Source organism: Agelaius tricolor, unplaced genomic scaffold (genome assembly GCF_023055355.1).
Source record: "Agelaius tricolor isolate 1412-34295 unplaced genomic scaffold, bAgeTri1.0.p SCAF_6, whole genome shotgun sequence".
NCBI classification, from domain to species: Eukaryota; Metazoa; Chordata; class Aves; order Passeriformes; family Icteridae; genus Agelaius; species Agelaius tricolor.
Window position 1 is genome coordinate 12,382,103 of NW_027269266.1, and position 106,851 is coordinate 12,488,953.

Here is a 106,851-nt window from a genome sequence, read left to right on the forward strand (position 1 = left end):
ATTTTTACCCAGCCCTTGCTGGGGGCAATGCGGGGAGGGCAGTTTGAGCCGCTGACTCCTTGGAGTGTTTCCCTGCCAAAGCTGATGGATGGGGCAGAGGGTACCATCAGTCAGCTGCGCTGTCCGGGGTCATGGGCAGAAGAGAAGAAAAGAAGGAAAATACAGTACAAAAGAAAGGCTAAACAGGCTCTATTTGCATTTGAAAAGGAAAGTAAGAGGCTAATGGTTATAAAGGGAAAGCTGAGGCGTTGCATAGCGTTGTGTGGCATATCTGCACCCAGGGATGTCCTGCAGGCTGTGCTCTGCATGGTGTGGGCACGGCGGTGTTGTGGAACAGAGCTAAATCCATGGAGTGTCTCCACCTCCGGTACCGAGGGAAGGGTTGATATGTACCTGCAGCAAGGAGGGCAGCATAACCCACATTCTCCGCGTTCCTGAATCCACAAAACTGGGCGTGGAAATAACTCGGAGGTGCCCCCGCGTGTGTGTTAGAGAGCTATTTCCACAGCTCCTGTTGTGAGGAGCAAATGCCTGAAAACCCCTGTCCTGTAAGTCAGCTAGATAGTTTCCTACGGTTGAAGACAAATACACTTCACAGCTTATAACAGCGTATTGAAGATACCTGTGAGTCCCATTGCTCTTTCAGTGGATTCTTGATTTTGCTTTTGTCAGGAGCAGCATTAAAAAGGAAAGGTAAATTAGCTCAACAAAGTGTAAATGTCGGGCGTTATCCTGTCTGCTTATCGCCCTCATCAACAGGCCCGGTTCCATCGGCCAGGGGCGGGTTGTGCTGCCGGGACAGATGTTTGAAGTGATCACTCATCATCCGATAAACAAGCGAGTATTTGGAGGGTGTTTTGTAACGATCTTCCTGAGAGGGTGTAAATGATTCTTTGAATGCTTTTACTGCAGGAAATACCCTTCAGCAGAAACCAGGACAGAAATAGTCTGCTGCTCAGGAAGGCTCGTTTCAGCCACAGCTCCCTGCAAGCCTTTCTGTGCCTGCAGCAGCCTGGTCCCCGCAGTGCCCGGGGCTGGTTTGCAGAGGGCGGCAGCAGGGTGAGCCTCCTTCCTGCTGCTCCTGTAGGAGAGGATGTCCTCTCACACTTGGTGGTGGCTTGGCTTGCAGAGGCAGAGCAGCTCCTGCTGCTCACACGCGGGAACAGAGCCCTGCTCCTGTCACCACCAGGCTCAGCCCCTGCCGCCCTTCCCCTTCAGACTGCAGAGCTCCCCTTTGCCCACCTCGGGTGTGAGTGACTTGTGCCGGGGGAAGGGACGAGCTGCCTGCTTTTCCTGGAAAGGGCTGGTATTGCTGCTCCTCCGCGTCTGCTTTCCTCTCAGACACGAGGCCGTGTGCTCAGGGTTACACAACAGGAGAGGAAGGAATTCAGGCCAGGCTGTGATGGAGTAATAAAGGTTTTAAGTTCGATCTGTGACACTTTCTAGGTCTGAGGTTCAGCTTGACTTCAAGCCAAATGATGAGTTCCTCCACTGCCAGGGCTGTCCTCCTCCCTGCCCAGCAAAGGACTGTTTTGTTGATGAGCCTGCAAGGTGGTGTTGAAGTGTAACCACCGCTCTTGTTATCTCGTGTCACTGCTCGGGGCACTGAGCCCAGAATTGTCCACCCGGGGCTGAAGTTCCAGCGGTGCCGAGCTAGTGAGGGACAACCGGCCCTAACCTGGCCCCTGCAGGAATCTGCCCGAGACCTCCCGGCCGTGAGCGAGAACGGGGGCGATGGGGCCTCGTGTGCCGGGCACGGCCGGGTGGGCGATCCACGGATCCATTGCTCCGTCCCTCGGCCCGGGCCCCTGCTCTGTCCTCAGTCCGGAGCCCCGGCTCAGCCGGGCCCGGATCCGCCCGGGACGCGGCCCCGGCGCGGTTCCCGCTCAGCGCCAGGGGGCGCTCGGGCTCCCCATGCATTCCCGGGATCGCCCTCGGTTCCCGGCGTCCGGGGCTCCCCGAGCATTCCCGGGATCGCCCTCGGTTCCCGGCGTCCGGGGCTCCCCGAGCATTCCCGGGATCGCCCTCGGTTCCCGGTGTCCGGGGCTCCCCGAGCATTCCCGGGATCGCCCTCGGTTCCCGGCGTCCTCACGGCCCGGGGCTCCCGGCACCGCTGCCCACCGGGTCCCTCTTGTCCTGCCGGGAGCCGTGGCCGTGCTGCTCCTTCCTCCTGAGCTGCCCAGGATTGAATCCTAGCGTTAAAACACTGGGAAAAGACGCACATTATGTTTCTGAATAAGGAAACATATAATATTGCGCTAGGCATTTTCCACTCTTTGCTTAAACCACTTTTTTTTTTTTTTTTTTTTTTTTACAGGAAGATACTTGGAAATGTCGCAAAATTTGGTTTCTTTATTTGAACTGTAAAATGACTGGTATGAATTTATGGCACAAAGTCAGACATGTGCAGTGAGTGAATCATTATCAAATCCACTCATAGGTGAAGCTTGAGACATTTTTGTATTTTTCTCTCTTTTCCAGCTGAGTTGTCTCCATTGATCCACAGATACTTGAGCAGCACAGAAGAGGTGGGAAGAGTCATTCCTGATGAGAAATGGATTTTTTCCTCCTGCGCTCATTATTGTAGAGGACTGTCAGTTTCCCTTGGCAGCCTGTACAATGGGCTTGCTCTCTAATAAATGCAGATGGCATTAAATTAACGTTTCATTCCCAGTGACAAACAGTGGCATCCAATTCCAGCACAGGATAATTCAATGACAATATGCAGCAGACATGTTCCTTGCCTGTCATGGGCTAATCAGTGATGCAGTGTTCAATTTGGACTCAAAGCATCCACATAACTTGGAGTGACTTTATTAACTTTATTAGCTGGTGAAAATGAGCTGGGAAGTGCAAAATGAGAGAATATGAATAGTAATAAAAAAAGAGCCAAAATGCATAAAAATGAGCATAAAAGCATGAGTCAAATCTAATAAAAAAAATTATTTCTACTCTTCATGTAGTTCTAAGTGAAACCTATGCAGGTGTTGTCAGGGGAGGAGAACTGTTTCCATGACTGACTGCAGGAGTGTAAGCACATGTGGACATGAAGAAAAGGATCCTTGGTTCATATGCTGGGCTGATAAAGCTGGTAGAAATTGCACTACCAGCCTGGGAAAGAATGGTGTTTGGCTTTGTCGTGTTCTTGGTCAAAGTTTGGAAACCCGGGACAAAGCAAGGCTGTGGAGAAGGAGACCCAGAGGTATCTGGAAACTGCTGCACCAAAGATCTGCAGTGGAGAAGAGCAGATACCCACAGCAGGGAGACTCCAGGGGCCAGTGAGGGGTGAACCTGCCATGGTGCTGGGAAGGGAGCTGCTGGCCCTCGGGCAAACCTGACTCTGGGGCTCCTCTCTGCTCCTCCCCTGCTGCCTTTGCTCCTTCCCGCTGGTGCTTGCCCTGTGGCCCTTCGTGAGTGCATCTTTCTCTTGGAGTTACAGCACACGTGGGAAAACACTCCAGGGGGAAGTGGATACTGAGCTTTTTGAGACAACTTGCAGAGAAGAAGAGATTTTGCAAGGACAGGAAATTCAGCCTTCACTTCTACAGCATGCCCCGGGGTTTTGTTCTGCACATCAGCAGTTCTGCAGGAGGGAAAGGACCGGTGGCAGCCTTGGAAAACACAGGGTTCCCCTTTCACTTGTGCTCAGCTTTCTGGGCTGTGTGTTTCTGAAAGGCTATTTTAGTGCATGCATTCTCAGTGAGAGCAATGCTTCAGTTAGTGCTTGGCATAAAATCTTAGGGGTGCTAGTTGCTTTTTACTTTTCATCAGATGAGATATTTAAAAGCATCTCATTGGTGTCCCCTAGAATTAGTCTGAAGATTCTCATCACACTTGATTTTTTATTAATGGAAGCTTTTGAAGACACATCTGGCATACTTTATTGATCATAATCTCATGGCTGGAAGCTCATCTTGGTAGCTATAGCAACAGAATATTTTTTTTTCAAACGTCAACATAGCTCCACAAAAAGTGGAGTAAGGGGGAGCAGATAATTTAAATTGCTAGACAGCTAATAACTCCTTCTTCTGTAATAACTCCTTCTTCTGTAACCAGTTCTGAGATTTCTGGTTTGATACAGTAAATAATGGATAGGAACTAAATCTTTCAATGACTACCTCTGCTGTGGAAGCCTGTGAAATGGATGGATGTGGTGTCTCAAGGGTCTTTTTTTACTGATTGTCCATTGCTCCCATCCTCTGCCAGGCTGCAGGGATTGTGAGCAGGCTGTGGGCATGGACCATGGAGGGGGAACAAGAGAACAAAGGATGCAATTGCAGCCCTCCCTCTACTACACACTCGGGGAGGGGTCCCAAACACTGCCCACAGCAGCAGGGCTCGCTCCTGCTCTTGGGGGCAAGAAACACTCCCAAAATGTGCCTGGGAGTTAAGATGCAATGATACAGACTGAAATCATAACTGTGAGTGTGCTCTGATGCCTAGAGACCCCTATGAGGTTGGCACCACTGAGTTTTCTTATCAGAGATTTTCTCAGCTGTGTCTGCTCAGGCACAAGTGGGACCTGCAGGTAACCTGGCCTGCACTGTGGGGTGGCTCCTTCCTCTGCTTCCAGCTGCAGTGCTTGGCTCTGAGAGCACTCCTAGCAGTGTTTCTTCATCCTGCCTTACAGCAGCATCCTGCTAGCACTTGAAATGGTGATGCTGGGACAGCCAAGTACAGCAGTGGGTGGATGCTGTTGCCTCCCTGCTTTCCCTTAGGGCTTTCCAGCAAGGCAAGTGGAGAACCACCCTCAGCCTCCAGCCAAGCAGAAAGTCAGATCCAGCTGTGGCTGCCTGACTTCTTCAGGTCTGCAAGAAGCTGCATATGGGTATAGCCAGCACTTCCAAAAGATTTCTATACATTTCTATACCTTCACATCATCTTCTCAGAACTTGAAAAAAATAGGCCTTTGGAAGTGCTGGAGAGCACAGCCCTGAGAAAATTGCAGAGGATGAAGGGCAGACACCTTCCCTGGGGGCTGCAAATGCTTCCAGGTAGGGGCTGGAATATGGCTGGTGAGCAGGGCAAAACACTTGGGTGTCCTTCACTTGTTCCCCCAGCTGGTGATCGCATTCCCCAAATCCTGCTCCCGGTGGGGGGATTTCCCTGGGCCACACAGCCTCGGGCAGGGCTGAGGCTCTTGGCAGCACCCTGCAAAGGGCCTAGGTGGTGATGATGATGGTGGTGATGATGATGGTGGTGATGATGATGATGATGATGGTGGTGAAGCCAAACTCACAGCTGGCAGGCGAACCATTCAGGGGCTCTGCTGTTCTAAATGTCGCCTATCTGAGCCCCTTCTGTGCAGGGCTGTCCTCAGCCCCAGCAGCAGCACAGCCCAAGGCTGTCCCTGCAGGTGCCCTTTCCAGGAACCGCACAGATCGGGGGCTGGGTTTGAGTTTGTTGGGCTTTATTTGTTTGTTTATTTTAGGGGTTTTTTTTGCTGTTTTTTTCCCCATCATCTCTCCTGGGCTGTGTCAAAGCTCCTGCACCCCGGGCCGCGGGCGGTGCCGCTGCAGCCCCGGCATTTCCCGTGCGGCGCGGGCGCCCAAGCGCGCTGATCCCGGCGCAGGTCACTGGGCGGGAACAAGGCCAGGATTGTTCCCCCGAGCCGGGCTAGAGCAGGAGCGCCAGGCACGGGGCGGGCAGGGAGAGCCGCGGGCGCGGCACAGGGCGAGCCGCGCTTCCCTTGGCAGCCGCGAGTGCCGAGGGCTGGATGCTGCAAGGGATGCCGGAATCCATGCCGAGACCTCGCTGCTGCTGCTGCTGCTGCTGCTGCTGCTGCTGCTGCTGCTGCTGCTGAACGCAAGGGTGACTTGGCACGGGCTGGCGCTGACTTGGTGAAACACGTTTCCCCCGAGCTGCAGCCTGGGAGAGGAGATAACCATCGGGAAAATGTGCAGCGAGCGCTGCCGGGGTTTGACACAGCAGAACGCTTGTGCAGCCGGGGCTTCTTCTGCCTGGAGTGCACCTCCCTGCCGGGACAGGCCCCTCGCTGCTTTCACACCTCGGATTCGGGGAGGGGAGGCCAGGGGGAAGCACCAATCTGCCCCATGGTCAAGGGTGGGCCCGGTGGGGCTTTGCTTCCTGCTCAGTCAAGTGCAGCACTGTGAAGAGTCTGTGCTTTCACATGGTGAGATTGAGCATGGAAGAATAAAGTAGGTCCATAAGAGCAGACAAAACCAATGTGCCTGGAGAGAATTTCAAAGACAAAATAACTCATGTGGTTGGGAAAAGTCGAGGGGACTTCTTCAGAAAATGAGTGTGGTGTTGAACTTGAAAGGAATAAAGGGGTATGGAGTTTGCTCAATTTAATTTCTTCTCCTGCCTTTACATTTCCTGAATGCTGTCCCAGGAAAAGTCTTTCACCTTATGTCAGGACCCAGGACATCCCTCTGGCTGTCCTGGATTGCCAGGACCCCTGCCAGGGGGCTCAGAGACCCTGGCACAGAGCCCAAGACTCCTGTGGTTTCGATTATGACCCATGGAGCAAGTTACAAACCTCAGATGAAGATCTGCAAGCTGCAACAGTTTAAGTAGAATGATAGTGAATTTATCACAAGGTGAAAAAGTAGATTTTGGGGTTTTTAGAATGGGGGTTCAGGGGGCAAGATGGAGGAATCTGGGTGTGTCCAGCCTTTCTCCTTCTTCTTCTTGGCCTCCATCTTCTGCTGTGATGTTGGCACCTTTAGATTGGTTTAGAGTAGAAGCTCGCTGTCTAACACAGGTGATAGATATTGGAAAGTAATTGTAAACATTGCACACGTAGTTTTTGGTATAAAGACATAACAACATCCCGGGGGCAGGCAGAGTGCCTGGAACTGTCCTGCTGGATGGACCTCGGCAGGGCAGGAGAAAGAATTTTATAGATAAGGAACAATAAACAACCTTGAGACTGAGAAATGAAGGGCCCTGACTCCTTGTTCAAGTGCCAGGCTGGGAAAAGAGACTTTCCAACTTTTCTCGGGATCACTCTGACCAGCGAGAGGCCCCCACAACCTTAAGCAGAGCTTTTGCTGCATTAGCACAGCTGAGGGCCTCTGGCAGATCAGTGCTGGAAGAGTTTGCCTGGTGCTGCTGCTGGCAGTGGGCAGCATCACTGACAGGATCATCAGCAGAGAATTCAGCACCCATGGGAAGTTTTGAACTCATATAGACCTCAGATATTTTATAAAAGATTAATGGGGCCACCTTTTGTTTTAATTCCCATTGTGTCTTTACAGCTGTGCAGATTGCATGCCACCCACATCTAAGAGGAGCCTCAGACAAAATCATAACCCAAAATTTAGGTGCATCACAGCAACCTGCCCTGACCCAGGAGGTTCTAGTTCTGTTATCTCCTCCTGTTCCACACTTGCAGACATCAAAGTCCCTACATGTCTGTCACCTCCTGGGACACCACAGCTGGGGAGAGGGGAGGTGCTGACCCCTCACACCCAGATTGGGGCTCAGTGTCCCATAGTGTGCTGCAGGCAACAAATAGTGTAACCTGTTACACTATTTGGTATTCAGCATTTTCAGGAGTGAGGATGGGAAAGGGCTTTTCAACATCTGCTGATGAGTGGTGGCCTCTAGGCCAGGGACTCGCACTGTCTTGACCCAAGACATATTTATGGACTCCATACAGAAGTGGAGAAACTTCCACCAGTGGAGCTGAGAGGGCAACAAGGGCTTGCCACTGCCCTTGGGCAGAGGAAGGGCCAGACCAGGAGTTCCCATGTCTTGGCTGTTTTAACCACAAAAAACTGCTAAACCAGAGGGTGAATGTAGCAGCAATGAAAACCAAACCCAGAAGCTAAATGAACTGAAACAGAAAGTCATGACTCATGTCATGTATAGGTCTGCACAGAATTTCCCATTCCCACTTCCCATATACCTTCAAAGAACTGTGGAAGCCCTCCCCCCTTTCTTTATTTTTTTTTTAAGCTGAGTTTAGAAAGAATATTTGCAAAAAACTATTGCTTAAGCTCTCATGAGGAGCAGGGATGGGCTTTACCTTCCTCAGCAGCTATTGCAGCTCCTGCCTGGGGCATACTGCACTCCCTGCACTGGCTTTTCATCTTGTGGGTACTTACCTACCTCTTCTGCATCCCCTGAGTGGTTGTGATATTATAAATACTAGTCAAAAGTGGAATATCACAGGGTGCTATTGCAGCCTAAATCATCCCATCACTCTGGTCAGTGCTTGTAGCTAGTTGTATGTGATTATTGTAGCAGGATTATTTTCTAGGCTTGGAGCTTGTAAATGCCAGCTAGAGAAGGTGAGCAGGGAAATGAATTTAGCTGAGGAGTTAGGTTTATCCTCTGTACTTGTTACTGATATGATCATTTGTATTTGACTCAGTCAGCAGTCATTTAGTACACAGGCATTAACAAACACTCATTAGACTCAGGTAGAAGCTGGCTGCTGCTTAATACACAAATACCTCAGGCTCCTTGTAGCACTACAAAATGACTGCACTATTTATTAATGTATATATATGTATATATAGATATATATATATATATATACACACACCACGTGTGTATACACAAAGATGTGTGTAGATGCAAGCATGTGCATGTGGTGTTTGGAGACTGTGATGTTCTGCTGATCCTTCAATACAGACTCACCCCTGTGGATGCTCTCCAGCTGGAATTACCTCACTGAGTTTACACCACGAGTGTGGGGAGAGGCAGGGCTGTTCTCACTGTCAGTGCAGCCCCAGCCCACGCAGCCTGAAGTCAGCAGCAGCCCCACCAGTGCCTCAGTGACTGTGGCCAGAGTTCCTCCCACTCCAGGGAGCAGAGCTGCTGTGGATGAGCATCCCTCTGGAAGGTGGGAAAGGAGCAGCTCCTCTGCCCCAGCAGGGCACTGGCTGCATGAACCAGCTTGGTGCAGGCTGAGCCTGGTACCAAGTGTCAGAAGGGCTCACATTTTATTTGCTGTGTCTGTTTCCAAGGCAGAGCCTGAGCTGGCTGTAGCTCTCTCCTGCACTGAGAGCTCTTTGCTGCCCACTCCATGGGGCACAGCGAGCATTCACCAAGGAGCAAAACTGCCCTGAAATTGCACTGTGGCTCCTAAAACTGTGGTCACAGCCCTGCAGCTGCTCCTGCCAGGGCAGACCAAGGGGACACCTCGCTGTCAGGGACCAGGGGTGGCTGCTGCACCTGGGCACCAGGGCAGGGGGTGGGCAGCTGTGCTGTGCCACCTCTCTTCTGCACAAGCACCCCCTGAGCATCAGTAGAGTGGGAGATCTTGTCCTGCACTCTGATTTACTTGGAAAAAGATATGTCACTAAATTTTGACTCATTCTACAATGAGACTAATACTTTCCAAACAGCTGCAGGTCTCTCCTACTCTCTGAAATATTCTTGTGGGGGAGTGACGTGGAATATGTTCCCCTCTGAAATATTATTTTCATTTGATGTGTGTTCTAATGCGTGTGCAATACTGTCAGTGAGATTACTCCAAGCTGTCATGTGTTGAAGACTCTGTGCAATTTGTTTCTATAATAGCACTTCTTACTGCTGAACATTTTAAACTTTTTTTATAAGCAGACAAATAAGTATTGGGAAAGTCTCTCTTGAAACAGGGAAAACAGCTCCTGGGGGAAAACAATTTTTATTGTTCTTGGTTTATGAAACACTTAACAGAGGTCAGACTTCTTTTCTGTGTAAAGATTGCACATGTGGGTACAGAAGGATTTTTTGAGCCTCACAGTGTGTCAGTAGCAGCAGTAGAATGCCATTATTAAGGATTAAATAATTAATGTTAATAACTAAGATGCTGATGGAAGGGGTGAGGTGGCAGGGCTGTGCTCAGACTAAAGCTCCTTGCTCCTGCTCTGCCTCTCAGGCTGCTCCCAGGCAGGGGCACACAGCATCTTTCCCCTGCCCGTGGCTTCACTGCCCTGACTGAGCTCTGCCCGACCTTCCCTGGCAAAGAAGGGCAGCATTTTGCCCACGGGGAAAGGCAGAGTAAATGAAAACAAAGGCAAACCAAACCCACCCCCAGAGCTCAGGAGAGGGCAGTGTGCTTTGAAGGGAAGCAGCCTGCTCCCCGTGCCGGTGACTCACATCCTCGGTGCTGGGAGCAGCACCAGGGCACGGCCCAGGCCAGGATGCTGCTGGGTGCTGGGGCAGCCATGGGCACGTTCAGAGGGAATGGCAGGGTCAGGTAGCAGGCAGTGGCACACAGGGACCTGCCTGTCACAAACAGGCACAGCCAGGCTCAGCACAGGCAGGGGCACTGTGTCACCTGTGCTGAGCCATGCCCTCGGTGGCTGGATGGTCCAGAGGGGCAGGAAGGGCTCAGCAGGGAGGATCTGGGTGCTCCAAGGCACAGGGACTCTGTGGTGGCTCCTGCTGGCTGCCCTGGAGCTGCCCCAGCTGTCATGGTCCTTCCTGGAAGGAGCCTCTGTTGCTGCTCCTTGTTAAAAATTAGGAGATTGGCTCATGTGAAGTATTATTCACAGTCATATTTCACTACATACACCTCCAAGCTGGCTGTGATGCCAGGAAAGATGTGAGGTTAACAAATCAGGGAGTCAAAATCTGCTCTTCCCACTTGGTGAAAGAGTGTATGAATTTCACCCTCACACTGTGACTTGGGGATGTACCTCCAGCTGGCCCTCAGCTTTTGCTGCCGCTACTTGCCTAAGATTCATTGCAATTTTATACTTCTTAAATGACTGGCTTGAGCAGAGCAAATCTCTGATGTATTCCTACCAACCCTGTGTATGTGAACAAGATGAAGTATAGAAACACTCACCAGGACAACAGTAATTAGCTACAACTCATGAATCAAAATGCATAATTAATACTGTGTCATATACTGAGCATCAGTCATGCAATGAGAGGGCTGTGATGGCAATTAGAAATTCCTGAGTTTTAGGCCCATTGCTGGGTCAAAAATCTTGCTCCACTTATACAAATTGTCTAGGCAGTATCAAGCCTTTGTACAGCATCAGGCTGAGGGACTCTTGCACCTCACAGGAGCCCTGTTGCAGCTCCATCTCCAAAGAAATGGCAATTTCCCTGTCCTGGAGCACACCTCGGAGTGATGGAGTAATCCTGAGCCCAGGTGAGAGCCAGCTCTCCCCCTGCAAAGGAGAAAAATTGAAGGTCCTCCTACTCACTTTTCTTCCCTTGAAGTCTCCTCCTACACAAACACCAAGAGCTCCCTCCCTCTCATTTGAGTTTCTCCCATTCCATGGAGGGTGGGGAATGGCCCTGCCATGGCCCAGGCTGAGCCTGATGTGTGAGCAGAGCTGGTGTGTGCCTGCCTCAGTGGCCATGGCACAGCAGAGCTGGGCTCTGACACCAGTGGGTGATGCAGGGTCCTTGGGTACCCTGCCTGCAGTGTCCACATCCAAAATACCCAAGAGCTCAGACACCTTTACAATGACTCAGCTCACACGTGTCCTGTCAATAACATTTGCTGTTCCAAAAGACATCCTGGGCTGGTGCCACCCTGTTTGTCCCCTGGTCCTGTCAAACACTTCCAGCACCACAGAGGCGCTGTCAGACGTGTTTGGTTTGGGGACCCAGCCTAGTATTTCCCAGTATTGGGGTTTTTCAGTCGAGATAAATGTTGGGGCATTTTCATGGTCACGTCTGGATACAGAGAAAGGAAGGACTGCCTGCCAGCACAGGGGACAAAGAAGTGGTGTCCCCACTGAGGCTGAAATTTAAAATCACACTTATCAATCTCATTAAAAGGGGGAGGTTGGTGCTGGTGCAGACAGCACAGTGTCCCGTGCTGCCAGAGGGAGGAGGGGAAGGGTGATCCCCCCAGCTTCCCCCTTAGCACCACTCCCACTCTTTCTCACCGATTCTTAGGAAGCAAATTTCATTCTGCATCAAACACCTCCCACCTCTATACCCCACACTCCTCATGGCCTGTTACTGTCTTGCCAAAAGCACTTTGGACTAAATGCTGCTTTCAAACACGTCCCCAAGCCCTCCTGGTACTGCTGGATCATCTTTTTTAGCCTTCCACCCTTTAATGGCCCTCTTACAATATTAATGGTTCACAGTTCTTATAATATGAGATTAATCTAACTCTGCATTTTTTTACATAGTAATTGTTATTAAATCTCTGTGTCCTGATGAAATATTATGAAGGGGCTTCTACCAGCTGCCTCAGTGGTAAGGCTGCATGCACAGACCACTGATTTCTTTTGTTTTGTGGAAGATGTACAGGACTGAAGAAGGACTACATATTATTTTTACTGCAGACTTTCCACAGGTCACTAAACTGACACCTACAGTAAGCAGACCACCATTATTATTCTGAACAGGGAGGCAGCCCCATCCCAGCATTATGAACTGGTTTGAGAAAATTACTGATTTTTTTTTTTTCAGTTCAGCAGCTGAACCAAAATGTTAATTAAAGAAACTAAGAAGCAATTACCAGAGTGAGCAGTATGTAAAATTTGCAGGTGTTTCTTTTAGGTAAAAAAAGCCTTGTCCACAAAAGCATTCCATCTAACCCACATTAGAACATTTTATTTCCTTGCATTTGTACAAAAAAAAAAAAAAAAAGAAAAAAAAGGAGAGGCTCCATCCCCAGATCTGTTCGTACACATTCATGATGCCAGCCAGCATCAGCTGAGAAATCCTCCCTCAGAGAGCAGCTGTGCCCCCCTGCACTGGGTGAATGACAAGGATCTCACACCGACCCAAAACCTGCTGCTGTGACCAATGGAGCAATAAATAATGTCTTGTTCAGGGATGATCTCCTGAAGAGCCAGGAAATGGCTGTTCCTGGGCTAAATGCTCCCTGATGGGTGGGGATTCATTAGGAGGGATGTGAGTCTCTGATGCTTTATGGGTGAGGGTTTTTTGGTGCAAACTGGAAGTCTCCAAGGGTAAGGGGCCAGGAGCATCCTGCAGTGTCCTCTCTCTTTAGTAGGGTGAATTGTCACCAACAATTTCTCACATTTTTGTTTGCTTGTGTGTTATTTTCCCCCACAAATTTGGGTCAAATTGATGAACAGTTTTGGGATAACTGAATTCCTTTTTAGGGAGAATTTGTAGTTTCCCTCTAAGCAACTGCTGAGATCTGCCTCAGCAGATTATTACTATTAGCAGCTCTGAGAATCCTTTGGACAGCTGGAGACCATGTAGAAGAGACAGAAGTGAGACTAAACATTTTTCAAGCAAAGATATAATTAGGGATTAGAGAGACTGATCCTACTGCATAGTGTAATTAGGAGATTATGGCGTGGCATTGACTGGGATTAGATTTGACTGAAAAATCTGTGCCCTACTATACAAAACCTTCCAGGTTTTGAAATGGAAACCTATTAACAAAAAAATCTTCACTGTCATATATCCATGTTGTGCAGCAGCCTGGCTGCATGCTGAGGAGTGAAGGGAAACTTGTGTGGTCCCCTGGGCAGAAGTACAGAAACCCCTGACAGGAGCTGGCCACAGCTCTGGCTGCTGCTCCCTTTCCCTGCACAGAAACTGGTCCCAGCTGAGCCTCCTCTGGTGTCCCCAGCACCCCCTCAGCTGAGCCTTTCTTTGGGCACCTCCTGGGTGGCAGCACCACCGTGGGGCAGTGACTCAGGGACCCCCTGCTTCTCCTCTGGCTTCTGGGCAGGTTCCTGCTGGGATCTCCCTCGGGTTTGGGAAGAGGCTGGAAGTGCACCTGCCACCTCCCCAGCCCTGGGCATTGCATGGGAGCACAGAACCACTCTTTCACTCAGAAAGTGGAGCCAGTGAAGGCTCCCTATGGGCAGGAGGGCAGGGAGAGAGGGAGAAGCTCACCTGAGCACAGGCCTGGTGTTGCAGTGCTCTGCATCAGCTAAGCCAGCCCCTAAATCCAATGAGCACCAGGAAAATTGTGAGAACCAGCTACATGGATCACATTTCCACCCTAAAGCAGTTCTAAAATCAATAACTCAAAAATCCCCCTAAATTATACCTCTAGATGAACCACCAGCAGCACAGGCTTGGTGTGCTCTCACTAAATTAATTCTTGTTAAAAGTCAATAAAATACTCCAATGAAGCATCCCCCAAAACAAGCAGTAAGAGCAATTCTGCCATTCTGCTGCAGTGTTTTTTGTGTTGCCCAGAGACATAGATTCCCTGTGGAGAAGAGGGAAATTGGGAACTCTAGGGCTCCCCTGCAACTCCCTGAACTTGGCCATGGGTTTCTTTGTCACACACTACAGCTGCAGCACCAAGGCTCTCCAGTTCCCACAACATCTTCCTCTCTTTTTTATGCAGTATTAATTCTTCAGCACAGGAGACACCTTTCTCTGTGTTATATCTATTACTAACTATTCCTGGCAGAGTAGATTGTAAATGTGAACAACTATGAGTACTCCACTTGCCTCATTATATTCCCCAGCACAGGAGCTGGATAATAAAACAACAACTTCATCCTATGATCAATTAAGAGGAATAAATCTGGGCATGAAATATATGTGACAAACCCCCAGTGTGAGAAGGCACTGCAGCCTGTGCAGATACATTTTTTAGTTTATTAAAAATCAATGTATTGCAAAGTTTCAACAGCCTTCACAAGAAGATCCTGATCAAATCAAAGGCTTCTTTTACTTTGGGGAGCATTGATTTTAGCAAGGTCAGTTGCCTTTCTCTTGCTGTGCAATCAAAGAATGAAAAATTGCAGAATTTACAGAAAATGGAGAGTCATCAGCACATCATCTTGTCAGAGCCTGATTTGTCTGGAGACAAGTGACTGTCAAATTTCCTCAGCCTAGGAAGTTAATCTGAGCACTATCTGTCATCTAGTAATTGTGCTAAACTTCCCAGCACTTCCATCAAGCCAAACATTTAGGATACTAAAATGAAGATTAAACATATGATTTTAAATAAAAATTATTCCAGAGCAAGTGCTTGAATTTTCAAATATTTCAAATCACTGTTTTGATTTGTTTTGCAAATTTATCTCTCATATGAACTAAATCTCCTATTCACTGTAGGCTTGTCTGGTAAATATGGTTTTGTCTCCTCTACATTGTATTTTCCTTGGTTTGGATTATTACCCACTGGAGTACCTTACTTAGCCTTTTTGCTATCTGACAGCTAATTAAAAAGTTACTTGAAGTTGCAAATAAAGAAGTAAAAGATTTAGAACTATAAAAAGTAATCTGTATGCTTCTATAAAAGCATGTCTCTGGGGGATAGCAAATGACTGCAACGTACAGTCAGGAATAAATGGTAACACAGCAAATCAGAGCTGCAATTTCATCTCCCATTAAGAGATTAAATAATTTTCCTTTGACAGTGATTGCAGTTGAGCTTCACCATAGCTGAAGTTGAGCTCCACACGTGAAGGACAGGACATCACCCAGAGGGACCTGGACAGGCCCAAGCAGTGGGGCCATGGGGACACCCTGAGGTTCAGTGAGCCCAAGTCCCAGGGCTGGGGCAGCCCCAGGTACCAGCACAGGCTGGGGAGATGGAGAGCAGCCCTGCTGAGAAGAGCTGGGGGGAGTGAGAGGCTGGACACTCCCCAGCCATGGCACTCCCAGCCCAGAGAGCCCAAGGTGTCCTGGGCTGCATCCAGAGCAGGGTGGGAGCAGGGGAGGCACTCTGCCCCTCTGCTGAGACCCACCTGCGGCTCTGGGCTTCCAGCACAGGAAGGACATTCTTGGAGAAAGTCCAGAGGAGGCCACCAAGATGATTAGAGGGATGGAGCACCTCTCCTGTGAACAAAGGCTGGGAGAATTTGATTTGTTCAGTCTTGAAAAGTGAAAAAAAAAAAGATTTGGGGTGACCCAATTTCAGTTTTTCAGTATCTGAAGAGAACCCACAAGAAAGATGGAGAGGGACTTTTTACAAGAGCATGTAGTGACAGAGCAAGGGGGAATGGATTCAAACTGAAAAAGAATAGGTTTAGATTACATATTAGGAAGAAATTCTTTACTGTGAGAGTGGCCAGGCACTGGCACAGGTTGCCCAGAGCAGCTGTGGGTGCCCCATCCCTGGAAGTGTTCCAAGCAAGGCTGGAGGGAGCTCTGAGCAACCTGGTTTACTGGAAACTATCTGCCCATGGCAGGGGGCTGGAACTGGATGATCTTTAAGGTCCGTTATAAGGGGACCTTAGAAGTTTTGTTCTCTCATATAATATGAAAGCATGAGAACTTGTTTTAAAAGTGTGTGTTGACAAAGTACAGTGGATTTTCCTCCCGCATTTGGCCCAGCAGGACCAATAGATCATTTGTCAGAGGCTGCAGAAATGGTCAGGAGCTCCTGAAACAGGAATTTCTTTCCTTTTTTCCAGAGAAGGATTTTTGTCTTTTGTAAGATCTTGAAGATCTTAGTGTTCCTAAAATACCTGCTTGCTTAGGGGAATTTTAAATGTGAGTCTTCTCACTTGTGTTTATTTATTGAACCCTTGGGAGAAAGAAGTCTTCTTGTATATCTAACAAGGTACCCTGAAAAGATCTATATTTAAAGCAAGCCTACTCACCTGCCTGACAGCCCAGTTCTGTGGAATGATCTCATTGCTTGGGGCTCATCCAGAGCCCTGGGGTTCCCTCAACACTCCCAAAGATGCCACTTGCACAGGAGTTACCCCCCCAGTTTAGGGCCCTGACCTCAGTTCCAGGGGCTGGGATGGATTCCCTGGCAATCCCTGCTGGTTTTCCACAATAACCCACAGTGGGTGAGGGGCAGGGTCTGTGCAGCTGGGCCTGGAGTCCCCCAGCAGCCCCCAGAGCCCTGCGGTGTGGGGAGAGGCAAAAGCAGGGAAGAGAGAGCAAGGCAATGAATAATAGATCACTAAAATCTAGCCAGCGAGAAAGTGCATACACAGGAGAGGGATAGAGTGCATAATTCATCTATAATTGCTTGGAGGGGGGTTTAAATAAAGAAGAGAGCTGGGTTTTGTTTCCCTTAGTTTCTCTTTTGAGTTTTCCAGCAGTGTAAACATGTTTTTATTCACCTCTCTTGGCCTTAGGGCTCAAAGGTGACCCAGCTACCATCCTGCCATCTGTCAGGTGATGAGGCTGGTCACACATGAGATGCCAAGGCGTGACTGAAGCATGACCCAAAAATGACTGTAGCCTATAATACTGCAGGCCCAAAGTGGGGAGCGTTGAGGATACACCTTTAAAAAGACCGGGACAAAATGCTGATACCATCTTGTCAATGGCTATCTCACAGCTCCTGAAAATACCCCGAAGGAATTTCTATCGTGTGATTCATGGTTAATCATCCTGCTCACTTTGCAAGCCATAAAATGTAGTGAGGTTGACTTTTGTCACAGCAAATGAAAACCTGTTTAACTTTCGTGTGTTCCCGCTGAATGAACAAGGGAGCACAGGCTGGCTAACTTGGAGTCTGTAAAGGATGTTTCCTTGGGGATTGAGTATGTTTGTGTCTGAAAATGATGATTCTATGTGATAACTCACACCCTGCAGTTGTAAAGATTAAACACCACTAATTCTTTTTTGCATTACAGGAAGTCACAGAAATATAGACCCATGGTCTCAGCTCAGAGTTCTGTTTGTGCCAATATCCTGTCTCTGAAAGTCAAAAAAATTAAGCTCTTCTGGAGGAATAGCAAGTGAGACAACATGCCCTGGTTTCCTAATCACCGGGGGGAGGGATGAAAGGCTGGTCTCTGCTGCAAAACCTGAGCATTTGTGACTGCTGCTGTTCCAGGGCTACCTGGGTAAAGTGCCTTTTGTTTTCTCATCTTGCTACACTCTCGGCCTTGGTGAAAGGCTTTGGCAATAAGTTCCATGTTCTAGTTTGTGTGAAAACCTTTCTCAGTTTCTGCTTTGTTGCATTTCAGTATCACTGGATGTTCCCTTCTTTTTTCTTTTCTTTTTATGAATAAACGCACTTAGAAACTTTTGATCTGAGTTGTCCTTACCATGGTGGCATTTTTTTTTTCAGAGTTTCCTGGTACTGATCTTTTCCAAAGACGAATGTTTTCAATGTCTTAAAAAAAAAAAAAAAAAGGCACAATGAAGTGGGAAGAATGGGTAATGCCCACTCAGAAAACATGCAGAAGACTACAGAGCTACTCACATATGAGAAAGAGAAAAAAGGGCCCCCCATCCTCTTTTGAGAAGCAAATGCAAAGGGCTGAGGAAGGTAATTGTTTTGTGGGGGTATCTGACTGCAGGAGCAATAGCTGAAGACCTATAACTGTTAGAAATTAGTAACTGTTTATTATTTCCTCATTGCTGTATCAGCCGACATGTTTTAACTTCTGCTGTCATGGCAGCTTCTGAGCCTCCACAACAATAACCTGTCTCATGCTTATGGCTGAACTATGCTGTGTACAGCACCTAACAAAACACTCAATTTGAGGCATGCACAGAGTACCTGGTCCAGGCTACCAGCTCTGCCCTTCTGTTGCTATTCTGTTAAGAGGGAGCTGATGCAGTGAGTGCCAGAGATCATTTAGTGCCAGATGGACTGGCACAGGAAACTGCACTTCGAGAGGCTCGCTCAGAAGTGACTGTCCTGCCCTTTATTCTCAGACCAAGAGATGACTGTAGACACTGTGCTTCTTTTGAGGAGAACTTGTGGTTATTAATGCACCAAACAATTTCCATCAAACAGGAGTGGAAATGGGTGATATATTTCCCAGTGAATAGTAAATTAGCAAGAAATTTGGCTTCAGTCATTCAAAAAAATTCAGATTTGATCTGAACTCATTTGAACGATGCTGCCTAGGGAGAGCAAAGGAAAAGCCATGTCGTTGTATTCCTATCACAGGGCTGGGGGAGGGTGAAGCTTCTTTTGAACATTCAGGCTCGGCATGAAAAATGCAGGTTCAGTATCTGCTTGAGGGGATTTAAGCCCCCTCTACCCCCTATTTCTCAGTCCTTCATCACTACCAGCCACACCATTTAGTATTCTGGGGTGCCTGCAATCCTGTTGCTGCGGTTCCACTTAGCATTAATAATTAAATCTTCACTGCAGAGGGGCTGAGCTTGAGATATTTTCCATCCTCGAGGAGTGCTCCAGGCTGAGAAGCATTCACACCCTTTGTTAAATGACTGCTCATATATTTTCCATGCACCAAAACTGTGGCAGTCAGAGGGACCAAAGGCGGCCCATTTAGAGTGACCCTTGTGGTTAGCAGGCTAATCTGGAAGAGATTATAAACATTATTTTAAACCCAGTTTCTGCTTCATTTGAACTAAACTACAAGGTCGTTGTTTTGGTTTAAAAACTCTAACATTTAAATTTGTTTTGACCCTGGTCAGGACCTGGTTTTAATTTTGTTTCCCTCCCCCCGCCCTCCTTGCTCTTTTTGTGTCAGCAGGAAGCCCGAGAACTCTCCCTCCCTTTTCATTAATTACAAACATAATGCTAACAAAACTCTGAGCCAGTGAACACTTCTCACTTGGCTTTGGAGTTTATTCATCCCTAAGGTAGAGCTATTATTTCATAATTGGAAGCACCTTCAAGGGACTCTTTTATCAGCAGTTTAATGGATACTTACAGCTCTGCCACTGCTTCCTTGCGAATCTGCCTTGGTGTTAACAGCTTTTATCTTGGCTCAGCTGTTTGCAACTGCTCCGGGGCTGCCCCCTTCCAGGACATAGTTTCACCCTGACCGAAACCAGCATCCTACACAGCTTCACTCTGTCCTTGCTGCAGACAGGTGCTCACCATATTCCTTCCCGTGCTTCAGGAAGAGATCATGACCTCAGTTATGTAAAACAGTGGATGGAGAGAACATATTATGTACTGGTAAAGTCATGACCTGGTATGCACAAGGCCTCTAGACTTTCTAATTAGGGCCTGAGCTAATTAGAACTGGCTAAAATGCCCATGTAGTGCACACGTTTTTATTTCGTGGGCTTCTGAAGAGATATAAGCCTCTAAAAGGTTTAGCATTTATGAAATTGAAACCTGACTTTTCAAATGAAGTCTGTGATTACATGAATCAACAATTTTTATGAGAGTTGGGGGATTGCTTTAATGGCTTTGATAAGGGTAAGGCATTTTCACAAACATTTTAGGGAGTGCCAGCTCAGGGAATGGCTGAGGCTGGGGGAAAAGGCATGAGACCACAGCTATGGAAAATAGGTGCACTGCAGTGCCACAGCCAACACAGCCTCTGATTTCTCCCTTTTTTTATTGCAGAGCACTTGTAATGGTCAAACCATGACCTACATGAAACATTCCAGGGGATCCTTCACATCAGCTTGGGATGTAAAACTATGCTGGCTGAGCCAAAATACAAAAAATTTCCATTCTTTCTAATGAAACTTCTATTTTACTATTTAAAAACCACATGAAAATAACAAAGACTCAGCCAATCCCCTTTTATCACTTTCTCCCATGGTTTCCTCTCTAGTGGAAAGCTGGAATGACTCATTTCTGGCTAGAGGCAGGTGAAACAGCAGCAGCACTGACTGTGTCACCTATGGCGTTATTGCTAGGCCAGCCTTCGAGCAATGGAATTCTTTATAAAGGTTTCTGTTCACTTTTCAGTGGAAAGAGGAAGAAAAACCAGCAGAGAAACTTGCAAGAAAGCAAACATAAGACAAAATGTGGACTTGGATTCCTTAAGATATCTCTGTTAGAAGGAGTGATGGACTGCAAAGGGTTTGAGCCCTGAACTCCAGTGACTCCTTGGGAATGGCTATGATATACTGAAATTACTAAGAACTCTGAGCCAGCACATAGTTTCCTTCATACCAGCCCACTCAGGGACTTGAAATAACTTTTTTTTTTTTTTTTTGGTCAGAAGCAAAACTCAGAAATGAAAGATAGAAACACAGCTTGTCATGGAAATGTCGTGACCTTCTACCTGACTCCTTCTGCAGTAGCTATGGGCACAGGAGGATTGGTTTTTTTCTTTTATGAAGCAGAATGAAATTCAGAAGAGTTGGTGCAAGGGCTATGATGGAACAAAGGAACTGGAGAAGGAAGAATAAAAGGTGGCATCTGTACTAGTCAATTAAACACAGTCACAGGTGCTGGAACTTGATCATCCATACTGTGAAATTGTGAAAGCAGTCCTCCCCATGGCTTTGATGAGAGGCTAGCTTGCCATCTCCCACACATGTTCTGCCATAGGACCATTCCCAGCCAAGCTTTAGACTGATTTACAAGAATGTTTACTCAGTTGAATATCACAATGTGCAGATTAGGTATTTTTGTGAGTCACTGGGATGCAGAGAGTGAGACCTCTTCCACCAGGATTGCTCTCTAGTCAAGAACAGCCCCATGGTGACCAGACAATGGCTTTAAGAGAAAATATCATGCTTCTATAACAAAATAATTTGGAGAACATCTGAAATAAAACATGCGTGTCTATTTTTCATATGATTGCAGGCAGCTGAAAATTAAAATCTAAGTCACTCATTTTTCTCTCATGAATTTGTCTAATTCTTTATGAACATGAAAACTTTTGGCATTCACCATTTCCAGTGGCAGTAATTTCCACTAAGTACATGAACAGACTCTAGAGTGCAATTGAACTCATCACATATGGGTGCCTACCTTAAGATGAGATGAATTACTCCCCAGACTCCTTTGATTGTGATAAATAGAAGTCCACTGAGTCTGAAGGGAGCTTTGTCATCCATCTTTGATGTAGATACACACTAATAGATACCCAAAAATACCTGGGCAGGATGAACCTCTCCTCTGACTTTTAGCTATGTTTGTGAAACTGAGGGAAAACCTAACCAGGCTGTCAGTTTCTGCTGTTCCTCAGAAAAAACCACCCAGTATTAACCAGACAACCTCACATAACTTCACTTTGCCCATTCACTGGGAGCTTTGCTGGACCTTGAGGAGCTTCTGTGGCTGCATGGGACCAGCAATGTGCAGTATGAGTTGGAGCTTCCAGTTTCAGAGCACCTATCAGTGACTGGATTGTTTACCAAGTCATGCCAGACCCTTGCACTGAAGTAAATCCTGAACTGCTGTGATTTGAGCAACCAGAAACTCCCCTGTGAATCTTCTCTAAGCCTGAATTTGGTGCAGTATAATAAAATTTACTTCAACATGAGTAAAACATTTATCACACTAGATTTTATTTAATTCTTTTTGCAAAGCTATGTATTATTTAGATTCTGCTTACCAGTGGTTGATAGACAGCCCTTCCTTTTCAGTAGAAAACATACAAGGTATGTAGAAATTAAAGACACTTATGTGGGGCTATCCTTAGTTCTCCAAGGTATAAATGGACATTTACATTGTGCTTTTGAATATGAGCCCTTTTAATTATAGGTTTATAAGAATAGATATTACTATTAGAAGGATTAATTGCCTGTTAGCTCAAACCATGATGAGATCAAGACATGACTAGCTGTGCAAAGATGACTAAGATTTAGCTTAGGCAGAGGTCTTAGGTCCAGGTAGCACAACAAAGTGTCCACCTTCATCTACTGTAGGCTTTAGCTATTCAGTCAGAAAATTATTCATTACTTTTCTCCACTTTTAATTCTGTGCTGTGACTCAGAGGTATATTTTAGTGCTCCACACAGAAGTGACACAGCTTGGAATACTGTGCTTGATAAAAGAAAGGTGATAAACAGTTTAATTACACAGGTGAGTAGGGAACCAGATCTTGGCAAGAGCAGAATCAAAAGATCTGTTAGACCAAAACAAATCTCACTTTGTTCTTTAGTAAGGCTGACAATCAGATAGCTGAAAAAAAATGTCCTTCACTTGCAAACTGAGACTGCAAATATAAACAATAGGTATGTTTGAATTTTTGTTACAGCTTCCTCTGGATGCTCCGAGAGAGATGTGAATATTGAAGATCACAATGTTGACGTGGCCAACAAGCAGAGCAGAGTGAAAAAGCATGTGTTGGGCACTGTCCACTCTGCCTAATACAATTTGCAAAAATAATCTGCTGGCAAAATGGAAAAATTTTACAAATTCCTTGCTGATTTTTCACAGTACAACAAATCATCTTCTCTGAACTGTAGATAAAAGTTCCTCCTTAAGGCAGAAAATTCCTTTGTAGTGTCATGGTGAAAGAAGTTCTTTACTGAGCTGGTAAGAAATCTGGCTTCCTTTTTCTATAGTCTTTACTTTGGGTGTTCCCTTGTCAATTGATTTTCCTTCTAATGCACAGTTATATAAATAAAAATGGCTCATCTATTAGTTGAGTCAGGAGATGGGGAGTAAATTGACAAGTTCATGCAAAAAGCCCACAGCATCTGCACTTTGTGAAAAAGTGCTTTTGTAGTACAGAGAAAGAACAGAAAGAAGGAATTGATTGTATGTCTACGTGTAGGTGGTAAGAGTATTTTTAGATAGAGGTGAGAGGCTGGAAGCTGTCAAAAAACTGAGAGTAGGAGCAGAGTACACAGGAGATGCCCCAGGTAATGTGTTTTAGATCAGGCAAGCTGAACCATTGTATAAAATACATTTGTAAGTAGGATTAAAAATAAAATAAAAATATATTCTATTTATATCAAAAATATTGGCTGAAATAAGTGCATTTGTCTAAATTCAGAATGGTTTCTCTAGAAACTCTCTCTCTCTCTTATCACTGCTAAGGTTATAAGACCAAAAAGGGACAAGGTCTCTAAAAAGGAGTGAAAACTTGAGGAAACAGTAAAATGAGCAAGGTGGATATTTGCAGTATCTGCCTGTCAGATGTGACAAAGCTTTTTGTATTTGCCTTCTTAGTCATTTCCAAAAGAAAGAATCAACACAGTTCATAATGAGATTATGTTTGGTAAGGAGGGGTGGCAAACAATGAATAAACAACCCAGATTTAATACCAATCACGTTTTCAGCAGCACATTTCTGCTGGTTACCTAACACCAGTTCTGGCACTATGAGTAACAGGATGGCAGCAGCCACTCTCAGATACGCATTTCTAATTAATTAAAACATGACACACATCTAGAATTACTGTGACTGAGGCATAAAATAATGGACAGCTGAACTTGCAGAGATTTGATATAGACTCAGAAGGAAAAAATAGAAAAGAAAATTATGGCAATTTCACCTTCAAAATGAATAGGCTCAGCTTTTTATACATATAACACTACTACTTGAGAACTTTGAATCTGAGAAGTGAAAGCAACATTTCTATGTCTTATTCAAACACCAGAAATGGATTTTTTCAAGACTGGATTTTCAGAACTGTGAAGCTTGTTTTCTATAGATTTGTGTTTTATCATAGATAGTAACTATCATCTTTTTTTCCACAATTGCAGTGTTTATGATGTCACTTTCTTACCTAGATTCTTCTCCACCTCTGTATGGCTGACTGCTTCCACAGACCTTGTGGGAGCTTAACCACCTTAAAGGGAACTCCCTTTTGGCAAACACAGCTAAATTTGGACAAAGGTTTTGAAGGTTTGGCATAATAGAACATATAGACACTTCAAACACTGATGTTTCATAAGGAACCAGTTTACAAAGAGAGAGATTGATGTTGTTGTGTGCAAGATATGATACAGAACAGCCAGAACACAATAGGTCCATGAATTGAGTCCTGTACTCTCTACCATAGCTCGCATGTGCTACATAAAGCAATTATAGCTGGCAGTTCTTTCAGCCTGGGATTTGTGAGGTCAGCACATCTACTGGATGTTTCCAACTAATATATACATGTAGTTCCATCTGAGGTATGAGTATGGCAGCATTCCTACATCTCTGGGAAAAACAAGTCACGGTGAGTAAAGGTTGTGAACTTTAGCTCTTTCTACTCCAGTGAAAGGGCAGAGAAATCCTTCATAGGCAGAATATGCAACAGATACTAAAATTGGAACTTGGGCTGGACAGTTTATTTGTAATGTGGAATCTTTCATGACTGCACTTGGGCAGGGACTCAAAATTACATATCTTCTGGCACCTTCAGCTCTATTATGCCTGTTGATCTTATGTGGGACCATTGGTTCAACCCTGACTCAGAGGGAAGAGTGCCTCAGACTGAATCACTAATGCCATATCCTGCAGCACTCTAGTGAAGCCTTGGCAGTAAGGAAGGATAATTACAGTGTGGTTACTGTGACTGATTTTTGGGATGCTTTTATATACACCTCAGGCATGTCAGCAGGTAGAATGCAGTCAGCTTGTTCAGAAGTACCCAAGTGTCCCAAGTACATTATTTTTTACCACAAAACTGGGCATACAGATAGAATCCTACTAGACAGAAACATCCAAAATTACTCTGTATCTTTTTCACATATGTGTAATGTACAAAAGAGTGAACATGAATAAAAAAATACTTTCCTTTTACACATTTCTTTTGCCTTTTAAAGGTAAATAATGGATATCTACATACAAGATGTTGTTTCCCTTACAATAGAAATGCTGGTGTCTAGTCTGTTTTTTCCAGACCCTGTGAATAACTGCTGAAAATATGGGTGTGACAGTGTTATCAGTCTTACAGCACCAACAGAATTTTAATAATTATGTTTTGTGAACAGATAGCCCAAAGTCAAATGATCCTTGGTGTCAAGGGAGCATTCTCACAAGCACTCAGGCCTGAGAAGAAGAAACTTTAAGGTGTATACAAGTTTGTTTGCATAACACACATGAGATTTCAAGGAACTATCAATATGGAAAGTTCAAGATGGGCTGCAATTCCATATGAAAATATGTCCACACCTTCAATTAAACCTATTGATGCTGTTTTCATCTTCTCCTAAGTTAAAGTCTGTTTTTCTCTCTCCTACTGGCACTTCTCAGGTCTTTTCCCATTGCTTGTCCCTCCCTCAGCAAACCTGTTCTTTCCACCTTTTGATGGTTTTACTGTCTCCTTCCTCCTTCTGTCTGTTAAAATAGTCAAAGAAGAAGTTAGACCAGCATTATCCTTCATTAGATTAATAGAGTGCAGACAATTTACACATCTCCATGCCATTGTTTCAGGCTGTTTGCAGATTCATTCAGATACTGCTGTATCAGTTACAGTCAGTTCGTGCTTTCAAGGTTATCTTTGCAACCAGGAGAACCAGATACTGCTTTTTCAAAGAGAAAGATAAGATTACTTACAATTTGAAAATGCTAGGAAGGCCACCTAAATATTTTCAAACAATGTTTGAAAACTTTTTTAATATAGTAAGAGATACCAAGCAAGTTAACTCGAAATAAACGTCAAGGACTATTTATTATTATTTCTCTTTGGGCAACTACCTAAAAAATGTGGTTTCTTCATGTATAGTCTATTAAGCAGTCAGACCGACCCTGTTTGCAGGGAGGGAGGTGCGTGGTTTTTGTTTTCCCTCTGTTCGTTTCAGCAGGGACAGAAAGGCCTGGGTGTTTCACACACCGCATCACTCGGGAGCTGTTGGCATCGCTCCAGCCGCCGCACCGGAGCGCTCCAGCAGCGCACGGCGAGGCGGACCGCAGGACGGACAGACGGACCGGTGCGATCGCCGATTTCTCACCGGGGGCCGGGCGGTCCCGGGCACCGCCCCCGCCCCACCCCCGCCCGGGCCCGCCCCGGCACGTGACCCGCGGTGACGCCGCCGTGCCCCGGAGCCGACACTCGCCGGGGCCGCGGCGGGAGCGGAGCGGGAGCCGCCGCAGCCGGAGGGGCCCGGGCGGCAGGTGGGTGGCTGCGCCGCGCCCCTCGGCCCGCCGGGGAGGGAGGGCGGGGACGGGGATGGGGACGAGCGCGGCGCTGCCGCCGCCGGGACGGCCGGGCAGGGCTGGGTGGCCCCGCGGGGGATCGTCCGCGCCCGGGCCGGCGCAGGGGCCGCAGCCCCCCGGGGCCGCCCTGCCGCTCCCGGGGCGCCTCGCGGAGCGCTCCCCGCGCCCGCCGGGGCTCCGGGCGGCGCCGCCCCGCGCTGCCCCCGGCGGCGGCGGCGGCTCCGTTCCGCGGGCGGCGCCGGGAGCGCCGAGTCGGCGGCGCCGGGAGGCAGCTCCGCACCTGGGCGCCGCCGCGGGCCGCGCTGCCGGGCGGAGGGGCCGGGCCGCCCGCGCTGCCGTGTGCGAGCGGCGCCCGCTCACCTGCGGGAGACAAAGGGAGGCAGCGGCGGCCCCGCCGCCCTTCCCGGGCGCCCCCGCCGGGCCGGGGGGATCTGCCGCCCTTGTGTGAACTTGAGCGCGGTAACTTGGGGTGGCTGGGCCGGGCTGGCCGGGGCGGCCGAGCCGCGCTATTTATAGCCAGCCCTCGCAGTCAACAACTTAACAAAAGCCCGCACCGAGGAGCGAGCGGGGCTGGCAGGGAGAGAGAGAGGGAGGGAGCCAGCGGGGGGAGGGGGGCGCGGGCTGCAGCGGCGCTGAAAAGTTGTCCTGACACTTGTTTAAAATGCATCGCTTATTCAGTGCTCTGAGTCACGGGCAATTATTAAATGGTTGCTTATTATGCCTCTAGCGTTTAAAGACGGGTGAGCTCCGGGTAGGTAGTTTACTTGCGAGTAGTGCTCGATTTCGGAGTGTGTTTGAGGAAAGAGCGAAGGGCTGAGCTTGTTTTCATACAGCTTGTGAGTTGTCTGTGTTTTGGTTATATCTGTCGTTTCCATTTGCCTCTATTTGTATGCAACTTTTGCACGCTTTCAGTGCGTGCTTTGCAGAGGGTGGCTCCTGCAGGCGCTGGTCTGCAGGAGAATCCTGGCTGTGGAGTCAGGTGTGCTGGACAAGCAGTGGTGCCCCTTGGGAAGAAAGGTATGAATGGGTTTGAAGTCTGACCAGGGATCATTCTCCCAGGCAGTGGTCATGCAGATACAGCCTGAACCCCTAAGAAAACTGCCCAGGGAGAAGCAGAACCATGGAATCTATTGAGGTGTAGCCAGGGTATCTCATCTGGCCTGAACTGTTAAGAATTTATCTTAATTTAGCCTTCATAATTGAGTTTATTTCTGTATCAGCACTGCGCAAGGGTTCATTTCAGTAGTGGATGAAGTTTGATGCTGAAAATGGAAAAAGATTACACAAGTCAACTGCTGCTGCTTTGTAGGACACTGTGAACAAGGTCACACAAAGAAATTTAAGGCGATCCGTTAGTACTCAGTAGCATTTTTAACAATTTATCATCCGCTTGTATTGGAAAGTAAGTAACAATTCCCTGTCCCCAGAAAGGGCTTTTTTTCTTTTTTTTTTCCTTCCCTAGAGGAAAATAAAAGAAATAGCAAAAAGTATTTTAGGTTATTTCCCAAGACTCAGTTACCTGGTTCTGGAAGATGAGAAGTAAATGCTCTGTGCCTCATAATTTCAAAAGAGAGGGTGGGGGTCAGTCTTGATAATGCTGAAGGTAGGGGATCATATCTCATACAATACATGAGCATACTATATGTGTATCACATATGATCATATTTATGATTCTGTGTCTTAGGACCGTGCTTCTTTCAAGCATTTCCATGGACTTCAGGATCAATCGAGAGAGCACCATTCTGTAGCTAAGACTGAATGCTGTGAGGAGGTGAGGGTGCAGCTGCAGGGTTCAGGTTGCTCCAGGAAAGGCTGAGCTCTGAGCAGACCTACAGCTCTCCGAACCCTGCCTGGCTGAGGGTGATGGGAGCTGTCACATCGGCTCTAGATAAAAATGGTCTCGTTTTGTGGGGACGCACATAAAAACGTAGCTAGAGGCGAGGGTTGGCATGCCGAACCCCTGGTGTTGCGTGTGCACCCGCTTGTGGGGAGAGGTCCCCGGAGCCCCGAGTGCGGAGCGGGCAGGGCCGGCCCCCGGTGCCGGGAGGGTCCGGTGGGGCAGGGCCGGCCCCCGGTGCCGGGAGCAGCGGAGCCGATGGGGCAGGGCCGGCCCCCGGTGCCGGGAGCAGCGGAGCCGATGGGGCAGGGCCGGCCCCCGGTGCCGGGAGCAGCGGAGCCGATGGGGCAGGGCCGGCCCCCGGTGCCGGGAGCAGCGGAGCCGATGGGGCAGGGCCGGCCCCCGGTGCCGGGAGCAGCGGAGCCGATGGGGCAGGGCCGGCCCCCGGTGCCGGGAGCAGCGGAGCCGATGGGGCAGGGCCGGCCCGGGCAGGGGCGCGCCCGCGGGCGGAGGGGGGAAGGGAGGAGCTGACCTCTGCGAACACCCAGGGCTGGCAGCCTTAGTCAGCCTTAGCTGAGTAAGAGATGGGAACGGTTCCATGGCAGCCGGAGTCCGAAGGCATCTCTCTGCCCCGGTGTGGAGTGAGAGCCCTGCTCGCCTGTGCCGCACCCGCTGCCCTGCCTGCCCTCACCAGGCTCCGCTCCCGTGGGACAGCGGGAATGCTCCGTGAAATGGTGGCTTGTGTGTCCAAGTGGGGATGTGACCCACCTTAGCGATTGGGGTTTTCTTCACCAGGAGAAAAGCGAGGTCTGAGTCTCTTTTTTGGTGTTCATGAACATAGGTTTTCTTAGTGAGGCCATTTGTTAGTGATCTCAGATAGATTTGTAAAATCTCAGATACTGAGACTTTATTTAAGGTATGAAGGTTCTCTGTGGAAGTAAATGATTTTTCATACTTACCATCCTCTAATTAGAGTAGTTCAACCTTCTTTACCAACGTGGATGCCATCGAGCATGGCAGGTAAATGGTAAGGAATAAAGATCCTGTGAGGTTACAAGGGCTGAGCAGCTGTACCACTGCAGCTGTTGGCTGGTAGCACAGTGAGGTCAGTACTCCAGGTGTCAATATTGTGCATTCACACCTGCATTGTTGTGAGCCCCTTGCAGCAGAGGTTTGACCAAGGCTCCCGTGGCTCTTTAAACTGTGTTCTGTGAGACAGCTTCATGAAAGGGCATTACCATTACCTGTCCCCTGGGCTGCACAGAGAGTACAGGCAGTCTACATTTTGTGGCACAAGAGCTGCATTAAAAAAATTAAAGCAAAACAAAAATTAATTCATTTGAATCTGTGAACTCAAGGCATGGTAGTTGTTTGCTGATCTTCAGGGTTAATTTCCCACCTATACCATACATACTTCTTGCTTTTTTGGGTTGAGGAGGAGAATTAGAGTCTTGCTTGATCATGATGATGTGATCTGTTTGTAAATCTGTTTTAGTATTCTGGCTGAACACAGCCTGTCTCTCTTTAATCATATGTTCAACATTACCAAATGTTTGCTATTGACTTGATAATTTTGCAGCTTGGATGAAAGACCAAAAATTGTGCTGCTTATTTTTGTTGTTTCTTTTTTGTTGTTATTTTTTGGAAATGGATTAGGCTGCAAAACTGACTTCAAAAGTGGGTAGAGCTATTTTTATAGCAGTTCTGTTTTATTTAACTTGTATTATTCAAAATTTTGTGGTTTTTTTTAAGCATAGCATGCAACCTGTTGAACCTTTCTGTTTTAAAAAAATGTTAACCATGCATTCTTAATAAGTTGTCATATGGAACCCGCAAAAAAGGAATGAAAAATCCAAGCTTTTAAACATTTTTTTAGTTCTGTGGGAAACCAGAGGCTTATGTTCTCTCTTTGGTTTCTGTGTGGGAGAAAGCTTTTGAATGGATCCTTGTCCTATGGTTCAGCTTTTTGAGGTAACAGAGCTTTGAGGTAGACTGCAGTTTGGTAAGACTTGCATTTTTTTGGTGTCTGACCTGGAAGCCGTGAAAGGGGTTGATAGCAGCTTTGAAGAAGTGTTGGAAGGAGTCAGGTTTGCAAAGAAGAAAAAAATAGCATTTGCATGGCAGAGCTTCCAAAACTGGGAAGAGAGTGGGAATAGCTGCAATTTGTTCATGTTTACCTTCTGCTGCTGTTGCTAAACAACTGCAGAGCTGCACTTAAAAACACCTATTTATGTAGAATAGCAGGTAAGCAAGTTGTTTTGTACCGAAGCTGTAAATAGACTTTGAATGTCAATGTACTATTTTATGGTAGAGAGTAAACACCAGAATCCTGGCATTCTTTTCTACTGCTTTGTGTTCCTATTGTCAGCTTTGTTGAATGTGGTACCATCATTCCTTCTGTCAAGTCTGATAAAATTGTAAACCTGACCTTGTGGTTCTGTGTGGAACCTTGAAAACAGTGATGGCTTCCTGATTACCTGTAGGAAATGCTTCTTGGAAGTAAAATAAGATGGTCTGTGGGAGAGGGACACAGATTAAAGATGGGCACTTCTGTCTTGGTGTAATACTTGAGCTTTTTACCTTCTACTTTGTCTCTGAGTTATGATCCAAATGTATTTTTTCAAGGCTCAGGTCAAATAACAGAAATGGCAAAAGAAAATTGAATGGTCCTTAGTGGTTCTTTCTTTAAATCTCCCCAGAAGTTCTTTTCTGTTGTTATTTCTGTCCTTAGTCCCATTTAGCAGCTGAGTTCACTCTGCAATTGTGTGCCTGCATGGAATTGCATTAGTTCCACTCTGTGGCAGGGTAAAGGCTACAAATCTCATCACAAAGTCTTAACTTGCAGAGCTGCAAGTTTCTACATAACTTTTCTCATTTGTGAAATGTGCATTTAAAAATAAAAAGATGTGTTTGTTAATCTTCATAAGGTTAAATATGGCAGCATTTTACTTGAGTTCTCCTACTTTCTGTGTGAATGATGGAGGTCTTACATGCTTTGATTTTCAAGGTTAAAAATCCTACCTTTCATGTTAGCTTACTATATTGTGTTCAGTGCAAGTTGGCAAGACTAATGCTTACCCACCCATGAATGTGGACATTGATGCTACTTGATTAAATAGAATTTGTTTGTGGGTGTGGATGCAGTGGCAGTTGTCTGGATTATAAAGATGCTGAAAAGTGCTTTTCAGAATTTTCATGTATTAGTAATTATTTGATTACCCATTTTGGTTCATAGTCCTGTTTTGTTACTGTGTTACTGTGTTTTGTTTGCATTTTAAGATCTAGCCTGTAAACATTTGGCTAGGTCAGGTTTTCTGTGAGGTAGATAAGTCTTCTTTGGAATATTTTGATTAAAAGTAGTGTATTAACAGTTTATTTAAGAAATTAAGCTTATATGTAAGCAAGAGATTGACTCAGATCAGTCCCCTCACCAAATCCCCAGTGATCAATCAATATTAATCAGTAATAGAAGCAATAACTAATTAATTAATGAAGGTAATGAGCCACTTGATAGCAGGAGGCTTGTGTGAATAGGACAGTTCAATCAGTGACCTAGGTTGTTCTACTGATTTTCTATTTCAACACTCAGAAGGATATCTGAAAATAGTGCATTTTTCCATCAATTAGTCTAAGTAGGCAGGATTTCTTCAAAATTATTTTTATCCAAAGTGCTCTTAAACAGCCACTTGATTACATATACTTTTTTTTTTCTTACAGCTCTGAACATTAACAGGAAAATAACACTGAAACAGAATGTCGCTTACCTTTTGTCTGAAAAGGTGAAATATTTTCAGATAGAAATGGCCGATAAGGGTGGGAAGATGCTTCCAGGACAATTTTACATTCAAGTGGAGTATGACTATGAGTATGAGGCCAAGGACAAGAAAATTGTGATCAAGCAAGGGGAGAAATACATCTTAGTGAAAAAGACTAATGATGATTGGTGGCAAGTCAAAAGAGACGAAAATTCCAAACCCTTTTATGTGCCAGCTCAATATGTGAAGGAAATTCCCCGGAAAGCGCTGATGCCACCTGTGAAGCAGGCAAGCATGCTGCCAAATAACACCTTGAAGTTGACACACGGATTACAGAGATCAACAGAAAATGTGAATAAGTCCCCAGAGCTTTCTAGTTTTGGAAAATCTTCTCCAGTTCAAGTGTCTTGCTTAGTTCGAGATGCCAATCAAAATCTGGGACCGAACAATAGCCCCTGTCAAACTTTTGGTTTGAGTCTGGACCTTACCCAGAACAATGGAAAACTTAACAATGAGTTGCAATCTCCCAAGGTTTCCAATCAGTTTAGAACCATTTCCATGGGTCATTTCCCAGGCCCGGAATTCTTGGAAATAGAGAAGACCAGCTTTTTGCATGAACAATCTTGTGATTCAGCAGGAGAAGGCTCAGAAAAAATTCACCAAGATTCAGAGTCTGGAGATGAACTCAGTAGTAGTTCCACAGAACAAGTGCAGGTAAGCTGAAAAATGGCCACCATGTCTGGTTTGTTTTGTTTTGCTATTGCCATAGTTGTCTGCTACTGTTTTGAGACTTATTCCCAAAAATTTCCAGTTGTTCAAATAAAAATGTCTTCTCTCAGCATGAAATTGTTACTAAAATCGAAACAGTTCATGTGTTTAGTTCTTGCAGAATTTCTGTGCTATGGGAATTGATTCCATTTACATTATTCTGTGATTTAAAGAAAGAACAATAGTGTTTCCATATTAAGATTGTTTTAATATGACATGGAATTTGGGTTGTATTTTCTTTCAGAGGAAGGGAGCCTACTGCTGTAACTCCTCATGACTTGGCCTGAAGTTACTCTCAGTTTTCCCTAAGTGTGTATAGATAATATAAGAACTGTAAATGAATGTCTTGATGGCTTTAATTACACTTAAGTCTTATATGGAGTTGAATTTCTGGCTTGATCATTTTATTTGTAGACTGTTTTAATGAGTCAGCCCTGCCAACTTTACTCTGGATTAAAACTCAAAACATGTGAGTTTGTTAATTAGTATGGAAGAATCTCAGGAATGATGTACTCCTACTTCTGGTTCAAAACTGAGCATTGACGGCCTTTGTCCTTGGTAAAGCAGTTTTGCTCACTTCTTAATTTTTTTTTTAACAGGCAACCCCCACCCCCATCAAAAGATTAGAACTCTGACTTAATCAGGTCACTTCTGGTACGGGTAACCAAGTTAATTAGTCTGTTGTAATCCAGGTTTGCTCTTAAACCAGTGATGTATGTGTGCATACACATAGTTATATATTTATATATGTGTGTATGTAGATAATTCCCCCACCTCACACTTGCCTTCCCCATCTTTCTTTAGGGACATGTTAAATTATTTTAAATTCTGTTCAAAGCTCCCTGCTCTAGAACTTAATCTATAGTGTGAAACTGTTTTTGCTTGGATAAAAACTGATTGTTACAGTAAATCCCACTTGGCAGCATGTGTTCAGAGTACCAGAGTATCTCAAATCAAACTTGATGCTAACTTTAGACATGAAAAGTTTTACCACTGAGAGCTGTGAATCAGTACTTTGCTAATAAGGAACAATGAAGACAAAGCTGCTTAGGAACGAGTCAGCATGGGAAGATCTTAAAGATACAAGATTGATTAGGTGAATTACAGAGTCTTGAACTGTGTGTATGTATATTTATTGTAATATGTAGAATCTGTAGTTTTCAATATCCTACTATGTTCTTGGCCTCATTCTTGATATTCAGAATTTCTATAGGTATGGGACATCACGTCTCTAATATTTGTATATTTTATGTTAGTTTTAACTTCATCACCCCTCCCACAAATATTGTGGAATGAATGGGATTACTGAATTTAATTTATTCAGTAATATCTTTCCTATGCAGTGTGAGAATCCATGAACTTTCTTGCACTTTATAGCACTGCCCTAGCTCAGTGTAGTTGATGTGAACCACTCATAACCTGGCACGATAAAGTGATTACTGGATATTTATTTTAGAAGTGTGTGTTGGCATGTTACGGCCATATTAATCAATTGCCAAACAAATTATGAAAATACCAAGGAATGTTTAGAAAGTATATCCTACTTGAAATAGTTTACTACATTAGAATTTATATTACATGGTAGGACAGTTCCTTCTTTGGTGTTTACTATAATTTGATGCATTTCCTTCTCTAAAGCAGATGGAATTAATATTACATGGGTGTCTTTTGTCAATAATAAATATATGGGCTGCAGCTCAGTTTCCACTGGACTTTGTGCCTCTTGATGCAGTGACACTTAATCTTTTCACCATTCTTCCCTCTCCCCCTTATACTTTATTCAATGCTACAACTGATTTATAAATTTATATTTGAGTGGGGCAGCAATGCATGTATTGTAGACACTGTGTTATGGGAGGTCTGAAGGGGGGGAGTTTTCAGTGTTTAAGAATAACAAATGCTAAAAATACGACATTTTGGCTGTGGAAAATGCTTGGCAGTTTCACTTGCCATTATGAGAATCTTGGGCAACAAGAGTGTGGATGCTTGCTATGCCTTGCAGTTTGCCTTATTTTGTAACTTAATCTTATTTTGTAACTTAAACTTGGTGCACAATTGCAAGCTCTTTAAATACAATGAAAATGTTTGACATTTAGTAGCCGTGGGGATTAAAGCAGTGGTAGAACTGATGTCACCGTTAGCTCAGTCTAGATGTTCAGAATGCCAGCCTTCTCCTCACTGGAACAGCTTGGCAGTTTTTTTAGAATTCTTTCAATAATGAGCATTGTTTAGTAGAAATCAGCTGTGTAGAAAGTAATGGCTCAGAAAGCTGTTTTTATTGCTCTTAGTCTGTAGTGAGAACATCAAGTTCCTGGCTTTCACGCACAAACAGGATTTCACTTCACAAGACTGACTGCTTCTCCCTCCCCTGCCTGCTGTGGAGTTCAGTTTTATGCAGTCTGCATTATAATAAACTCTAAGCTACAGGTGTTTTCTCTTAAATTTGTAAGATTAGAAGCTAGAATTACCTTAATAATGCCTTCATGTCAGTAATTTTTTGGTGGTGTTAAGGTGATAGCATTCAGCTTTAGCCTGACCTTCAATGTGTTTTCACTGTCCTTGAGTACAAATATATGAGATATAGAAGAATGCTTCTCTTGTGAGATCTTTCTAAGAAGTGGTTACATTATTCTCTGAAGATTATCCTCCTCCTTTCCAGTAATGAAGTGCTGGTTCTGCAGCTGTACAGTCTTGAAGTCATAGGCTTGCTGGCTGTGGAAATACTGGAAGATCCAGAGCCTCCAAAGTAATGCAAAAAGGAAGGATTTTTTAGCAGATGGAATATGTGCAGTGAAGGACAGAGAGGTGGCAGTGTGAGCAGAAGTATTTGCTAATGAAGATGTAGCAAGGGGTTTGGTCGAGAGAAACATCAGGACTGGATAATGAACATTTTTGACATTTTATGCAAAGAAATGACAACTGTTGGTTGCCACTCTGGTGGATAAGGCATTGTAAGAACCATAGGTTAGTTTATGGACTTGAACTGTGGGAGGCTGGAGGTAATTAGAGGAAGTAGGGCTTGAGAGGGAACAAGCTTCAGTTTAACCAGATTTAAATCTCTGGTGTTGACAGTAACTGCAGTTGAATTGGAACTGAATGAAATGGTTTGAGTGAATGCACAGCTGGGTGTAAGAATCACCGAGACAATGGTGGCACTCAAAGCTGTGAGAATCAATGAAGTTCAATAAAATTTTAGGAAAATGGTGTCAGGTGTCATGTTCTGATCCCAAGGAAAGGGCAAAAGTATTCCTCAGGGAGGCCAAGGATACGGGGAAGAAGGAAAGTTCTGAGTGATTCTTTAGCAGATATGGACAGTACTTGAAAGAAGCAGATGGGATGTCTGAGCAGTATGCAGTAGAAGCAGAGACCTAGGTAATTGTTCTGAAGTAAAAAAAGAATAAAAAAAAAGGACTTACACGTTCAGGCATGCCTAAACAGGCAGGAAAAGCTGAAGCAAAAGGAGAAGACATTAAAAGTGGTCTTTAAAAAGCACCCTAGGCAATGCTTCCCTTCTTACCAAGTTTTGAGAGAGAAGGTGTGCAGACAGGGAGAGTCGGATAAGTTCAGAGATCATGTTAAGAATGTTTAGGTGATATCTTTGAGGATGATACTTTATGATAAAATTACAGACAGAAATTAAAATCTGCTTTTGGCAATGCTAATGGATAACCTATGGGAAATAACTTTGTTTCTGATGCATGTTACCTCCTCTTTTGTCATGGGAGACATAGAATGTATTTAAGAGTAAATACATGGCACTGTCTATATGTGACTTTTTATGCTTATTAAAAGTTACTTTTAGCAGCAGGTTGGTTTTAATCATTATAAATATAGACAGTGACCTATTTGCAAAGATTGTTCTGTCTTTCATCCTCTTTAGTAATTGACTATTGCATAAACTGTGAAGCACTAAAGGGGATTATCACTAGGATGGCTGTTTTGCTTTGATTAATTCTGAGTAGTAAAGATCTTAAAGAGCTCTTTCTGTCTTGCCTTTGCAATTTCTGTGGGATTGCAGTAACTTTTTAGTCAGGAAAACGAAATATTTTCCATTTCTGTGGATGTCAGCATATCTTCTGGAGATCTTGGTGTTCTTGGCTTTGTCATTTAGTTGAAAGACTGGTGGCAGGTTATTAGTGTTAGACTGCCTTGCTGGTCAAACATTAAACCTCTTAAATAAATGGCTATCACTGTTTTGCTGGCCACAAAATCAGTTTACTTTTATGATAAAAAATTTCATGTTATTTTTTAAAATTTCATTCATTTGTCCAAGAGATGAGTAATTTGACAGTATGAAGGAAGCATAGATTTTTTTTCTTAATAAACCTGAACATGTTTGCAGATTCATGGTGATATGTATAATGTAGTAGCTTGAATTATGTTTTAAGTACCATCCTTTAGTCTCTTACCTTCTTAAAAACAGCATTTGTTATTCTAATGATGTTAAATGCTGAAATATGCACATTATAATGAGGTGAAGAATAACTTTCAATGACAAGGAACTAAAAGCTTTATAATTTAAGGAGTTTTCTAAAACATTATTTTAATATTTTTTTCCGGGATTTCAATAGCTGCTGCTAGAGCTTTGTAAGCAGCTTGAAATGTTTGCTGCATTATGTTAATAACTCAAGGGTTCTGGACAGATAATATTAAGGAATATTTTTCCTGGCTGGTTTTGTGTATGTGGGTTGTTTTTTTTTTCCCTAGGCAGTGTCAATAGGTATGGATAGTTTCACTTTACAGTGCTGCTGTTTGTGATCAGCTCAGCCTCTGTGGTTTTCATATGTAATTCAGGTTGCTGATAGTTCTCCCTCTCGGTCCAGGTGAGTAAATCTGGATTTAGGTGCCCTAAAATGAGCAACCCTTGTGTTCCACAAACACTGCCTACATCCCATATGCTCCTCTGCACATCCCTGCTGCAAATCAGATTGAGCTTCCTTAAAAAAATAAACAGCAAGCACCACTGTTATCTGTGTGAGGCAGTTGTCAGAAAATCACGACCTGTGAGACAGGTTGGTTTTAGTTGAGTGGCTTGTTCTGATACTGGTGTTGGAATGCTCAGCTCAGTAAGCTACAGATCTACTTGGTACATGCAGCTTTGTGTTGTGCTCTCAGACTTGAAACAAACACCTTGTGCACTGTCAAATTCTGCAAGTGCCAACACAGTCTTTTGACTCTTGTACCCCTATTTACCCTAATTTCATGCAGAAAATGATGAAGTGGAACTTTGAAGGCACTGATTTAGATGAATAAACCTGTGGCTTTTATCCTGGTAGAATTACTTCCTAGCTCAAATGAAGCTCAAGCTGCACTGCCTAAGGAATAATAGTCATAATATGGAATTGATTTTTCTGTTTTTACATAGAAAAGTGTAATTTCTAGTGTGCAATGTGTGAATTTTGGTGCATGCTGTCCCCTGCCTTTTCTTTTGAATTCGTGCCAGGTGCCAGCCTCAGCAGGGTGATGACAGAGTCTTTAGGGATGGTGGAGTAAATGCTTTAAAAGGAAAGCAGCCCTAGGAAAAGGAATTTGTCTCACTGCTGCCTAAGCTGAAAGAGCAAGTCCCCAGCATCTCCAGCTGCTTTCTCTTTGGCAGTGCTTCTGTCATTTGAAGTAGGGAACCACCAGACACAGAAAGGACTGTAATAGGTAAAACTCTGCTTGAGACTGTTTTGAGAATATTTGATCATTTCTTGTTCTCTCACATAACTCTGGGTACAAACAATTGCTTTTGCTATGTCTTTACCTGGTTACAATCTAGGCAGTTGTTGAATATTGCAGTGCTTGCCTATAGAACAAAGGTGCTGTTATTCTGTAGAATCCTAAAGAAAGTATCATTTGTTTCACAGCAGTGTGACAAAACATCAGGGAACGTATGACTCTGTAGAATAAAATGCAAAACACTTTTTTCCCTTTTTTTAGGCAGCTCTCTGGAATAGTAGACGTTTGTGTTTAAAAAAAGGCAAGCAAAATCTGTGCATATCTAGTACCCAAGCAGCTGATATGTCTCTGACATGCCTTGCCAGGTATGTTTGCTTTAAAAACGATAGAGACAAATGGGTTTTGCCTTTATAGGGATTTTGTTCTTAAACTGAGGACAATACTTCTGGACAAAACAGTCTTTCAGGATACTAAGAACTGAGGATTTTCAAATGACTTCTGTGATTGTGAGTAACTGGACAACATACTGTTAGAATATTTGTATAAATGTTGATTTCAGCCTACCTTAAAAGGTCTCCTGACCTAGCTCTTGGGAAAAACAGTAGGTTTCTATTAGGTTGTAGTTCTATTCTGGTAGATATGAAAGTGCTAGGTTAGTGCAGAGAGGTATTCAAACAAGCATAGAGAATGTCAGTAGTAGGAAATGGTGCAGAACGAAAATACAGAATGCAAATTTCTTGGTGTTTCTGTATTCGAAATAACATGCAGTTGCTGGCCTCTCTCATCTTGAAAAGGAGGCAATTCTGATATATTTTCCCCCCATCTTTTGATAGTTTGTCCTAAGAGTTCGTAAACTCTTTTGACTGAGATTTGGAGCTTGTGTACAATGATGCTGTGAAGAATGCCATAGATGTTTGGAGTCTGTATTTTAATACATTCTAGTTTTCCATCTGATAAGTTTTGTAAATGAAGGCTAGAAGTTGAGGAGCTGTCTGAATGAATCTAGGTTATTGCTTATGTTGAGTTTTGATGTTAAATTATCTGGCCTCACCTTCTGCTTATAATCAAAATAATGATTAGAAACTTGGACTCCTATTTTAAATCTGAAATTGCGTATTACATTTTGAATTTAAATAATATAGTTTTAATTATTCCCTTTTAAATTAGTTTACCTAAGGCTTCTGGATGATCTTTAGATCATCTAGTTAAATTTAAGTAACTTCCTTGTATTTTGTTTAAATGCAGTGCTGAAGAGCAGAGTTTTATGTCTGTTTTCTGCTGGCGTGTAGTGTACACAGTTGCCATCTTTTGCTTTTGTGGATTGTCGTTCAGCTGTATCACTTTGCTGCTCCCATCACCACCTGGCTCTACAAATATTTATTTCCAGTGCTGCAGGGAGGTGGTGGTGCTGGCCTGGGCAGTGTTGTCACGAGTGTGTCACTGGCCTGTAAGGAGCTCCTTTATGGCAGCCTGGATAGTCACAGTCTGGTGCAAAGTCAGCAGATGTGAAGGACTCGAGGACACACTTGCCTTTTTACTGTCACTGATGTGATGGGACTCAGGCAACAAGCGTGCTTATGCAATACTGTAATAAAATGTTATGTCTGATAAAAACAAAAATACAGTTAGCAAACTTTCTGGACTCTCAGCTGGTTGTTCAACATATCTAGTAATATTGCTTGTTCCTTTATTTTCTAGAGAGCTTGAAAGATCACCAGGATATTGTTTGGAAACGATTCATGGTACCACAGAAATGTTACAGAAAGTGTTGCACATAACTATTGTTTGTCTTTTAGGTATTTAGAAAAAGCTTCATCCTGCACGAGTGTTGCAACAGTAAATGAAGTTCTTGAGTGACTTTGATTTGACTGCTTTTCCTATTGAAATTGAATGCAGGTGTATTTCCCTCCTTCCCCCAGCTCCCACCACTGAAGATTTATCAACATGCTTGGCACTATCCTTGTCAATTCTTGGGTATCTTCATCCAACTGGAAAAGCTAAAATAGATGCTTGTCATGAATAGCTGCATTGTGCTTTAGGCACGGGGAACTCTGTATGTGTGTGGGTGTATATCTATGTACCCATGTTCTCTGTATATATGAGATATAAAAAAACAGGGACAGCTGTTCTGTTTCCTGATAGCCCTTTGATCTTGATTTGCACCTCATATAGTGTGACTACCAACCTCAAGCTTTCTCACAACAGCTTCAGGAGATGTACTCATCAGCACTGTCATTTTCTGCCATCCAGATAAGTCCATTTGTCCTGGCTGTGCCTTTGCTGTGTTAATCCCTCCTGGGTGCTGCACTCTAACTTGTAATGGCATTTTCATGCTTCCCTGAGGCTGTGTGCTTTTCCTGCTGGAGGATGTGTTCCCCCATGCTGCTGGTGCCCACCAGCTATGCCAGGGGCCTGCAGTGCTTCCTCCCAGGAGAGCTTTTCACAGCCAGGCTCTGTGGCTGCCTTGCCTTAGGCAGGGAGCAGGAGCGTGGGGAGAGGCAGCGTGGCCCTGCCAGGGGCCTGCTGGTCACACAGCCCTGTCCCTCTGTCCCTCTGTCCCTCTGTCCCTCTGTCCCTCTGTCCCTCTGTCCCTCTGTCCCTCTGTCCCTCTGTCCCTCTGTCCCTCTGTCCCTCTGTCCCTCTGTCCCCCTGTCCCCCTGTCCCTCTCTCACTGAGCTCCTCACAGTCACCCACTGCAGCCTCCCCAGTAAAAGCTCCAGCCTCCCTCTTCCCTTGCTTTCATTCTTGCCTTTGCCAGCCTGAAGGGTTGTGCTCATGTCGTGCCTGAGGAGACCCAGGGTGAGGGATGCTCAACTTGAGATAGTTTTTCTTTTTGTTCTTCCATGCTTCAGTCTCAAAGAGAGACCTGTCTCGGTGTTTCACAAAGTTGTGGGTTGTGCTTCACCAAGGTGTAAATTTTATTTTCAAGTTTTGCTTGCTTTTCAGTTAATTATATATGTAAAAACTGTATTGCATCCATTTTTGCTTTTTGTTAGTTCAGAAGTTGCTACTGTAACTATCATTTGAGCACAACTTAGAAAAACTTGTGTTTTTTTTCTTTTATGGAAAACCAGAAAAATCCAAATCCTGAGTGTTATGCTAAAAATCTAGCTCTGAACTCTTATTCTTTTCTTGTTTTGCAAATCTTTAAAGCCTCAGCAGATTGTGTCCAAACCTAAGAACTGATGATTCCCTGTACAGCATTGTGAGGGCTGTAAAACAGCTTTTTCCAGCTGCTGCAGGTCTTTGGTGTGCTGTTTGTTAAAACAATTGAAGTGAACATTGTGCTGAGATGGTACTACGTTGACAAATTCTTTCTTTGCAGTCAATTTTCTGAGGAAAGTAGCTTGAAGGGCTGTATTTAAATTCTGTGCCCATAGACGGTCTCAGGAATTGTGTGTGCTTATTCTTCTCTCATATCATTACTGTCTATCCATAAACTGCTGCTTTGCTTCTCAAGGTATTATGTTGAATGTTAAATGGTGACTTGAACCCCGAGCCAGCCTTCTGTGTTGCCCTTGGTATGGATGGATCTGCTTGAGTGCAGCCTCAGAATTATAAAGTAAATAAAATTCCACAAATACTCAGTCTTTTTATATCTTCTTAAAACAAAATCTGAAACAAAAATTGCTGGTTTAATATGCATTGAAGTAAAGTGGAAGTTGCATTTAAAGTGGAAGTTAATTTAACATTTTCATGTTGAAACAAAATTCAGTGAAAAATGTACACTTCTTTTTCTAGATACTGATTTGCAGAAATAGCTGTTATTGGAAATGAAAGACATTCTTGCTAGTCTAAGGAAAATAAAGAGGAAGAAAAACTGCAGAAATGCATGGCTGAGTGTTTCATGCTTTCTGTCCTTACACTGGGTGCCAACAAACTGTCTGCAAGTAGAGAGAAACAGACTAAGAAATACAGTCAAAGAACAAATACTTCTATTTTCAGTAGTTGTAGAGAGGGAAAAAAAAGATGCAACCTGGTTGAGGTTCCCATGAGAATTTTATTGCTTTGTTTAATTCTGCTGTAAGCAGTACATACAGTCTCTTGCTGGGTATTTTGGGAATTTTGAGAAAAGTCTGTACAATTGTGTACTTGGCTTTAGCATTTTAAAAAGCCCTCAAAAGTGATCTTAAAAAATCTCTAACTTTTTAAAGTTAGGGACAGTGGGTTGGATATATTCCTAAAAATGTTCCTCCTGCTATTCAGTCTACTTTTGCAGAACAGAATCCCAGTGTTAAAACTGGAGTGATCACAGCCTGTTCTAGCTCAGTTAAATTTGAAAATTAAAAATATGTTAGAAGCACCATGGCACAGTTATGTACAGGCTTCTTTTTTGTGTGGTCTTAAACAGCTATCAAGGGCAATATTCCTGCTCTGCTCAAAATTTGAAACACCTCATAAATATATAAATATGCTAACTGATAACACTTATTTTGCTCATCCTATTACGTCTTTTAAGGCAAAAATTTAAACCAAAGTCTTGACCTAATGTTCTCTGTATGTCTTCTCTGGCATGAGACTTGGCTTTCTGTTATCCTTCATTACCAGAAAGAAATGTTATACGTGATGTAATAGGAGGCATTCTTTGTCCTAAGTCATTAAAATACATGAGATTGAGGGGGTTCAAGCAGCCCTAACAAAACCTCAGAGTTTTGCTTGTGTGCTGTAGCACGTACATTGTCTTGAGAATAGAGGCGGTGTCTTGGGAATTTAGAAACCCTTGTGACATTTTGTCTTAATTCTTTATATCTCTCTCCCCTCCAGTATAAATGACAGATGCCAATATATGTGGGATTTTTATGGTTTATTTAGAAATTTCAACATGCAAACTAAACAGCCAAATACTTATGTATACTGGAGGTGACAATATATAAAGAGCCTGTTAAGAGCCCAACTTATAATGGGAATTTATTTTTAAAGTACTTCTCTAGTGGAGCTGTGAACTTCATTTCCATAAGTGCCAAAATCAGAGGTACTTTTCCTGGTCAGAGGAGTTTTAAACACAAAACACATGCAAAGTACTGGAAAAACCAAAAATATATTCATTTTAATGTTAAGTATTTTTCCCATCTATTTCTTTTTGCGTTAAGGGGCAGGCTGGTGAATGTCCCATTCCAATATGCTAGGAGACTGGGAGGATCCCAAAGAAATGCAGTGTCCTAAAATACCAAAGACTCCTTTGAAAATGAAATTGTAATCTCCTCTCTTAAGTCCTTATACAGTGACTTTGTCTTGCACCTTGTAAAAAAAGTCTTGCTGTCTGTCATAGAACCCACTAATTATATTCAGTGTTACACAGTAAACATGTGAGAGGATACTGGATCTGAATACAGATTTAATAAAGGAAAATCTAATACAGGGACTAGTGGGTTTTAAAGACAGGAAAGTCTAACATGGTGACCATTCTTTGAAATCTGCCAGGTGAAAATGGATTTAGATTTTTAAAATAATTTTCGATTATCTATTTTAATAATGGGATAAATGAGTAAGTGGGAGAATGATGCTTAATTTTAATTTAAAAGATTACTTGTTAGCTGAAATTGTTTAAATATGTTAAAGAATTTGAATAGTGTGGAAAATGGTTTTTGTGTAATCTCTAAGCTTTGGTCTTTATGAGGGAAGGTTTATGTGGAGAAAGAAGCCTATGAAAAGCCATCAAAACCATATCAAACAGCTTCTTGGTCTGAATCTTCTTCACATTGAAGGATCTTCTCATATTAATGCATTATAGTAAGCATATCAATAAAGGCATGATTTATGACAAGTGACTTTATAAAAAAATTGATACTTGTAACTTCTTGCAGCTACCAGATGCATTTTGTCATGGTGTGCCAGCCAGTATGGCCCAAACCTCTGCACTGCTGTGGCAAAAGGGGGCATAAACCTTCAGGTTCTGCTCAAAATAGATGAATCCAAATGCTAAAATGGAAAGTAGGTGTTCTCAGCAGAGTTTAGCAGTTTAACATCTCCCTGCATTCCTCTGAGGGGATTTATGGCTGCAAGGCTCATCTTGAGGCTTCACTGGAGGTTTTGTTATGATTGCTGCACTGTTGCTGTGCCAGCTAGTTTGCCTGTCCTCTAATCCCCATTTCAGTGGCAATCAGAAATGCACAGCTAACGCTTCCAGTAAGTGTTATTTAGGAGATAGAGCTAATCACCCTCCATACTCAATTACTGCTCTTGTGAAGACAAAAGCATTTGGAGCAATGTTAGCCTAAAGCCTATTCAGGCACTTAAATTTTCCCAATAAGCTTTTTATCTTTAATATAGCTGTTATACTAAATCTGGCTGAACAGCAGAATCTTAACAGTCATCCAGCAGGATAAGCCCTGGCACTGCCAGCAGTGCTGCTGAAGGCTCTCTGGGCAGTGGACTGATCAGCTTTCAGCACTGTTACTCTACAGACCCTCGTGGGACCTGGACTCCAGAGCTCCTACAATGCCTGCACTTGCATAATTCACCTTTTTATATGAGCTCAGTGGAAATCTCGCTGAAAAACAACACAGAAATCAACAGCCAAGTATTAGTGTATCCAGTAATTCAAAATACATTAATTATTAATTAATTTTTCTCTTGAGACTCCCAGAAAGTTCAGCTTCCATTCCACCTGTGTTTTCCGCAGATGAACACCAGCTTTCAAGAGCAGCTTCGTGTGCAGAGCATTGCTATATACTCAAGCAAACATACCTGTCCTTTAAAGCATTTTTCCCCCTGACAGCTTGGCAGACAGTGCTGCCATACTTCATGACACTTGCAGTTTCAATGAGAACATTCTCCAAAGGATGGGGGCTCCAGCTGATCCTCTGAATGCTGAGCTCTGGAGTTGGAATTCAGCAGCACGGGGGAGGGCTGGGCACTGCTCACTGCCTGGTGCTTAATCAGCATGAAACCATTAGCAAATTCTTGCCATCTCAGCTATAATGTACTGCTAATAGGTTTGCTTTATTGCAAAGGACAGTCAAAAAAGCCTGGAATGTTTTAGTAATTTTGAATAAGCATAACATTCCTCTTAATGAAGTTTGACAAGGTTTTCAGAACTCCCTCACGCTGTATAACAAGAGTGCCATTACACATTCCTGTGTACTGTGTGCTGGTAATTTATTTGTGTCTTTTGCAACACAACTTTTCTTACATGAAAGCTTTTATATTAGAATTTAAAATTAAGTTATTTTACAAAATAGATTCCTTGCAACAAAAGCATCTGTGTGTTTTTAGTCCATTTAAACGTGCTCTCTAAATTTAGTCACGGTTTTACACTTGTAAGAAGACTTTGTAAATCCTACTTCAGTGAAAAAAAAAATCACAGAAATTATTTGCTGTTTTAAAAATTAATTTAGATTATGTCTCACTCCCCAGTATTTTGGAACATGCTTTGCAATCTGGAGCACGCAGTGCACGGGGGAATGTATGTGCTAGTGAGGCCCCTTTCAGACAGGGTTAGTGCCAGATATCTGAATCTGACTGTTTTCTTTTTCCTCCCTGTCTTTTGTTTAGGGGTAGGTTTTTTTTTAAGGGCAGTTTAATAAGTCCTTAATTTTACTGATAAATTGGAATGATTCTCTGATACCTAGGGCTTGGATGATTTTCAGTTTTTTCTTGTCAGCAGTGAAAAATGGTGTTGGACAGCAGAAGGAATTAAATTGTCAGTTCATTTTACTAAAAATAAGTTGTGAATTTGTCTTACAATCATGGGAGAAGTGAGAAGGGTCACTGTGTTTCCCCATTCCCCAGTGTGGTAGCAGGCAGTCTGCATGATGGGCAGGGATGTGACAAAGAACTCTGCTTCCTATTTTTATTGCAGGGTCTGGGTCACTTAGGGCTGCTCTCACTCATTTCTCTTACTTCTGAGAGTCTTATCTCATTCCTGGAGCCCAGAATTCAAAAAAGGTTTTTATGGTCTTAATCCAGCAGTGCTGCTCGTGGTCAGAATGGCTCTACTTTGAATGCATTACCATCCCTGGGAAGACCAGATGCAGTATTTACGATCAGTGCATCTTTAGCAGACCCCCTCTGGATTGGTACAACTGGGACAGCAGGCTTTGGGAGATGGAGTCTACTTCAAATATCAAAATACTTGACCCCCTTCCCTCACACACCTCCTCCTCCTTTCTGGCAGACCTTGCCTCTTTGTTCCAGCTCTTCATAAGAGGCCTTTCAACTTCAAACTTTGTTTGGGAAGGACCTGCAAACAAGCAGGGGGATTTCTGTTAAACATTTGATTACAGTAGATGTTCATACTTGTCTGAGTGAATGAAATCCACAGAGAAAACTAAAGTAAGACTTTTTGTGTGTGTGTCCTGTTACTTATACACTTGGCATCTACAGCTGCAAACACAGCATTTTATCTTGCATAGATAGCACCAAGCCTTTTGGTTGCTCAGTGGTCCATGTAGAACATAAGGGACCATTGGAACACGTTCTGACACCTGTTTTGCAACACATACCAATGGACATAATGCAGTAATTTTCTGTGTGAAACAAGGAGTATTGTTGGAAGAGGAGAGATACTCAGATTTAGTTTTGGCTTTGGAGGGTGGATAGCTGTGCTGAGCTTCTGGGGGAATTGTTGATGTGCCCATTCATTACTATTTTTTGAGGATTGTGGCATACACTCTTTCTCTCTCCCTTTTTTAAAAGCAAGTTTCCAGACCATGTGACATGCTGCTTTAGTCCCTTCACCAATTGTTTTATGTGAGATAGAACAGACACGCTATAGGCACCATGCATTGATGCTATTTTGTGGTTCTTTCTTGGTTACTGTAGCATAAAATCAACTGAATTTCTTTTATCCTCATGGCCATGTAGAAGTTATGTTTGTACTGTGAAAATTACAATTAAGTGCTTCTGAAAGGATGAATACTGGATTTTAGATTGCACTGCATTTACTCAGAAGCATAAAGAAGTTAAGCACAAGCCCCAAAGCCCAGTTCATTTAGTTTGCAAGACCTCTATTTTGTATTACAAAATGCAGCTTGTTTCATCACTTGTGTATTTGCAACTTCTCAGGGAAGAAAAATGACTTGAAGTTTCCTGTCAGTGCTGCAGCTGTGAAAGCGAACCAGGGGGAAATGGCCACCGGTCCAGTAAAACTACTCTTCATTAAACATGTGTGGTTTGCCAGCTCATAACATTTTAGGGTTGTTTTTGCAAATTGTACCTGGGAATTGACTTCACAGCTGCAGTTCTGGGGAGCTGGTCAGGGGAGAAGTACAGCTGAAGCACAAGTATTCCCACTTGTTGGCACCTTTCAAGGTATTGCCTTGGGTGACTTAAATTCTGTGCTGGACAGCTTTTTAGTGTAGAGATGATTTTACTGCCTTTTTGATCATCTCTGGACATGGAAGTAGGTTTGTCCATTCTTGAACGTGCTTGTTCTGAAAAAAATGCCTATTAATCCCACAAAATACAGCACTGTGTATATTTTCTTGTCTGGTTTGTTTTGCATCTTACTAATATTTGGAGGTTAACCACCTCAGTGAACTGAAAATGAGGGTATGTCCCTATTTTTTTTTTCTGAAATCTGAAAAGCTTGATTGTCCACAACTCACTCCTCACATTTGTGGGAATGTCTGAAATTGGAAGGATGACTAGATCCAGTGGTAGCCTCTTGTTTTGTCCCTGCTAGTTTTGCTACCGGTTGAAAAGAAAATTGTCCTTAAATTTTTCTTTTTTGGGAAAGTGCGCAGAGGGAGGGGAAAGAAAATGTCCTCTTTCCTTACTGGTATGATTTTATGATACTTCTGGGTTTTAACTTATTTTGAGTATTAAGATACCCTGGTGGTTTGCAGAGGAGAGGAAAATATAGCATCTTCCCTGGCTTAAACTGATTTAAGATATTCCCAACATTCCTGACCCAGGTTTTCTTACTAAAAATTAATATTGGTAATATTTTTTAATTTTTCACGATGCTGTGAGGAAAATGTTGTATTTTATACTTCGGATGTAAAATATTAAACGTGTTAGATTTAATGTTAAAACAGTTTTTCTCAAAATGCTGACAAAAACCATATTCTTCAGAGTCCAGTTTTTTCATTCCAAGTGTGGGACTTCAGCTAGTAAACAAAATATCTTTCTCGTCTTACTCTTAGCTTTCATCCTACTGCTGCATTCTGTACTCTGAGGTGACAGGAAGAGCTGTCTTTAGTCAGCTTAAAATATTTGTTATCCTCTGCCTGAGCTACTTGGGGTACTTCTTTCCTTCTTTGATGGCATGAGGTCACTTCAGCTTTATTTTTTGAAGGCTCTGATCTGGTCCTGTATTGCTCTTTCTTACAGGCTGCTGGTTTTTCTTAAGAAAAAACAAGGACTTAAACCCAGCATTTCATTGTGCATACTTGTACAATAAATTAGCTTCTTACTATATACTTTTAAAAGCTTCTTCATTTGTTTCAGATTTCAGATGTGAATGTGCTGCTTTTCAGGATGAGGGTTAGAGATTTGTAATGTAGCCTTGTTTACAAAGCCTTGTGGGAGTAAGGAAAATAGAGAACAACCCCATTGTGGTTCTTTCTCACTGCATAGGGACAGAAGCAAGAATACCAAAAGTGCTATTGAAGGTTGTGGACTAAACTGCAATTAAGCTTTCAAGGAAAGTTCCTTATTTTGCTGATCAGGCTGTTGCAAAATTTAATTCCTTGTTTGCTTCATATGTAAGTAATTTTTTCCCCCCACTTCAATCTAGCCATTTTTACCTGTCCCTGGGAGAAATAGACAGTTCTTTACTTATTATGGTTTCTATAACTGATTCTGTTTTAGATAGTTGAAGATAATTCCTTCTCTCAGCCACCTTTGGAATTTAATTAGGCAACTAAACCTCCTTAAGAACTAACACAGAGGCTCTGAAGGAGAAGGTCCTGCTCTCCTGTCACCTTAGTCAGACACTTCAGAGGTGTCTCCAGCTGACCTTGCAGCGACCTGCAGACACCTAAGGAGTCTAAATATGGGAGAGCTGTTTGTTTGTTTGTGGGGGTTTTGTTTGTTTTGTTTTAGAAGTCTCCACGGGCTTAGTTTATTGCCATTCTGGTTTTTTCCATCCCTTTGCTGCAGGGTCACATCAGCATCAGGGGTGCAGAGGGCAAGGGAGATGGGGTTGCTCCTTCTGGTAGCCAGTGGCCAGTCAGTACACCAGCATAGCTAGGTCTTAAAAATGTATCATTAATCTTTGATTTTCTGAAACAAATAAATTTGTGGTTTTTCTTGTTTTCTAAACTTTGAGTTGTTGCCTGACTCTGTGGAACCATGTGCTTTATTGATTTGGTTACCTGAACTGAATTAGCAAAAGCATTTGCTGAACTTCTGTACAAGCAGAAGTGTCAGTGTGGTTCTGCCTTTCTGCACGAAGGAAATTCTTTGCTTTTGTGCATGGGTAGTTAGGGTAACTAACTCATGTAAAGTTACTTTGGCAACTTACTTTTCTCTTGGCTTCCCTTTCTTCTAAGATTAGCAAACCAATTTTTTCAAAAGGAAAAAGTAAAAAAAGTTGTTTTGTTTTTTTTTAATAGCATACATTCTGATCTGTTAGAAAGGATAGCTCTTGTGTGTACAGACTTAAGAATATTCTGAGATTCTTATTTCCCTAATTCAAGTTTGTTTTATAATAGAGTATGAATACATTACTTGGTGAATAGATTTAATAATAATTTCTCTAGACTTTGGATGTATAATTTGTGTTTTGCTTTGCAACAATATAGAGCTAGACAGTATGTTAAAATGTGGTTCTTCAAATCATATGTTTTGAAATTATTTAGCCAGTCATGATCCCTAGAACATGCTTTTTCAGGTGTTCCTGTGTATAAATTCAGCACTCATGAAACTTGTTTCCCAAGATTTTAATACAATGTTTGTGGAAGTCAAGGTGAATAGCTACAGCTACCTCAGCTGTTTCTGGGGTTTATTCCTGAGTGGGCAGTGTAATCAAGGAAATTGATGTCTGGAGTTCTGGAGCACATGAGAGGTGTAGTTGCTTGTGAATGGTAATTGCAGGGAATAAACTCAGGGAATGCTTGGAGAGGCAGATGTGGAGGGTACAGGGTAAAAAGTGACTGGAGCCTACCAGTTACCCAATAGAATGTATTACTGTTAATATATTAGTGAGGCAAACCAACAGATGCCCATCTAGTATCTGATTTGATGCTTTGCTTCCTAGGCCAGTTAACTGTGCTCTTCACTGGGGTTTGCCACCTTAATTAATCCCATAAGGTATTTCCAGTATCCCAGTAAGTGTGCTCATACATCAGCTTTGCTCATATGTTTGAATACTGGTGATATTCTGCAGCTGCACATGTTATTAAAAACTTCTAAGTGTTGATGTTCATAAGCTCAAGAAGATACTTTGAAATTATTCTAACACCTAACAAAGAAATACTACCATAACAAATGCTTGCTGGATTTGCTGCCACAAACAACATTTGGTGAAGCAGTTTCACACAAGTGAAATCTGCTTTTGCAGCAGAGTAGAAGGACAGCAGCTGTAAACTGAGTGGGAGTTCTGCATTTTCTTGTCAAGTGTTTGGAATGAAGTACCCTTTCTAACAGAGCACATATTTGATGACTGTTCTGTTTTAGAACTATCTCTTGCAAATTGTTATTTTCCCTATCTTTTTAAGAATCCCCAACTAACTATCTAACTATTGTGAAAGTGAACCATTATAATATACATATAGAGTTTCTTAATTGTTCTGGGCTTTCCCTTCTCTTTCTAATAGGAGAATATTACAGTTTTTGCTCTACTGAATGATGGGCTTTTGGTGACTTGTGTGGTAGTATTCAGACTTCATTCTGTTCATTCAAGTGGTTCTCAAGCTATCTTTTAGGGTTTTGAGCTTGCTCGGTACAACTTCAGTAACTTGGCAATTTTATCAGAGGTGGTGTTTCTTTTCCCATATGCAGTTTCATGGGTTCCTGGCTTTACACTGCTTTGTGTAAGCACTGGACCCTCAAAAGTACACTTAAAGGCTATGGGATTTGTACTTTTGAAAATGTAAAGTGTAGAAAAAATTGCTATTCAGTTTGAAGTGACAGTAATGGAAACTTTTCCATGACCTTGAGGCTATTATGAGTTCAAATCATACCATTCTACACTATTCCCACAATAATACTTCATAGGAGCTAACTTCTTAGATGTGCTGTGTTTCTGTAATGGATACAACATAGAGGTGTTCCATGAAGATCTTAATAATCTGCCTTTAAGAATACTTTCACCTCTCTGAGGCAAACGAGATGTACAGCTGTACATTAAACCAGTTAAAACAATAAATGCTTTGATAAGTGAGGAGTCTCCACTACTTCTGAAACTTCAAGAGATTATTCTGCTGTAACAGTTCTAAAACTACTGAAGTGCTTGTTGTGTTCTTGTGATACTTGCCATCTGAAAAGCAGTACCTATTGGCCTAATACAGGAGAATTTTCCACTGGAGAAAGCAAGCTAGGCTTTTCTTGTGCTTTCTTAGTGTACTATTTTAGTTTTTATAGAATACATCCTTGAGAGAGATCACAAATGATTCCCAACAACTTTATTGTTCACAAATCAGCATTCAGACATGTACTGCAGGCTTCACAGAGCTCAAGAACTGACAGCAATTGAGCTAAAATGCAGAAACAATTTGAAATTAACTTCCCTAAAAGTGGAAGAAAAATAAATGTGTAAATCTCCTTCTGTATGGCATATCCAGGTTGTTCAAGATGTGGGCTAAATTTCTGAATTAGGTTGCAGATACTTTCAACACACATAATAAAGTTATCAGCATTTAATCTGGTGAACAGGGTGAAAAGGAGTGAAGGAAATTTACTGTCTGACTTTTGAACACTGTCAAAGTTGGCTCCTCTTTCCTAACTGGGGTAAGCTTGCTGTGTAAGCATGTATGGCGTAAAGTGTTTCATATGGTATTGAAATTTTCTGCTATAGGAAAAGCAGCTTTGTCTATATCCTTGGACAAAAGCTTTTTTATGGAAGGGAGAAGCTAGATTGTACAAGTGGCAAAGTACAAGTACGGTAAACACTGTCATCTTTGTGCATGTTTGACAAAGGATCCCATTGTAAGATCTTATTTCCGTTTTTTAAAATATTTGACATCACTGTTGCTGTCCTTCAGTATACTTTCTTTTATTGCTGTAAACTTCCTACGTGCATATGTCATAGTTTGCTCATGCAGTGAGCAACTGCAGGAATGTGAATGGGAAGTTTGCAGAGTATGCAGGGAAAAAAATGGTTTTCCGTCAATTTTCTTTGATAAGTCACTTGTGATGGATGATCTGGGAGTGGTCTCTGGTACTCCAAGACCCAGCCAAGTGCTCCCTCCTGTCACAGGCTGTGTCCTGCTGCTGCAGCCAGTTTCCATTCCTGTTCCTGAGTGCATGTCAGTGTGGCAGAAGGAGCCACCTTTCGCTTTCTGTACTGCAGGATTTTGCAATACAATTAAGTCATTATCTTGATGGTATGAAAATAATTTAAGTTACCTCTTTTGGGCTACAAAGGGAAAGAAATAGATTTAGTTGGAGGGGCTTTTTGCTATTCACCTAGATATTGATAGATTATACTAGCACTAGATAAAAATTTATATTTTCATCAACTATAGGAATTTTTTGTTTTATGAGAGAGCTGAAACAGAAGGGAATTTGCATGGCTGAAATAACACAAGCATATTCAGGCAATCCCAATGTCCTAAGACTGTTTCATAATCTGGTTTCATTAAACAAAATATAAACAAAATACAAAATAGAAGTATATATAATAAAATAATTTGTATGCAACTATCTCCAATAATAGAAAGAAATAATATCTCAGCCTGTAGTTCAGTGCAAGTAAAATGCAGACTTTTCTGAAAGATAAAATTAGCAAAGTGAATAATGCTTAATTTAACTGTTTCCAGTCCAATAGGAAGTTATGAGTAGTCATTAAAAAATTATTTTGAATCTATCTGCTTAATTTTTAAATGGACACTTTTAACTGTTGAATGGCCTTTATTAGGCAGATATATTTGAATGATTTGTATGAGATGATTTTATTTCTGTATTGCTTTGCAATGTCATTTTTTTTTTTTTACCAATTTATAATGGCAGATCAACTCAACACAAGAACTTCAATGCACTTAAATAATATTTGCATTACTATAGCTTGTCTGAAATTTATAATCAGCTGTTAACAGGCTTATAATGTTTGCTCTCTTTGTTTTATATGTTCCTTAGACTTAAATTGTGAATTATCCAGCCTATGTTGGAGAAGGCTAGAGTGTAAAAAGTTGTTTCAGTTCCCATTTAAATTTGGCTTGTTAAATTGTTAAATTAGCTTGTTCTGTTCACCTCTGAGGTAGTAGAGGACTCACTGAAAAATCTCCCTTGTGTGTTTTTGGGTATAAATTGTAAATATGCCGTATCTGTTAGAAAGAAAACAGAGTCCAGAACATTTGTAAAAATATAAACCAAAAACAGAAACAGGAAGGAAAAGATGAGCTAATTATTCCAGTTGAAGCTGTCACTTCATGAACATGAAACTGTAGAGTTTTTGAGATTTCTTTTGTATCATTCCTGTTTGAATAAAGCTGGTATTGAAGTCCCAGGCCTTCCTAAAAGGACAGTGGGAATTCCTTGGCAAGAAGCTCAGTTGTTGAGGGAGCTGGGATGCTTCATTCCCAGTCTCAGGATGCTGTGGGGTTTGCCTGTTCTCCTTTCTTCAGCTTGCTGCTGTAGAGACAGTATTCCCTTACTTTCCTTCAATATAATGCTCCTCTTTTGCATGAGTATGGATAATCTGTTGTTTGTAACTTCATAAGGAGTACTGAGATTTGCCTTGCTTTTTTTTTAAGGGTCTTCATTTTTAGCAGCTACTTACAGCAGTCTGAATGCTGCTACTGAAAAATGAAAGCTTTTACATTCAGGTTCATAGCATTAAAAGAAGCTGCTAACAGAGGCACCACAGTGAAAGCTATTTCATGTGTGGTAGGTCATGTTTTGCAGGCTAGCATTGCAGTTATTCTTTAGGCAGTTGTTATGTTCTACAAGTTTTTGTCTTGAATTTAAGTTCTATAAAAGGAAAAAGGTAATTACCTGTTGCAAGTGAACTTTGTTTTCTGGCTTTTTGTTGCTGGCATACTCTACCACTTCACAAGGTACTTTCATTACTGAAATGTGTACATTTGCTTTCCACTGCACTGAGTTCAGGTTTCCAGAGGCCTGATAGCATATCTGTGGCCTTTGTTAAAAATGTTGACTGTTCATTCATGAATGATTAACAGGTTGGGTTTTTTTTAAAGGCCCATATCTACTTCCTACTGTGCCAGTATAAAAACTGTGTTCTGAAAATGCTGTGTGTGCAGTCTCTGTTTGAGGAATGCTGTGTGTTGATCCTGGAAACTTGGTCCTGCTTCCATGAAACTCTCTTCCTTATCAATTACAACAATCTAGTGTGAGCAGACATTTTGGAGAGACCTAGGTTAAATGTGGCAGATTTTTACAGTATTATACAGAGCATTACTGGCCTCTGGGAGAGGCCCTTATGTTCTTGAAGTTGCCAGTGTGCTTAATGGGCTGTACAGTTTTAATTCATGTTGTCGTGTCAGAGAAGTATTTCTGCTTGCTAATTTTCCTACATCACTTTTCCAGCAAGAGTCCTTCACTGTTCTTAGCAGGAGAAAGCAACATGAAAAATCCATATCAAATAGCAAATGAGTGTTGAAATGTTTGGAGTAGAAGGCGTTTTGTGCGTGCATGCATGGGCACGTTGAAGGACGTGTTCTTGCAATTCTGATAGTGAGAAGACAAGGAGTCTCTTTGGGAAGATTTAATTCCATGTTTATGAGCAGTCAGAGTTTGATAGTGCCAAAAATAAAGGCCTCAGGGAGGGAAGTTCTCACTGGAAGTCCTGTTTGGTGTTTAACATATATTTAAATCTCCCTAAACTGTGTATGGTTTTGGGCATACACCCATGGAAGTGATCAGGAACTGTTTTGGTCTAGGTAATGCTTTGTCTAATCATATTAATATATTGTCAGTAAGTAATGATTTTGGTAAATGAAAGTTAAATTAATCTGCTTTTTGGCTTAAAATTATTCAAGTTTTTTGCAGAACTCAGTTGTGAATGATCATTTGGAAGGAAAGGGGGAGGTGGTGCAGTGCCTGGAAGCCCTACAGGGCCATGCACTGTGACCTGCCTGTGTGGGACTCCCCTTCCCAGCCTGAGGGGGGATTGGCCCTGCCAATGCTGGCATAGAAGGTACACTGATGGTAATTTCTGGAAACTTTGAACTTTCTAAAAGCTGCTTTTCTTATCAATAAATAAGATATTGACAAAATTAACCTCGTTAAGGCTGAGTGCTGTTGAACTGAGCAAAATCCTAGACAAAACAGCATACCTCATCATGTGGCTCAGGGTATGAGGAAGTTTCCTTGTGTGCTGCAAGGTTATTAAAAATAGATCCTGATAACAAAGTCATATCCCTCAAAGACGTACTTATGAGCTAAGCTGTGTGTTACAGTCAGATTGGTGGCTTTGCTTTTTCTTAATGCCTCCCTGAAAGCAGTAATTTCCAGATGTCTTTCAAAAATCTTGCAGTTCTCTCTGAAAAATCTGTCAGAAGAGAAAACAGCAGGGAATGAAAGTAGCTGGAGGGCTGGCTGGGCAGGACAGCTAGCTGTCTTGTTTGTTGCTCAGGAGAAAAGTTCTGTCTTCTCCTTGAAAACCAGAAATCGGTATGTTGAGTTTGGAAGCACTAAGCATTCAGAAGAAAATCCCTCATTTACACTTTCATATTGTGTTACTGTTTTAAACATAGCTTGTATGCTGCCTGAGTTAGGTGGCAATACTTTGGCTGGGAGCTCCCAGTACTGGCTGAGCATATTCATGTCCTGCAGTTTCATCTGGAGTTGTGCTGGTTATAATGCTGGAATGGTTGAAAACCTCCATGTGAAACCTCTGAGCCATATTCCTATGTGTTTCTTGAGAAAATATTCCAATGCAAAAATATACCAAGCATTCTGTGTTTCAGGCTATTTGGAAAACGTTTTTATTAATACACCCAGCTGTTCTTTTAGTGATGCCACTTAGCTGTCTTAATTAAAACAAAATAGTAGCTGTTAAATTTGGGCCAGACAGAGGAGCTGCCTTATTGCTTTGTGTGGAAGAGCAATTTCAGGAGGAGGTGAGGGTTGTGCAAGCCACCAGCCCCCCCTGGCAGCAGCCAGGGTGCTTGGTGGTGCCACTTTTGCCACTTCCTTAAAAGAGAGGAAGGAGCTGGAGGTTTGTGCGTTCTGTGGTGTCATTTCAGTGACAAACCCTGTGGTTTAACGTGGGAGTGCAGCTCTGCAGGCTCTTGGACACCAAGGCAGAAATGGTTCTCTTGAATGAGGAGGCACCAAGACTACTGCCCCAGCATCCCAGGGAATTGGTTCATCCCTGAAGACATTAGGGTGGTCTTCATTCACAGTAGGGTTGTTTATGCTTTTAGGGGTCTCAAGATCAACTCTTCCAAAGGCAGCTGTTCTACCTTCCTCACAAAAAAACCCCAAACCAAATAAAACAAAAAAAGTCAACATGTGTGACTTGGATAGTAGAAAAATATCCTTTTACTGTTATCAAGTTTTGTAGCAGATTTTTTCCTTCGAATCAGGTATAGGAGGATACTGATTGATTTTGGCTTTCAGATTTTGCCGGTGCTGCAATTTTTTTGTTTTTAGCACTTGTGGTTTGCCTGAGATGTACTGTACTTGCTATATCTGGCAAGCTGTGTTGTCTCTTTTAAAGGCACGCAAAACAAGCCCATGCCCGTTATAATCTCATTAAGTTCCTCTCTAGCTGTTTCCCCCTTCGGTTGTGGATATTGCCCATATTTGGTTCTACCTATGGTGCAATCAGTTTATATCTGATTGTGTGGTATGATATGCTGTCTTGCCTGAGCAAACCCTGATAATTTATGATTAGATGTGGCCTAGATTAGCATCTTATGATTTTAATGTTTAAAAGTACATTATAAAAGGTCTTTTATGCAATGCAGTAGCAACAGGAGGCACAAGGACTTGCCTACAGCAAAGCTGCCCAATTAAAACCAAGGGGATGGTATAAATTGTAGAGTTTTTCCTTTAGAATGCCTAATATTGTACCCCAAAATACAAAAATGGCAGTGCATTACTAGGAAACTCTTTATTTTGGTTTAATAACTAGCTGCTTTCACAATCTCATAATCACAGTTCTTGTGAAAACACATGCTCTTACACTCTGCATGGCGTATTTGTATTGGGCTTTAAAAATTGAACATCTGAGGCTTTATTTCTCTCCTAAACACTGTAGGGGCTCATTTGGAAGTACTTGTGGTTTCATTAAGTTCTTTGGTCTTGAAACCATAATTTCTGCTGTCTGTCACGTTAGCAAACTATTTATGAATAAGCAATTGTCATTAGTGTTTTGTTTTCTTATGGGTATTTGTTGTTCTACTTTTGTGCATGTATGTGAACAAAATCAGGTGGATAAGAATATCCACTTAATTTCTACAAGAAGTGAGGGGTAATTGAAACACTTGGTGATGTTGCCTAAAATATTTTCAAATAAGCATGTTTGAAAAGGCATACAGGTGAACTGTCCAGGTGTTTTTCAGAATTTCTTAGTCAATTTCTTAGCCACAAGATTGTGCTCATCTTTCTGACTGAGCTGCCTGTTTAGACCTTGCTGAGAATGCAAAAGTTCTGCTTTACATTCACCATCACTGTATCAACAGTGAGGTGGAAAGGTTGGGGAACAATCTTTGCCTAACAAGTGGCATCTCAGAAATGCTATGTATTGTCTTCAACAAGATCTCATTACTTACAGTTTCTGAGCAATACTTGAGCTGTATATCTGAAGTTTTCCAGCAAGGCATGGGAAGCATATAATTTTTTGATGATGATTCCAGTGTATTTCAAATCCACTGTAAGACATAATTATCAGCTGTCATCAGGAGGAATGCTGAAAAATTCGTTCAGTATTAAATAAATATAGCTTGTGATATCTACCTTAGAATTAAGAATCTAACGTTCTTACAGCCCAGCATTTTATGGCTGTCCTTTGTGCTTTTCTATTTAACAACAAAAGAAGGAGTTTGTTGGTTTGTTTTACTACTGCATTCTGATTTGTAAGGGAGCATTCGAAAATTCATTTGCTCGTTAACAGTGCATTTCTTCTCTCAATAGCCAACTACTCCACCAAGCCAAGGGAGGCCTGATTCACCAGTTTATGCTAACTTACAAGAACTGAAAATATCTCAGTCTGCACTTCCACCTCTACCTACAAGTGCTCCAATCCAAATAAATGGGGAATGGGAAACCCATAAAGATACGACAGGACGCTGTTATTACTACAACAGAGGATCACAGGAGCGAACCTGGAAACCTCCGCGGTGGGCCCGAGATGCAAGCATTAATAAAGGGGATTCCCAGAGCCATGCAGATCATGAGGTAGTTCCTTCTGAGATCAAAAGCAATGAGATTGTAATGCATTTGAATGGTCTTTTGCTGTGGGATTTGGTATCTCTTGGTTTTGAGGCGTCAAGGAGTGTCTTCCTTTGTCTTTTTGGTTATGTGTCTTGGTATGAAGTGGTCAACAGTTTCACTCTTGAGTTGCTTTTGTGTACAGGAATGTGTGTGTAACTGTGTGGAAGAGTAGCAACTTGTAAAAAAATGCCTGTAAAAACAGCCCCATAACAGATATTGCTACTTTTGACTAGATTCCATTCAGACCATTAACATATTCTTTAGGTATATCAATGGAGTTTTTTCATAATGTAGAAGTTCTGCTTTTGCAAAGCCTTTTGGTAAAACTTTGCTGCTGACCTTGCTTGTGATAGTTGAAGCTTACTGTGAAATTATTTATGTTAAAAGACGATTTGGACTAATATCTGAGGTGCCAATTTATTCTGTGCAGCCAGTTGCTAGGGAAAGTCTGATCGTGAAGTGCATTTATCTGAACTGCAGTGGTTCAGATAAAGCAAAGGAATAGTTGGGAGATGGATATTACTATTTAGATATGCTTAAAATAGTGTTCTTGTGTCCAAACAGTACTGAGGTTAACTAGTTTCCTGATGGAAAGAGAAAGCAAATATTTATTAAAAAATCTTCTACATATTTCACTTCTATATTCCTTTTTCATATATATATATATGTATACATATATATATATATATATTTGGTGGATTTTCTATTGTGACAACTATAACTAGTGTCTCTCTATATCCTATATATATATATCTAAGCCATAAAATCAGCATTTAGTTTAAAAATGGAATTGTGGACTGCTCAAAATTTTGTGATTGCTGGAAGCCTGTCTACCTCTGGAAAGGTAGTAACAGGAACAGGTGAGTAAGGGAAATGGAAACCTTTCATTTCCTTTGGCACTGGCCTTCACAGCAGCTGTGACATCCACAAGCATTTAAATAGCCAAATTTTCTTGCCTCAGACGAATGGCAGCCAACAGGCAAACAGATGGAATGTTTATGCCTTGTTCCTTTGGTACCTCTGGTGATGGTCTCTTAATTTATCACTGACTGTCCTTTTGCTGGATAAGACTGGTTTTAGTCTGGGTAAGCTGATGGCTTGTTTGAGTAATGATTCTCCTTGTCCTAGTAATGGTTTTCTCGTTGTTGTAGTTCCATCTCCTGGTAATGGTTTTCTCTTTGTTGTAGTTCCATCTCCTAGTAATTGTTTTCTCATTGTTGTAGTTCTTCCTTCTTTTCATGGAAGGATTGCAAGAGTTCTTTTTCCCTCCCCATCTGCAAGCAATCCCTCTGACTCCTGCTCATACATCTGTACCATCACTTCACCACATGGTTGCATCTTTGGAATGCTTGATTTTTAATTTGCTTTTTAAAAATTGCCCATTACTTCTTTCATCTCACTTCTGTTTATTTGTGGTGCTTCAGGTATCACAAGTTGGCCATCAGGCAGTTATGTCTATCAAGTTTTCAGTCTTTGTGAGACCAGTAGAGGATACATGTTTTGATTTTTAACTAGACACTAAGCCTGTATTTCCTGTAGCATAAGCTCCTTAGGTAATTTGTGTCTTGGCTGGGCTATCAAAACATGGGTCTAGGGGGAGGCACACATTGCATGGTCATGGCAATCCACGTACCAGCAGTCATGTTTTGATTTTGAAGCTGCCCTTCCCCCCACCCCTCTTTCCTTTTGTTTCTTTTCTGTTCTGCATTTGGAAACATGCTTCACACTCTACTGTTCATGTTGCTTTTTGGAACCTCTGAGTACTTAATCCAATATAAAGTAAAGATTGAGATCCAAGACTGAGCTACAGGAAAATGTAGGACATCTCAAATTTTGTCTGATTAGGGAAAGTTAGAGCTAATATATCTTAATAATTATAAGTTGACTTTTATGCTAGCCTGAGTTATACTCTTTTAATAATAAAAGAGTACATGCATAAGGATTAAAAGCTAGTTTTTACTAATTTGTCCTCAGAGGAGCTTGTGTTGTATTAGATAGCAAAAGGGAAGGTGATGTAAAAATGAGAACGGAGAGATCAGCTATTATAATATATGAGTAATATATGAAACGTGACATAGTTTAGAGTTGGTCTTTGAACTTTGTGATTAGGAAATCAAATTTTATTGGATAATTAAAAAGAGGCAGAATTGTACCTTATTTGCCTAAGTAGCTGGTCACAGACATGGCACAAAGAAAACAGTAGTAGGTCATGAGAGTTAAATGGATGTTATAGTTACATGGATGGGATATGGGGAAGCAGTGGAGTCCTATGGACAGGACCTGTAAGAAAGTGTATAAGATTTTGAAATTACAGATAAAATGTATTAGAGGCAGTGATTTGTTGATGTATCTGAGGAAGGAGTGCTTAATAGTAACTAGGAGGAATTTGTCAAGTGAAGTGATTTAATTAAGTTGAACTATAAAAGGAATGAGATGTCACAATATCAGAGAAGACAAACCCTTAATACCTGGATAGGAGATCATAATGTGAAGGAGACATCCACAAATTACCCAACAGCTGCAGAAAAGCAATGGGTTTTAATTGAATTTCAAAACCAGATTTAAATCATGTCCAGAATGTGATTTCATTCCATGGGTTTTGTTTTAATATAAACAAATGGTAATAAAGGGATGGTAGCTGCCTTAATTAGTATTTTTCCTGATTATTTTCACTTTCACAAGTAGAAGTAATGTTAAAAGCTAGAAAGATGAAGTGATAGGAGGGACACAGGTAGCTGTTCCTAGTAAATGCTTGGTGATGAACTGGTCTCTGCCCCCAGGAACTTTCTATGTAAACAGAAGAAAGCCAAGAATGACAATAGAAGCAATGCTATGGGGGACCTTTTCTGCAATTCTCCTTAATGTCACAACAAAGTTCTTATAAGGCACCTGTCTGCTTAAGATGGGTTTATTTAAGTGTGGGATAGTGTAAGTGGGGATGAGACTTGATATAAAGCATGGACAATATGAAAAAACATATAGGCAGTTAATGCTGAAAAAGTGTTGAAAGTGAAATTGAAAGCTATGGAATGAGGTTTGGCCAGTGTTCTCTAAACAGTGTTCATGCAGCTTTAGCAGCTGTTCCTGACAGCTGAGGGACAAGGAGTGCCTTGGCTTGGTAAAATTTGTAATAACTCAGGAATTTTGTTGAAGTTTAGGTCTGCAAATGTACAGGATATGAGTTAAACCGTGCAGCATCTAAACTATTATTATATGGATGCCATGCAGATAGACACATTAACATTCCTACTATACAACAGAGGTTCTTCTAGGAGAATTTTCATTTTTAGGTCCTCTGTTTAGTTTTACCTGTGTAGGTGTTTCTTCAGTATCAGGAGTTGCTTGGAATAGGCAAATGCCAATGTATTATATTATTAGGTCATAATCTCTATAGATAGTAATAATAAAAATGTCCAAAGTCTTCTACATTGATTTACCATATGTCAATGCAATTAATATTTAACTATTAAAACCATGCAAACTTAAGTACATGTATACAATATAGTTATCCTGTGAAACAGTAGTTCAAATGGGGCCAATAGCACCCTTGGCAACTCTTCAGTCTTAATTCTGCAAGTGTAAAAATGAGACTGAAGACTCCCCCCACCTTGCTCCCTCTGCTCTCCTCCCCTCCCCACAGTGGTTAGGAATTGGCAGATGAGAATTTCACATTGCCCCATGAGCAAGAGAGGTAGCAGTGGTTAATCCATAGTTTACAAGCTCACACTCTGTAAGCTGTAGAGGACATGTGCATTTTTTTCATGTCCCTTAATTAATGGTCTAAGAATTTCCTGTGGGTTTTCCTGTGCTTGGTAAACTGGGTCATGTCAGTTAAAGGAGTGTGTGTCACACAAGTAGTAAGGTACTCAGAAAAGTAACACCAAAAACCTACACAGAAATCATTTGGATATGTCACTAAACATATAGTCTTTAAACACACTGACTTTTAAAAACTGGGGAGTTTCTGATAATTGAGTATTTTTTGTAAGACTTGGGAGTCTTTTTTTGGGAGAGGTTTTTTCCTATTTAAAATTGAAATTGTCTCTCTCCTGCTTTACAGTTTTTCTCAAAACCCTTATGCCAATGTTATTGAAGCATAGTATTTTATTAGTTTCTGAGTAGCAGGGTGTCTTAAATGTTTTGCCTCCTGCTAGCTGAGGATCCAAGACACTGAAAGGAAATCTACATAGAATTCCTCAGGATACCACAGCATAGAGATGTTGTAGGAGATGAAAGAAGGGAGATTTTTTTGATGCATGGAGTGGATGCTTAGAATAAGACTACAGTGTGTTAGCAAGGGGATGAACAAGGTTTATGGGGGTACAGAAATAGTTTGATGTGTGTGTAAAATCTTTTCTCTACATTGCACATCAAACTTGTTCCTAGGATAATAATTGACTTCTACCTTCAGGAAACAATTTTTCAGCTCAGCCAGCTGTGCCTTGTGCAAAGCCTTGCTTTTGCAATGCTCTTTGTCATGTTCAGTTCGAAGGAGGAGAGTGGAAATTCATAGTATTTTAAGATGCAGTGGACAAATACTGTAAAATGCTGCCATCTAAGAGGGTGAAACTGGAGTTTCAAGTTGTCCTTAATCATTCCTGTGTTTCCAGATGTATTTGAGAAAAGGAGAAGTATTTAGGTATGAAATTAGGGATGGTGGTAGATGGTGGTAGAAAAGTGAGGTAGCAGGGCTCCCAGGGTTTTTTTTAAGGCAATGCAGATTACTAAAGCTAACTCTCTTCGTCAGTAATGTAAATTTGTAGGAACAAAATTTGGATAGACAAAACCCCTGGAGTTTAAATTTGAGTGGTGAAATCTGATATAGTGGAAATTAAAAAAAAAAATTATCAGCAAAAGCTAGTTCTGAAAATACTTTGAATTGTCTGCACTGTAAAAATGCATCTCGTTCTCTCATAAGATATAAAAATGTGAACTCTCTGTTTTCATTGCTATTTTCTTTCTAGTCAAATAATCTTTGATCTTTCAGATTTTAAAGCGCTTTCATTCTCAAAACTGCCTTGTATGTTTCTGACTACTTGTAGCATCTTTCATCAGAAGAAAACGACCACAGTTCTTGTTACAGCCAGTCAGATAGTCAGTATGGTTCTCCTCCAAAGGGTTGGTCAGAAGAGTTGGATGAACATGGTCAAACCTTATATACCAATGACTATACTAATGAAAAGGTACTTTTTCCTTCTTCTCATCATGTGTTCTAAATCTTTTCCACTAATTCACTTCTAGAAATGAAACCTGCATTTCCAAAAGTGAGGAGCGTACGTCAGCAGTAGCTCCTTCTGTTTTTTTAAAATATGCATGAAGCTTTAGCAAGTGAACTTTTTTTCTTATGTATATTTTTGTTATTTAGAAGCAGTTTTAGTTCCAGTTGTGTGTCAGATTGTATTAAATGAACATACCATGTATAATGTTTTTAGTTCCTGCCCTTCCCCTTCCTCTTGGTTATACTTCAGGAACAAACTTCATACCAAAAAGTTTTTCTTGCTGTCTTTTAAGAGCTGCTCTTGTCTACATAGACCTTCTAGTTAAGATGTTTTTAAACTGAATGTAATGCTGCTTTATCGCTTTCATAATTTCCTTTATTAGAGATTTTTCACTACTGCTTTCAGATGTAGACAAACTTCTTAATTAAACTACAGCCGTGTCAGCAGATTTATGCCCTGTTTTTGCTATCTAATTGCTACTGACAACTTACTGTGATTCTGGGCATGCCATAAACATTTCTCCCACTTTGGATAAAATACAGTATTTGTTTATATTTGTAAAGCAGTCCATTTTTCCAATTGTTCACTGAAGTTGCATTTTTAGTTTTTTAAACTTCTAAAGTTCACTGAAACAGTACTTTGTTATATTATAGCACCACCTGTTCTTGAGCTGAATTAGGCAAGTCCTATTTGCAAGTATTTTTGAAATAGCTAGATTTTTTGTCAGTTTTAGAATTTTATTCTCTTTAATCAGTTTCTGACAAACATCTGTAAAGCACAGTCCTATGTTTTAGCAAATATGCAGCCTTCTTTTTTAATTGCACTGGGATTGATAAAAACCAGCCTTTCCTACCACAAACTGTTATAGAAAGGAAATCTTGTGAAACCTGCTTGAGCCAAGAGCCTTGCTGTGAGTGTTTCTGTGTTTTTCTGTAATCATCTTGTTGGATTTTTCTCATTACAATTATTTTCTTTCTGCATGACCAGTCCCAGTTGTTGTGGGTTTACTTTGATTGTTGTGGGAGGTGCTTTTCTGTAGAGGTTACAGAAATTGTAGTGTCTTCTTCATGACTTCTCTAGGGACTGCATCTCAAATTTCCCTTGATGTTTTAAAAAAATTGTTCAATGAGTGCATTAATCTCTCATATTATCAGCAGTTGCTAGTTGAACTGCTTTTTTGTAATTTTATGTGTAAGATCCTGATGCAGATGTGATGGAAAAATTGTGCCTCCCTAAACTGACAACATAATGTTGATAGGAATGAGATATGGCATCTTAAAAAAAATCTATTTATCACAATCTCTTGTGTGATATTGCTGGACTTTTTTCTGAGGAATTACAGAACAAAAACATCAGGATGCTGAAAACTGTTGCTCTTACTGCAATCTAACCTTAGTTAGTTAATGGAGGTTGTGCATTAGACACAGCCAAAGTGGATGGCGCTTAATTAAAAATTAACTTTAAATCTCAGGTCTCGGAGATTTACTGTTGTGACTGTCACTCTGATTACCTTTTCTATCATCACATTTCTTTCTGCAGTGGATAAAACACGCAGATGAACAAGGTAGACCATACTACTACAGTGCTGATGGCTCCAGATCAGAGTGGGAGTTACCTAAGGTGAGTGACCTAAAAAAGAAACTTCAGTAACTTGGGGCTTTCCCATCTTCCTGAATATGTGTTCTATCAGGCCTTTAATGTGAGATATTAACCACCAGAGGACTCAGATATTGCTCTTTCTTAGTTATTGCATTTTTCTGGAAATTCTGTTTATGAAGAGGAAAAAAAAGTACTCAAGGACATGAAAAATGGATGTATATAGCTTATTTAGATGTCAAAGGAGATCAGGTGTCTTTGCTGAATTGAGCAAAGGTTTTATGCAGGGCTGCAGAATAGTATCTGTGATTTTGCTGTGGCAAAGAAGAACTTTATAGGAAAAAGGAGAAATCTTCACTGAGAAACTGTAGTCTATTTTTAGGACCCTCCAAAGTGGTAATGCAAACAAGTGTTGAAAAACAAAAGTTTCAGTAGAGTTTTATGGTGTTTTTGAGGATGGCACAGTTTCACCAGAATTGTGTTCTGGTATTTATTAATTTTGTAGTGAAAATAGAAATTCGTAGGGAAGTGACAGATCTGGGGACACTTGGTAGTCTGAGGATGTATCTAATACTCCTTAATTCTCATATTCATTTCAAAAAACTGAGCATTTGTCATAGGGATCTTGTTATGTATGTCTTCCCTGCTCTTTGTTTGATACTACATAATAAGCTGTGACCATTAAAAAAATTGTTTCACACAAAACTGTGTGCATAAATATATGAAAAAGCATGTTTCTCCATTATTGTTTTATCAGTACAAAAATCAGTGTCTCGAGTCACTTCCACTTAGGAAGGAGCAACCTTAATAGGTAGGGTTTTCATAATACTTGTGAGAAAATATTTACATGAAAATTAGGAATGAAGTTATATACAAAGCTGTTTTGTTATGGCAGTAGAAGAATGTGCATCTGAAGCACTGAGTTAGCTTTGAGAATTCTCCTATGTCAGTCTGATGTGTTAGGTAACTTAAATTTTGTAACATGTCTCAATGTAACAATATCATCTGTACCTATTGGTTTTAAAAGCTGTTTAGCTTTGGTTAGCTATTGGATTTATTAGAAGTCTTAAAATCTGATAGACCAGGTTTTACCAGAAGCAATTATTACTTCTGTATGTATAATTGAAATAATTTTGGGGAATAATGTCATGCATTCATTCACTTCATTCTATGACTCGTGCTGTGCAGAAGGTTTTGACTTGGAAGAAATTGTGTTTCACAAAAATAGATTGAGTTAGGATTTGAATTAAATAGCAAATTGCCTTTAATCCAATTAGAATAAGTCACAAAGGTAATCCAGAACCATTACCTGAGGTACATTAGGAGGCATAAGGGAATGGGTTCTAGTATTTGTTTAATAATGCATGTTATTCTAATGATTCTAAACAAAGTCTGAGTTCTGTTGTATTAGTAGCCACTTCCAAAATGAAACATTGCCTTTGATTTGTAATTTGTGATCTGCAAGTGATCACAAATTGATGTTAGCAATTCTCTTTGAAAATTATTTCTTATCATTCATTTGGGTGGAATGTACTTGTTAATCCCTTCTTGAAACTAGTTAGTCTTGACTGGCAGCAAATATAAGGTAAACAGAAGAAAATGAGCAATTGACTCTTAGATTCAGAATCTTGGCTTTTAGCCTGAAATTCTGTGGAACAGTTTAAATATTTCAACAAAAGATTAAGCTAGTTTATGTAACTATGTATTTGAAGATGTTATGCTTGTGAGTAATTAAGCATGATTGAAGATTAGTCTCTCAAAGATCTTGCTGAAGCTGGTTATAAAGTACTTAAAAAAAATGAGTTAAAGAACACTCAGACCCCAAAACTGCTTTGAAAAAAAATAATCTGTGTTGAAAGTTCTCTGGAGCAGTGAGAGAAAGCCACAGAAAGATCTTAGCATTGTAACACTTGCTTAAATGAAAAGTAAGTTACTAGGAAAAATCCTACTCTTGCTCAGTTTGGGGTTTTTTTTTGTTTTGTTGTTGTTGTTTGTTTGTTTGTTTTGGTTTTTTTTTGTTTGTTTTTTAAATCCTCAGTGTATTTAGCAAAAATATTGCCTTCCAAATCTTGTGAAATAAAGTGATATAATAGCATGGTCATGTAATACTATAAACCAGAAAAAGAATAGAATCTTTTTGTTAGATGGTTGTTAATAATCTGGATTTCATTAGAATTAAGAATGGTTCAGGGATTTTCTGGAAATAGCACACTAGCTGAGCTAATACTGTGACATTAAAAATCTTCAGAGTAATAGAATTCACTATAAATGTGCACATGCTTGGGAATAACACTGTTCTTGTACGTGTGTTAAAAATTGTGAGGGAATATGTTGGGAAGGGAGGACAGTTACAAAACAAATTACTTTAGACAGTCTCACAGAAAGCCCTCCAGTCATGTGGATTTAAATAACATCTAGGAATAGCTGCATGCCTCTGGCTAAAAATGATGTTTCAGATGCAGTAGCTTTGACAACTGCTGAAAAGTCTATTAAGGCTCATGATGAGTGTGACCCAGCTTTCTGCAGTGGAAGAGAAGAACATACTGAATTAATCTTTAAAATGGATAATAATATTTTAATCATAGTTTCTGCTAGATCCTGCAGAAGACTGAGATTTCTCATCTGCAGTATTTGGCTGTATTCAGCTTTTGGTTCTTGCCAATTATTAAAAAAAACACCCAACCCAAACAGTCAAGCAACAAAAAACCCAACAAACAAGCAATTAAAAGTTAGATAATAAAATATGTTTATTTCCTGTTTAATAAAAAAATAATGTCTAAATCCAGTTTAAGAAGGGCTACAGCCCTATTCCAGAAACATAGTTCTCTAATAGGAGTTTTATGACTTAAGCAAATGAGAAATCTTTGGTAAAGGTGAGGGGAATTAAACTCATCTCAGGAGTAAGAACTCCCTAATTTCTGAAGTTTCAAGAAAAGTTAACCTATCAAAGTGACCAAAAAAAAAAAAAAAAGGTGGGAAATCGAATAAATATCAAAATGAATAGCTCAAATGAGAGTTATAGGGGATAACCTAATAAAAAGTAGAGATTAAAAATCTCTTAGATTTTCAAAATGCATTCCTAGGCTAACACCTGACATAAGAGCATGATACTTGGCCTTCCTCTGAGCCAGCTCACTGATCCAAGAGTAGCCTTTGGAAGGAAATGTGTCTACTGTAAGCCTCTGGAGTGAACCCAGTTTTAGTGTTAATATTTACAGACTGTAATATTGAAATTGTCTGTGTTCCTCTCACAAATTCCTGCAGCATAAACTCTCCTTGCTGTACCCACAGAGGAAGGAGTAGCTGGAGGAGTTTCATTTTTGGCAATGTTAATGGAGCAGCAGTCTGTGAATTCACTCTGTGCACTGCCAGCATGGGGGGTGAGCTCAGGGGCCTCACTTCTGGTGCTTGGTGGATGGTTTTGCTGATGGAGACCTGAAAACGGTCAGAGCATGATAGCTGAAAAAATTACACTATAACAGGGGGCAGGTAATGTCAGGAACATAATTAAATGGTGAAGGAAAAGAAATATGAGCACATGTAAAGAAAACTTGACTGTCTTATGGTAAATTTTGTTCTGAGCTGTGCTGCTGGATTTGAGGTTTACCCTGTGTGTTGGCATTTGAGTCTACTGCAAGTGAGTGCACTAGGCAGTTTCATTAGCAGTAGTGACATTCTTGTGCTTAAATTTGGGATTGGCTGGTGAAAGTTGAGACAGCCTCAGTTGGTGTGAGGATCCAGGTGGTTTTTAACAGCACAAGTTGTTAAAAAAACAAACCCGAGTTATGTATGAGAAGGCAGTCAGGGTTTTTTTCCTTTCTCTTTAATATGTGTATTTCTACTCACAAAACCTGGTTTGATCTTCCTCATTTGTCCTGGGGTTTAGTGGCTCCCACCTCCCCCCAGCCTTTGCTTGGGCACACAGCAGGACCTGTGGGAATCAGCAAGGACTTGGGGTGCTCATCAAAGATGAGCAGTCTTGGTGACCCTGAGGATTAAAAGGAGAAGCAATGGATGCCCAAGACAGTAACATGAATAAAGTAGGTTATGCAGAGGTGTCTTTCAGTCACTGGTACATTTGAGCTCGAGCTGCTCGTCCCAATGGTCTCGTTCTGCCTGGGTTCTGTTCCTTCTGTGCGGCTGAGGCTCCAACTGCTATCACCCTGACATCCTCTGGCAGAGAAATCTTCATTCCCTAGAGAAAGGAAGGGAATGAAATCCCTTAAAAGGGCAAAAATAATCCTATTTATTTATGGAGGTTTAAGAAAAATGTGTTACTGATTTAGTTGATAAGAAAAGCAAAAGTTGTAACATAGGTGTTACATCTCTCAGAATAGCATAAAAGTTTATTCAAAGCCAAGGACAGTAGGAGCACTAGAAAGTAGTTTTGTTCTGAGGCAGCTTAAATTTAAGGAAGCTTCTTCTATTTCAGACAGTCTTTTGGAACAACTGCAAATAACATATATGAGGTGCTAAAGGGTACTAGGATAGCCCAATGTTTTTAAAATGCTACTGTTTTGAAATTGATTGCAGTAAGGTTGTCTAAAATGCTTCACTTCAGGTCTTTGCCAGCTTTCAGTATTGGTTGTTTTCCAGTCTTTTTTACCTTAGCCCACCCAGTTCCTTTGTCTGGCTGAAGATGTTGCTAACACAAACCAAGAAGAATCTTTTTTCTCTTTCTTAAAACTGACAGATCTGTGCCATCTCTGTAAGAATGGGGACAACTGCTACAAATAACTTGGAGGTGTTACATTTGTTTCAGCCACAATTAGGCTAGGACAGAGCCTTGAGCCATGCCATGTATCAGCTTAAAATTAAATAGAAATCACTCAGCCAGTTGAGAAGGTTAGAAAATTTTATACTGAGGCAAAGAAAGCCTTTAAGTAGCTGGAGAAGGTGTTGAACAAATTCAGCAATGAAAAGAATACTGTGTGACCTAAATTTACACCACTGGTATCCTTGAACTACAGCAAGAACAGTTTCAAAAAAATCCCTTGGTGTGTGCAGTCAGAGGATGAACGATTTGCTCATGTGCCCCCTGTGTGATAAGAGATGCTCCCAATGAAATGGGGAGCAAGCTGGGGTGATGTGCCAGAGGGGTTAGTGTATTGGGATAAATTTGAGTTTGGGGAGGATTTCCAGTGAGCAGTAGTGTGTAAATGTGGAGTTGTGGTCTATGTTTTAAAAAGCTTTAGCATTAGGAAGCAAACACTGCACCCTAAGAAGATGCTGGTAAGGCACATGGTGCAGCAGGGCTTGTCCCACCAGGCACTGTGCAATCTTGAATGGGTCAGTTTTATTGCAGAGGCCTTGCCTGACCTCTATCTTCAGGATCACACCGAGTCTTAGGCATAGAAAGCCTACTTATGGTTATGTAAAAACAAGATTTGGTTTGAGGGAAGGCAAGCCCTACCTAGTTTCAATGGTGAATACTGCAAATGCAGGAGGAGAGAGAGCAGCTCCTCTGCAGGTGGGAGTCCTGTAGAGCATCAGGGAACTGACTTGAAGCTGTTCTGCAAGGCTTTTTGAACTGAGCTTGGTGGGGCAGAGCAAAGGGCAGCAGGGTGGTGTCACCCAAGCAGGCAAGCCCTCCTGCTCTGGCCACCTCTCCCTGGCCAGGGGACACTGCCTGGTCTAGAGGATGGTGAGTTCTGCTGGGCAATGTGGAGTAGGAAGTGGTGCCTCTGTCTCCCTCTGATTCTCTTTGGACATCACAGACCAATTCATGTATTTTAAAAGTGGAGACTTGTCCTGAGCTCAGAAACACAAAACTTTTTATTTCCACATCACCCTTCCTCCCAGCATGTTTTACTATTTATAATTATAAAACAAACAAAAAACCTCTTAGACATCTGAGAAAAAAAGATTTACTTGAAGTTTCTATTGTGAGAAAATGGGGCAAAAATGTCAAATGTTCCCTTTAAAGACTTGTCAGTTTACTAACACTGTTTGTATCACCAATGCAAATTATTTAATCTGCTAAGATGCATAGAGTTCAGTGTTCCTGAGTTGTTAGCAGTGCTTTGTTGATGAGTTCTATATACTGTTGCTTTGCTTTCTTGTTAGATATGTTTAGTAAAACTTGAATTTCATGTTACGGTTCCGTTCCCCTTCAAGGTGAGATTGTTTGTTAGAGAAGTTAACTCCTCTGGGTTTTGATAGTATCAAAGGCACTGTTTAAATATAGATCACCTATGCCTGTATCCTAACTTTTAAAATGTACTTAAATTCAAGATAAATTACTTTAAAATACATATTTGTTGATTCAATTCCTTCAGTTACTTAAATGGAAAGTGCATGGAAGATTTCCATAAATAATGTATACCAGTGTCAGTAATGTGTAAATCTATTTCTGAAATAAACAGTTCTGTTTCGTAGCAAGAAGTGTGTTGGAATTGCCCACCTAAATGGGTTAGAGCTGCTGCAAGGAATGCAGTTTGTTGCATCCTTTGTGATTTAGACATAGTTTGCTGGAAGTTGTTTAGATTTTAGTTTTGCTGGCAGGCAGTTCTGCTGCATGTTGCTCAGCGTGCTGCTGTGGTTGGGGTTGCAGGAGCTCTGGCAGACTGGATATTTCCTTAACAAGAAAGCAAGCCAGCACTAGGGTCCTTTCAGCATGTAGCACAGCTCAGCTTTTGATAGAACAAGGAGACAAACTGAGAGCTGGTTAAACCTCACCACTGTGGGGAAGCAGTTGTCATGTGAGTGGAAATGTGCTGAAGCCAGTACAAAGGCAGGCTCAGAAGTGACTTTCTGCAGTGACAGCTGATCTGTTTCTGTCTGTACATGAACTACCAAATTTTATTCTCAGTTCTGCAACATCCATTCACTTGGGAGTGTTTTACTTATCTTGTGCATATTAAAATAATCTAACAAAATGCTAAAGTTATTTAGCTTTTAAGCATCTGTTAGCTTATTTGGAGCATTAACTCTGTTCATAGTAAACTACAAAGCTAACTCAAGCATTGTGAGTGCTATAGCAGTAGTAATGCTGGATCTTTATTTGGTCAATAAATATAGCTGTATTATGCAATCTTGGTTAGATTCAGTGTTCATGTTGTGTAGGTTAAACCTTGCCATGCTTTGTTGGTATGTGCAGGTACAGGTTATTTTGTCTTTGAACACCCGAGCTCTGAGCTTATAGCAGGGATCAATATCAAAACTGTAGAAGTCAGTGTCCTTGCAGAGCTTATTGCTTTAGCTAAAAGGAGCACTTCACTTTTCTTTGTTATTTCCTACTTAGTGGATTCTAGTGCTTTATGTCACTCCACAAATGCTGCCTTAAGTTTCTTTGTATGTGCAGATTTCAGTCTTTTGATACTGATTGAAAAGAATGAGATTTTAGTAAATCACTTAAAACCCCCATACATCGATGTTGTCTTTTCTTGTTTGTGTTTTCAGTATAACACTTTGTCTGAAATATTTTTAGAATTTTTTGTAATGTATTGTAATGATGTAAAATGGCAACACTATTAATGAAAAATATGCTGCAATTGTGGGATCTAGTTAAATGCTGTGTCCTTCTCATGACCCTCACATTTTCTCAGTGAGTTTGCATGCTCTTGAGTTACTAGAAAACCTATGATAAATATGGTCTCTCCTTGGTTATTACAACTCTGCTAGGTCTTAAAATTATTTCCTGCTAAATATTTATCTTCCATGTTTATGGAATGTGTACATTTGTATATGGTAAGTACATTCCAAACCAGCAAATTATTTTATAAGCAATTAGATGTGTTTATTCTATGTAAAATTTGATGTGTTTATTCTGTAAAAGCAAGTCCTCACTCTCATGTCTCCTCATTCTAGGCACCCCAGATCTTTGGATCAGAGTCATACAGGCAATCATAACAATCTAACTATTGTTAGGATCACAGGTTTTCATTTTCTTACACAAGAGCTGGTCAGGTGCTGTAGTACTGTCAATGCAACATGAAGAGTGAATGTTTACATTTTGTATTTCCTGTAATTCCTTGGTGGTTCTCAATACCCTGTTGGGTTGCAAAATCAGCAGCATCTGCTGCAAAAGAAATCAAACACCTCTCTGCCAACTGAGAGTATTATCCCAACATGCCAGTCTTAGCTACTGCTTCAGAGAGGACTATAGGAGAAAGGAGAATTCTGAAGACTAAATGCAGAATAAAACCAAGGCTGTTTGCACACCCTTGGGTGGTGACATCAGGAGTCTGAAAGTTTGCACTGTTTAGGCATATGAGTGGTACGTCCAGGTCTTGTTTGCTTGAATTAGATTCTACTTACAACTTTCTTTTTCTTTTTTTATTAGTACAATGCTTCACCACAGCAGCAGAGAGATATAATAAAGAGTAGGAGTCTGGACAGGAGGCTACAGGAGCCAATAGTTTTAACAAAATGGAGGCACAGCACAATTGTGCTGGACACCAATGACAAGGTAGGAGCAAGTTATCAGCATGCTTGAAATGCCACTTGTTTCTGATGTGTGACACGTTTAATGTACCAGAAATTACTATGCCTGAATTTCTGAAATTTCATTTTTCTTTTGGTCTCTTGTATCATTGTGTATAACATGCAGCAAAAACAAGGGCTGTTCAATAACTTCACTACTGTTACTTTGTGAATAGTAGCTCTTTTATTGTCCTTGAAGTATTTTAACTAGTGTTAGTTCAGGGGGAAAGCTGTGCATGGTTACAACTGGGTTGTAATACTGTTATTGAAGGGAGAGGACAGTACTGAAGGTGCTGAAACACTTGGCTCTGATCCTTCCCAAAGCTGAGCTGGTGTTTAGCCTGAAAAATGCTGTGGGTCAGTAACAACAAAAGCTGTTTTCTGCCCATTCTCAGGGGCATGTTCTTTTTGGGCTGTACAGTAAGAGGTGCTGTTTAGGCCAGCAAGGAGACAGGGCCTTTCCCTTGCTCTCCCTCTGCTTTGACCTTTTTCCTTGCCATTTCTGCTTGTGCTGGGCCATTCTGCCCATGGGTCAGGAGAGCTGATGTGAGCTGAGCAGGAGGAAATGGGTGATGTACAGTGGTGGCATGGTGGTTTCTGTGCCTTCACTGCAGTCCATCCCAAGATACCTGGAAAATGAAATAACTTGGTAGTGCTGAAATCTTAGCACAAACTTCTCAGAATGAAATACCAAAAGATGGCAATGTAAGCTCCCTTTTCCTAAAATTCAGAGAAAAAAAATTAAATTACTGCAGATTTGAAAATGTAAAGAAAAGCCTATGAGTTGCCTTGTGTAATCACAGATGTCAAAACCAAACTTGAATGGACAAAACACAGTAGTTGTAATGACAATGGATCTGCTGCCCAGAGCCTTACTTGCTCGACCTGTTATATCCATTTTAATGGACTTGCTTTCCATGAGTTGACTTAGCTCTTCAGAGCAGGATTTATTGGATTTGATCTTGAGCTTTTGAGTTGTCACTTTGGGATATATCATGTGTGGTGCTGAGGAGGCAGTGGGCTGTGCTTGGCTGGAGACTTTGCACCTCTGGGCATTAATTCAGCTCCAGCGGTTCTGAGATCCTGCTGCTGCTCCTTTCTCCTCCTCCTCCTCCTCATGCATCCTTCTGTACTCAGAGTCTTGTGGCACTCCATGAGACACAGTCTAGATGGAGCCCTGATAAATCAAAGCTGAGTGGACACTTCTAGCCTCATGTGCAGTTTATGCTTCACAAGTACGAATGATTTTGTTGGAGATAGTTTGAACTTCTGGCTTCTCTTTTAAAGGAAGACTTGACTTTTTATTTTTTGGCATAAGATATACTGCTGTTTCCATTTTGGAAAGAACTTTATGTAGTGCTGCACTGAATGAAGAAACTTTTGTAAAACATTGAATAAGTGGAGCTGTTTACATTTCTTCAAGGCTCAGTGTTCACATATTGAGAACTTAAACCTAATGAAGCAAACATGAAAATGCACAAATGTTATGGATAATAACCAAAAGAAACTCTATTTGAGCTGCCATTTGTGAAGTCTTAAGTCAGCAGCCTAAAGCTCCTTTAACAGTCTCCAAACATGTGTTTTTTATTGGTGAGAAGAAAATAGTTTATATGGAGCACAACATTTGAGAAAATTTAAAACATGTAGTGGAGCAATAAATTAATGTTTTATGGAAAGACAATTTTTAGGTCATTAATGCAGCTGTTTTATTACCACTAGCAGGCACACTGTTAATATATTCTGCTTTAAATTAGTATGTGGAAAGGGAATGTTTCATTACCACAAATACTGGATTTCTTGTTCCAAAGTTGCTTTTACTGTACAAAAGCTAACTCAAATTCAGAATGAAATAGAAAGGAAAGCAACTGGTGTTTGTCTGGATGGGCACAAGAACCCCAAGCTTTCTTTTTAGCTGTCTCCTAGGGAAGCTGTTTTCTGATTATTTTCCTTATTTTTTTTTCCCCTGGAAAAACAATGGAACTCAACTATATGAAAATAGGGCAGTCAAAATAGTACCTGAAGTGTGTCACAGTGAAAGTATGGGTTGCCAGGGCTCATGAGAATTTGATGATACCAAACATACTGGTTAACAGTTTATTGGCTGTGGCACATATCTGGATATAGCCATCAGCTAAAAAATTTGATAAGCATAGGAAAAAATACCTTCCTGGGGGAGGCAATTGATTTTCTTAATTCGAACTTTTTTTTTTTCTTTGCAGACATCTGAAAGTATGGAACATTTAGGCTGTTCTAATTAGGAATGCTAAAGTTTCTGTTATTATGCTACTGAAAGAACTAGTGGGCCACTTCTAGGTAGATTTGCAAGTGGATTTTAAAGCACAAGTGTGCACAGTGCTATGTAATGCTGCAAAAGCAAACTGGGTTTAGGAGAGCTATCAAGGGATTTAAAAAGAGAGAGGGGGAGAAATGTGTTAACAGTAACTGAGAACAAGTGATGTTTTTCTTCCATTTGAAATTCTTTACCAGATTTTCAAGCAATGTGTTTGTGCAAGGCAATCATTACTTCAGAGGAAATGCACATGCCTTTTTTTTTTTTTTTCCCTCAGATGGGCAATTTTTCTAGTTTTCAGAGATTAAGTATTTTATTTTGGTCTGTTGTTAACAGTTCAAAACAAAACCCCAAATCTCTAGAGATTTTCAGTGTTTGATTATAAGGAGATTAACGATCATGAGCCACAAAAATTAATAAAGTTGGTATGTATTTTTCTATATATATATTTTTTTATGCTAATCTTGTATTTACTGACCACACAGAAACATATTGTATTCTTTAAAATCATATTATTTGTATATGGTATCATGTAATCAGCCATTATTTTAAATATACATCATAATTTGATAGCAATGTCATACAAAAATCTACCCCTTTATAAGGATGAAGGCTTTGCTTGAAGCTGATGCAGCATGTATTAACATATTTTTTTCAAATGGTTATATACTAATTAACCCAGTTTGAGTGTTGTCTGTAAACTTTGTAAGAACACTGTTTAGTAAGTAAGTTTAGAATATAACTGAGAATATTATGAATGCCTAAAAGAAGTACTTTTCTAATCTATGAGTGTGTAAAAAGAAAGAGAGAGAAAGCATCTTTAGGTTAAAAAAAGTAATTGTATGAAAGATGATAACAGTATCTGTTGACATTGACTTTTTGAATTTTATAGGAATCATCAACTGCTTCTAAGGCTGGTTTTCCTGAAAATGAATCGTCTCCTTCTTCACCAAAGCATCAAGCCACAGTCAGTATGCAAAATGTTTAAATAAATAAGTAGATGTTGTAGAAACTGAGCTATTCATGATTAGAGAATTGAGGGCAAGCCTTCTTGTTCTTGGGAAAAACAATGGGATAAAACTATTTGAAGGCTTTGCATTTTAAAGGGAATGCATTACATCCAGCTCTGCTTTTGGGAAAAAATGTGAATGTCCTTGGTTTAAATGCAATTTAGTGATAGTAGATTAGGTCAAAAATTCACTGTGGCCAAATTGTGCCTAATGATGTAGAACTCACTTTGCTTCCTCCAACAGTCACATCTTCTCACATAGCATCTAGAAAATGCTAACAGTAAAAACAGAAAATTTCCCCTCTTCACACAATCCCTCACTGCTAGCAATAGTTGATATCTCTAATTTTGGCTTGTGTTTCAGTCTTCTTAAAGAGACATTGGGGACCTAGCATAAATAAACTGTGTCCTTTTGTTTTAGTAGAATAACTTCTGGGGAAAAAACCTTAGTCTGCTAAACAGCTTTTTAAAAATTTCAGTTTATATTTTAAATGTGATCATTCCTTCTTAAACAGCAGGAAATGAATAAAAAAACTTGGTGGGTTTTTTTTTGTTTTGTTTTGTTTTTTTTTTTTTTTTTTAGGTTTGTTTTTAATTTTGGAACTGTACTACAGTTCCATTGGAATAAGTAACTGGGTCAGTTTTACCAGCCTCTTGATGGGGGCTCAGGGCATTAAAGGCACAACTTCTGTTTCTTTCTTACTCTGTGTGCAGGGGAATAGTTCTCTGGCTTAGTCCTGATAATCCATTCTCACAACACTTCAAACAGTTTTTTCACAATAAAATAAACATTGTTTATTAAGCAAGCATAGCTGATAACCTTACACAAAAGCAATTATTGCTGCATGAGATCTAATTCCTTTAAATTTGGCTCAGATCTTGAATTTTTGAAACTGTATTTTGCAGAAGAGCTCACTCCTGATTTAGATAATAGAAAAAAATCTGTATTTTCTTTAGCTGTTCCCTCGGATTCAAATACTCCAAAGAAAGCTGATAAATTTTTGCGAATTTTGATCCTTAACCTGCTTTCCTCTTCTTTTTCCTGATTCCATTAATTTTCCCGTTAGTACCCCCTAGTGTTGCTGCTAAGTAGGGCAGTATGATCCTTGCTCTGAATTATTCTCTGGAACATCCCCACTGGTTCCACTGTGAGTAATTGACTAAAACCATGATTTATTTTGGGAAGTGAGCACAGGTTGCTCAATCACTGTGAAAGTTGGCAACAGCTTGTTCTGCTTGTTAAAGGGCGCAATGCATGGGACTGCTGGTCCCTGGTCCACATGGATCACAAATAGAGTAATCTAAAGAATGGGATAATTCATTTGTTTGGCCTTTTGGAGAATGGATGAGGGAAGGGGCTCACTTCTGTTGAAAATACCAGTTTTGGAAAATAAAGCATCTGTCACTGGCTTGGAAAAGCATTTCAGCTCAGTGAAGATATTAAACTGAGTAAGAGCAGCAGTTACCACTGGACTGAAGTAACATCTGATCCACCAGCTAAGCACCTTTGTCCTTGATGATGTGGCTTTTCTGTATTTTACATGCTGGGCTTGAAACATGCAGGTAGAATTTTTAAAGTCCATGAAAACAGATCTATGTCTCTGATAAGAGTGTTGTCCATGGTATCCCAGCCAAAAAAAAAAAAAATTTCTTCAAAATTATATTGTGCAGTTATGGTCTATTTAAATTTGAGATTGAGAGGAAAATTCTGAAGAGAATTTATCTTCTATTTTCCTTGGATCTAGAATTTAGGTCATTTTTTTAAATGATAAAAGTAATTTGGATCCATTCCCCAGTTGATTGTTTCAACTAATAGCTTATTACATACATTAGGAACTGTTAGAAGCTGTTACTGAAAAGGAATTAATGATAAAATAATTTAGCATTCTTTTAGCAGCACTGGCTGGTCAGGCAAGGCTGGGGTCTCAGAAGAAAATGGTAGATTTTCATACCTCATTTTAAGGTGATGGTTTAAATGAATCTTTCTATCCTAGAATGCTTTTCAACATTGCTTCATTTTGCTATTTTTACACAGGGACTATAGATATTCACTTCAAATCTTTGAAAGCAAACAGTCTTCTTGTTCAGCAGTGTTCTTCTCCCACCAATCACTGACTGGTGTTCAATTTTTTTTGTAGGCATGCTAATATAGATGGTTTTCATCAACAAGACATAACTAAGTAGTTTAAAATTCTACTATTTTCCATGGGGATAGGAAGAAAAGAGGACATCAAAGAAGTGCTTCACTCTTCTGTTTTTAACATGAATATGTTAATTTTTTATGCACTTCAACCATGTTTTATTTAAAATAAGAAATTATATTAAAATTAATAGGAAGAATTTATATGGGATTCTAGGCTGGTTTTTTGTCAGCCACCTCCTTTTTTAATAAAGGACTACTGTGCTATTATTATATTACTATTATGCAAATCATTATAAATTTTACATTAATAATTTTCACTGTCTACTATCACAAATTATTGAATTTAGCTTGTCCAAAGAACCTTGGTCTTGACGAGGGAAAGCTTTTTACCCTCTGAATAGTAATAAGTGCTTTCCCAGGGGAATTTTGATTTTGCTGATCTCTGAATATTTAAATATGCTTAAAGTCAGTTTCTTGAAGTTATGATACAAGCAAAGATGGCTCACTGCCAGAAATGGATTATTTGGGGGATTGAATTCTGTGATGTGATGTTAATAGAAGCAGACTTTCTTTTCTATTTCTTATGTCTTACTCTTATCTTACAGGGTCAAGAAAAGTATGGGTTATTAAATGTGACAAAAATCACAGAAAATGGGAAGAAAGTTCGGTAAGTCTTGGACTTGAAAAGTGCATGTGCTTAGGGTTTATCAAAGGTCTTTTGTATTAGGACAGCCTACTGGGGTTTGCAACTTCTTACTTTTTGTGTGAATTTGCCATAGAGGTTTTTCTGTGTGACACAGCTTGACCTTAGCCCATGTGTTTGTCCCAGTGAGCCAAAGCTGATGGACTGCAGAGAGCCAGAGGCTCATGGATCAGGGCTTCACACAGGCCAGCCATTTCCTGAAGGGGCATTGATGAGAGGCAGCTCTTTAAAATGGGATTGATTGATTGATTGATTTACTGAAGAACAAATCTGTATAGGTTATAGTGTGTCTAGTTCCTTGGATAAAATCAGTGTAAGAGGAGCTTTCAGACTTTCACTTGCTGTGCTTTAACGTCGAAGGAGTGTACATCCATGTGCTCCCTAATTCTTCCTTCACTGTGCTTGTGAAGGCTTTGGAGCAGTGTATTGCCCAATGTCAGTCACCTGTAGGTGATGAGTGACCTCATTTCTAACTTTCCTCTGTGTCCCAGGCAGCAATTTGCACTATAAATCATAATGTGTAATCAGGTGATGCTGTCTAACTGCATTTCTGGTGTTTTGAATCAGTGGCAAATACTGCAGAGGTGTGGCATCCTCCGAGTTAATTTAGATTTGCTTCTTGCCTTTTCCCCCCTTGTTATTGTTTTTTGGTTAATTTAATCTTTTAGACTAATAGTGTGTTATATCTAGTTCAGTGTTTCCCAGAGTTGTGATACACGAAACATTTCTGTTCTGAGGATTAAATAGCCAACACCCAGCTGTTATTGTAGACCCACCCTGACCTAGTCCAGTCTGGCTGGGCAGCACATCTGACCTCCAGCCTGGTTCCTCAGAGTTCTTCTAAGAGATTGCTAGGGCTGGGTAGACAGCAGTGTGTGAGCTGCTGCTGGTGCAATGTGCTGTCATCGTTTACGCTGCGTCTGCTGGAATCATTGATCTGGATTGTTGCGCTGCTGAACAGAAAGATGCATCGTGGCCATCCTGTCACTTTGAGAGCTGTTAAGTCATAATTCATGTTGGGCAATGGGAATAGATATTCAGGGCTTGTCAAGATTTTTTTTTTAATAACCTCAGGAGAACAGGTCTGCTGGCATAAAATCAAATAGTCAGACAACTGAAACAACTTGTTCTTTCTCTTAATTTTTCAGATGTGTAGGAAATACTTTTTTGCCAATATAAATGAGCTTATTACATAAACATGGGACAGTTGCATCTCAGATCAGTGAATTTCAGAATTATGCAGTAGTTTGGCATGTTCTGTTAAGTACACAGGGAGCTGAGCGTTCCAGATTAGCCCCTTTGAAATTATAATTGCATGGTGTTCTCTTGGTGTACTGCTTCTACTACTAATTAGCTTTGTTTGATTTAGACTTTGATGGTCAGACTGGGATTGTTAACATATGTTTCCTTCTACAAATATGATAGCAATTAAGACTTACTGATGCCACTAATGACTATATATGTGCTTAACTATATTAACTTACAGGTCAGCTGAGCAAAAATGATTGACGGTTTAAATATCTGCTTTCAGAGTCAATTCATTTTGTGTTTGTTTACAATTATTTACAGAAAGAATTGGATGTCATCATGGGCAGTGCTACAAGGGTCATCACTGCTGTTCACTAAAACCCAAGGAAGTGGAACTGGCTGGGTAAGCCCAGGAACATCCCCCACCCTCATTGAAGTGTTAGTCATGTGAAGCACAATAAACCAAAGCCCTCTTACTTGCAGGGCCTACATATCTATATATATACACCTAATACAGAAAAAAATACCTGTGTAGAAGTTGGCAAGAAAATAATTTTATGTAACCATAATGTAATTATTATGTAGAGTAAGAAGAAAACCAGATATATGTATGTATTTTTGACAGGCAAGAAGCTGATAACATTCAGGTGTTTCTTAGGCTTGAAGTTATTTCTCCAGGCCAAATTAGTGTTCTTTACTAATTAGTAAAGAACACTAATTTGTGTTCATTAGTGTTCTTTACTAATGTGTTTGTCTAAACAGTTTGTGTGTTTTACCATTCTTGGGGTTTTTTTTGTAAACTCCAGGTAATTTTGAATGTGATGCATATAATAAAGAAGGTAGTCTGACACATGGCTTCTTGCCTTGGCCTATTTGATCAATGCAGTGTTGTTGTCTTATGATTTAGTCTTTGTCTTGCTGGATTCCATATTTTGTTCTTGGTCTTCATAGTGCATGATAAGTACTTGTACTTATTTTGTTGTCTGATGAAGACCAAACGAGAAACATCACACTGAACATGATGATTATTCAATTTTTTATCACCTCTAGTGTAATAGCACTATCATAAATTTGCTGTATTTATCCAGCTGCATTCCTTCATTAATAGGTATAGAAATGGCTCTTTATCTATGGCTTTCATAGCCTCTTTTGGAGGTCTGACATTAAACTGTGTGGATCTCCTGTAATGAGTAAAGACAGGCCAGAGCCAGTGTTCATTATTTTCATGTGAATTCCAGCAAAATTGCCTCTTACAGAGCTGTGCTATCTTGCTGTGCTTTACTGGTCTTTCTACCTGCCTCACTTTCTCCTGCTGTGCTTCATTATGGATAATGAATTGGAATTGACAATTCCTTTCCATAGTATTGATTTTTTTTCAGACCTGTAAATATATTTTTCCCCCCATCCTGTAGAAGGGGTGGTTGGAAGAAAATAGATGAGGATAGATAAATAAAACTTGGAGTAGAAGAGAATGAAAAAGGGAAAGTTGGGCAAGATGATCATGCAGAGGGAGGATAGAAAAATAATAAAGATGAAAGGCATGAAAGAAGGTCAATTCCACTGTATGGCAGGAAGTGGATTTTGGTCACTTCTGTGATTGACTTCTGCAGCCAAAGATCCAAAAAGTCTTTCTTTTACAGATATTAATAGGCATATTGCAAAGTAAAAGTTCTGACTGTGTAACTAGTCAAGTTCCAAAATCTCATTTACGGCTACTAATACTCTGAATTCAGGTGTGCTGTAAATCAAAAGAACTGTCTTTTCCAGCTGTATGTTCATATCCTTAAAACACACAATGCTAAACTGTTCATGAATATATGATAATGATGATGTCTGCCCAAATTAATTATCCATAAAAGATTAGCTATAAGCAGAGTTGCATGATTTATGGGCACTAGTGTAAGTCATGTTATGCCAGATAGAATCGTATAAAAATAAATAAAAATCTTAACAAATAAATTTAAAAATAAAAATGCGTAAATTCTTTTGATAATATAGGTGGAGCAGAAGTCCCATAGTCAGAATATTTCTGAAAGACACTATCAATTGTGTGTAGTGTAAAGCACTAGAGTAGGGTCAGCAAAATAAATATCAACAGTACAAAGAGAATAAAATGAAGCTGGAAATATTAAAAGAGAATCTCTCTCAAGGACCTAATGTTTTACACCTGCATAATCATAGCTGACTTTGTAGATATGTAATTGAGTGTTCAGCACACACTCTTCTTGGTCTCCCTAGGCAATTTTTGTTTTTTAGGTATTCAAAATTCCACCTCACCTCTCAAACTTTGTTCTGTGTCCATATTTTAATAAGGTGAAGTCAAGTCTAAGAGTGTGACATATGATAAGAATTACATTTCTTCTTCACCTTATGAGAATATTTAGCATTCATCTAGTGATTGATATGACCATATCTTCTTTTTTTGTGCATTGTTTTTTGACTTCATCACTTTTCTTCCTTTTTCTCATCAAGTCATTTTGCCAAGGGGGCTCAATTCCTGAGCTCTTGCTCTCGCTGCTTTCTTCTTGGAAAAATGCTCTCAGTCATCGACCTGCTGTCACCTATGTAAACTCTGCCCAAGTTTCAGCTATCACTGTATGTGTTCTTGTTGCATGCCTCTTGTCACTGTAAGGCTATTTGCTACTAATGCTGAAAGTAAACTTGAATTTTCCAAGATTTAGTTTTGACACTACATATAACAGCTCATGTATCTTGTTGGCTGTTTTTGAAAGTCATCCAAGGTGCAAATTAACACAAGTTTATTGCAATAATCCTGTAATTGTTCCACTGGAACAAAGTAGAAAGCATATCTGGTTCATTGGTGCTAGAATTATAAACCCAAATTTGCCTACTATTTGAACCACTAGTGCCTTGACTAATAAGCAGCATGATATTCTGATTTTTTTAACAGATATTTTGTCTGATTCATTCTAACTCAACTAATTTGGAATCTTTTTATGGTTCCTATGATACCTTTGATACAATGGTGTACATGTTGTTTGATAATTCTAGCTGTAATTGGAATACCCAAAAATGTAAATGTTATGCATGAAGAGGTGAAAGGAAAAGAGCACAAGGATGTTCTGGCTATATTCCACATACAGAAAGCTGGTGTAAATTTATAGGATTTTTATATGTAATTTAAGCATCTGTAGTTATGTTTTGAAAATGCCAAGCACAGAAGAGCTGCCTGTCAAAAAAATCATTAATTAACCTTGTGTTTAAAATGATTCAACTGTCCTTTTCTTGTTTGTGAAATTATTTGCTCTGTATGTGGAAGCCTGGAACAGATAACTTGTGGATAGTTTGGTAGCCTTGTAAAAGGCTACTTATTATAAGGAGATCTGGATGTTTTTTAAAAGTATTTTTCATTCAGTTTTTGGTGTGAATGAGATGTATTATTGTCCAAGTGACAGGGCTTCATAAAGCAAAGAAAATGGCAACTGCTTAGAAGGATTCATCTGTCAGCTGTCTGTAATAGTGACATGCTCTCAGTGACAAGTACAGTGGTGGCAAACCAAGCCTGTAAACTTCCCAAACATCAAGGAAATAGATGCTCTTCAAGATTCATCTGAGCAAACTCTTTTTGATGTTACACAACTGTGATTTTAGCCAAGGATGTTATGTGTACATTGCCATAGTTCATCAGTATTGAACTGCTGATTATGCAGGAGCTCAGATACTTTTGTGAAAACTTTTTAGGATGCAAATGGTCCTATCAGTCTGGTTAAAAACAATCCATCATTTTTCTGTGACAATAAAGGATTTTTTTCCCCTTTTTTTTTAAATTTAATTTTTTTGCTTAACCTGTAGTTTTGAAACTCCCCTGTCATCCAAAAAGGTGCATCTGTCTCCACAGCTTTCTTTCCACAGTCCATCCATGGATGAGGAGGACTTGGAATTAAAGCATCCTACCCAACTCTAATTATAAATAGAATTACAAGAATGTCAGGTGTCATTTGTGCATCCAAAGTCTTCCCATAAATAACTTCCAGTTCTGTTTCCAAAGAATGCTAGAATGTATCATAGTACAGACTGTGTGGTTTGTCCCTGTGCAGGCTTCTAGGACTTGGAGAAAATCCTGAAAATATTGAAAAGGACTTCTATTTATTGATGTCAGTACACCTCTTAAAGTCTGCTGTTAAACTGCACAGCATCTATTCTATCTAAAGCAAAGAAAGCACCCTAGTCTTTCAAAAAAGTTACCTCTCCCATGCAACCAGCATAAGTACATCCCATGGCTATGTTTTTTGTCCAAAAAAAGGTGTCAGATGTGACTGTAGGACAGCTTCATATCTAGGACAGCTGGCAGCACCACATACAGACCTCTCCCTCTTTCTGTCTTCCACTGCTGCCCTTTCCAATATTCCCAGACAGCTCAAAAGAGGAATCCAGAAAGAGTAAAGTGTCTGCTCAGTAAGAGCTGGATTTCTCTTGATTGGTGCTGACTAGGTAGCACTGTTTTGTGAAAGCAGACTCAAGATCTGTGTGGCAGCAGATGCAAAAGGAAAGGCTTTTTTTGAGCTCTGTCAGCAGAACCTGCTGGCTTCAGGAGGGCTCAATTGCCTTCAGCAACCTTTGTGTGCAGGTTGTGTGATCAGCCCTGTGCAGCCTTGCTCCTGAAAGCTTTGAGGAAGGAAATGGCTGCTGGCATCTCATTTTCATAGGTCTGGGAGCAGAAAAGAACCTTGACAGGGAAGCTCAAAGGAGAGTCTGCATGGTAAACTTAAAGTGTCCTTGAATAAAAAGGTTGTGACAAGTATGTAATGTGTTGGTATTTAAGAAGAGCTTTGCAGGGTAGCTGGATTATTTGCCTGGGTTTCCCCATCCTTGGCTCTCACACAGCAGTTTGGCCAACATTTGAGTGAAGGAGTGGTAAAAGTCTTCTTTCTTTTGGTCAAAACAGCACTGACAGGTGACATTTTTTCTTTCTCTTGGTCAAAACAGCACTGACAGGTAACATTTTTTTCTTGTTATCTGCTGATATCACCTGTAGCAAGTCCTGTCCTGTGAATCTCAGCATCATGTGGGCTGTGGTTTTAACTAATCACCCCCCTATCCCAGTACTGTAGAGGACTTTGGCACTAGTTTCCAATTCTCTCCAGTGCCAAACTCTATACATTGATTTAATTTTTTTTCCAACACGCAGCAAGATTGATCTAGACTGCCAGGAAGTGCGTCTGGGACACTTTGGGTGTGTGTGCAGCAGTTATGTGACTTTCTCTTGAACAGGCAGCTGCTGCAAGAGCCAAAATGGCCCAGAGATTGTTCTTTGGACTCTGCTGCTGAGCTGGGCTTCTCTCAAAAGCTCTGCTGTAATCAATGAGAAATGTTCTTGGATGAGGTATCTGAGAATTAAGTTAGAAAGTGGAAGGTGGTGGGGATTTTTTTCCCTAGTGCTAATTGGCATCAGGTAAATTAGGAGTACAGCCCTATTCTGATATTTCATGAGTAAAATAAAGAAGCTAAGATGCTGCTTTCCATTCAACACTTCTTTGCCCTTAGGACTCTAGACTGGAGATTTTCCAGTGGTAAACAGCCTTTCTGAAACACAATTAGCATTAATTAACATCCATGCTGGGAGTTTAATCAGAAGCAGCAGATTAGTCCTGTTTTCTGAACCATCTTTTCTCCCCTTGGGTATGGCTGTTCTTGCACAGGCTGGAAACTTGTGTTTGCAGCAAGGAGCTTGTCCTGGGGCTTAGGTCCCCCAGAGCTGTCACAGGAGCAGCACTCACACATCAAAGGCTTTGGGAAGAAATAAGAATCTTTCTGGGGGAGCAGATGCTACAAGGTTTTCCTGGAACTACAGCATGAAATTTCTGTGCTGTAACTGAGGGACTTGCAGCTTTCCCTGTTCCATATTTTACTCATGTCACTCAAAAATAGAGCTTTTTGTTTGTGTGGGCCATTGAACTGGTTTCCTTGAGGAATTACATTTCAAAGCTATGTGGTGTATGTTGAAATCATAGTAAAAGTACTTTAGTTTAAAAAATTCTGATATCTAATATATATGTGAAGGTAGGAAGTAAGAATAGCTCCCTGAGGTTTTCCTCAAAATTGTTTGAGGGTTACTTGTGGGTTATTTTCTCTTTAGTAAACAGCCAGCGAGTTCTGTTTACTTGGTGAGTTCTGTTTACTTGGTCCAGTATTGCAATAGAAGCACTACAGACAAGTATAGAAGTGTTGGGGGATAAATGTTTTTAAAAAATTATAAATAGAGAAATGTACAAACTGAGAGCACTCTTTCAGTGTGGAGGGATGTGATTACTGCCCAGCAAGCCTACTGTTTCTGGTTTGATTTTTGGTTTTATATACAACCACTGATAAAGTGGCAGAATGTTTGGGGGTGTTTTGCTCAGTTACTTATTAGCTGGTTTTGTTTAAAGCTTGGGACTAGCTTGGCTAAAATCAAGCTACAATCAAATGTTGTATGGACTTCTGCCATTTGTGATAGGAAAAAAAATCCCTGCTGGAATCTGATTGGCATTTAAATTTGTAGAATTTTGAGGGCTTTAAGCTGAGCAGCTTGTAACAGACATGCTTAAAGGTTGTTCTGTGGAAGGTTTCTTGTTTTCCTGGTGTCATGCCTGTTGATTGGTGGCAAAGTACTGTAACTGGTCTAAGTTGTATAGACTGTAAATAATACATGTTATATTTAAAAGATTGCAAGACTGTAAAGAATTTCCTCAGGTTTAATTTTATCATCACTGTTCATAATTTTTTCCAGAAGTTTGGTGTTAATCAATCTAAGCCAGAATTTACAGTGGATCTCAAAGGGGCTTTGATTGACTGGGCCTCGAAGGACAAATCCAGCAAAAAGAATGTTATTGAGGTAAATTATTTTATTTAAATGCAGAATTATATGCACTTCAATTACTGATGTATGAAATTTTCTTTAAGCTTAAAATCAAAAACTCATTAAACTGAGTTTTATCCACTTCTCCCTGCTTAAATGTAGCCTTTATTTTAGTACCTGCAAGAAATGTCCATTTTTAATATGTCTGTATGGGATATGCTTTGCAGTTTTAAGCAGACTGTTAATGGCTGTTCTCCCTGGTAAATGTTCTTGACTGTCTGTGTATTAGCTAACAATTTTGCCAGTGAGAAGTTTAATTTGATTTAAATGATTTTATTTCTGAACTGTAGTGTGTTTATCAGTTCTGATGATATCTGTTTTTATTTCTTTAAAGCTAAAAACTCGCCAAGGTACTGAGCTCTTAATTCAATCAGATAATGACAGCTTTATTAATGAATGGTATAAAGTTCTTAACTACACCATCAATAATCAGGTATGTATTTGTATCATGAAGGTTCTATTTTCACAGTAATATTATTTAGTAAACGAATTGATAGAACAACTTCTAAAGTTTCATGTGTATCTTCATTTACTGATTTTCTTGGGAGCAGGCAGGAGTTTGAGAATATGGCAGTTCCTGGTGGTGGTGAGTGAAATATAATTAATAGTGGCAAAGGGAGAAAGATGAAGAACTGGCTTAAGATGCAGGAGGTGTGGGCTGACATCCATCTCAGAAATGAAGTTACTTCTCTGGCCAAATACTTGTTCTGTCTCAGTGACCTGAAAGGTTCTGATAGAGAGGGAATGAAAGGGGGAGGATGGCCAAGGGACAACTTAATGACGTACATTTATTAGCATTTGATACTGCTCTTCACTTATTATGGCTGCACTGAAGTGCAGATTGAAAGTCCTGGCAAAATACTGTGTTATCTCTTCTTATCTGACAGCATAATGCCAAGTATTTAATTATCAGAGAAGTGCTCAAGTGTTTGCTTTTGATATTGCCAAATAGGATTAACAGTTTTTTAATTCAGAAGTTGGAGGAGATCTTGGAGAAAATATTGCTCTCTATCAAGTTTACTTCATGTGTATTCTTACTTTTTAATAGTTCCAGGCTTGACTGCTGTCCATAAGCTCCAGTTACGTTGCTTTCAATGCCAGTCAGTGGCTTTCATTTCTCTTAGCTCTGTTAGTGCTTTTCACATATGGGTGTTTTCCACCAAACCACAGCAGGCTAATATGAATGGTTGAGTTTCTTTCTGAGCACTCGTGGTATGGTTCCTAACCTGCTCTGTCCCTGGTGTGGGAATGTCATGGCCCTTAATACCCAGGCAAGGCAGAGTCTCCCAGTCACTCAGGGACCCCTTCTGCCTGCCCTGTGTAACACAACTGAGGCCACTCCTTCCCTGCTTAAATAAGAGTGAAGATGGAAAGACTGAGATATGCTGAGATGTGAGGTAATACATGTTTGGTTGAGGAATGGTGGAATAAGGAGAGTTTATCTGCATTCTGGAGGAAATGATGATGGATACTGCTGGGAGCTGGTAGCCAAGAGACCCAAGACTACAAGGCATAAGTCAAGAAAGTGCATTAGAGTACCTGATAATTTGAAGCACTGAAGCTTTGGGTACAAAAATCCATCAGATCTAAAGCCAACTTTTAATTTTGGAAAGTTTATGGTAATAATAGCTGTGATCTCTTTCCCATGACCAAGGTACTATTGCTAGCATGACAAGATCTTCTTCAAAAGAAAAGGCAGATCAGATTCTGTTCTCTTTGTTCCCTCAAGCTCTGTTGTGGCAATGTCCTGTACAAGAGGAACCTGCAAAGGATGTGGCTGCTCTTTTTTAAATACAGAAATTTCCTCGTTTTTACTTTAGACTTGTTGCATAGTACAAACTAGATCCCAGATGACTTTTTTCCAAAGCATTTAATAGTTTTAAAATATGCCAATCCTAAAAAGCTTTGAGGCCTCTTGAAGAGTGGCAGAGGATCCTTAACGGGGACATTATTTGGGCAGTTGAATATATTGATCTGTGATGTGTAAAAAGGCTATCCAAAGCTTTTGAAAAGGAACAGGAATGAAGGTGTTTAAAGGTAACAGGTTAAAGTACAGCTTAGTCCAGGAAGTCATGCTGCTGCTCAGTGCTCTGGAGGGCACAACCTTGCCTCATTTTAGGATTTCCTTCCATGTAAAAGAAAGCACTCTACAGTCAGATTTTGGCAACTGTGTAGCAGTCCAGTTCACTTCAGTTGAAGTGAAGTAAGACATGCACAGGTTGGGAAGGGAATATGTTGTACTGAAGCTGAGGAAGTTTCTTTCCCCATTTCCTGGTATGTCTGCAGTCACACACGTAGCCTGGGCTGCAGGTGAGATCAGCAGACTCTGGAATCTGCCTCCACACTTCAGCATGATCTGTGTTTTCACTTGACAATGTTTAATGAGCATATGCTGAGATAGCAGGAACACTGGGAAAGAATTTTAGACACTGGTACACTTATTTTTCTGAGAGAATTCAGTGTATGTTTTGACAGTAGTGAGATTTTTCCAACTGATAGTTCCATTTTCTATTAAGAAAATTTTACTTATAGAGAAAAAAAAATGGGTAAATGCTCTAGAAATTTTTTTCTAATCCATCAGTCAGGCATTTCTGTGGCAGACCATTAAATAGCTGATGTTTGTCTATTGGATTTGGAAAATAAGCCCAACCAAAAATAATTTCTGTTGTTTATGGGTTGATGTAATGAAGTGTTATCATGAAAGGTTGGTTGTACTTTGTTCAATGTCCAGCAACATTTTCTTTATCGAGTCTTATGAATAAATAGTGTTTCTCAAAGTTACTCACTCTGCCAATGAGAGTTGTCTGAAGATGTTTAACATCTAGAGTTCAGGAAAGAACAAACTGAATGTCAGTATAGGGGGAAAATCTGTGTACTGTAGAACTGTCTGCAGGAAATGTGTGTGTTAATGCTGTATTTTCTGAACTGGCAAACTGAGCACTGCATATCTTCTTAAATCCAACAGGTAATAGAGTCTGATGAAGCATTAGATGATGAGGTACCAGATTCGCCTGGAGTGGAAAAACAAGACAAAGAGAAAGAGAAGGAAAATAAAGACTCTAAGAAACTTCGTTGTGAGTTGAAAATTTTCTGTTGATTTATTCTAGAGATGGCAGTTTTCATTTTCTGCATCTTCAGTATTTTGTGTAAATAGGGAAGAATTCAAAAGGACAGCTAAAAATGAAACTACTGGAATTTGGAAACAATCTTAACATAGTTTATTCTACATCTTGATGTCACTTGGTGAATTTTCTTCCATGTTTTATTAATCATACTATAAAAAAGGAAGAAGAAGAAAAGAAGTGTGAAATGTCTTTAGCTCCTGTTGTATGACACATTTGAAACGGGAAAATAAGCAGTGGTGAAATTAATTCTTTTCAAGGTGTTGTCAAATGCACAGAAATAGTATCTGACTTACCAGGCAAACTGTTTTCTCTCCCTTCCTTCCAGGCTCTATATGAATTTTTAAAAAAAGTATTTAATTCTTTCAAGATAGTTAATCTAACAAGAGGCAAGACTGGTTTTGAAACATAGCTGCACTTGGAAATTTCCACATCAATTCCCTGTGTAAGCTACTGTTTAGTTGGTTTTGCAAGTTTTTAATGACAGCGTTGTCTCTTGGTGGTTTGAGAAATGGATGCTATTTACAAGGAGTTCCAGAAAGTTACGGAAAAAATTAGGGATGAGTTGCAAATTCGAGTAGGTTTTTTGTGTGTTTTGGAGGACAATTGTTTTTTTCTTTTAATGCTGGTTCCTTGGCTGATAAATGCAGTGTTGGTTCTGTGGGTAGTAATGCCAAATGTGTTTCTATTTTCAGCAGTGAAAGCACCCAGCAATATAGACTCCACAGATCAGAAAAAGACCAAAACGAAGCTCAAGAAGTTTCTTACACGGCGCCCTACATTACAAGCTGTCCGTGAAAAAGGCTACATTAAGGGTAAATGAACCTTTTTAACAAAGGACATAGTTTGAAAAGCTGAATTTAGTAGTTCATGTGTAAAATGGGGTTAAAATGGTCTAGTTTCAGAGTAAAATACATGTGTATAGTTGGTTTAACAAAAGTCTTGGATGAATAGTGGAACTGGTGATTGCTGTACTTCTCAGTGCTGTTACTGGCCATTAAACTGCTCGGAGGATCCCTCTCCCTCGGCTCCGTGCTGGCCGAACTGCAGTGAAAACTGGGGGCCCAGGAGCCCCTTTGGACTTGGACTCTCTAGCTAAGAAGCACTGCATTCCACCCTTCTGAGCTGGAAATCCAGATATCTGACCCTGATTTGTGCAAACAGGGGAAGGAACAGCCCTTTGGGTACAAAGCTGAGTGCGTGTGCTCACCCAAGGGTGTTTTAGTCCGAGTGGGACCAGACAATCATGTGCCATATCATAAGAAATTAAATATTTAGGAAAACCAAGATGAGGTTACAGGAGTCTTAACTTAAACATCTTTTTCCCATAACCTTTTTTGAATGTATACATTATTTTAATTGTTTCATGAAGAGTGTTACAGATACTCTTGAATCAAAGTTATGAAAAATTTCTTTTTGTCACAATTTGAGAAAACAGTATTTGCACAGGTTTAAGTTAATGTGTTTGTGTAAATTATTGACTTGGTACTCATTGTAAAACTTCATTTATTTATTTATTTGTATGCTTTAGCAGGACTTGTAGGTGATACTCTACTAGGGTCAAAATAGCATATGGGTAGGCAAATACCAGACCAAATCCTACTGTGATTTGCCTCACCACATACTTTAACAGGTGTGCTTCTGTTGCATGTGGCATTTGATATATTTGTGTATCTGCAAATATAATTTACTTGTAAATGATGGAAATTTTGTTTGGAATAAGGGAGCATTATTCCCAGACTTTGACGTTTTGCTCTGCTTTACAACTTAATATTCATGTCATGGCTCAGTGACGTAACTTCTGACATTGGCAACATGAACACTAAGCCAAGTTTAACTTGTACATGTGCGTGCTAATGACTGGATTTTTAATAAAGGTATTAAGGAATGAGGAGTTTGTTTTTTTATTTAAAAGCTTGGTGTAAGTTTTAAAAGTTGGATGGGCACTGTACATGATTGTATGAATGAAGAATGCAGAAGTCTTCATTTAAAAGCCCAGTGTTACTTTGGTGGCTGCTGCAGAACAAGCTTAGTAAATGGAAAGCTTGGCAAATCCAGTATGAGCAGAAAACTAGTGAAAAGTTCTGGAAGAAAAAATCCACTTGAAACAGCATGCACTAAGTGGAGAAGGAACTGTGTTAAAGTTTTGTTACGTGGAAAATCAAAAGTACAGTTATTACTTTAAAGATGTGAAGAAAAAAATACTACTTCTGTATATGTTGAAATTATTAAAGTCGAAGGCAATTGTAGCAAATTGCTTTGTTACATGCTTCTATTTTCTTCTGCTACCTAATCTGCATTGCTTTACCTGCCACAGCTGCATGCTAGCCTGGCTTTCTGCTGCGTGGGCTTTTTCAATCCTTTGCTACTGATTCTGCTTATAAAGCTCGCTGCGTGAGTAGCTGCCACAGCACCGAGGTGGTGTGGACCACTGGCCTTATCATATCCAGCTAATAATGCCATTAAATGCCCATTTTCATACTGTAAAATTGGTTTGGTGTGCTGTTTGGGTTTCCCAAAGCACTAGTCAAGATGCAAGAGTTGTTAATCTACTGGAATTATTGAACATGAAAAATGGGCTAGGTGCTGTGCATGATGCAAATGCAAGAGCAGTCTCTCTTTTGCAGAAGCTCTGAAGTAAGACACACCAGATTCTGGGAAGATGGCCACTTATGTACCTAATTTAACAGAGTAAACAAACCAACAAACACCCCTTCCCTATAAGAGTGGAATCTTTGCTTCTCTGTCTCAAGACCCCATGTCACCTTCATGCATCTGAACAGAAGAGGCCATCTATTATTTGGGTATCTTTGATGAAAGTCATAGAAATGGATCTATCAAAGGTTTTGGTGATAACAATCTGAGCAAGAAGAATTTAACATGCTGCTAAAATTCACTGAGACATTGCAAGATTCTCCTCTCTGTCCAAGCTAATTTTCCTTTTTGCACCCCTTTATGATGGAAAATTCTCCCCCTGGATTGTGCAGTTTTGAAAATAAGATTCAGATTTACCACTGCCCATAAATATCTGTATTTAGATTCTGACCTTGCAGCCAGGTTGCCTATGCATGGTCAGACTTGCATCCATTCAGAGCTCTGAGGTAAAAGTGTCATTTACAAATTTACGTCAGAACTTAATAATGTCAGAAGACTCTACATTAAAGTAAATTAATATATAATGCTGTGTTAAACAGTGGGTGCAGGGAAAGATGACATTTTGCAGAGTTTTTTTCCCAAGCAACGCCAAAAGCTTTCACACCGGTTAAAGTTCATAATCTCTTTGAATTTTTAACAAAGATTGCAATAAATGCATGTTGATCTTGGGGCAGGAATGGAGTGTAACAGGACACATTTGCATCCATTACATTTCTTATAACATTATTGATGAAATGACTCATAAAGTATCACCTGATGGATTAAAAGGATTTCAGTAGCAAAACTTCCTTTCTTGTGTAGCTGCTGACGCTCTTCTTACTGGGAGCTTTTCTCGCTGGGAGCTGCTGAGAACTCTTTTCAAAACTTTCCTATTTCCTCTCCAATGCTGCAACAATTGTATCCAGTAGACTTTGCCCTTTGTAGAGGTTTGTTTTAACCTGAACTAGTTCTGTCACTCGTGTCCTGTTCCACTGTAAATCAGTCTCTTTACTTGATTCCAGATCAAGTTTTTGGTTCAAATCTCACCAGCTTGTGTCAAAGAGAAAACAGCACGGTGCCAAAGTTCGTGAAGCTGTGCATTGAGCATGTTGAGGAACATGGTATGGCTGAATTTTTTGTTTACAAATCTCTCTAGCTCACCACTCTTAATGTTGAACATTTTAATCTTAAAATGGTGTTGGTTTATTTGGGGAAGCTAATCTGAGACTTGTATCCTGAATTAGCGTTGGGTTTTCAAGAGTGAGGACATAGGTGGGATCCAAAGTGGGGAGAAGGGAGGAAATCTTATATCTGAGAAATGGATCTGCTTCAGTATATTTCAAGCTGAGGAAAAGGCAGGACAGCCTCCTGGCAGCAAGGCTCCAAAGGAAGAGGGAGTGCAAGAAGTAGTAGAAGAGCTCAGCTCATCAAGTTTTTTTTTTTTTTCAGATTAAAAATGAGACTATTGAAATGCAGCTATTCCTTTTTGGAAGGTTTAAGCATGCTAGCAGTCACTTCTGTTAAAACTTCCTTGAAATGAACTTTTAGGAAAAGGTTCTGTTCCTGCTCTGTGTATGCACTGACTGCCAGAAGACCAGCCTGCTTGTTTGATGCCCTTCAGCCAGTTACACAAATTGCTATATTTTATGCAATTCTGGAGATTATCAGTGTCCACATATTGACTCAGTTTTTGTTTGCTTTGATTGAAAAATATGTATTTCCTACCTAACAACTGAGAACACTTTGTTTGAAAGCTACATGAGACATTCTGGGTTTTCTGCTGTAAAGCACATCTTCACATTTTTGTTGACAATTTGTTGGTTGTGACTCCTGGCTTGGCTTGTAGTCTCTGTGGGTTTTCTTGCCTGTTTCTTGCTGTTGTCTTTGCCTTATCTCTTGGAAAAGATGACTGAGAGGGGATTATGGAATCTCCATAATCATCATTCAGATATTTACCAGTCCGTTAATCTGAGAACATTCCCTTGAGTATCAGGGTAAGTGTTACAGGGGAATACATGTGAATTCTAAGGCATCTTCCATGGGATCTTCATTTAGCCTCTAGTCCTCTTTGTCAATGTTTCTATCTTATGGCCTGGGAGGGGAGAAAAACTGCTTCCATTGCATTACTCCAGTCTGGCAAATTGCCACCTTGCTTGTGGCAGCAGGCTTTATTCCATTTGTCATCTGAAGATTGTGAGAAAGGGGTTATTTTGCTTTGTTCCTTTTTTTGTTTTTTGTTGTTTTTTTTTTTTTCTTTTTAAATTTTTTTTTATTTTAAAGGCAGGACTTCAGTGAAGATAGTGAAGTTTTCCTTTTTTAAATACCTGAGGGGAAGCTGACAGAAATGAACAGCTTTTTTTTCCTACCTCTCCAACTCTTCCTTCTACCAATACACTTCAGATCAGTTCTTTCTGTAAAGGAATGACTAGTGGATTATGGGGAAAAGGGATATGTCAGATGGTGCTGGTAACTGTGCTCTGTTGCATCAGACAACTTGAGGAGCTACAGGGACTTGCAGGTATTCTGGCAACACTCACCCTCTCAGTGGCACTGACTCACCTGCTGCATCCAAGTGGCTTTTCAGATAAATTCTTTACCTCCTAATCACTGCTGAGTAACTGCAGTAGCAACCACAGAGACACAGTTTTCTTCTTTTCTGGTCAAGTGTGCAATCCTGTGAGGCAGGGGCTGCCCATTTTAGTTCTATAGGCTGTTGGGTAGCTCTGAGTGTGCATGTGCATCATTCCTTCTTGTAAACCTGGTCACTTGACAACTTTGAGATGCTTTCTCTGCATGACTTGATTGGGTTTTTCTTAACCATACATTAAGAATTGAAGATTGTATCCACAAAATACATGATTACTGCATGTTGGACTCCCATGTATTCCCTGCCCACCCACCAAGAGCATCTTAAACAAGACATCTGATCTCATGGGGGAAACTTGGAGCTGTTGCCTCATTACTACTTGAATAGGAAGTTTTAGAGATTACTTTGAGCTTGATGCTGCCAAACTTGTGCCAGCAAATTAAACCCCCTCTGTTTTATATGCCCTGCCCATCAAAACAAGATAGTTAAACTTTTTATTTCTTTGTTACAAGGTGGGTTTCCTTTGCTTTTAATTTTGCTAAGTAGACCTATACATATGTAAGTTATTAAAATGGATTTATCCCTTTGTTTCAGGATTAGATATTGATGGCTTATACAGAGTTAGTGGCAATCTTGCAGTGATACAGAAGCTGAGATTTGCAGTCAATCATGGTAAGCTTCCTCCAGTTATATTACAATGGCATTTATTTTCAGATTGTTGAAGTCCATAGAAAGCTAAAGATTAAGATTTCTCTGTAACATATCGTGAGAAATGACTGTCATCCTCGAAGTAAAGTTACTTCAGAATTATAGAACTGACTGTGTAATATACATTACTTGAAAAACCTGATATTCTGGAGGTTTAGTCTCACGTGAACCATAGAGGCATTGCTAGAACAGAATTCTAAAAAAAAGATGGTAATAGAATTTGAAGAAGGGGAATTGTTTCAGACAAAATATCTCACTGCCTAATGGGAAAACAGCAAGCATGTTAAGCTTTTACTAACATTAAAATTGTAAGTTTATGGGGTTTTTAGTGAGATTTGCTACTGCCTTTTAGTGGGGAGAGGGCTCAGCTCCTCTTCACTGTACTCTGTGTATAAAACCCTTTCTTCTGGCAGTATCTTAGCATAGCCCATCCAGAATCTGACCTCTCATTTTCTGATTGACAGGATCTAACAGTAAATTTTGTGTTATGTCAGCAGCTCCTATTCCCTTCTGGAAAATGCCCTAGGAGTATGTATGTCTATAGTGCAGTAGGCAGAATTTAGCCATCTCCATCTGCTGCTGCAGCTCTGTATCCCAGAGTGGGATATGGAATGTGCTGAAGTAGAGCAAGTCTTCACTGCTTTGAAAGTGATAAGTACAGAAGAATAGTTGAGTTTATTTTTAAAAAAATAGCCTTTATAGTTGAAGTATTGTCATTAATTATTTATTTTTCTCTCTCAGATGAGAAGCTGGACTTGAATGACAGTAAATGGGAAGATATACATGTCATTACAGGAGCTCTAAAAATGTTCTTCAGGGAATTGCCAGAGCCACTGTTCACTTACAACCACTTCAATGACTTTGTCAATGCAATTAGTAAGTCTGGAGAACTTGCATATGGTGTTTGGATAAGTCCTGTACAATTTTAAAAATGATTTTGGACATGAGTTTTGGTTGTGAACGGGGTGACTTGTCCGGAATTGCTGTCGGTGCTGCCGGGGCCGGCCGGGAGGTGGCAGTGTCCTATCTCGGATTAGCACTGCAAACCGCGGTTTTCCTGCCCAGCCTCTGAAAATTTATGCTCAAGTTTTAAACAAAAATACTGAACTTTTGTTTCTCAACCTCACCCTTTTGCAGAGCAAGAACCAAGGCAGCGTGTCCCTGCTGTTAAAGATTTAATCAAACAGTTGCCAAAACCAAATCAGGACACCATGCAGGTACTCTTTAGACACCTGAAAAGGTAAGTGACAGATAGAAGGAAAGACTTTGTGTTGCTAATCTTTCCTTAAAGATAAAGAATCCAATTTAGAGTACCAAGTGACTGTTCTTACTGCATTTTTTTATATTGGACTTAATAAAAGCATGTATCAATCTGTTTGGATATGAGCTTGCAGAGCACCAGACTTGAGACAGTATGTTGCATAGTTGTGATACTTGCTGCCAAGTCTTTTAGAGGGACTGTGAGAGGACCAAGAATGACATTTCAAAACAAAACTTTTTTCATAGAGAGGGGAATTACAGCAGCTGTATGTCTTAATAGCAGGACTGCTCATTAAATAAATACTCTGAATAGCCATTTGCTTTGGGATGTTTTCTTTTTCTGTCATCCTGTTGCCCTAACACTGATACATCTCTTGTGTATTGTTTTCTCTTTCAGAGTTGTAGAAAATGGAGAAAAGAACCGAATGACCTATCAAAGTATAGCAATAGTTTTTGGTCCTACCTTATTAAAACCAGAGAAAGAGACTGGTAACATAGCAGTCCACACAGTATACCAGAATCAGATTGTAGAGTTAATTCTACTGGAATTGAATTCCATCTTTGGACGCTGACATTTTTCTTGGAGAAGAAACTGGAAGTGATGGGTTGGCAGCAGTACTCCATCAGAAGGAAAACCTCTTGCTGTATATGATGTTTTATGTTTGTGGACCAAGCAGCAACTTGTTTTTTGCACTTTTGGGGAGGGAAGAAACAGGAGAAATGTTTGACCACTTTAATGCGAATTAAAGACAACACTTCAAATTTCTTTGAGAAGTTCAATATAAAAAATTAATTGAAAAGTTTCTAGTTTGCCTTTTTAAAGTATCATTGGAAAAATTAAATATAGGTTCATACACTGGATTTCTTGGAGAGTAAAACTAATAATCTCAGACTGGATAATCTGGAATTTAATCTCAAAATTCTTCCATGAGATGGGGAAAAGTCCTACCATTTTTCCCGATATGGAAAAATTCAGTGAAGTTACATGTTAAGCTTGTTTATTGCAACCTACTTAGATCTGTATGACACTTTTCCAAGGGGGTTCTGCATGCCTGACTGTCCTAGACTTGCGCTACCCGTTTGGTTTAGTTATTCAAATCTAATTCTTCCCTTGATGTCTGCTGCCCTCTGTTCTTCTTTTTCTCCTGTTTTTCTGTTGTTGGGCTTTTTGTTTTGTCTTTTTTTTTGTGGGGCTCTTTTTGTTTGTTTGTTTGTTTGTTTTTTTATTTTATTTTTTTTACTTCTTTCTTTCTTCCTCTTTTTTTCCCCAGCAGCCTCTCTGGAAGTTCTTTGCTGCTTCATAGAGCAGCACACTATTACACTATTTCAAACACTGAACTTGTAAGAATATCCAGCAATGGTTATTTGTCGTGGGGCATAATAGAAGTAATATTTAATAAACATGTTCATTTTTTCAGGGTATGTCCTGAGCTAAGTTTTGTGTTATACTGATCTAAAGCTAAAGTCCTAAGTGAATACCGACTGTAACACTGTATTGGGTTCTGGTATAATGCTGTGGTAGTGGAAGTTCATTCTTGATGTAAATACAGGCTGTCCTTTTGGTTCCTGTATATAAGTCAGTTCCTGTATAATTGAACACTTTAGTCACACATTTCTAATCATGGGTAGATTAGCTACAGTAGCATAATGTTTCCAGTGGATGTCTGGGTTTCAGCAGGGAAACCGGTTAAGGGGAGGGAGGGAGATCTAACTGTGTGCACTTTTAGATGTTAATTACATTTGCGGGCAAATAACTGTAATGCAAATGGTACTGGAGAAATACTGAGTGTGCTTGCTAAATTGTTAATGCACTACAAGAAGAGCCTTTTAGATTATTTAATATGTACAGGATACATTAGAAAAATGTATTATGAATTCTAACATCTGCAGATAGTGAAAGTCATGTTTTGATAGATAGATGTTTGATGGAATCCACTATGCTAAATTTAAGATTTTCTTTTTACATTAATGTAGAATAATTTGTAAAATTGGTTTTGAAAGATTTTGTTACAGGGAGCATGGTCTGCCGAAGATTTTTTTAAATGTATTTTTCTAGACTAACTGCTGTATCTGACATATTTGTTATGTCTAACCTGAATAAAGAAAACCAATAGTTCTTTTAGAGTTTACCATACCCACTTCAGACAACACGAGCCCCCTTTGAACAAGACCAATGTATCTTACCCTTTAGCATGGATGGATACCACTTGTGACAGAGCTGTCACGCTGGACTGAAATATGATTGCCTACTTTATAACCTGACAATTTTAGGAACTTCCCAGTCCCCTTCTTTAACAACTTGAATTCTAACATAAGGTTCAGAGAGGGCAGAAGTAATTTATGGATATAAATTTGCAGTCTTTGAAACACATCCCAGCTTGGAGCCCGCTGTACAGGAAGCAGTTACGTTGAGGAGGGGATTGTGTCAGTAGCCCTGGCTCTGCTGTGTCCCTGTCGCACACAGCCCTGGCTGGCAGCCATGGGGACGTGTGGGGACACACTGAGCTGTAACCAGACTGATGGTACGAGAATTTCACGAGCATAGGGCTTGCATGAAGACTTTTTGGAGATGAGTGAGGAGATTAGTAACCTTGTGGCTTTCTCAGTGTCTTCTTGTGGTAATGGTGAAGTCTTGTGGTTTGTTGCAAAGCGACCTGGGTGAGAACTGTGAAAGCCCTGTCTCAGAGGTGTGGTGTCAGCCTCCCTCTGGGCTCTCACACCGAGCAGTGCTGAGCCTGTGCCCTAACCTGCTAGAAAATATTGACTGACTTGGAATCTGTGGCTGTGCATTATTCAAACCCTGCCTTTGGCTGTAAAGGAAGAATTCTTGCTGCTACATGAGAGGGCTTGTTCACCGGTCACCTTTTGTTGCGAGTGTTACCTTTTTCAAAGGAAGAATGCCTTTTTAAAGCAATTTGATTATGAGGATGTCACACTTTTCCTTGTATTCCCCAAAAATAAAGCATTTTGTTATTACAATATCTAGTATGGTTTTGTGCAGTGAAGTTGTCTTAATATTCTAATTTTTAGTTTGGGGAGAGAGAAGGATTCTTTTTAATTGAAGGAGGTGTAGGCAAACACTTGAGACATTCAGGAAGAGGAGGGAGTCCAAGCTGATGGTACATTTGTTGTGGCCAACATGAAACTATGTATGTCACTACATTAGGTTTCTTCAGTGCTTGAAAGATTTTGTCTTGTTCTCGCAGTTAGCTTTCTTTTAAGTAATCAAAATGAGGGATTTGCACAAACACACCAGGGGAAAGCTATCTGTATCAGATGAAACACAGTTAATTTTTTTATATTCCTCAGTTCAGGCTCTATATCAGATTTTTGTTCTGGTTTAAAAGCAATTTAAACCTGAATATAAATTTTTTGGGGCCATGACCACTCAAAGGAAACTGGAGGTCCAATATTATGTATTGGTGCCAGCTGAAATTTTTGTTCCAGCACTAGAGCTGTGTTCAGCTACACAGCAGTAATACCAAACAACTTTGAGCCATGCTTGATCTGGACTGGTTACAGGTTTCTTCACTTTGAAGCTGGAGAGAGAAGTGGACACAGAAAAGACAAGGCAAATATGCACAGTCATTTCACATAAACGAATTTTTTAATTCTGAATTACATGCAGGAAGCTTTATTTACTTGCAAGTGGATAGGTCATGCTTACTGTCCAGGCTCAGGAAAGCCTCCCTATTTTCACAGAAATCCATGATAAATTCCCTTTGTACTCAACTCACTGTATCCTGGCAAGCGAATCCTCGCCTTGCAGCATGAGAGAGAAGGGAGTTCATAGGTAACACAGTATCAGTTTATTCCTATGCTGAGCCCTGACTTTTTTCCCCTTAAAGGGAACAGCTTTATTTAGCCCTAAAGTAGTGATATTTTCAGAATCAATTGGTTAATTCATAAGGCATCACGTAAGGCAGGCACAGTAGGGCATTCTGCTGGCCCAGGGGGAGGGACAGCATGTCTGATGAGGCTGCCTGCAGCCGCTGGGGAGAGGAGAGCTCCTCTGAAGAATCTTAATTAGCCTCCACAATTGGGAAGTTTTGTGGGCAAGCAGCTGGTAGGACTGGATCAGGCCTTTACAAAAGTAGCCCTATGTGAATGTGGGGCTTAAATGAACATTTCCCCCCCCTCTCCAGCTCCCCCAGCATTCTTGTAAACAGAGCACTTGTAAAACAAGCTCGCACTGTGTAACAAACCAACATGAAAGACATTCAGAGGCGACTTGGCCTCTCAGTCCATTTTATTGCCCTGAGAATTAAATGGCAGCTCCAATATTAGTTTCCTACAACTTCCCCATACAGGTTCTAATTTCAGCTGCTACTTTAAAAAAATAAAAGAAATCTGTGTTGTGTTCAGCAAACTTAGAATGCTAAGTGGAACAAGCCAGTACAGTGTCAGTTTTATTTTTCATAGAATCTCATTTTACAGCTTATTACACTCATATATAGTGAGCTGAGGAAGGGGAGAGAGATCCTGAGTGTGGGAGTAAGTAAATGCAGAACACCGAAGGCAACAGACAAAGCAGGTGTGATGGACAAGCAAGATAGCAAAGAAATATTCACTCAGAACTGCAGGAATCCAGGCCAGAGACCTGGGAGAGAGCCAGGCTGCCAAGAGTGTGGGCTGGAGTTGCTTTTTATTTTCTCCTTTTCTTCCTTTGCATGTCTTAAAATACAGATGAAGGTCCAGCTATGTTTTTAAGGGTCATTTGCTCTGCAAGCAGGTGGCAAAGCAGCAGTACCTGCCTTTCTCCATCTTTTCTGGAGTGGCTTCTGTGTGTCAGCTCCTCAGGGATGCACTTGTGTCTAACTTCCCTGGATACAAGTATCTGAGTGCTAATGGGAGTCAAGAACTATGTCCCTTCAACCAGCATCTGTGCAATACAAAAATAAACTTGTTCTCAGTTTGGCAATGTTGTTCTGGTGGCACTGAGGGTCCCATCCAAGATCCAGCCCTTGTGGCAGCAGATCCTGAGAAACACAGGTGGTCCTGTCTGCTACAATCTCAGCACATAGAAGAAACAAATGCATGAAGCTCTAAAGTGGGAGTATGCCAAAAAAATAAAGCTCCAAGCTAAACTATCTTCACAAGTAGTTCAGATCTGTTTGCACAGTACAAATCTGCTCAGAATAGCTTGTTAATTCGTAATGTGAAAGAAACAGCTGTCCTCTAAAAAATTAAATACTTTAACTAAAAGCTGTCATTTCTTATATCAGGCATTGGAAAATACATGTTAAACATTGGTCAGCCTGTCTATTCATCAAGTGCTGCAGCCAAATGACTGGAATCAAACCACTGGCAGTGTTTCCCGGCCACTGATGTGCCAGTGCTCTCTGCCTTTATGAGGAGGCTGATGCTGAGCTGGTGGTGGCTTGGCAGCTTCCTGCATGCACATGTCCAATTGTTCCAGTAAAGGAGGTGACTAACCTGGAAACAGAACTGAAAAATCACCTCTTTACAAGAAAACCTCTCCTATCAGCCTGGGCTGGGTGGTGCTTGGCTGCAGGGGCTTGACCTGCACAGTGCTGTCCCCAAGCTCTCCTGCTGCTGCAGGGATGTTGTCCCTGGCACTGAGTGACTGAGTGCATCTTCTGTGGGTGCTGGCCTTGCCAGGCCCCTGCCCACACACAGCTTTGTGTGACCTGCTCAACTTGACAGCTTTCTTCTGTGAGGAAAAACTGAGACGTGGTTGTGCAAAAGGTAATGCCCCTCCTCTGGCAGGTTGAAGGATGCCACTGTATTTCCTGCTATGACAAAGCTGTTTCAGAGCTGAAGTTCTGTTCTTACTGACACACTAGTCCCGTTCTGATCCAGCTCAGACCTTTTGCTTCCTTATTTGTACAAGAGTCTGGAGCCCTGGAATGTGCTGGGCTCTGCCCAGAGCGCTGCTTCCCTGGCAGGGCTGGGGCACAGCCACTCAGCCATACACATTCAGCACAAAGCAGACATCAGTGTAAAACCAGGGGCTAGAGAATTAGAGAAATGTTCCTTTTCAGGTGATAGTTACAGCAGGCTGTGTGCTGCTCTGTGTTGCAGAGTGCCTCTTCTCCTGTGGTGCTGCAGAAATGTCTGTAAGCTGAGCAATCAGGTATTGCATTTGGCACAGGGCTGGAGGAAAGCAATGTGTTTCCATGCAACCTCTGAATCCCCATCTGCATTGCTTGGCAGCTGTGAGCCAGCTGCCAAGAGGACAGCACAATCTTCAGGTTTGCATTAAAACACTGCAGCTGTAGGCCAGGACCATTCTTGTTGCTTTCTTTTGCCTGAGCTTTCCAGCCTGTCCCATTCTAATGCATGAAAATTAATAACTTTCTGTCCACCTTTCCTATTTATGGAGTACAGCAGCTCTGTGCAGCAAGCCAGGTGCTCAGGGCCCTTGGGTACAGCTTCTTACCCTGTATATACACAATTTAGTTAAGAGGGGGAAAAGACAGTTTATTATAAACATTGAACAGTGGGCGGCATCATTAGCTTTTAAAAATCATAACTAACTCCCCAGGTGGTTGTCCTAATGTGTTCTGGGCTTTCTTTGCATCCCTGAGATTAAAAGAAAGCCTGAGCACATGAGGGTGGGATGCAGCACAATGAAATGTTGAGTGCTGCTTGTCGGGTCCGGCTGTCTGTCTCTGCCCCGACACGGGTAGAGTGGTTCTTTGGTGGGCGCGATGCAAAGGACGAGTCTGGACTCTTCAGTTTTTCGGTCTTCAGGTTGTTTATTATTTCTTATCTACAAAATTTTTCTGTCTGCCCAACAGAGGTCTGATCTGCAAGCAGTCACAGGCACTCTCTGACCACCCACGGGGCAGTCATGTCTTTTTATACTAAAACCTACGTATACAATATTTACCTTTATTTCCCAATGCTTTTCGCCCATGTTAGCAAGTGCACCTTCACCATAAACCAATCTCTAAGTGCCAACATCATCACAGGAGATGGAGGACAAGAAGAAGAAAGAAGAAGGACAAGACACGCCCTGATCCCTCCATCTTGTCTCCATAACCCCCCTGTACCAAAAACCTTAAAGTCTATATCTCACCCTCTAATTGTGTCTCTTTTACACCTTGTACTCTAAAGTGATTCTCTTGTCCTCAGACTCTTGTTACTTCTGTGGATGGATCAAAATCAAGCCACCAAACACTCTTGGCAACATTCCAGGGTTTTCGAGACCCCCAAGGGTTCTCCTGGCATCTCTGGACATCGGGAACGATGCTGTTGGTGGCACAGCAAATGCCACTCTGCCAGCATCAGTCTCAGATGGCAGAAGTGCTGCCCATGTTGTACAGGGCAGAGCCTGGGGAGTAGAGCCTTTCCTTCCTGCTGCCTTTCTCATTTGCTAGGTTGTGATCTAAGGGTCTTGGCATGTTGCAAGCCAGACATCATCATTGTAGCGGTCCTCCCAGGTTTTGGAGAATCTGTGAATGGAATTGGCAGTAGCCTCCTGTTTAGCCATGGGCTTCCTTGTTCCCACTTGGCCATTCATGGTCTCTAGCAAATGAAAGCTCTTCTTCTGGCCAAAGGCTTCCTTCCCATTTTTGTCCTAAATGAGCAGTATCAGCTGAGCAAATCTGTCTCATCAGCCATGGCAGCACTCACAGCCCTGCTGGTGTGCAAATCACTCTGCTTGACATCTGCAGGGACATGTCCTTTGGAGGAGCAAAAGCTCACATTAACAGCTGATAGATCAAAGTGCTCCAAAATTTACAAATCTACTCAGAAAAGTTGGCAAGGAGAACTGGCATTAATTATCAGGGAAGAAAGTGAAAACCATCATGGGCAGCTGCACTGGGTCTAGGCAGAGGAGCTGTTTACTCTGACTCCTTTCCAGAACAACAAGTTTAGGTGATGTCAACACTCAGGTAGGTAACTCTTGTTACCCTTGTGAGCCAAGGCTTTTCTGAAGTGCCAGGGACCAGAGCACTGGCAGAAAGTGCTGCTCCATGGGCTGGGCTGTGTGCAAGGGTGAGGGAGCCTGAAGCAGCACTGGCAAACTAGGGCACTGCAAAGGGACTGCACTGACCCCCCCAAACCAGACTTTGGACAGGAAAGAAGAAGAAGA

The 106,851-nt window shown here is 40.9% G+C and overlaps 1 protein-coding gene across 7 annotated transcripts; it reads left to right on the top strand.

Annotated features, from left to right (window-relative positions):
• Window positions 1–26,257: 26,257 nt before the first annotated feature.
• Window positions 26,258–101,767, top strand: ARHGAP12 (Rho GTPase activating protein 12). Of its 7 annotated transcripts, none has more exons than XM_071428703.1 (18): window positions 26,258–26,470; window positions 32,067–32,818; window positions 58,685–58,948; window positions 64,027–64,167; window positions 65,743–65,823; window positions 74,084–74,209; window positions 77,406–77,480; window positions 80,271–80,332; window positions 81,938–82,019; window positions 88,350–88,451; window positions 88,810–88,908; window positions 91,441–91,549; window positions 92,296–92,412; window positions 95,254–95,352; window positions 97,413–97,490; window positions 98,268–98,402; window positions 98,664–98,766; window positions 99,184–101,767. In XM_071428703.1, exons 2-18 carry the CDS (start codon window positions 32,150–32,152, stop codon window positions 99,356–99,358), a joined length of 2,517 nt encoding a protein of 838 aa, XP_071284804.1. In that variant the 5' UTR covers window positions 26,258–26,470; window positions 32,067–32,149; the 3' UTR covers window positions 99,359–101,767. The 7 variants fall into 7 exon arrangements, with proteins under 7 accessions (XP_071284804.1, XP_071284807.1, XP_071284803.1 ...); XM_071428702.1 differs by having other exon boundaries at window positions 26,260–26,470; window positions 88,347–88,451; XM_071428701.1 differs by having other exon boundaries at window positions 26,261–26,470; window positions 92,293–92,412.
• Window positions 101,768–106,851: the final 5,084 nt, after the last annotated feature.

What these genes read in the sequence shown, in the direction of transcription:
- ARHGAP12 (XM_071428700.1), top strand. Translation starts at nt 32,150, where the DNA reads ATGGCCGATAAGGGTGGGAAGATGCTTCCAGGACAATTTTACATTCAA. An exon ending in TGAAAAAGGCTACATTAAGG is followed by an intron (nt 92,413 to 95,253) that starts GTAAATGAACCT and finishes ACTTGATTCCAG; the next exon opens with ATCAAGTTTTTGGTTCAAAT. An exon ending in GAGATTTGCAGTCAATCATG is followed by an intron (nt 97,491 to 98,267) that starts GTAAGCTTCCTC and finishes TTTCTCTCTCAG; the next exon opens with ATGAGAAGCTGGACTTGAAT.